The sequence below is a fragment of the Eurosta solidaginis genome, chromosome 4 (genome assembly GCF_040869045.1).
Source record: "Eurosta solidaginis isolate ZX-2024a chromosome 4, ASM4086904v1, whole genome shotgun sequence".
NCBI classification, from domain to species: domain Eukaryota; kingdom Metazoa; phylum Arthropoda; class Insecta; order Diptera; family Tephritidae; genus Eurosta; species Eurosta solidaginis.
In genome coordinates, this window is record NC_090322.1 from 169,943,876 (window position 1) to 170,068,324 (window position 124,449).

At 41.6% G+C, this 124,449-nt stretch overlaps 8 protein-coding genes and 1 pseudogene across 13 annotated transcripts; 4 read left to right on the forward strand and 5 right to left on the reverse strand.

The window, feature by feature from the left end:
* The first annotated feature begins 1,229 nt into the window (after positions 1-1,229).
* LOC137248324 (uncharacterized) lies at positions 1,230-2,128 on the forward strand. The gene is made up of 2 exons (XM_067779193.1): positions 1,230-1,613; positions 1,681-2,128. Exons 1-2 carry the CDS (start codon positions 1,554-1,556, stop codon positions 1,993-1,995), a joined length of 375 nt encoding a protein of 124 aa, XP_067635294.1. The 5' UTR covers positions 1,230-1,553; the 3' UTR covers positions 1,996-2,128.
* A 25,650-nt stretch (positions 2,129-27,778) lies between these two features.
* Positions 27,779-29,813, reverse strand: l(1)G0320 (signal sequence receptor subunit 1 l(1)G0320). The gene is made up of 3 exons (XM_067779194.1): positions 29,593-29,813; positions 28,655-29,371; positions 27,779-28,598 (listed from the first exon to the last, which is right to left on the reverse strand). The coding sequence occupies exons 1-3, from the start codon at positions 29,654-29,656 to the stop codon at positions 28,474-28,476; spliced, it is 906 nt and encodes a 301-aa protein (XP_067635295.1). The 5' UTR covers positions 29,657-29,813; the 3' UTR covers positions 27,779-28,473.
* Positions 29,814-43,035: 13,222 nt separating this feature from the next.
* Positions 43,036-43,501, forward strand: RpS28b (Ribosomal protein S28b). Its single transcript, XM_067783713.1, has one exon. It carries the CDS (start codon positions 43,122-43,124, stop codon positions 43,317-43,319), a length of 198 nt encoding a protein of 65 aa, XP_067639814.1. The 5' UTR covers positions 43,036-43,121; the 3' UTR covers positions 43,320-43,501.
* Positions 43,502-49,184: 5,683 nt separating this feature from the next.
* Positions 49,185-50,124, reverse strand: LOC137250618 (uncharacterized). Its single transcript, XM_067783742.1, has 2 exons — positions 49,682-50,124; positions 49,185-49,624 (listed from the first exon to the last, which is right to left on the reverse strand). The coding sequence occupies exons 1-2, from the start codon at positions 49,969-49,971 to the stop codon at positions 49,285-49,287; spliced, it is 630 nt and encodes a 209-aa protein (XP_067639843.1). The 5' UTR covers positions 49,972-50,124; the 3' UTR covers positions 49,185-49,284.
* Positions 50,125-50,251: 127 nt separating this feature from the next.
* Positions 50,252-68,533, reverse strand: LOC137250615 (uncharacterized). Of its 2 annotated transcripts, none has more exons than XM_067783735.1 (3): positions 68,037-68,533; positions 50,696-50,800; positions 50,252-50,632 (listed from the first exon to the last, which is right to left on the reverse strand). In XM_067783735.1, the coding sequence occupies exons 1-3, from the start codon at positions 68,396-68,398 to the stop codon at positions 50,266-50,268; spliced, it is 834 nt and encodes a 277-aa protein (XP_067639836.1). In that variant the 5' UTR covers positions 68,399-68,533; the 3' UTR covers positions 50,252-50,265. The 2 variants fall into 2 exon arrangements, with proteins under 2 accessions (XP_067639836.1, XP_067639835.1); XM_067783734.1 differs by having other exon boundaries at positions 50,252-50,644.
* Positions 68,534-68,636: 103 nt separating this feature from the next.
* On the forward strand, positions 68,637-75,339 carry LOC137250611 (alanyl-tRNA editing protein Aarsd1-B). Its single transcript, XM_067783723.1, has 4 exons — positions 68,637-68,791; positions 68,849-69,361; positions 69,425-69,681; positions 74,448-75,339. The coding sequence occupies exons 1-4, from the start codon at positions 68,753-68,755 to the stop codon at positions 74,899-74,901; spliced, it is 1,263 nt and encodes a 420-aa protein (XP_067639824.1). The 5' UTR covers positions 68,637-68,752; the 3' UTR covers positions 74,902-75,339.
* Positions 74,950-75,817, reverse strand: LOC137250619 (mitochondrial import inner membrane translocase subunit Tim29). The gene has a single exon (XM_067783743.1). It carries the CDS (start codon positions 75,720-75,722, stop codon positions 75,147-75,149), a length of 576 nt encoding a protein of 191 aa, XP_067639844.1. The 5' UTR covers positions 75,723-75,817; the 3' UTR covers positions 74,950-75,146.
* Positions 75,818-90,376: 14,559 nt separating this feature from the next.
* On the forward strand, positions 90,377-96,598 carry LOC137250616 (protein transport protein Sec24C-like). Of its 5 annotated transcripts, none has more exons than XR_010953019.1 (7): positions 90,377-90,851; positions 90,917-91,143; positions 91,204-91,511; positions 91,565-91,928; positions 92,054-92,227; positions 92,282-92,406; positions 95,210-96,598. XR_010953019.1 is itself a non-coding variant. In XM_067783736.1 (4 exons), the coding sequence occupies exons 1-3, from the start codon at positions 90,513-90,515 to the stop codon at positions 91,472-91,474; spliced, it is 837 nt and encodes a 278-aa protein (XP_067639837.1). In that variant the 5' UTR covers positions 90,377-90,512; the 3' UTR covers positions 91,475-91,511; positions 91,565-92,030. The 5 variants fall into 5 exon arrangements, 1 of the variants encoding a protein (XP_067639837.1); XR_010953018.1 differs by having other exon boundaries at positions 92,044-92,227; positions 95,210-96,597; XR_010953017.1 differs by having other exon boundaries at positions 91,565-91,988; positions 92,044-92,227; positions 95,210-96,595.
* A 211-nt stretch (positions 96,599-96,809) lies between these two features.
* LOC137250612 (uncharacterized) lies at positions 96,810-99,138 on the reverse strand (annotated as a pseudogene).
* Positions 99,139-124,449: the final 25,311 nt, after the last annotated feature.

Consider the following 124,449-nt stretch of genomic DNA (forward strand, 5'->3'; position numbering starts at 1 on the left):
AAGGCTCTAAAATATGAACATTATTGATTTTCAAATTTCTATCGAATTTCAAGAGCCTCATAAATTGGGGACTCCCCTAGTTATTTAAATTTAAAACGTACATAACCGTCGCTGATAAATGCTCGCGTTCACTCGTATACACATGCTTACATGCTATGCTTTCTCTAACGTTCAGTGGTCAGTACAAATTTTCAAAGTCGTTAGTTGGTCATTTCATGCGCGCATGATTGGTACTTCATTTTCTTGCAAAAAATTCTAATATTGATCAGTTAAAAAAATGCACACAAAAAAGCACAAGTTTTTGACCTTAAGAGAAAAATCAGATATTCTGGAATATTTACGGAAGGGTGAAAGTGTTACTAATTTAGCTCGTAAATATGGAGTGACAAAGTCTACAATATGAGGAATTAATAAAAATAAAACTGCTATCTCTAAATGTGTCAACAATACCTTTATCGGTCCTGGAAAGAGGAAAACTTTGCGTCATTCAGAGTACCCAAAGATGGAAAAATCTCTGTATCGATGGTTTTTGAATATGAGGGACAAAAAGCTCCCGGTTAGCGGGGTTATGTTAAAAGAAAAAGCAAAGGATCTTCATTTTAAAATTAAGGAAAATTGCTTTGAATTCAATGCCAGTGATGGATGGCTTCAAAATATTAAAAAGAGATATGGCGTTCGTTTGCTCCAAGTTTCTGGAGAAACACTATCTTCACAGTCCCAGTTAGTTGACCCATTCAAAAAAACGTTAAAGGCGAAAATGGAGGAGCTTGGATTAAGTCGTGAGAAACTATACAACGCCGATGAGTCCGGTTTATACTGGAAACTTTTGCCACAAAAGGCGTATGTGTCATCCTTAGAAAAAACTGCTCCAGGTGCAAAGATGGAAAAGCAAAGAGTAACTTTCTTGTGCTGTTCAAATGCGTCAGGATCTCATCAACTCAAGCTTCTTGTAGTCGGAAAGGCTAAAAACCCCTGTTGTTTTAAAGGTTTCGACTGCCCATTGTATTATCGACATTCTAAATCCGCTTTGTTGAATGCGGCTATTTTTAAAGATTGGTTCCACCGTTCATTCATACCTGAGGTAAGCTTTCATATGTAATTCTATCTCAGTAGCTTAAAGCTCATAAAATTTGTTTAGGTTACAAAGTTTTTGATGGAAAAGGGATAACCAGTAAAAGATATCCTTCTAATTGATAACGCTCCCTCGCATCCACCCGAGGATGAACTAAAAAGTGAAGACGGCTGCATATTAGCAATGTTTATGCCACCAAATGTCACCCATCTCATACAACCTATGGATCAAAATGCAATCAGGATTACGAAACTTTACTATAGAAACAGTCTTTTGGCTTCTGTTGCTGCAAAGGGGTTTAACTTGCTTGAGGCTCTAAAGAAAATTACACTTAAGGACGCGATTGTTACTTTAGAATCTGCATGGAATAAGGTAGATGCTGTTGTGCTATCCAAATGTTGGAGCAATGTTTTAAGTATGGTAGAAAATCAAGAGATCCTAAGGATGAATTCCTTTGAGTGTTCTTCGAAGCAACTTAATTATGAATGTAAGAGATTTGGAAGAAGGTGTAGCTAATCTTTTGTCATACTTGAGACCTGAGGTTTGTATTTTAGAACCGTTAGTCAAAGAAGTTTTATTTTTTTTATTTTTATTAAATTTCACTTTAGGTTGAATTCACTGCTTTCAACGTTAGAGAATGGAACGATGATGCTATTGAATGTAATGACAATGAAATAGAGGAAATTTCTGACGATGATGGTGACTGTTCTGTGGAGGCAGAAAAGACGATTACATCAAAGGAAGCTATTGACATGTTTAATAAAACTTTGGAATGGGCTGAAATTGAAATGGTTGATAAATCGGATTTAAATGTGTTGAAGAAGCTGAGGGAAAAGGCAGTTTTTAAGATACTTGTACAAAAGAAACAACAAAAGGGGATTACTGATTTTTTTCGACATGAATTTTTCCAAAAATTTAACTGAATATGAATTTATGCATAACTAACTTTTTGACTGTAACTGATTTTTTATTTGTGTAATGTGAAAAAATTAATAAGTAACGTTTCTTTTGCGGTTTTAAATAAAAAATATATGTCTTAAAACTAATTAAATATAATATTTTTCAATTTAGTTGCCTTTCGTAAATATGAACAATCTCGCAAAACTGAACAGCCCTGGTTTTAATTAGTTCATATTATAGCGAGTGCACTGTAAAATGACCCAAGGCGAATATGTTTTCAAATTGTCCTCAAGTTGTGAAAAAAGCAAATTACCAAAAAAGGTGCCGATTTTTTTAAAAATTTTATATTGCGATTGGCTGAAAGAATAAGCGAAATCAGTGATGCAAAATCCTTTAGTAGGTTCTAGGGGCATAAACACTCCTTTGAAATTATTCTTACCTCATACTTAAGTTGAGGATATATGTACGTATAAGGGTTTGAAAAATCACTTGGGCCTACATTCAAACATCTGTACAAAGTGTCTGAAATGTTAATTTTGATTTTCACACTTCATCTTTCAACATCAAAGCCTCCCGGTTTGGCATTTCCTAAAGTTGGCGGCCCTACCCAAAACTAGTCTCTTGGAGTGAATTACATTGATTATAGCCTGTCAACCAAGTTTAAATATCATTTACACGTTACGGCTCCTTTTACAAATGTGAATACGTAGGCACATATTTTTACCAGGTGAGGCTTTGTCCTTCGCAAGAACACTCAAAGTGGTGAAGCAAAAGCTTTCCCAAGACAGTCGAACTAATGGCCGTATGTGCTACTACCCTAACGTAGTGGACAGTCGAACTAGTCATCCATGTTGTTGTAGTAGTGCTTCGCCCCATCCAATAGGTGTGACCGATCACAAATTGTCATCAATGTCCTCTAACGGGAGTCCAAGGAAACTTGCTGTTTCAACAGGGGTGGACCATAATGAGAGGGGTGTTAGAGACAACTAGTCATCCATAATGAGCTTTTATATCATAAGGCCGGAAAACAGTAGCTAACATCTTTCAACTTAAAATCGGTCGACTTTCATTCTAAAATATCGTTTCGATTTATCGAAGACTACTGAAATCAATGTTGTGAACACAAACGTCTGTAAACTTTGGTCTACATTTTAAAATTTTATCCAGGGTCCTAGTAAAATTTTAATTATGTAGATGCTCCGAGGATTATACGATTTTCACCCATGAATTACGCAAAGATATCCACTTCGACTGTTTATGATTTCGAGGGCGGCATAAAATAAAAAAATAAATGTAAGGAGCGATAACCTCCGAAGAGATCTAAGGCAGAGCTTCTCTTCCAATTTGCGTCGTGCTCCTCTTGCTTTTCCCTACAAATTGGCCGGACGGGACCTACTTGTTTTATGCCGACTCCGAACGGCATCTGCGGCAGATGAGTTTTCACTGAGAGCTTTTCATGGCAGAAATACATTCGGAGTGCTTGCCAAACACTGCCGAGGGGCGACCCCGCTTAGAAACATTTTCTTCCAATTGGAAAATCTTGTTTATAAAATGTTTGATGTTGCTTTGTCCGGGGCGTGAGCCCAGGATCCTCGGTGTGTTAGGCGGAGCACGCTACCATCACACCACGGCGGCCGCCGAGGGCGACATCCTTGGCCGAATAGTCACTCCCCAACGTTTCAAGGTGTTTCTCTGGTGTAGCTCGGCAGCATAGCGCGACAAAAACATCCCTTAGAAAGTTTTCGGAGCTACACCTAGAGCTTCTAGGACAGTGACGTCGACGAAGGTATGAGTTCGAGGTCGCAGCCCTAAAGCTTCTGTGCTGTCATATGGTGTGAGGGTCAGGAGGCGTGATAGCGACTGGTGGTCGGGATTCCTACTGTTCGCACATCGGGAATTATGGCTCCTAAAAACAGCGGAAAAAACTGGAGGCTACCTGTGCCACGAGAGTCATGAGTATTAAAAGACCATTAATAGCAACCGTAAGTTGCCTTTGTGCGTGACCGCCTAGAAGCCACAAATGATTTAAAGAAATTTTCTTAGCGACGATTATTAGGAGTTAACCCCAGGTGCAACTACGCATTGATGAGATATACAGACAAAAGTGTAACCATTTTATGTATCTCTATTTCTTTTCAGCAGACGCAGCAATTCCAAAGAATAGGGTTAGGTTCGCATATTATTTTTTGAATAGAAAGATCAAGATTTTTAAAGTAAGAACACCGGCGTACACCGGCGCGCCGCCCACTTTCAATTTCATTTCGAAATTTTCTTTACATTGCAATAATGCCAACCTAGAAATCTTGCAGAAAATTACTCCACACAGCCAGCGCAACTTTCGATAAACAAGAATCACGCTCGATAAGGCATTTACCTTACCGGCAAAAATGTATGGCTCGAACACGACCGGCGTCAAAAGAAGAATAAGGTTGGGGACCTTCTGCCTGGATTCAGGTATTGAGTAAAAGTAGTGCTTCAATTGCGTTGTGATAGACGCAAAATATCTTCTTAGGTCGGATAAGATAGGCTTGATAATAAAGTGCAATAAAGCAATAGTGCCAACGTCATAAAAGCACACTTTTTCGACATGTACTTTCTGTTTAAATCACCATACTTACATACTAATATACACACATACATAAGTGTGTACATAACAATGCATATAGCATGTAACCAACAAGTTGTTGTGGGCCTACTGACTGTCTATCAAAACAACTAAAACAACCCTGTATGTATTTAAATAATGTATAAATTGGCGGGCGCCGTGGCGTGTTGGTAGCGTGCTCCGCCTACCACACCGAAGATCCTGGGTTCACGCCCCGGGCAAAGCAACATCAAAATCTTAGAAACAAGGTTTTTCAATTAGAAGAAAATTTTTCTAAGCGGGGTCGCCCCTCGGCAGTGTTTGACAAGCACTCCGAGTGTACTTCTGCCATGAAAAAAGCTATCAGTGAAAACTCATCTGCAGATGCCGTTCGGAGTCGGCATAAAACATGTAGGACACCAAAGCTTTATCGTCTCGTATTTATGTACTTATACACATATCCATACATATCTTTTGACAAAACACATACATATGTATACTAATGTTTATGTACCTTTATTTAGGAGAAATTGCTCAATTATGCTTCGTTAAATTTTATCGGTTGAAAAACTTGAGTTATTTAATAAAGCTTTTCTTCATTAACTCATTTCTTGAACTTTTCACTCTGAGTGAATGCTAACGTTGTTTGGGGTACCATTCAAAGCTTGTTTTTTAAACACTCACTCAAAGAGCTTACAAAGCTCGAAAATAATACATAACTATTTTATAATAATAGCTTCTATTAAAGCATACAAAGATTACAGTTTAGTACACAGTTAGATGGCAACGTGGTGGATAGCACTTAAGGCTCCATTACTGATACTTAGCATAGACTTGACTTGGCTTGCGAACTGTCACTTACAGTTCTGTTAAATGAACATTGCATGTTACTGATTACTCAAAACTTAACTTGACTTAGAAGTCTGTTGAATTTTGATTTACTATGTAAGTTCTAAGTGACGTTTACATTTTGAGATGCCATTTGTTTGCTTCCATTTCATTTTGACATTTTGTCATACAAATTGACATTTATTTAAAAATTAAATTTCAACGCTGATTATGAAGCCAGATTTTATGCGCCAAGTGGGGTATAATCGTGTCTAAGTTGCCAAGTTTACGCCAAGTCAAGTCAAGTCTATGCTAAGTATCAGTAATGGGGGCTTTAAAGGTGTACTAAGCTGACGGTTAGAGCAAAATTAAAATGTTCTTCTGCATTGATAGGAGACTGTTATAATTATTTACATTATTGGACAGATGCTACCAAAGCCCTTGTTGTTGTTGTTGTTGTTGGTCTTGTTGTAGCAGTGCTTCACCCCATCCAATAGGTGCGACCACTCACAAGTTTTCATCATTATCCTCTCGCGGCAGTCCAAGGAATCTTGCAGTTTCAACAGGAGTGCACCAGAGTCCAATTAAAGAGATGGTTGGTGTCATGTGGAGGCAGGACGTACATTATGTATGTCGGGGTTGGTTCTAGGTAGGTAAGCGTTTAGCCTGTTACAGTATCCAAACCGAAGTTGAGCTAGAATGATGCACATCTACCTGGGGAGACTGCGAGTTCCGGGTATTTGGAATACACCGGGCAATCTGGCATAGTAATCGGATACCTTTTTGTGGATGTCTCTGAGGACCTTATCATTCATTTTCTTTATACGACTGAATTCTTAAGTGCCGGATTTCTTCAAAGTGATTACAGGGGACTTTTTAAGTCCCTGGAAGGCGGGGTTATTTTTTAATCAGATACCGGTTGGGTAGCGCAGGTTTCTGGGTTTTCAGCATAAACTGTTTGTTCAGCAATCAATTTTTCTCTGAAGACATAAGAAGACATCCCGTGACAGTTCTGAGCATTGTATTCTGACAGGCCTGCAGCTTCCTCCAGTGTGTTTCTTTTAGGTTCTACCAACATATTGATGACGCATATTATACAATTGCTTTATTAGTGATTACGAGCCTTTCTTTAACTTTGTCACACGTGATGCCGGCAAGAGACTTGAGAATTTTGTTACGGCTCTAGACTTTCTGTACAATTTCGACTGTATGTTCGCCAAAATGTAGATCCTGATCGAACGTCACTTCAGTCAGTACTTTTGGCTGTAAGACAGTCGGTAGCGTTATGCCATCGAGTGAACATCCCGTGTAGGTCCAAATAAGGTCGCCTAGGAGTTAGTCGGTGACAGTGTCAGATTTCCGAGGTAAAAAAAGCTGGAAGGATTAGGGAGATATAAATAATAAATGTAAGGCGCGATAGCCTCCCAAGAGGTTTTAGACCGAGCTTTACTTTTAATATGTGTCGTGCTCCTTTTAATTTTTCCTACATGTTTTATACCGACTCCAAACGGCAGCTGCAAGGCCGATGAGTTTTCCCTGAGAAGCTTTTCATGGCAGAAATACACTCGGAGTGCTTGCCAATACACTGACGAGGGGCGACTGTTCTTAGAAAACCTTTCATCTAATTGAACAAATGTGTTTCTAAAATTGTTGATGTTGCTTTGCCCGGGGCATGAACTCAGGATCTTCGGTGTGTTAGGCGGAGCACGCTACCACCACACCACGGCAACACCGCCGGGAGATAAAAAGAAAAATAAATGTAAGGCGCGATAACCTCCGAAGAGATCTAAGGCCGAGCTTCTCTTCCAATTTGCGTCGTGCTCCTCTTGATTTTCCCTACAAATTGACCGGACGGGACCTACATGTTTTATGCCGACTCCGAATGACATCTGCAAGGCAGGTGAGTTTTCACTGAGAGCTTTTCATGGCAGAAATACACCCGGAGCGCTTGCCAAACACTGCCGAGGGGCGACCCCGCTTAGAAAAATTTTCTTCTAATTGAAAAACCTTATTTCTAAAATTTTGATGTTGCTTTGCCCGGGGTGCGAACCCAGGGCATACTGTGTGGCAGGCGGAGCACGCTACCATCACACCACGGTGGCCGCCGGGAGATGGTCGTTGATTTTATAGCATAGCTCATCGATGGACGGGTACCTTTAGCCATTATCGTGCTGTCATCGGCATAGGACACAATGGTCACTCCTTCTGGTGGGGAAGGGAGCTTCGATATATAAAAGTTAAACAAAAGTGGGGATAGGACACCACCCAGTGGCACCCCGTGCTTAGTTCTTTTGGGCTTTTATGTTACGTTCCTGAGCTGCACCGATGCCTGCCGACCACACAGATGATTTGCAGTCCACCTTTTTAGACTGTGTGGTAGGATGAACCCTTTCAAGTCTTGCAGTAACGTTCTGTGATTCACTGTATCATAGCGGTGGGAGCGATGCTGATGATTGGCAAGTCGCAGGTTTGCGGTGAAATAAGGGAGCAGGACGGTTTCAAGTGTCTTAGCTACTATCGATAGGAGAGATGTCGGACGACATAAGTATCCTACGTCAGCGGGCTTCCCAGGTTTTAGCAGCGGTATCGCCCTCGAAAGTGGACAGAGACAGCTTGAAGACGAGCTCCAAATATTGTAATCCCTTATAAACAAGGTTCTAAAGCATCGGCATGGCAGAATGTATTATATATTGACGGCATAAAGCGCTTGCCAATTTTTTCGCATCCGATAGCACTTTATCGCTAAAAACCACGGATAATTTGTAAGTTTACCAACACCGGCAGCGATGTTACAGTTCTTTAGGTGTTTCTCCCGCTTGTGTTTGTCTAAAAGCTGCCTGATGCGTTCGCATGATACTCGCCAGGGTCTTGCTGTCTTACAAGGTCACGTTATCTCGCTACAGTTGCGGCCACCGTTGAAAATTTGCCCAGATTTACGGAATTCTTGGCTTACGCAGATGACGTTTCAGGTATCACTAGTGAAAAGTGCCTTCCAACGATTACCTCTTTGATGAATCGGGCGCTTCGGATATACATACGAGGCGTCTAATGTCGGGTTGACAGCCAACGCAGAGAAGGCGGATATGGTCTTGTTTACTAGTCCTTATTTGGTGGACAGCCACACAAAAAAGCACATACCTCAAAAAACTAGAGGGGGTATACAGGCTATCAATGCCTAGCATCACGAGAGCCCCGATGGCTGTATGATGACTGTATACCATTCTACACATTCCACCTGTAGACCAAGTAACAAAGAACATAGCGTTAAAGACAGCAACGAGGCTCAGTGCCCAGGGGCAGCTTGAGCGCAGACCATACGGCCATAGTAGTATAGCATCGTCAGACATTTAGAAAAATACGTTAATATTGGGTTTCAGGGCGTATGGGAATAGATGGTAGTGAAAATGCGGATGAACTAGCTAAAAAGAGCACATCCCTCGAAACGTTTTCGTTAGACTAACAAAGTTACTCCTATCATAAAAAAAAGAGACTGGAGGCTCATGTCAGGTATTCTAACTGGACACCGCTTTCTCGCGTCGCATGTCTTTAAATTAGACTTGGTCAGGGATAGCAGATGTAGAAAGTGCGGGTTGGAAGAGGAAATGATCGAGCACGATTTGTGCTCGTCCCCTGGGCTTGCTAGGCTAAGACTCCAGCTATTAGGAGTGATACAGCTGTCAGTTCTAGAAGCAGCAAGTGGCATAGGTTCTAAAAAGCCTTCTCGGGTTGTCGTTAAACAAACTTCTGGTAACACTACGGACTCATTCAGTCTATGTGAGGTCCTCATGGACCGGCCAGTTCAACCTAACCTAACCTCCGGAACTCTTCCAGCGAGAATGAAATTAGCCGACGGGATTCAATGACCTTTAGGAAAGCACGTTCCCCTTGACGGACACCAATCGGGATTGGGAGGACAGCGAAAAGATTATCTATATAGTACAACTACAAGATGTAGTTTCGTACGAGTTTTTTGTCAACACATCGGTCATCGCCGGAGTGCGGGTTCGGGTCCCACTTCCGGGCGAAAAGTCTAGTCCGTTCTAATGTCGCGTTTCTCAATTTTTACCAAAATATATAATGAAATAAAATTAAAAATGGCTTCAAAATATGTCCTCATACAGTAACAACAACAAGCAATTTAAGGATTTTAATGAATTCCCAATTAGACCGGACCGGTTGAAGAAGTTGAAAATTTAAATTGTACGCACCTTATTTTGTTACTGGGTTTGAGCAAAGGAGACCTTTATGATTCCGGTTGTTTGTCAGGATGTTCCGAGCTGAACTTTACATTTTTTTATTAAGTCTATTTCTCACACAACCTGAGCTTAAAGGTTCGGTTATGCGATTTTGTGATTGAGATCAGGGTTTTGTATACTTATCTTAGCCATTTTTGGACCCTTTTAAATCAATGAGATAATTCGCCATATCGCTTTGCATAATGGAAGGAAGGTCCAAAGTTACTCACAAAATAGGAAGCAGATGACTATCCAACTTCGATCCATCCGTGAACAAGTTAACCGGTCCCCTTCCCCAGATGAGTCCACTTCTCCATTCCTCTCTCCTGGGCATGACTGCGGTGAAGGTTGTATAGGGAGCAGTTATCGGCATACAGAAGTCCGTATTGTCAGGAATAAAGTCGAACCTGGTAAGAAGGCTAGAGTGTCCGAAGTCAGAAAGCCCACAGCCCATGTCACCAACGACCGGGCCCCGGCCGCCTTTCCCGCAATATCTACTGGATAAATGTTCAGCATGACATTCAGTGTCAAGGTAGGTGTTGTTTTAAGAGCGCCGCTGACACCGCCTAGCACCGTCCGTTATACTGACACTAACATTTTGGTTGTGGCAGTGTCCAGTGCATTCCATAAGACCAGCACCCATAGAGCAGAATTGGCTTGACTACCATCTGATAAAGCCAGTGTACTACTCCTGGCGAGAGCCCCCATCTCTTTCCGATAGCCCCCCTGCAGCAGTACAAGGCAACCACGGCCTTCTTGGCCCTATCTTCCACATCGTGTATCCAGGACAGTTTGTTGTCCAAAACAATCCCCAAATATTTAACCCTATCCGAAAGTACCAACGGTACCCCTCCAATCGAGTGAGTTCTGAAATAGGGCTTCTTATATCTCCTGGTAAAAAGAACCAGTTCCGTTTCTCCCGGTTGACCGCCAGTCCACATGATTCAGCCCACCTAGCCACAGTATTCAGGTAGCCCTGCAGAACATCGCGCAGGACGCAAGAGAACGTGACCTAGCTTGACACTTCGAGCCTAGAGAATCCCATATTAAAAATCCTAGCTTGGATATTATGCGGCTGGTAAATGAACACAAATGTGTCAAACGGGAAAAGCATTTAAAGAAACCTCTACGCGGGTGTTGATGAACCGTGGTCAACCGTCAAATCCTTGTCTAATCCGTCAACACATAATGATAAGACATCCATTCCCTTTGGGAATGAAACTTTGTCGGACACGAAGACATGCGCGAGCAATTTTTAATGCATCCTTCAGTAGACAAAGTAAGACGTCGTGCAAACAGACAGGAACATGAACACAAACACGACGTGTCACCCATTACCATCACCCCACAGAAGTTGAAGAAGGCATCAAAAAGGCCAAGCCCTCTAAATCAATAGGCCCAGACTGAGTAGCCACGTCAATGCTAAAAACCTTAGTGCTGCAAGAATAAATTGCCTTCAACCTTTCGTTGAAGTCCTTTTTCATTCCCGAAATATGGAAAATGGAAAGGATAATTTCACTACTAACGCCTGAGAAACCAGCTAACGATGGAAGGTCAAACGCCATAAACACTCATATAAATTACAGGCTAAATCAGGAAAAAAAAATTTAAAAAATTTAAGGCGCGATAAGCTCCGAAGAGATCTAAGGCCGAGCTTATCTTCCAATTTGCGTCGTGCTCCTCTTGATTTTCCCTACAAATTGGCCGGACGAGACCTGCATGTTTTATGCCGACTCCCAACGGCATCTGCAAGGCAGATGAGTTTTCACTGAGAGCTTTTCATGGCAGAAATACATTCGGAGTGCTTGCCAAACACTGCCGAGGGGCGACCCCGCTTAGAAAAATGTTCTTCTAATTGAAAAACCTTATTTCTAAAATTTTGATGTTGCTTTGCCCGGGGTGCGAACCCAGGGCATACGGTGTGGTAGGCGGAGCACGCTACCATCACACCACGGTGGCCGTAAATCAGGAAAAACTCCATCATAAAAGGATGCTCGTGGCACTCTTAACACATTCAACCACGAAACTCTACTCCAGCCCCCAGCGGGTTAGGGGGTTATAATATACCCGCGGTAGGTATGCTTGTCGTAAGAGACGACTAAAATACCAGATTCAAGGGGTTGTGTAGCGCAACCCTTTCAGGTGGCCAGCGCAATATATAGCTTCTACAAACCCAATTTCCAACCTCACCTATCCGCGGCGAATCCTGTTTCATCAACAACAGAGGCTCTGGCGACCCCAAACTCCTCATGGATCTAGGTATGGTATGGCATGTGGTCATAACAAATCGTTCCCGAGATGGTCGGGCTTGGTACCGGAACGTACCGGATCTGCATCCGGCAAAGGACCATCAACATTCGATAACACTCCCCAAGGCCTTCGGGGAGTGTTGTTGTTGTTGTAGCGATAAGGTTGCTCCCCGAAGGCTTTGGGGAGTGTTATCGATGTGATGGTCCTTTGCCGGATACAAATCCGGTACGCTACGGTACCATAGCACCATTAGATAGATAGATGTTGTGAGGTTAAGCACTGCGACCTATTGGTCTATTGTGCCCTCATTCTCTTTACAACACTTCATCCAAGCCGAGTTCTCTGAGAAAATCCAGAATGGTTCTTGGCTTCAGAGAATGTATGTGACTATTTTCTAATTTGGATGATCCTAGGATCCTAAGCCTTCGTCTCGCGACTGCATCACATTCCTTCAGGATGTGTTCTGCAGACTCATCTTCGGCATCACAGAATCGACAGAGGCTACTAGCCGATATACCCAATTTATGCATATGGTTCTTTAGCCTACAGTGACCTGTGAGTATACCTGTTAAAAACCTAAGGCTGCTTTTTGGGAGATTAATCATAGCCTTATATCGCTTTGAGTTGTACCCTCCTATTAGTGCCTTTGCCCGCCGAAGTCCTGGACTTTCACGCCAGTGTTGTTCTCTGAGGCACGCCTCCTTTTGTCTAAATTCCTCCCTTATTGTATGTGACCCTATTGGGGCCATAGGCTCGGGACCTATTGGCTTTCCGGCCGCTGCCAACCTGGCAAGCTCGTCCGCTCGCTCGTTACCATCCACTCCTCTGTGTCCAGGTACCCATGCTAGACGGATGGTGTTATTAACTCCTAGGTAGGTTGAACTGGCCGGTCCATGAGGACCTCACATAGACTGATTGAGTCCGTAGTGTTAACAGAAGTTTGTTTTAACGACCAAACTGAAAAACCCTATCAAAAACCAGGACCTATGTTATAAAATAACTCCGTCCTCTTGGCAAATACTAGAAGCTTCCTAGGACTTAAGCCACTTGCTGCTTCTAGATCTGACAGCTGTATCACTCCTAATAGCTGGAGTCTTAGCCTGGCAAGTGCAGGGCACGAGCACAGAACGTGCTCGATCGTTTCCTTCTCCAACCCGCACTTCCTACACCTGCTATCACTGACCAAGCCTAATTTAAAGGCATGTGACGCCAGAAGGCAGTGTCCAGTCAGAATACCCGTCATGAGTCTACAGTCCTCTCTTTTTAATGATAGAAGCAACTGTGTTAGTCTAAGGTTGTAAGACCTACACATAATCTTCGACACTTTACAGCCCCGCGCTTGAACCCACGCCTTTTCTGCTTGGTCGATCATGTGCACCTCTCGCATTCGCTTAATCTCGCCCAATCTAATTGGGACGTCTACGGAGCAAGCTTCAAGGGATGCGCCCTTTTTAGCTAATTCGTCCGCTTTTTCATTCCCATCTATTCCCATATGCCCTGGGACCCAATATAGATGTATGCTTCTCCCTGTCCCGATTCTCTCCAGAGACTGCTTACTCTCTAACACGCATTTAGATGCTGTACTATGCGAGATTATTGCCTTAATTGCTGCTTGACTGTCAATATAAAAGTTAACACGGTTGCAGCTTAAGCTATTCTCTTCCAGGGTTTCTACTGCTTTGGTTACGACTAATATTTCCGCTTGGAAAACGCTACAGTAATCCGGCAGCCTGTAGGATCTGCTTAATTCCGGATCAGCGAGGTATACCGCAGACCCTACTCCTTCCACTATTTTGGAACCATCGGTGTACACATGTATCGCCTCGTCCGCCATTTGCGCACCCTTGCGCCAACCGTCCACCTCTATTGTGGCCTTAAGATCTCCCTCAAAGTGCAGGTAGGGAATCATGTAGTCTGTTCGTCTTGTGACTGAGGACGCTATACTACTATGGCCATATGGTCGGCGCTCAAGCTGCCCCGAAGCATCGAGCCTGGTTGCGGTCGTTAACTCTTTGTTCTTTGCTACCAGGTCTACAGGTGGAATGTGCAGAATGGCATATAGTGCAGCCGTCGGGGTTGTTTTCAGGGCTCCCGTAATGCAAAGCATCGATAGTCTGCATACCCCCTCTAATTTTTTGAGGTATGTTGTTTTTTGTGTGGCTTTCCACCAAACAAGAACTCCATAGTATAGAATAGGGCTTACAATCGCTGTAAAAACCCAATCAGAAAGAGAGGGCGATAGGCCCCACGTACACCCCAGCATTCTTTTACATGCATAGAGTGCCGTTGAGGCCTTCTTGACCCTCTCCTCCAAGTTGAGCTTCCATGACAGCTTACTGTCTAGGATGATTCCTAGATATTTTGTGCAAGGTTTCTCCTGTAAGGTCACCGCTCCTAACTTAGGCCTGGTCCAATTTGGGACCTTGTACCTCTTTGTAAACAAGACCATATCCGTCTTCTCCGCATTGACTTTCAGCCCGACATTAGATGCCCAGGTATGAATATCCCGAAGCGCCCGATCCATCAAAGAACTAATCGTTGGAAGGCATTTTCCACTTATGACAATTGCAACGTCATCTGCGTAAGCCGTAAGTTTTACGGGTCCCTCATCGAATTGCCTGAGCAGTTGGTTGATGACCAGTGTCCACAGCAGAGGTGATAGCACCCCTCCCTGCGGCGTGCCCCTGTCCACTGATTTCGTGGCCTCGTACAATCCCCATTGTGATGTAATCTTTCTGCAATTTAACATGCAGCCGATCCATCTGATTAAGGCAGGATGTACTTTAATGTAATTAAGACCATCCATAATCGCCCATTTTGCAACATTATTTAAAGCCCCGGCAATGTCCAAGAAGACTCCTAGAGCATACTCCTTATATTCCAGGGATTTCTCTATGCTTATTACCACCCTATGCAATGCGGTGTCTACCGACTTGCCTTTGGTGTACGCATGCTGTGTTGTGGAGAGCAGCTTTTCATCCACGTTGGACTTTATGTACACATCTATCAGCCTCTCAAAGGTTTTGAGCAGAAATGATGTTAAGCTAATGGGTCTATAGTCTTTGGGATACACGTGACCGATCTTCCCCGCCTTTGGTAGAAAAGCTACACGAGCAGTTCTCCAAGAGTGCGGTACATGATTCAGTCTTATGCACCCATCGAATATTATTTTAAGCCATTCCACGACCGCCCTACTTGAGACTTGTAGCATGGCCGGGAATATACCATCTGGGCCCGGCGATTTAAACTTAGAAAACGTCTTCACTGCCCACTCGATCTTGGTATCGGTCACCAAGCCCGGCACCACTAGCTCCGTGATCGAAGTGTGAGTGATGTCTGCTGGTTCTTCTAAACCGTCTCCCGATGGGAAATGTGTATCGAGAAGCACGTCAAGGGATTCCTCACTATCACGTGACCATTCCCCGTTCTCTTTCTTTATTAGTCCCTGGACTATGTTTCCCTTTGCTAGGACTTTTTTCAACCGTGCTGTTTCACTGGAGCACTCTATGTCCGTACAGAAACTTTTCCATGAGTTTCTCTTCGCCCTGGTAATTTCACGCTTGTAGATCCTCAGTAGATCCCTGTACTCGTCCGGACACGCTTCGCTTTCCGCGGTCTTTGCGAGTTTAAACATTTCTTTTACCTGTCTTCTTAGAAGATTCAGCTCATTGCTCCACCATGGCGGCTTTGCTTTTCCTCTGAATCTTCTTAGAGGGCAAGCTTTGTTATACGCAGTCATAAGCGTCCTTGTTAGGAATTCATTCGACTCCTCCAGTTCCTCTACATTAGCAACCTCTTTGGGTTGTCCCAGTTTCGTTTCTACATGTTTCTGGAATTTAGTCCAATTCGTTGCCCTAGGGTTTCTAAAGGTTCCTCCCTTCTCTACCCTCTTTAGTGGGATGCTGAAGCTTATATACGCATGGTCGGAGAAGGATGGTCTATCGAGAACCATCCAATCATACCTTGATATATCACGCTCGGAGCTCAATGTAATATCCAGAACATTGCTGGATGTTGGACCAATGTATGTAGGAACATTTCCCCTGTTGGCTATCTGCAAATTGGTTTGCAGGATGTAACAAAATAGAGATTCGCCTCTCTCGTTCGTATCTGCTCCTCCCCACGCATTGTGGTGCGCATTTGCATCTGCGCCTATGACCAACCGCCCTTTGCGCCCTTCCTCCTGTACTAGCCTTTTGCACTCCATCGGTGGAACCTCCGCAGCATGGGCCATGTAGCAGGACGCCAGGATAAATGCCTGCTTATTCTCTTGCTCAACGGCCACCGCTAAGAGATCCTCGGTGGTGTAATTAGGCAGCATATATGAATGCAGCTGTTTCCTTACCATTACTACAGCTCGCACCCGTCCTTCCGTTTGTGCGTAGTAAACGCCAAACCCACGCGCGCTAAGTCCAGAAACCTTTCCTCCCGATGAGAGCCACGGCTCCTGGATCAGCGCCACGTCAAACGAACCCTCCTCAAGGGTTAGGAGGAGTTCGCTCGACGCCACTTTACTGTGTTGGAGGTTTATCTGTAGGACTCGCAGCACCATTGGGCTGTTTGTCCCCCTCCAGCACCGTCGTCTTGACGTCGTCGTCCTCCTCTTGCCCTTTTGGTTTAGAGTATTCGAGGCCCCCTTCAGCCCCTCGTGAATGTTGTGCCGTGTGTTCCCCTGTGCGAGTCACAGCACCATTTAGCGGTTGGTCCTCTTCTAGCACGTTCGTGGTGACGTCGGGGACCTCCACCTGTCTTTTTTCCCTTAGGCTTCTGAGGTCCTTTTCGACTTCGCCGACTTCCAGCGTGTTAGGATTTTTATCCTCGGGACTTCTTTTCCTGAGTCGCATGTAAATTTTGCCAGTGCCAAAGGACATTTTGCCAAGCTGCGTGTACAAAATATCCTCCGCCTGCTTGTTTATTTGGAAGATGTAGAACTGACCATCCTCGGTAGGCCGAGATACAGTAAGTACCTTCCAATCCTGTGTCGGTATGTTCGGATTCTGATTCTGCAGAAGTCGCAGTGTATCCTCCGACTTCATCACGCATGGTATCCATACCTTAACTTTTGGTACCGTGGGGATTTGCGCTTTATCCACCACCTCAAACCGCGCATTCGTGCCTTGCCTTTGGAGGTTTGGAACGACTTCCTCCAGCCACCGCAAGCTCGCGATGTTGTCGCACGCTATCATCTTCACACCATTATACCATCCCCCCGAATCAAAGGTTGGAAGGGGCTTACTTGGTTGTTCCCGCATCATCTTAAGCATTAAGCTAATAAGCTCCCTTTCCACAGATCTCCACCTTTCAGTAGTCATTTGTCCGAACGGACTGCTACGATCAACCAGCGCCACAGTCAGTGACTGCTTTGCCACATCACTCATCTTCTCGGGATAAGCAGGAGTCTTAGTGTTATCTCCCTTTGGAACCTCCGAGAACACCGGAGTCTTCGCGTTAACTCCCTTTAGCGCCTCCGAGAAAGCCGGAGTCTTAGCGTTATCTCCCTTTGGCTTATCTCCTACTTCCGTAGTTGGAACTTCCCTCTGACTGGCAGCTTTCGAGGTAGTTGCTACCTCGCTATTGGAACCCATCTGTTTTACAGCTTTGGGCCTACTTGTCTTGTCTATGCGACTGCCCTGCCTCGCGGCTCTAGGACTGGGTCCTTTCTGCCTCTTGAAAGCAGGCTTGTCGCCTTCTGCCGAACGTTGCCTCTTCATTCTGCCATTCGACGCTTCTTCCTCCTCGTACCGGTTGCAGAACCGAGGGTTTCTCGCAGCAAACCTTTTGAACTGCCTTCGACCTACTTCTACCGCTTCATGGGCCCATTCCAAGCGCTCGATCTCCACTTCTGTTGGGTCGACCACTGCTCCCAAGCGTTGCACAATTCTTAGTGCTGCACGGTACTGCGAGAGAACTCTTTTACTTCCTCTGCTCCGTACCCTTCTCCACTCGTCTACTCCGTTTTCATTTGTGTGCTTCTCCAACACGGAGTTCATTGAATCAGCACTACTCTCGCTCCCCGAGTCCGACGCATCGCTTAATTCGTATTTGTCGTCCTTGGATTGCGACTCAGTCCTCCTCTTTACATCCTCCTTATTACATTCAGGTAATGAGTTGTTCATCTTGGTCGTACGACCACCTGCCCGACAAGGCGGGCTCAGCGGTCCAGTATTATATACGGGGAAAGAACCGTCCGCCACAGCAGCGCCCCTTACTGCGGTAAACCCATAACTACTTCCCGAGATGGCCCGGTATCGGGAAGGCTCCGTTCGAATACAGCCGAATTTATCCCCTGGCTGCAAATCGTCCAATAGGCACGGTCCGCATAACACCCTGGATTAGGGGGTTGGCAGTTCTTGGTCACCGACACATCTATCAGCCTCTCAAAGGTTTTGAGCAGAAATGATGTTAAGCTAATGGGTCTATAGTCTTTGGGATACACGTGACCGATCTTCCCCGCCTTTGGTAGAAAAGCTACACGAGCAGTTCTCCAAGAGTGCGGTACATGATTCAGTCTTATGCACCCATCGAATATTATTTTAAGCCATTCCACGACCGCCCTACTTGAGACTTGTAGCATGGCCGGGAATATACCATCTGGGCCCGGCGATTTAAACTTAGAAAACGTCTTCACTGCCCACTCGATCTTGGTATCGGTCACCAAGCCCGGCACCACTAGCTCCGTGATCGAAGTGTGAGTGATGTCTGCTGGTTCTTCTAAACCGTCTCCCGATGGGAAATGTGTATCGAGAAGCACGTCAAGGGATTCCTCACTATCACGTGACCATTCCCCGTTCTCTTTCTTTATTAGTCCCTGGACTATGTTTCCCTTTGCTAGGACTTTTTTCAACCGTGCTGTTTCACTGGAGCACTCTATGTCCGTACAGAAACTTTTCCATGAGTTTCTCTTCGCCCTGGTAATTTCACGCTTGTAGATCCTCAGTAGATCCCTGTACTCGTCCGGACACGCTTCGCTTTCCGCGGTCTTTGCGAGTTTAAACATTTCTTTTACCTGTCTTCTTAGAAGACTCAGCTCATTGCTCCACCATGGCGGCTTTGCTTTTCCTCTGAATCTTCTTAGAGGGCAAGCTTTGTTATACGCAGTCATAAGCGTCCTTGTTAGGAATTCATTCGACTCCTCCAGTTCCTCTACATTAGCAACCTCTTTGGGTTGTCCCAGTTTCGTTTCTACATGTTTCTGGAATTTAGTCCAATTCGTTGCCCTAGGGTTTCTAAAGGTTCCTCCCTTCTCTACCCTCTTTAGTGGGATGCTGAAGCTTATATACGCATGGTCGGAGAAGGATGGTCTATCGAGAACCATCCAATCATACCTTGATATATCACGCTCGGAGCTCAATGTAATATCCAGAACATTGCTGGATGTTGGACCAATGTATGTAGGAACATTTCCCCTGTTGGCTATCTGCAAATTGGTTTGCAGGATGTAACAAAATAGAGATTCGCCTCTCTCGTTCGTATCTGCTCCTCCCCACGCATTGTGGTGCGCATTTGCATCTGCGCCTATGACCAACCGCCCTTTGCGCCCTTCCTCCTGTACTAGCCTTTTGCACTCCATCGGTGGAACCTCCGCAGCATGGGCCATGTAGCAGGACGCCAGGATAAATGCCTGCTTATTCTTTTGCTCAACGGCCACCGCTAAGAGATCCTCGGTGGTGTAATTAGGCAGCATATATGAATGCAGCTGTTTCCTTACCATTACTACAGCTCGCACCCGTCCTTCCGTTTGTGCGTAGTAAACGCCAAACCCACGCGCGCTAAGTCCAGAAACCTTTCCTCCCGATGAGAGCCACGGCTCCTGGATCAGCGCCACGTCAAACGAACCCTCCTCAAGGGTTAGGAGGAGTTCGCTCGACGCCACTTTACTGTGTTGGAGGTTTATCTGTAGGACTCGCAGCACCATTGGGCTGTTTGTCCCCCTCCAGCACCGTCGTCTTGACGTCGTCGTCCTCCTCTTGCCCTTTTGGTTTAGAGTATTCGAGGCCCCCTTCAGCCCCTCGTGAATGTTGTGCCGTGTGTTCCCCTGTGCGAGTCACAGCACCATTTAGCGGTTGGTCCTCTTCTAGCACGTTCGTGGTGACGTCGGGGACCTCCACCTGTCTTTTTTCCCTTAGGCTTCTGAGGTCCTTTTCGACTTCGCCGACTTCCAGCGTGTTAGGATTTTTATCCTCGGGACTTCTTTTCCTGAGTCGCATGTAAATTTTGCCAGTGCCAAAGGACATTTTGCCAAGCTGCGTGTACAAAATATCCTCCGCCTGCTTGTTTATTTGGAAGATGTAGAACTGACCATCCTCGGTAGGCCGAGATACAGTAAGTACCTTCCAATCCTGTGTCGGTATGTTCGGATTCTGATTCTGCAGAAGTCGCAGTGTATCCTCCGACTTCATCACGCATGGTATCCATACCTTAACTTTTGGTACCGTGGGGATTTGCGCTTTATCCACCACCTCAAACCGCGCATTCGTGCCTTGCCTTTGGAGGTTTGGAACGACTTCCTCCAGCCACCGCAAGCTCGCGATGTTGTCGCACGCTATCATCTTCACACCATTATACCATCCCCCCGAATCAAAGGTTGGAAGGGGCTTACTTGGTTGTTCCCGCATCATCTTAAGCATTAAGCTAATAAGCTCCCTTTCCACAGATCTCCACCTTTCAGTAGTCATTTGTCCGAACGGACTGCTACGATCAACCAGCGCCACAGTCAGTGACTGCTTTGCCACATCACTCATCTTCTCGGGATAAGCAGGAGTCTTAGTGTTATCTCCCTTTGGAACCTCCGAGAACACCGGAGTCTTCGCGTTAACTCCCTTTAGCGCCTCCGAGAAAGCCGGAGTCTTAGCGTTATCTCCCTTTGGCTTATCTCCTACTTCCGTAGTTGGAACTTCCCTCTGACTGGCAGCTTTCGAGGTAGTTGCTACCTCGCTATTGGAACCCATCTGTTTTACAGCTTTGGGCCTACTTGTCTTGTCTATGCGACTGCCCTGCCTCGCGGCTCTAGGACTGGGTCCTTTCTGCCTCTTGAAAGCAGGCTTGTCGCCTTCTGCCGAACGTTGCCTCTTCATTCTGCCATTCGACGCTTCTTCCTCCTCGTACCGGTTGCAGAACCGAGGGTTTCTCGCAGCAAACCTTTTGAACTGCCTTCGACCTACTTCTACCGCTTCATGGGCCCATTCCAAGCGCTCGATCTCCACTTCTGTTGGGTCGACCACTGCTCCCAAGCGTTGCACAATTCTTAGTGCTGCACGGTACTGCGAGAGAACTCTTTTACTTCCTCTGCTCCGTACCCTTCTCCACTCGTCTACTCCGTTTTCATTTGTGTGCTTCTCCAACACGGAGTTCATTGAATCAGCACTACTCTCGCTCCCCGAGTCCGACGCATCGCTTAATTCGTATTTGTCGTCCTTGGATTGCGACTCAGTCCTCCTCTTTACATCCTCCTTATTACATTCAGGTAATGAGTTGTTCATCTTGGTCGTACGACCACCTGCCCGACAAGGCGGGCTCAGCGGTCCAGTATTATATACGGGGAAAGAACCGTCCGCCACAGCAGCGCCCCTTACTGCGGTAAACCCATAACTACTTCCCGAGATGGCCCGGTATCGGGAAGGCTCCGTTCGAATACAGCCGAATTTATCCCCTGGCTGCAAATCGTCCAATAGGCACGGTCCGCATAACACCCTGGATTAGGGGGTTGGCAGTTCTTGGTCACCGACATCCCGCCGCCCTCCTATGAGGCGAAACGGCGTAGATGTCAGTCCTAAACAGCTCCGCCTCATAGTCGGGCGCTATGGAGTTCGGCTAAGCCCTCACACCAACGACAAGGTGCCTACCCTAGTGAGGGTATTAACTCCTAGACTGTTTAACCTCTCTACGCACTCAAGGACTATTGATGATTTAATCTCAACTGAAGATAATGCCTTGAGTGCAGCTTGACTGTCGCTGAGTATAGCGATTTTCTCGTTGGTATATCCCCGCTGTAAAATTATCTCTGCACACCGGCTTATGGCGACAACTTCGGCTTGGAAGATGCACGGATATTTTCCGAGTGGAAGGGACATTTTGGTTCGGGGGCCGAAGATCCCCGCTCCTATGCCCTCCGGCGTCTTCGAGCCATCGGTGTACCATATTATAGTATGTTCCTGGTGAATCGCTTCAATCCTGGAAGTGTCCCACGTGCATTTGTTCCCCAGCTCTATTTTGAAGCGCTTCTCAAACTTAATTATCTTCCTCGTATCATCTCTGGGAAGTTGGATAAGTGGAATCTGTTCCTGCAGCTTCGCCATGCTCCGTGACTGTATCACTTTACCCCTTCCATATCCCTCGTTAGCTATGTTTACTAAAGTTCTTCTGGCTGCCTTATCAATTATTATATGTAGAGGCGTTAACTCAAGCAGCACCTCTATTGCTGCCGTCGGGCATGTTCGCATAGATCCCGTAATGCAGACACACGCTAAGCGTTGAAGCTTCGTGAGTGATTTTTGTACGGTCACCATGGTTTCCCTTGATGCCCACGCAACTGCTCCGTACACTATGATAGGTCTCACTATCATAGTGTACATCCATCTTAGGATCTTTGGGCTGCATCCCCAGGATCTTCCTGCAATACGTCTGCACACCATTATTGCTCTTGTAGCCTTTGATATGGTATTGTCGACGTGTTTCCTCCATAAGAGCTTAGAGTCAAACGTGACTCCCAAGTATTTCACCTCAGTCGTGTACTCCATCTGTACTCCATCCATTGTGATTTGCCTAATCCCTTCCAGTTTTCTTTTCCTGGTAAAGGGCACAATGGATGTCTTGTTAGGGTTGATACTTAGCCCTACCTCATTACACCATTCTTTCGTTAGCCTCAATGCCCTTTGCATTATGTCGCAAAGGGTGCTCTCAAATTTGCCCCTTACAATGATAACAATATCATCCGCGTACCCCTGACATCGGATTCCGTTTTCTGAGAGCCTCTGTAGAAGTTCATCTACTACCAGGCTCCACAGCAGGGGTGACAGGACGCCCCCTTGTGGACATCCTTTCGTTGTTTTGATCTCTACTGTACCGTCCCCACTTGAGGTTTCGGCAGTCCTCGTACGCAATAAGGCGTTTATCCACATAGGGATTGGACGTTGTATCTCTCTTCTCTCGAGTGCCCGATTCACACTTTCGTGTGTCGTGTTGTCGAAAGCCCCCTCTATGTCCAAAAATGCGCATAGCGTTATCTCCCCGCACTCGAACGCATTTTGGATTTCTGTGGACAGTTGATACAATGCAGTTTCTGTCGACCTGCCTGTCCTATATGCATGCTGATCTCGATGTAGTGGCATTCTATCGAGAGCCTTTGATCTAATCTCGTGGTCTACAATTTTCTCCATTGCTTTCAGAGCAAAGGATGTCAGGCTTATAGGCCTAAAGGACTTTGGGCTAGAGTAGTCCTTTTTTGCCACTTTAGGTATAAAGACCACTTTTGCTCTTCTCAACACTGTTGGGATGTATGCCAGTGCGAGGCTATCCCTCATAATCCTGGCCAGGTGTGGGATCAATTCCTCTCCCTGCTGCAGAAAGGCTGGATATATGCCATCCACTCCCGGAGATTTGTAGCTCTGGAAAGACCTTACTGCCCACTTAACTGTACTGTCACTGAAGAGTCCTTTGGCGAGGTTCCAATCTGTGGGTGTCGGTCTTAACTCTCGAACCTCCTCCGGCGAGGTTTCCGAGGATGCGTCCGGGAAGTGCGCTGCAAGCAGGGCATGTGCTCTTTCATCCTCTGTCCTTGTATAGGTTCCATCGGGGAGTTTCATCGATAATCGCGTCTCCCTTTGGTCCTTGGCTAGGGCTTTATGAAGACTTGCTGCCTCTGGAACTTCTGTTATACCCTCGCAAAATTTCCTGAAGCTCTCTCTTTTAGCTTTCCTAATCTCTTTGTTATATGTTGTTAGATTTGCGGTGTATTGCTCCCAGTTTCCCGTGCGTTTCGCTTGGTTGAAAAGTTTGCGCACGGTTTTCCTCATTTCCGAGAGCTTCCTCGACCACCAAGGGGTTTTACTCCCTGGGCCCTTTGATTCACGACAGCTAGAGTTATACGCTTCAATAATCACACTGTTGAAGTTGTTAACCCTGGTCTCTAATTCCATATAACTTGTTCCTCTGTTCCTATTCTCTATAGTAGCAAGATTTTCCTGTATTGTATTTCTGAACTTATCCCAGTTTGTGTTCCTGGGATTTCGCTTTGGTGGTCCTTCTAGGGGTACAGCCCCGATGACAAACTGGATAATAAGATGGTCCGACATGGAGGGTTCAGAGGAAACCCCCCATCCAGAGACCAGCTCATCAGCCAGATCGTTACCCAGGGTTATATCCAGGACTTCCTCTCTAGACCTAGTGATGAAGGTTGGTGAATTCCCAACGTTGTATATACTTAGGTCATTACTAATAATAAATTCAAGAATGGACTCACCCCTTGAATTGGTGTCTGAGCTGTTCCATACCTCGTGGTGCGCATTGGCGTCGCATCCCATGATTAAAGGTAATTTTGCCCGTCTGCAATATTCCGTCAGTTCGAGGTCTTGACTCATAAACTCTGTAATGCAAAAGTAGTTAATGGAATTAATAAGCACTACACACGCTCTTGGTCTTTCCTGAGAAAGATCCCAAATTACCTTATTATTTCTCTCTTTTAGGCCTCTCACCTGACCCTTATACACCCAAGGTTATTGGATGAGTGCTATGCCCAGATCTTCCGAGGTGAACCTGCGTTCTATTACTGCCGAAACAGCTTTAGCATGGTGCAGGTTGATCTGGGCAACCTTTGTGTGTGGGTCGTTCAGAGCTGAAATCTTAACGGCTCGTCCTCACCGGACAGCCACAGGGTTTCCTCTCCTTTGTCCTCCAACCCTAGGTTCTCTAAATTCAGCCCTTCCAGTAGCTCCTGTGTTGAGGGAGCTTGCGTAGGCTCCTGACCGGTGATTAACCCGGGTGTTGCGCCTGTGGCTGAGGAGACGCTGGCTGGGCACTGGGTGGATGTTGTTGGTGCCTCTGGGATTTGCTCCCCAGTGCTCTGCGTGTGTGAGTGGGTTCGCTCCACACTAGCTGGGGCTTTTTGTTTCCAGGGTCTGACCGGGACAAAGCTAAACCGGTAGTTCACCTTGAACCCAGCTTTTTTTATTTTTGTAAATGATGCCTCATCGATAGCTACGTTTACCCGTAAGCCTCCCTCCTCGGCACTGCTGCTGATTATACGCCACAATGCGACATTTAAGAATGTGTTTTGTGCCTTCAGCAGTTTAAGCGCGAATTCCTTGTCATTGCTCCTGGGGAGATACATAGTGACGGTATGCGTCGGCGGTATATCATCCCCTTTTCTCGTAATAAGGGCAGGGCCCTCCCAACCCTGTAGAGTTGGTGTGATATTAGTCAGCCATTCGGCTGTACAAGGAGTAATCCTGGTCTAAAGTATACACCACAGAAGGCTAGTGATTGCTTTCCCCAACCCTTCGATACCTCAATCATTATGGTATCCTGCAGCCGCATCAGATCTTCCTGGCTCAGGACCTCCGCCGGATATTGCCTTGGAAGCATCGCCATTCGTATGCCCTTTAAGGCATCCGAGTAGCATTGCATTCTTGGCCTCACTTGCGAGGTTAATGCACCAGGTGCTGGCGGCGGCGCATTCGCCCTACTCGAGGTAGAAGGTGTGGGGTGAGCCCTCTGTCCCCTGGACCTTGGTGCGTCCTCCCGTCTTGCCTGACCTCTCAGGTTATCAGCGGGAGCGCTCTGTTTTCTGTTACGGCTTTGTTGGTGCCCGCGGTTATGTGACCCGCGGTGATGCGATGCATGCTCGCCCCTCGCCGTTTCTCGCTCGCCACGCCTTGATTTCCAGGCGGGCGGGTTTTCTTACTCGGCCTCATGTGCTGCAGTGCCTTCTTACTGTCCGGAGTCCTTCCCTGCTTTAGGTACCGAAGATACCACTTCTTACCTGCTGTAGCTGAGTGTGCTTTTTCCTTGGGTAGATGGGTGCCCTTTTCCGGGCTCCTATCGCTTTTCTTAGCCTCTGCTCGGCTTGGCCCACTGGTGGTGATTAACCCACCATGGTGTGGGTTGGCGCTGCTCTCTGGTTTCGTGGTGCTATGCCCACTGTGCTGTGCACTTTTGTTGGCCATAACATTCTTCACGGTGGTGGTTGACCCACCGTGGTGTTTGTCCTCGCTGACCGTCTTGGTGGTACTCTGCCCACTCTGTCGCTGGAGTCTGGTTGCCGTATCCCTCTTAACCTTTTTAACCGTCTCGCTCCCGGACGTTTGGTCATCGTCGTCTCTGGCATACTCCTCGAAAAGGGCAAGTTCTTCCGCCGTCAGGTTTAGATGACTCAGGGAGTAAGTTCTCTCGCCCTGTTTTTCTCTTCGGCGTTTGTTGCTACCGCCGCTTTTAGCATTTAACCTCATTTCTTTTCCTTCACTTTGTTTTTGTTGTTCATGTTTGTATTCATCTTTTTCGTACGATCACATGCTTGACTTGGCAAGCGTAGTGATCTATTTTAATATATAGGGGAACTCGGTTCGTCCACCGCGGCAGAGCCCCTTGACGCGGTAAGGCCATAGTTACTCCCCAAGGCGGCCCGGTGTCAGGGAGGCGCCGTTATAATACATCCGGTGTTGTAAACCTCCTGGCTGCAAACCAGTCCAATGGGCACGGTGTCGCATAACACCCTGGATTAGGTGACAGTTTCTGGTTACCGCTCGCATGAGCGACGAATCAGCCGGATGTTAGCAGCCAGGCCGCCCCTATCCGGCAGGCTCGCAACCACTTACGATCGGCGTAAGCCCCTGCACCACTACAAGGTGCCTGTCCTCGCAGGGGAACCATTAAGGTGCTAGCCCGATCTCTGGAACGATTTATGTGGCCACATTAAACCTTCAGGCCATCCCCTCCTTCCCCACCACCAAGTTCCAAGGGGAGCTTGGGGTCGCCAGAGCCTCGTCTTTTAGAGAAACAGGATTCGCCGCGGATAGGTGAGGTTGACAATTGGGTTTGGAGAAGCTATATATTGCGCTGGCAACCTGAAAGGTTGCGCTACACAGCCCCTTGAATCTGGTATTTTAATCGCCTCTTACGACAGGTATACCTACCGCGGGTATATTCTGATCCCCTAACCCGCTGGGGTTTCGGGGAGTGTCCTTATCGCTACAACAACAACAACAAACGCTACTCCAAGACATAGAAGGTTCATCACTTCCTCCTGGGGGAAATGGAACACAAATTACCTGAATTGTAGGCAAGTTCTTTTGAGCAGAACACCTGCTGCATTACCCTGGGTGGGCCAGCACCGGTTTCGAGATCAGAACTAAACCCGCTCAAAACACTTTTACCCACATTTTATTTTTTTTGAGGGTACCACAAAATCATCAAAATTACAACAACCACATGAAAATTTCAATTTTGTTTGCAAATATCTAATTCTGGAAAGAAATAAAATTTTCAATATCCGCCTTCGAATTCATGGTCCTGGTACCAAAGCGCGTCTTTGGACATACCTCCCTATATTTTTGGCCGAGTTTTAGCAGTTGTGAGCTAAAGTAAAGAGTTACTGCAACGGGATCTGGCCCCCAAATAGGCGAATTAGTTTCTAGAATGAACAGCTATCTCCCCAGTCTTTCTAGTTTCACTTCTCGTGTCCTAGTATTATCACCGTCCAAATTCACGACCACTCTGTTTACGACGTGGAAGCAACAGATGACGCCAATATTGAACGTTCCGTCTATGGCGTAACACTACCGAGCAAAGATCACTGTCGATGCTGTGGAACAAATTCTAGTATTCTTGGGTGAAGCGATCTGTTCAAACGTTAGTATTTTGAAATAGTTATTCAAATCGTATTCAGTGTCAAGATTTACTAAAATCAAATACTAAACATTGTTTAACAAAAATCGTTTATTATTTATAAATTAGTTACATTAATGAACATTTTCTAATCACAAAATAGAAAATTTAGACATTATTGATTCCTTATAGCATAAACGAAAGAAAGCTTTCACTTATGCATAGAAATGGAGAAGTTTCAGTCATTACAAAATACAAACATTTTAAACAACTGCATTTGTCTGTGTTCTAACTAAATCTCTAATAAGAACAAAAAATAAGAGTGATTTCATGATGTGTTGCCATATGTACAAAAGATCTACGTATTTTTCGAAATTCTTACATTTTGAAGTACACATTCCATTACACAGCATTGAAGTGGTGAATGGCTGGTCCTCAAATGAACTTTTTTGCTATCGCATGAATTTTTCAATTATGTATGGTTGAATACGAGGACATTGCAATGCGTGTGTTTTGCGGCTTTTAATAAGATTTAAAACAAAGAATGCGTCATCTGTACCATCACATACCACTGACAATTATAAGAACTTTTTATGTTAAAACTTAAATATAACATGTGTGTAACGAAAATTAATAAATCTCAAATGTCGCAATGAAAAAGTTATGAAATATATGTAGCTTTACAAAAAAGTATCTTAAACACGCATATTTACGTAACACGAAAACACGCTTTCATTTGAGGCGTTTTGTTTGGATTCTTTTTATTTCTATTGGAACATAGTTTAAATTTAATCATCACCAAAAGCACGTTTCACCTTACGCTGTTTTGTGGTTGCTTGTACTGGCTTGGGGCTAGCTTGTTTGCTAGCTTTTGGAGATGTTTTTGTGCTCTTCGATTTGGGGGATGATTGTTCTGTAAGGAAAAGTTTCAATTTAAAAATTTTTTTAAATACATTTCACAAAACTTACGCAGCGCACGCAATGTCTCCTGTGGCAGCCATTCATATTCTATATTGCTATCATTAGCTGTACCAGTTTCGATGGTCTTCTTGGAAGCAGCACGTTTCCTCTTACCAGATGAACCTAACAGATATTGCTGACCAATAACCAAAAGCAATACAACTATACCAGCCAGCAAAACATATAAGAAGAATGTCTCGCCATCTAAGCCCTCATCAATCTCAGAAATCATTACAGTTTCATTGAAAACAGCTTCGCTGAACTGTGCCCCAATTTCATCACGATAATTTAATGCAATATTTAAACCGAATGGACGGCCTGCAAATGTATCCGATGGCATGAACGAGTATGCAACTGTAGCTTCGAAACCTGGCTTAACTTCACGATTATATGCAACAGCTGAGAAGTTTTGTATATGATAGTTGAAGTCCATTGGGTAGCGGAAAGATGCTTCCACAGTTTCGATGAAAAATTCGCTATTGCCTTTATTTGTGAAACCGATTAGGAACTCGACGGGCTTACCACCAGGTAAATCTAATTGTTGTCCAGCCGTATACAGCGGTTTCGTGAAAAGCAGGTAGGTATCAGCGTAAGGTGAGGTAGTCGTGGTAGAGTCTGTATCCTCCTCTGGTTCAGCATCCTCACCAGTTACTGCACCATCTTCGCCCTCAACATCAACAAGGTCGTCTTCTATAGAGTCCTCAGCATAAGCAGCGAATTTGTGTGCTATGAACCGAGAGCTTTGTTCAAATATTTGATATAAATAATTCATAAATTATGATACATAAACTATAAATACACATATTTCCTAAAACTTGTGTGCATTAATTTCATCGTTAACAGTTCGATATGCAATCGTTTGCTGCCACGTCGATGTCTGTTACAACCTACCAACACCAACTAACAACCAACATTTAATTTTCTAAACATTTATGTATTGTACTTACGCGCATGGAATGTGCAAATTAGTGCTGGAAGCAACAGTAATACAAACAGTAAATTGTTTCTCATTTTCCTCTCGTTTTTTACGGTAATAATACAATCGAAATCCTTAATTCCCAGTGGTACTGCAAACACAACCAGCTAATTTGTTTGACAGAAAGATTTTGTTTAGCGGCGAACCAAATCAAGCAACCGACAGACAACGACCAGCGCACGAAAAACCTCGGTTAACTTTCACTTGTCAAAATGACTGTGCAAGCTGTATGGATATGTTCGGAAAGTTTGTAAGACCCCACATGGTTGCTTTCGGGTGGATACCGTAAAGCTGGAGACATTGTTGCTTTATCGGTAACCTTATAACAGCTGATTCGACCAATCTTATGAGAATCAATGCAATCGATTATTGGTGCCGCTAAGGTCGTAACCGTATCGTAGCCAACCAATTGGTTTTTGGTTTACCATCGTAACGATAAACAGCTGATTACGTAAGGAATACGACTACAGCGATACAACATACGGCACCAATGAATCCCGCTTAAAGCGGATGGAGACTTGCCATAAGCATATTTAAAGGGCTAATTAATCGTGACTTATAACCATAAAACCATAACCATGCCATACCGTAACGCAAACGCCAAAACCATACCATAGCCAACCACAAATCACACAAGAGAAGATTGCGCATTGCGCATGTAAACATTAGATCAGGTGTTTTTTATGGGCATTTGTACGCAATTTTCCTTTAGCTCTAGTTTTTTCTCTCTTTCTTTCATTCGCTCAAGCAGTCAAGTTTGACGTAGATGCGCAGAACGAAGCAATTTTGAACTCGTGAATGCGCAATCTGGGTAGGTGATTTGTGATAGCCAACCAATTGTTTTTTGGTTTTTCGCGATATCCATAACTTAAAAATATTTGAGTAAAACTTTGAAATTTTTGTGTTGTTGGAAAATGTGTTCAATGTTTTGTTTTCATTTTGAGTTTGCCATCTTCTTTTGACAATCCCTACTCAAGTGAATGAAAGAGATAAAATCAGCTGATGAGATGAGCCAACCATATAGTTCAGCCATGCGTAACTGACGTTTAATTATACTCAGTAAACACACTTTACAATGTTGCATTTGCGGTTTGAAACAATTTATTACGCAATTTTTTTAAATTGGCAATTTATTATTACAATTTATTATATGACAAATTGCGTAATAAAATGCCCAAATGGTATAAATTGCCAATTTGGTGTGTGTTTGAACCTAGTATAACCTAAATTATGTGACAATTGCATAATAAGAAAGAAGAAAATTCCAAAAGTTACCAACAAATTCCACAAATAAAAGGTCACTTAGTCAAAACGTATCCAAACCAATGGCTAGGGTTGTTGTAGCAATAAGGACACTCCCCGAAGGGCTTGGGGAATGTTATAGAGTTGAATGATTGCCGGATGCAGATCCGGTACGTTCCGGTACCAAACCCGACCATCTCGGCAACGTCTTGCTATGACCACCCGCGACCTTCTAGCCCATACCGCCCTCCCACCCCCTAGAGCCATGAGGATTATGTGGTCGTCAGAGCCTGGGCTGTTAATGAAACAGAATTCGCCACGGATAGGTGAGGTTGACAATTGGGTTTGGAGAAGCTATATATTGCGCTGGCAACCTGAAAAGGTTGCGCTATACAACCCCTTGAATCTGGTATTTTAGCCGCCTCTTACACAGGCATACCTACCGCGGGTATATTCTAATCCCCTAACCCGCTGGGGGACTTATGGCTAGGGCAAAGAGGATAAATATAATAAGAGACGGCACTCTTTACTTTGCATAATATTTTTGGTTAGGGTAATCGCAGGCTTATTTGTTGGCGAGGGTATTTATACATTTTCGTGGGGTATTTGTGCTTATTTTTCCGACTATGTTTAATTAATTAATTAATTCTCTTTCCAAAAATCACATTGGCATAAGGTGCCTACACGACATGGATAAATGCGAGACAATTAAAAATGTCCCCCATAGAAAACATTAGGCATTATTTTTTTTAATATACAGCGAGTTACTCGCCCCTCGTAGCAGACTGGTGGCTCTTATTATACTTATCCTCTTTAGCTAGGGTGTGATGGTATGGCACCATTGACCAATTACATTGATTTCCATATGGATATGTCAACTTTGCCAGGGCTTTAAAAAATTTGTATGTTATGGATATGGCCGAAAAAAACCAATGATATGGCATGCTTATATCTAGGGCGTTAAGATAGTTCACCAAAAATTTGATTTCCTGAATTTTACCAGACAGCAGAAAAGTGTACCTTTTACAGAATCACCGATTGCAGGTTTTTAGTTATTTTGAGTGGTAAATTCGTTTGAAAATTTAATTTATAGATGCGTTTTAGGAAAATTTTTTGGCTGGGTTGGTTGGATAAGCTGTTTCGTATGGATATGATTATGACAAGTATAATTTGGCTTTAAACACTTTTGTTAATGAAAGTTACTACGAGGTGATTAGACAATCCTACCCTAAAGTCATTTGTCTAATGCTTACGTTTTTTTCCTTATCTAACTTTCTGGTATTTGGATTTAAGTCACCTCCTAGGACAGATATGCCTACCGCTTTAATAAGCCGCATACTGGACAAGACACTTAACCAACTCTCCTGTTCAGTCACTGTGAGTGGAATAGCCAAAAATACTCGTTAATACCTATATGACACTACTTAATTTTCGTGTATTTTTTCTTGTGTTTTATCTTCAATTTTTTGTCGCACTCCCTCCTAATACGGCTTCAGTACTGGTGTAAGTGTGTAAACTATATTTCAAAAAACTAACGAAATACAAGAAAAATGCAACTTAGTTTATTAAAAACAAACGAGCCAGTTTGTATTTCGATAGGTTTTTTTGACATTCGGCCGTTTTTTTTTTTATTTTTTTTTTTTTTTTTGACAAATTAAAATTTTGTTTTTAGTTTGAAAATTTGGTGCATAAAAACAGAATTAAAATCAACTTTCTTCTGAAAAAAGTGAACCATTAGAGACCGAAATAATTTCCGCGTATTATTTGCATTGTTTTTATTGTTAAAAATGTTAATGTAAAAATAAAATGTAAAACATAAACAAAAACGTGTCAAGCTCACTAATTTTGGGGAAATAGTGGTTCCGCTTTTTCATGATAGGTTTTTGTGTTTTGAAGTTCCTATCAAGTTTCGTCGGGTTTTTTTCCATGTATTCCAAGCAGAAATAAAGTAGTGTCATATATGCTTAATTTCCCTTTGAGTTAAGTGCTAACCTAAATACATATTCCTCGTGTTCCAATGACACATGAACCAGATATGGATAGAGATTTACCATGCAAATGCAACAACAATCCTCGTATTCCAATTACACATGAACCAGATTCGGATAATTTAACATGCAAATGCACCAACAAAGTGAGTCATTGGAACACGACGATATCATTGTGAATGAAACCTTTGATTGAACACCCTGTCAAAACGCTAAAAAGTAGCCATATTGAACATCCTGTCAGGCAGTTGACAGATAAGTTATCACACTTAAGGCTCCATTACTGATACTTAGCATAGACTTGACTTGACTTGCGAACTGTCACTTACAGTTCTGTTAAATTAACATTGCATGTTACTGATTACTCAAAACTTAACTTGACTTAGAAGTCTGTTGAATTTTGATTTTCTATGTAAGTTCTAAGTGACGTTTACATTTTGAGATGCCATTTGTTTGTTTCCATTTCATTTTGACATTTGGTCATACAAATTGACATTTATTTAAAAATAAATTTCAACGCTGATTATGATGCCAGGTTGTATGCGCCAAGTGGAGTATAATCGTGGCTAAGTTGCCAAGTTTACGCCAAGTCAAGTCAAGTCTATGCTAAGTATCAGTAATGGGAGCTTTAAGGCTCCATTACTGATACTTCGCATAGACTTGACTTGGCTTGCGAACTGTCACTTACAGTTCTGTTAAATTAACATTGCATGTTACTGATTACTCAAAACTTAACTTGACTTAGAAGTCTGTTGAATTTTGATTTTCTATGTAAGTTCTAAGTGACGTTTACATTTTGAGATGCCATTTGTTTGTTTCCATTTCATTTTGACATTTTGTCATACAAATTGACATGTATTTAAAAATAAATTTCAACGCTGATTATGATGCCAGATTTTATGCGCCAAGTGGAGTATAATCGTGGCTAAGTTGCCAAGTTTACGCCAAGTCAAGTCAAGTCTATGCTAAGTATCAGTAATGGGGGCTTTAGTTTCATTCACAATGTTGTTGCATTTGCATGTTAAATCTCTATCCGTATCTGGTTCGTGTGTCATTGGAACACGAGGATTAATATCGGCTACCCTAATAGCTCCGTCACATAAGCACTTTTTCATAAGAACAAGAATTTCACATTTGCTTTGGCTGAGGGTGTTGGCACACTTTCCAAGTGAAATTATTTTTGCCACTGGTTGGCAAATTTTCTAACATTTTTCGTAAATAAAAACTGCAATATAACAATCGATTACGACACAAAATATGTTAGCAAGTATTTTTGTTGTATAGGGAAAATGTTTAAAACAGTGCTTCCTGAAATTTTGTATGTGAATGGGCAAGGCGTAATAAACTTCAATTACCAAGTCCTTCATATTTACAAACGCAACAGCTTGGGCCCCTATTATGAGCATCTTTCGATCTTCGACTGTGGTCGAAAGAGCTGATCGAACGAATTTTCATTGACGCACGTTCGATGAAGGCAAGCATTATTGTGAATTTCGATAAATTCAAAAGTTCACAATAGCACATTTTCATCAGCTGTCAAATAAAATAAAATAAAATAAATAGACAAAAGCAGAACTAGTTATTAAATGCAAATATTGAAAATAAAAGTATGACTACGACGGAATTGTGGTTTGATGATTCGTTAGATGAAGAGAAAAGCTTACTGGAGCTAGCGAGAAATAGAAGACGCGTGAGGGATCCATCAAATCCTTTGAAAATGAATTCCATCACATAAGTGTAGCTTTCTAAATAAGTTGTTAAATTGTTGAAATTATAAGTTTTGTTTATAGATTTATTGAAAACTTCAGACTGTCCAAAGAAGCGTTCATGTACTTGTTGTCCAGTACAGATGAACTGATTCAGCAATGCACAAGAGCCAAGCATATTCCTAATATTCTAAAATAGGCAACAGTTCTCCGATTTTGTGCTCGGGGATCCTACCAACTGAGCATTGGAAACGAAAATGCACTCGTAATTGCGCAGCCGAATGTGTCTGTGGTTCTATCAGAGGTGTTGCATGTCTTGGAAAATTTTATTTGTGAAAGATGGATAAAATTCAATTACGAGGAGGATGAGCTACATCAATCAAAGTTGCATTTCTATAATGTTATCAGAATTCCAGGGATTATTGGCTGTGTTGATGGCACACACATTAAAATTGTTGCTCCCAAAAAAGAATTAAAGCATTTATATTACACCAGAAAAGGATTCTACAGCATTAATGCTATGATTGTAAGTATACCATTTTGATATTAGTTTCAGGTTGTAAATACATAAGTATACATTTTTATACAAATATTTTTTAGGTTTGTGACCATTCTATGACTATACGATACATAAATGCAAAATATCTGGGAGCAACACATGATTCTTGGGTGTTCAATATGTCGGCATTGAAATCACTTTTGGAACAGGCAAGAACCCTTCACTACACACCAGAAAAAGCAATACAAATTATAAACGTGTGTGCGGCTATGCACAATACAAATTTCTGTAGAAGATTTATCTAATGAAGAGGACGACCATGATATCCCATTCGCCGAAATTGAATCCACAACCAACTCGGAAGCAGAAGAAATCAAAACTAAATATTGCGAGTTTTGTAGATACTTCATTTTATTGATATAAAAAATTCATATAGAAGTATATATATAAAAAAATATTTGGTAAATTCATTATGATTCTTAAAAGCTAAAGATTTTCAGTTTTCATAATAAAGTCTTAAATTTTATTATAAATTTGGTATAAAAAATATCACTTCAGTTTCATATGTATATTTAAAAAAAAAATTAATTCAGGTATTGTTCAGCACTTAAAGCATAAATTTGTGATGGCCTTATTTTTTCATTTGGCTTTTATAAAACTCCAGCTTTTCCTGTTTCAATTTCAAAAATTCGCGTTTATAGTAATACTCCAAGCTATAATTCTCTTCGCATACTTCTCTGTCTCAAGAGCACTTTTCTTGAGCGAAGATGGCAGGATCCCGAAACAGCAGTGGAAGTGGATTGAGGCAGCGCTCGCTCCTGTGGCCGTTAAGGTCAAAAAAGAGAACCTTGGTCCGCAGCCTTCTTATACAGATGCGGGGTGGTTCCAGGGCAATATAAAACTAATTGCGTGTGACGACGCCAGGTCGGCGAAGCTTTATAAAGCCGCCGTTTCGCTGATAGGGGAGGTGTTTCCGGGCGCTCGCCTCAAGGTAGTGGAGGCGTGTGATATCCCCTCACGACCAAGGGCGAGAGCCTGGGTTCCAGTGACGCCAACGGACCCCGCTGATATCCTGGAGATGGAGGTAGACGAGGGCGAAGAAGCTGGTGGCTATGCTACGTCAGGTTCGAGCAGAAGCTTGGCTCTCAGAGGGTCAGCTTCTGGAGGATGGCGATTCCGACGCGACGCTCACGGAGGAGAGCACAAACAAGCAGTGATCCGGGTCCTCCAAATAAACCTGCATCACTGCAAAGCAGCATCAGCTGCACTCCTACTGCACCTGTCTTCAGGTGCGGTAGATATCCTTCTAGTCCAGGAGCCGTGGATCGCTGGCAATAGGATCTGTGGCCTGCGGACACCAACGTATAAGCTTTATAGCACTCAGAAAAAGGGTAAGCCTCGCACATGTATATTGGCTAAGTCTACTCTTAATGTTTTTTTTCTACCCAATTATAGCCATGGGGATTTGACAGCGGTCAGCGTCGAGGTGCTAGGGAGGAGCTTGAAACTTGCCTCCTTCTACCTAGCGCACGATCACCAAGGCTCATTACCACCGGATAATTTCAAGGAGTTCGTGAGAGCGGCAAATCCACGAAACGATTTTATCCTACTCGGAGGCGACGCCAATGCTCATCACGCCCAGTGGGGCAGCAGAGATACAAATGGCCGAGGTGAGTCTCTATTCAACTATCTGTTAGGCACTAATCTGAGTATATGTAATAAGGGAAATGATCCCACTTTCATTTCGAGGAACCGCGAGGTGGTCCTTGACATAACACTGGTCACAGACTCTTTCAGTGACCTGATCGTTTCATGGAGGGTTCTAAAGGAGCACTCCTTTTCTGACCATAGATATATAAGTTTTTCTATATCACAGGCGCACGCAAGTCCTAAGTATATACAAAATATTAGAAGAACTAACTGGGGCTACTATAAGAAGATTATAGGTAAAAAGCTATCTGAGGAGGTACGAGTCCCAGAAAGCGAGGAGGAGCTGGACGTGTTTGTAAATAATTTCAGTCAAAATTGCAGGAATGCTTTAGATAGGGCTTGCCCGGCTAAAAAGGTTTTGGAAACTCACAAACCACCATGGTGGTCGTCTGATCTTGATAAACTTAGGAAGTCATATAGGGAGGCCTTCAATAAAGCAAAGCATGATGGACATGAATCCTCGTCGGCTGCTTATAAAGCGAAGATAAATATATTTAAAAAAGCAATCCGGAATGGAAAGCGATCCTCCTGGAGGGATTTCTGCGGCAGGATTGAATCCGCATCTGCGGCCTCCCGGTTAAGGAAGGTGCTATCGAAATCTCCAACTCAGCTAAGTTACGTCCAAAAGCCGGATGGGCACTGGTCGGACTCCAGCGCTGAAACCATAAACTTGCTAATGGATACGCACTTCCCAGCAACTACGGGCGTGTCTTCAAGTATTGTCAGCGTAGTGTCGCCTAATGATCAGCTGATAAGCGAAATCACAGATGATAAAAGAATAGGTTGGGCTTTACAGACCTTCAAGCCCTATAAATCGCCGGGGCCGGATGGAATTTTTCCGGCTCAGCTCCAGTATTTTGCCGAACTTATAAGGCCCTGGATTAAAGGGATGTTTATAGGTTGTCTTAGGCTCAATTACGTACCAGTATCGTGGAGGGAAGTCAACGTGGTCTTTATCCCCAAGGCAGGGAAACCCTACCACTCTAAACCAAATGATTATAGGCATATAAGCTTATCTTCTTTTCTGCTTAAAGCGCTCGAAAGACTTCTAGAGGCCCACATCAGGAGGAGAATTGAGCCGTCGCTTCTTTCGCAAGCACAGCATGCCTATACTAAGGGCAGGTCAACTGACACGGCCTTGCACTCACTGGTATCCGCTATCGAAAGGTCACTAGACCTCAAGGAATACACATTGGTAGCATTTCTAGATATAGCAGGTGCCTTCAACAACGTTCTCCCGGAGGTCATCACCTCGGCGCTGACCGATCTGGGGGTGGACGCGTGCCTGGTGGAGTTTATATACAATCTGAATTTGATTATATACAATCTGAAACTGATTAAAACTGAGCTAGGTGTATGCGTGATCCGCAGACCGGTCGGCAGAGGCACTCCGCAGGGAGGTGTTCTCTCCGCTACTTTGGGTGGTTACCGTCAACCAACTACTCCGCCTCATGGAATCGGAAGGTCACCAGGTGATTGCGTATGCAGATGACATCTGCGTCACCATTCGGGGGAAATTTCCGCAAACTCTTTGCAACCTAATGGAATGGGCACTATCCAAAATCTCGCACTGGGCCACAGCCACAGGCTTGGAAGTCAACCCGGATAAAACCGAGCTTGTCCTCTTCACGAGGAGGTATAAGGTACCAAATCTAACACCGCCAAGAATTGGGGGTACGTTTTTAGCGTTTAGCGATCGAGTCAAGTATTTGGGAATAACTCTGGATAGGAAGATATTATGGAGTGACCATATAGTGGAGCGATGCAAGAAGGCAGCAGCAGCGCTGTTCACCTGCAAGAGGGCAATTGGCACCTCCTGGGGATTCTCCCCCAAGGTGACATACTGTATTTATACAGCCATTGTGCGCCAGATTCTTCTTTATGGTGCCTTGGTCTGGTGGCCTGCACTAGCTAAAACTACCTATCTTAAGACGCTTCAAAAGGTGCAATGGAGTTCGGAGCTCTGCATCACCGGGGCTCTCGGCTCCACTCCATCTGAAGCACTCAACACAATGCTATACCTTCCACCTCTTGACCTGGTGGCGAAGGAAATAGCGGTCATCGCCGCTCTACGCATAAGGGAAACAAGTCTCTGGTCAAATGGATCTAGTGGACACGCAACAATCCTGGAGCGCCCCAGTCCCAATACCGGTGCGCACTGACTGCTTCACCCCAAATAACGTCTTCGTTAAAAATTATAGTATATATACCACCGCGACAGCTTGACCGGAAGGCCTCTTTTCGTCGGATCTGGGTCTAGAGATCACTTTTCGCCTACCATATTACTGTAGTGTTTACCAAGCGGAAATGCTGGCGATACACAGGGCTGTGAACCATCTAGGGTCTATGCCTAAGGATGGTAAACGGGTGTTTATTTTCTCGGACAGCCAGGCCGCCTTAAAGGCCCTGGACTCATTCGTCGACAACGCAAAGTCGGTCACTGAATGCCGCAGATCTGTTAACTAGATGGCTCAGCACTTCAGTATCAGCCTTATATGGGTACCTGGCAACAGGGATATCGAAGGCAATTGCAGGATAGACGAGCTGGTCAGAAGAGGCACCACCGACGATATCCTTCCGGGAAATGCTTCGGTAGGCATACCCACGGCCACTTTCAGGCTTCGTGTGAACACGAGTACTATAAGAATCGCAAATGGACTATGGTCAGCCATATCATCGTGTGAGACATCCAGGCAAACCTGGCCCTCATATGACAAGGGGCGCACATAAGCGCTTCTGATTTTCAACAAATCTGCTCTATCGTCCCTGATAAGGGTTCTAACAGGGCATTGCTTAATAGGCACGTACGGTGCTAGAATGGGGGTAACGACCTTCGACTATTGTCGCAGCTGTAGATGTACAGAAGAGGAAGAGAGCGTCCAGCACCTTCTCTGTCACTGTCCAGCACTTAGTAGGCGTAGGATGGCTATCCTTGGTAAACCTTTTCTACATGACCTCGCTGAGGTCTCTTGCTATGAAGTAAAGGCTCTGGCAAAATTTATAATTTCCACGAGGTGGTTTGACCCGCTTAGGCAGGGTAGGGGTCCTCTTTTGAGGCCGTATAGGGTATTACAATGGGCCCATTGGTAGCCTAAGTAGTGAGCTGTTATCATAGTGTTCAGCTCAGCCCTTGCATCCTAACTTAACCTAAGGCCATGCTCTTGTCCAGGTGGATCTACACTGGTCTGAAGACTTAACAAACCCATTATAGACTCTTCTGAATGCGTAAAGATATTTAACCTGTTTGGTCCACCACCAGTTGCACGGTATTCCACTATGTTCTCCGACATTTTTCTTTTTGTTTTTGACTTCATGTCAGCCCACACCTGAGACGACAAAAATAAATTTGTATTATACAGAATTGACTTCTATCGTTCTTTAGTTCACTTAATCCACTTTTTCGTCGTTCTTACTGGTGGTCCTAAACAGTTCAGCTCCACTGTTATATCATCCCACTTTTTTGTCGCCTGAACCTTTGTGCAAGTTCCGTAATTGAAACCAGCCTTTCAAGCTGTTGTTTTGAACTCACGACCTTGGACCTATATAAAATTAATTCAAATAGTTTAAAATTACTACTAGGTAGTAAAAAAGTAGAAGATAAATACAAAAAACTTACATTTTAAACAATTCTTTTTCTATTCGATACAGCGTCGACAACAAATTTCTATTCGCTACAAAATTCGGTACGCAACGAAAATTTCGACAGAGATGAGGTGTCATAATACTAACTTCAAATTCGATTTTCGATGTTCGATAGCCAACGAAGATCGAAGATCGAAAGATGTTCATAATAGGGGCCTTGTGGTTGATTGTGGCGATGTTATTGGAATGGATAAGCTTGTATTAAACGCATCTATATATCATTCGCGTTTTCAATCTCGTAGTGAACGGTTCGCTGAAATTCCTTGCAGCTCAACCATCTGGAAAATTGGGCTTTATAACATGTGGTTGAGTACAAATCAAGACCGCAAGGAATTTCACAGCGTAACGCGTGAGTAAAACGTGTTTCGTTTCAAAATCAACATTTCCAACAAATAAAATTAAAAACACTAAATAATTGTGCGTGTTACGAGTTCGTCCCGTGCTCTGGGATGTATTACCAATTTTTGGGGGGGGAAAAAAGTGTCAATAAAATATGACACTATTGCAGCATTGCCATCAAACAAGTCCAATTTTCACATCCATTCTGCAACAGATGTCGCAGAGTTGTGAATATCAATTGGCACGAACCAGAATAGAAGTAGGATTAATGAAAACAAACAAAAAACCGCTGTGATGGCTGAATGGTTATAGCAGCGGCGCCTAAACGTTGCCGATGAAGGAATTTAGCAGTTCCCGAAATGGATCTATACAACGAGCTTTGGCAGTTGTCTAAATTTTTTCTTTCTTCAATTCTAATTTAAAAATTTTTTCAATTAAGAAAAAAAATTTATCATAACAATAATAATGATAAAAATTATTGTTAGGCCTTGAGCTTGATTCGAACCCGCGATCTAAAAATATGCATTTTGTGCAAAAAATACATATAATTGCTATCGGGCAAAATCAAATTTAACATTAAAATGTTAAATGAAAAAATGTAAGTAAAACTTTCGTTTTACATAAATTCATGCATATATGATAAACGGAATATATAACGGGATTGGAAATTTATTATATATTAATGTACAGTCATGTACACATAACCAGAATGAAAATAAACTCTTTAAAATATATACCTGAGACGACGAAGATACTTTTACAAACCGAAAAATTACCCCAATTGGATAAAAGTCAAATTGAAATAAATAAGACAAATTGAATATAACATGGCGTGGTGCCAAGTAAAAACCAACCCTAATTGAAAATACGAACAATTATAATAATTAATACCAAATTGCAAGCTGCTACACATGGTTCTGGCCACCTTGGTACTACCATTGTGTATTAGTGGAGCTAAAATTACATACCCTGCAAAAATCGTTGGATCATGTGGTCCACTTGAGTACCCTGCAAAAATCGCGAGTACTCCATGCATGCATGTATGGAGTACTCGCTATGGACCAAGCCCAAACAACTGGTTTATCCATGTTTATTTATATAAATTGCAGATTTTTTACAGAAATTTCACGTGCAAGAACCTTACAAAGTGACAGCCGGAAGCGAACGTTAACTCTCCTCGTTAACTCTCCTTTAAAACTCGATAAGTAAATTGGCAGCACTAAGAAATTGACATCACCATCACAACAATTTTTAACAATTTCTTTTATATATTAAGGCCGCGGTACAATGACATTTTTCATATAGATGCGTTTTTTTTTTTTTTTTGGGTTTGGTTGAATGGCACGGACGCTAGTCCATAACGCCAGGTTGATTGTCGGATGGTTCTTTTTTCAGATTGTTGTATACCCTGCAAAAATCGCGAGTACTCCATGCATGCATGTATGGAGTACTCGCTATGGACCAACCGAGTGCTCCAAAATTAACCACAATGAATACAAAAAATATGGTCCAATTAACATTGCGATGTCCTAGGACCGGACCATATACTCCAGCTCCGCATTACATCAGAGTAATCCGTGGAGTACATACAGGCCAATAAACATCGTGTAGGGATTACAATCGTTAAAAACGAGCAATGATCGGCTTACAACATGTTCGTGTAGAAACATGAGTTGGTCCATCGCTGCATTACAGTGGAGTAGAATGGTAAGTACTCCAGTGGACCACATGGTCCAACGATTTTTGCAGGGTACTTACCATTGTACTCCACTCTAATGCAGCAATGGACCAACTCATATTTCTACACGAACATATTGTAAGCCGATCATTGCTCGTTTTTAACGATTGTAATCACTACACGATGTTTATTGGACTGCGGGTACTCCATGGATTACTCTGATGTAATGCGGAGCTGGAGTATATGGTCCCGTCCTAGGACATCGCAATGTTAATTGGACCATATTTTTTATATGAATTGTGGTTAATTTTGGTGCACTCGGTTGGTCCATAGCGAGTACTCCATACATGCATGCATGGAGTACTCGGGATTTTTGCAGGGTATACAACAATCTGAAAAAAGAACCATCCGACAATCAACCTGGCGTTATGGACTAGCGTCCGTGCCATTCAACCAAACCCAAAAAAAAAAAAACGCATCTATATGAAAAATGTCATTGTACCGCGGCCTTAATATATAAAAGAAATTGTTAAAAATTGTTGTGATGGTGATGTCAATTTCTTAGTGCTGCCAATTTACTTATCGAGTTTTAAAGGAGAGTTAACGAAACTATATTTCTTTCGCTTCCGGCTGTCACTTTGTAAGGTTCTTGCACGTGAAATTTCTGTAAAAAATCTGCAATTTATATAAATAAACATGGATAAACCAGTTGTTTGGGCTCGTGTTATGAAAGTTTTAGGTCGTACTGGTTCTCAGGGTCAATGTACACAAGTAAAAGTGGAATTTATTGGAGAACAGAACCGTCAAATCATACGCAACGTGAAGGGACCAGTCCGTGAAGGCGATATTCTGACCCTACTTGAGTCTGAACGTGAGGCGAGAAGACTTCGCTAATTGCAAGAGAAAGAAGATGGCGTGTTTTTTTTTTTAATAACTTCAGCTCGTAAGTTCATTTAATAATGTTTAAAGGCCTCCTTTGATTATTTTTTTTTCTTTAATTGCATTTGAGCTCCTGATACTATAAAAATAGTTGTTGCTACTAAGTATGGACAAATAAACAACAATTTTGTCGGAAATATGGTTTGGTTTTTTATGTGGAGTAGAATTTAATAATTTGGTAATCCTTTACTTTGTCTCACATCAGCCAATACATATTAACGCGTTTATTCCCATGAACATGACTCTGAAACGGAAATTCAAAATTCTAGTTCTGTAAAAAATGGTCCCAAAAAACAAAAATGTCCCCGTACCACTCCGAAACCGGGGTCGGGTCCAAAGTGTTTCTGCCGCATTAGTGTATGTGTGTGCGCACAACATCAAAACAACAGGCATATAAAAATGATCAATTTTTCAAATATATCTTTATCTAATTAAAATTGTAATTTTCCGCATTCGGATTCTTGATCCTGGGTCTAAAAGAAAACTATATTAATCCGTATATCAGTTTCCATCATCATACGGGCAGGGTTTGGGTTACACAAAAAGCACTAGCACAGAAATGAAGGATCAATTATAGGGATTAAATGGGCTGATAATCGCAATACAAGGCTTCAAGTGCTTTGCAACCCAATTTTCAAAGTCAACTACGCGGGCAGAATCGTGTTACAAATATGTATGTGTTGTTGTTGTTGTAGCAATGCTTCGCCTCACCTAACAGCCGCGACCGATCACAAATTGTCATCAATATCCTCTAACGGGAGTCCACGGAAACTTGCTGTTTCAACAGGGGTGGACCATAAGGAAAGGGGTGTTAGAGGCGTTGGTACCACATTACAATTAAAGAGATGGTTGGTGTCATGTGGGGACACATTGTAAGCGGGGCATACATTTTGCATGTCGGGGTTGATTCTGGATAGGTAAGAGTTTAACCTGTTACAGTATCCAGAACGAAGTTGAGCAAGAGTGACACGCGTTTCCCTGGGAAGTATGCGTTCCCCTTCCGCGAGTTTTGGATACTTGTCTTTAAGTACTGGATTCACCGGGCAATTCCCGGCATAAAGGTCCGACGCCTGTTTATGGAGTTCACCAAGGGCCTGCTTGTGTTTTTTCACTTCATACGGCTGGGTTCTCAGGTGCCGTATTTCCTCAAAATGCTTACGGAGATGACTCCTTAGGCCCCTAGGTGGTGCTGGTTCATCAATCAGATGTCTGTTGGGATGCTCAGGTTTCTGGGTATTCAACAGGAACTGTTTGGTCAGCATCTCATTTCTCTCCCTGATGGGAAGTATTCTCGCCTCATTATGCAGATGGTGTTCTGGGGACATAAGAAGACAGCCCATGGCAATTCTGAGAGCAGTATTTTGGTAGGCCTCTAGCTTCTTCCAGTGAGTAATTTTTAGGCTTGGCGACCATATGGGTGACGCATAGCACGTAATCGGCTGGCTAATTGCTTTGTATGTAGTCATGAGCGTTTCTTTATCTTTTCCCCAGGGACTGCCAGCGAGGGATTTGAGGATTTTGTTACGGTTCTGAATTGTCGGAACAATTGCGGCTTCGTGCTCACCAAAATGTAGATCCTGATCAAACGTCACACCCAAGATTTTGGGGTGTAGGACAGTCGGTAGCGTAGTGTCATCGACGTGGATGTTGAAAATGGTCGACATTTGGGACGTCCATGTTGTTAATAAGGTCGCGGAAGATTTAGTCGGTGATGCCAGGTTTCGCGAGGTGAAAAAACAGGAGAGATCAGGGAGGTAGCCGTTTATTTTATTGCATAGCTCATCGATCTTTGGGCCTGCCGTCTGGGCCCACTGCTTTGGATGGTTTAGCGCGACCAATGGCGTCCTCAACCTCCTTAGCGGTGATGGTGACGCGCTGAATTTGTGTTTATGTGCGTGTCTATTGGCTCTCCGTCTATCTTTGTCGACCGTATGATGCATTATATATTGTCGGCAGAAAGCGCTCGCGCATTTTTTCGCATCCGACAGCACTTTGCCGCCAAAGGCGATCGAAACTTTGTCTTTGTGCTTAGTCGGATTCTATAGGGACTTTACGGTGGACCAAAGTTTACCCACACCGGTAGAGAGGTTACAACCTCTTAGGTGCTCCTCCCATTTCGCCCGCTTGTGTTCGTCCACAAGCAATCTGATGCGTTGGTTTATATCCCTTATTTGGGGGTCGCCTGGATCAAGCTGTCTTTTAAGGACACGTTCTCTCGCTAAGTTTGCGGCCTCCGCCGGGAAGTGGGGCCGGATTTCGGGAATTCTCCCGGCGGGAATGAAACGTGCCGACGCGGATTCAATGACCTTACGCAAGGCACGCTCCACTTGGTGGGCATCAGTCGGGATAGGGAGGGCAGCAAAGCGGCTGTCTTTAAAATATTTATATTCTTCCCACTTTCCTTTTTTGAAGTTTATGAAAGTGCATTTTTCGGTGACGATGAAGTCGGCGGTACGATCGAGCGAAATAAGTATAGGCAGGTGCTCGGATGCCAATGTTACCATCGGCTGCCAGTTGACGCAGTTTACGAGTTCTGCGCTCACGATTGAGATATCTGGCGAACTGTGACAGCTTCCTACCATACGTGTGGGGGCGTCTCCGTTTATTGTGCAGAACGTCGTTTCTTTAATTTGATCCGCCAACATCTCACCCCTACTATACGCCCGCAAGTTTGAGTGCCGTAGATCGTGATGGACATTGAAATCGCCTAAGATAATGCGATTGTTGCCAGTGAGTAAGGCTCTAATATTAGGGCGATATCCACTGGGGCAACAGGTGGCAGGAGGGATGTAGATGTTGATGATTTCTAGGTTTGCATCGCCTGATGATGTGTAAATGATGCACATTCATACGTAATCAGAGAAAACAATAATTTTAGATAACCTCTTTTCAAAACAGAAGTGGACAAGCAAAATATATTTTATAAGGGCCTGAAATATTTCAATGAACTTCCTAATCACATAAAAAGTAGTAATAACTTCAATAACTTTAAAAAAAGTTTATTGGAGCATTGTAAAACCCTTCCAATAAGATAAAGTTTTTTTTTTTTTTTATTTTTTACATGACATACCGATACTGGACCGCGAAAAGGGAATGGTAATACTGGTAGCAGCAAAATACAATGCACCCGGCCCTATGGAAAAGAAAATCAGTCGCCACCTGTAACTCCAGACAGTTCCAACAACAAATTTCGCTGGAATTCGGTATTTTCAGCCTATATTTACTGTTGCTGATCGGGATCACTCGCATTCTGACAGCATTAATATAACAATAATATTATATGATGTGTAACCAAAATAAGGTCAAACAAAAGTTGGAGCAGGGGGTATTGGAAACACGTCCTTTTCAACCTCCCAATATATTTTGAGATGTGCTGATCGGAATCTTCATGCGTTCCGACAGCGTCTTTACTAAACAAAGTTGAGGGGTGATTGGGTACACTTCAATTTCCAACATCCAAAGACATGTTTAGCTGTGTTGATCGGAGACAAATACATTCCGACAGCTTAAAATACAAATATAATTGAAAAATATAAGTTCCAAATTTTGTTGCCTTAAGCTGGGAGCCCTGGAGGATTGGAAACGCGTCCTTTCCAACCTTCCTTAAATGACTGGCTCCCAGACTCGTCCGTTTGTTACGCCAGTAAATATGCTGATCGGAATCACATGGCATTCCAACAGCATATTCAATAGAAATAAATGATATAATAATGAATTGTACTTAGTAGTTTAAGTTTTAGGCCTAAACAGCCGTAATAATAAATAAATTAAAATTAAATAGGCCTTGACGTTCTAAGACATTGTCCCTGCGGTCGATGCCAGGATCAAATATATAATATTGCACAGAGTGGTGTATGACAAAACGCGAGATCGCCTCCATTTCCGCTCTCGCGGTCTTTCCTGTGGACATTGTACCCAGAGCAGGTCTGCAATGCAGATCTTGCTGTGTGTTTAGTCTATTGAATCGCAGCATTACGGATGTTGTGCCGCTTCATGAAATCGACTATCTCCGTAATCTTCCCAGTTAGTCCATTACAGTTTAACTGCAGGATTCTAAAGTGCATAAGGGGAGACGCCTCCACTCTGGGGGTAAGTGACGGGTGACTACGCCTGGGTTGTGGAAGGCCAGGGCGCAATTGCTGTTGTGGCCCTGGGACTGGGCGTCCTTGGGCAAGCATTGGGGTACCCGGATGATTTGGGTTTGCGACCTGGCAACATGGCGCGATGAAACTCGTCGGGGGTTGCCGTCGCGGAGACCAGAACATCTAGGAAAGTGGCACCACCCAAGGCAGGAGCTGCATTGGGCGGATGTCGCAAACATATATATTTTGTGCTGACAAACGGGGGTAGGGACTAAGAGTATGTTTCCCTGACCTACACGATTGCTGCCGGAAAAGAGGGGGGGGGGGGGCCCCAGCGGGTCAGGGGGTTAGAATATACCCGCGGTAGGTATGCCTGTCGTAAGAGGCGACTAAAATACCGGATTGGCCTGAAGGTTTAATGTGGCCATATAAATCGTTCCCGAGATGGTCGGGCCAGCACCTTAATGATGCTGTGTTACCGGAGCGTACCGGATCTGTAAACGGCAAAGGACCATCACATCGATCACTCCCTAAACCTTCGGGGAGCAACCGTATCGCTACAACAACAACAACAACAACAGGGGGGGGGGGGGAGAAGACGGGGGCAGGGGCTAATGCTCAGCATTGCTACCGACTCTACTACGAAGGTAGTAGTTATGAGTGGTAGCAGCTGTTTGAGTTGTTGGCGCCGTAGGGCGCGAGCAGCAGCTGGTACTTGCTGTGGCTTGCTGAGCAGCGGGGCTGCTAGACGGATGTGGGGGGGGGGGGGGGGGGGCTTAGGCGTAGACTACGGGACGCTCTTGGGTGTGAACAGCAAGGAGCCACAAAAGATTTATAAAAGTTACGTGGACGTTGGGTTTTGGGATCAAGCCCAGAACAACCTGTCCGATGCAACCATCCCTTACACGAGACACACTGAACAGAGTATGACCGTCCTAAAAAGATTCTTTTCCGGCAGATGCAGCAAAACCATTTCCCAGGACCGGGGTCAGGAGACGGACCCGGATTGGATTTGTGGGAGGGACGCAACAAATTAAATGGGGTCACACTGAAATGACAGTCCTTGGTCGGGAGAAATCCCGATTCGCTCCGGTACATAGAACCGACTGCCTTGGGAAGCGTACCATGTCATACACATATCTACCAGGCGAGGGCCTGTTGATCCCAAGCTCCTCTATGAACTAGGGGGTGGGGTGCGGTATGGCCTAGAAGGTTTAATGTAGGATTGTTAATCGGCCACGAGATGGTCGGGCTAGTAACTTAATGGTGCATTGTTAAAGCGTTGCCGAGATAGTATTATATTCCACCCAGTAATCGATATGTACCTGCAAAAAATGTGCGACCCGTTCTTTTCATTTAGTCGAAAGCAGTCTGAGGGACAACCCTTGTGTATGATGACTCAGACGCTGGTGTTGTTGCTTCAAAAATACTTTTCTTGGGTTTGGGGGGTTTGTCGATTTGACAGTACTTTAATGGATATGAATGTATCTCATACACCAACAGCGACACCATACTTTAGTTCTTTGAATACCCGTGCAATTTGAACAGGGCAGAGTACTGTAACGACAACAGAAGATTATACAGTGGGCTGGGGTGCATCATATTGGCGTATTCAGCTGCAAGTAAAGATACAGCTGGTGCTGCTATATACACAATTTCCGTACCAAATATTTAAATGCCTATGGCAATTTTGTATTCATATGTATGTATTTTCATTGGAAGAAGCAGTTGCGAAGAATTGGTATTGAAAATTTGAATTTATTTTACAAAATTTCAATTTATCACAATCGTAAAATTTAATATAAGCGTATGTTCTCAACTGCTTTGTTTAGCTATCGCTATGTACAAACAGGTTTTGGGCGTAAACATTTGCAGTAACTCAGTCCTGTAAGTAAGTATTCTTCAAAATCCTCAGACGGTTCCAAAGCTGTTTTATATTCCTCTAGAACCATTAAATCGAGTGGATCCAATTGATGGCTTAAATATTTTAACTTTAAACTCAAAGCGTGTAAATATTTAAACAAATCATCTATGAGTTCAACGAAAAATGATATTGGCTTGTGGAATGTATCTCCGACTATTAGTGGGGTTTCCACCGCAAGATCAAGGTAATCGAATAAATTTCTGAAAATACAGCATTCACTTTGAAGTTTTCGTAAGGAATCTGAAATTCGACAACTAAGAAATGCAAAATCTGTAATTGATTTAGTATACTACAGAACGTGATATACATACTTAGAAGCTCGCAATAGTCGCAGTTTTTCTGAGTATTCTCTTAGCAGCACATCTTCAGTCGGACCAGAATACACTTCGGGATGTTTACAGCAACCATTGGTACTAATTAATATAACATATCTTTGAGAAAGTACCCACAAACGATTTATTAAATCTTTCTGTGAAATCATTTCACGACTGGTAAACTCAAAATGTTCACGGAACATGGCCTCCAATTTCAATAGCTGCCGCAGAATTTCATCTTCCTTTTGATGGTGCATGCCGATGTGCGCGGAATTTTCGTTATCCATAATTGCGATCAAAAACCCAAATCAGAACTAATAGAATAAATACTGATTGCATCAAAATATATATGCACAAATTGTTGTTTATTTTTGGATAGTCAATGGTTTGAGGTTATGGTTCTTACGAGATGTAACGTCAATAGATCTGTGCGGTTACTGAATGAAATAAATTATCGATTGTTTCTTCCTCTGAATGGCGCTTTTATAATTTGGTTATGCAAATTTCCGTAGTTTTTTATTGACAATTGTATTAAAATATATATTTTAAATATATATATGCATACATTTTTTTCCAAAATTCTAATTGCATTTATAACTAAAGCCAGCCATGCATTCCGGATTTTTTGTTCGCAGGCAAGTACATTTCTCTTTGCCGATATTCATAAACTCATCATATTTCTTAGTGGGCTCTAATAAGCCTTTATAGTCCTCAATTGCATTTGTGTCTCCTATATCAAGTAATTGCGCCCAAATTTTTAATTTGCATAGAACATCATTGAAATATTCAAAAGTATCATCAATTAATTTGCGATAATAAGATAACGGTTTCATTCTGTAGGTTCCTTTTACAAATGAGCTATCGACTGTCATATCCATTTGATCGCATAATCCATTCAATTTCTTTATGGAAAATCTTAACGCTTCCAATGACGAAATTAAACGACAACTGAAAAGTGAGCTTAGTTATATATATAGTTTCGTGTAAAATTAAAAAAAATATATATAATACTTGGAGTAATTTATCGATTTCATCTTTTTTTGAAATTTGCAACCAATATCCATTTGCGCCGGATTTGACACAATGTCAGGATATGGTTTGATGCAGCCATAAAATCTGTAAATGATTTAAAAATATATGTTTTGTACAACTTTTTCGTAGAAAGCTTAATTTCGAAAAAGAGTTATGGGCAAATTAATGGTGAATTAAGGGCTAATTAAACTTCTTTAACCCTAACGCCATAGTCGTAACCATATCCATAACCATCTCCAATGTGATCGATTAATGGTGCCTTGACCTAAACGTGAAAATGTCATAAAAATGGAGAAAACGCAAAAAATTACAAACATATTCCACAAAACATAAGTCTCTTAGTCAAAACGTATCCAAAACAATAAATAAAATATACAAAAAGTTAATAAATTCACCAAATAAAATATTTTTAGGTAATGGATATGACGTAAAAACAAAAACCAATTGGTTAAGGGCGAATTAATGGTGACTTATAAACATATAACCATAACCAGATAAAGCAGCTGATCGAACCTAACTTATGGAAATCAATGTAATCGATTAATGGTGCCATACCATAACGCTAACGCCACAACCATACCATAGCCAACCAATTGGTTTTTGGTTCCTCGCCATATCCATAACTTAAAAATATTTGAGTTGGTGAATTTTATAACTTTTTGTAGATTTTGTTCATTGTTTTGGATACGTTATGACTAAGAGATTAATTTTTTGTGGAATATGTTTGTAATTTTTTGCGTTTTCTTCATTTTTATGAATTTTTCACGATTTTTAGGGTAAGGCACCAATAATCGATCACATTGAGATGGTTATGGATATGGGTATGGTTACCACTATGGCGTTATGGTTAAGGAAGTTTAATTTGGCTTTTAGCTATGGTATGGTTATGGCGTAATACCTATATGATACTACTTTATTTTCGTGTATTTTTTTTTTGAATTTTATCTTCAATTTTTTGTCGCACTCCCTCCTAATACGGCTTCAGTACTGGTGTAAGTGTGTAAACTATATTTCAAAAAAAAAACAAAATACAAGGAAAATATGATCTAGTTCATTGAAAACAAACGAGCCAGTTTTTATTTCGATAGCTTTTTTTGACATTCGGCCGTTTTTTCTTTATTTTTTTCTGACACATGAAGATTTTGGGTCATATTCATAGTTGTTGTTCTTGTTGTAGCAATGCTTCGCCCCACCTAACAGCCGCGACCGATCACAAATTGTCATCAATATCCTCTAACGGGAATCCAAGGAAACTTGCTGTTTCAACAGGTGTGGACCATAAGGAAATGTGTTATAGACGTTGGTTCCACATCACAATTAAAGAGATGGTTGGTGTCATGTGGGGACACATTGCAAGCGAGGCATACATTTTGTATGTCGGGGTTGATTCTGGATAGGTAAGAGTTTAACCTGTTACAGTATCCAGAACGAAGTTGAGCAAGAGTGACACGCGTTTCCCTGGGGAGTATGCGTTCCTCTTCCGCGAGTTTTGGATACTTTTCTTTGAGTACTGGATTCACCGGGCAATTCCCGCATAAAGGTCCGACGCCTGTTTATGGAGTTCACCAAGGACCTGCTTGTGTTTTTTCGCTTCATACGGTTGGGTTCTAAGGTGCCGTATTTCCTCAAAATGCTTACGGAGATGACTCCTTAAGTCCCTAGGCGGTGCTAGTTCATCAATCAGATGTCTGTTGGGATGCTCAGGTGTTTTGGTATTCAACAGGAACTGTTTGGTCAGCATCTCATTTCTCTCCCTGATGGGAAGTATTCTCGCCTCATTATGCAGATGGTGTTCTGGGGACATAAGAAGACAGCCCGTGGCAATTCTAAGAGCAGTATTTTGGCAGGTCTGTAGCTTCTTCCATGGGTAATTTTTAGGCTTGGCGACCATATCGGTGACGCGTAGCACGTAATCGGCTGGCTAATTGCTTGGTATATAGTCATGAGCGTTTATTTATCTTTTCCCCAGGTACTGCCAGCGAGGGATTTGAGGATTTTGTTACGGCTCTGAATTGTCGGAACAATTGCGGCTGCGTGCTCACCAAAATGTAGATCCTGATCAAACGTCTTACCCAAGATTTTGGGGTGTAGGACAGTCGGAAGCGTAGTGCCATCGACGTGGATGTTGAAAATAGTCGACATTTGGGACGTCCATGTTGTAAATAAGGTCGCGGAAGATTTAGTCGGTGATAATGCCAGGTTTCGCCAGGTGAAAAAACTGGAGAGATCAGGGAGGTAGCCGTTTTTTTTATTGCATAGCTCATCGATCTTTGGGCCTGGGCCTGTGGCCATTATTGTGCAGTCATCGGCGTAGGAAACGATTGTGACTCCTTCCGGTGGTGAAGGTAGCTTAGATATGTAGAAATTAAACAAAAGTGGGGATAGGACACCACCCTGTGGCACCCCTTGTTTAATTCTCCTTGGTTTTGATGTTTCGTTTCTAAATTGCACCGATGCCTGGCGACCACCCAGATAATTTGCGGTGCACCTTTTAAGACATGGTGGAAGGGTAGACCCTTCCAGGTCTTGCAGTAACGAGCCATGGTTGACCGTATCAAAAGCCTTTGATAGGTCTAGCGCTACGAGTACTGTTATATGGTGGGGGTATTGATTTAAACCGCAATTTATCTGGGTGCTAATGGCATTTAGCGCGGTGGTAGTGCTATGGAGTTTTCTGAAGCCATGCTGATGAGAGGCTAGCTGCAAATTTGCTTGGAAATAAGGGAGCAAAATGGCTTCAAGCGTCTTTGCCACTGGCGATAGGAGAGATATCGGACGATACGACTCTCCTATGTTAGCTGGTTTCCCAGGCTTTAGTAGCGGGACCACCTTGGCCATTTTCCATTTCTCGGGTATGACAAAGGTGGAAAGAGACAGGTTGAAGACATGCGCTAAATATATGAAACCCTCTTTCCCTAGGCTTTTAAGCATCGGCATTGCAATGCCGTCTGGGCCCACTGCTTTGGATGGTTTAGCGCGACCAATGGCGTCCTCAACCTCTTTAGCGGTGATGGTGATTGGTGACGCGCTGAATTTGTGTTTATGTGCGTGGGGGGGGGGGGCGCTTAGGCGTAGACTACGGGACGCCCTTGGGCGCGAACAGCAAGGAGCCACAAAAGATTTATAAAAGTTACGTGGACGTCGGGTTTTGGGATCAAGCCCAGGACAACCTGTCCAATGCAACCATCCCTTACACGAGACACACTGAACAGAGTATGACCGTCCTATAAAAATATTCTTTTCCGGCATATGCAGCAAAACCATTTCTCAGGACCGGTGTCAGGAGACGGACCCAGATTGGATTCGATGCCTTCCCGGAGTAAGAGAATATGGAGCAGTCCTGCTGCAAGGAGCTGCTGGGGGGATGACAATTTGTGGGAGGGACGCAACAAATTAAATGGGGTTACACTGAAATGACAGTCCTTGGTCGGGAAAAATCCCGAGTCGCTCCGGTACATAGAACCGACTGCCTTAGGAAGCGGATTCATAGTCCTGAGTTAGAGTATGCTTCACTTGGTGCGGCACTAAAAAGATAGAGTACATTTCATATTGGCCCTCCGTCTATCTTTGTCGACCGTAGAATGCATTATATATTGTCGGCAGAAAGCGCTCTCGCATTTTTTCGCATCCGACAGCACTTTGTCGGCAAAGGCGATGGAAACTTTGTCTTTGTGCTTAGTCGGATTCGATAGGGACTTTACGGTGGACCAAAGTTTACCCACACCGGTAGAGAGGTTACAAGCTTTTAGGTGCTCCTCCCATTTCGCCCGCTTGTGTTCATCCACAAGCAATCTGATGCGTTGGTTTATATCCCTTATTTGGGGGTCGCATGGATCAAGCTGTCTTATAAGGTCACGTTCTCTCGCTAAGTTTGCGGCCTCCGCCGGGAAGTGGGGCCGGATCTCGGGAATTCTCCCGGCGGGAATGAAACGTGCCGAGGCGGATTCAATGATCTTACGGAAGGCACGCTCCCCTTGGCGGGCATCAGTCGGGATAGGAAGGGCAGCAAAGAGGTTGTCTGTAAAAGATTTATATTCTTCCCACTTTCCTTTTTTAAGTTTATGAAAGTGCGTTTTTCGGTGACGATGAAGTCGGCGGTACACTCGAGCGAAATAAGTATAGGCAGGTGGTCGGATACCAATGTACCATCGGCTGCCAGTTGACGCAGTTTACGAGTTCTGCGCTGACGATTGAGATATCTGGCGAACTGTGGCAGCTTCCTACCATACGTGTGGGGGCGTCTCCGTTTATTGTGCAGAACGTCGCTTCTTCTATTTGATCCGCCAATATCTCACCCCTACTGTCCGCCCGCAAGTTTGAGTGCCATAGATCGTAATGGGCATTGAAATCGCCTAAGATAATGCGATTGTTGCCAGTGAGTAAGGTTCTGATATTAGGGCGGTATCCACTGGGGCAACAGGTGGTAGGAGGGATGTAGATGTTGATGATTTCTATGATTGCATCGCCTGACCGGACAGATAGGCCTTGACGTTCTAAGACATTGTCCCTGCGGTCGATGCCAGGATCAAATATATAATATTGCACAGAGTTGTGTATGATAAACGCGAGACCGCCTCCATTTCCGCTCTCGCGGTCTTTCCTGTGGACATTGTACCCAGAGCAGGTCTGCAATGCAGATCCTGCTGTGAGTTTAGTCTCTTGAATCGAAGCAATGCGGATGTTGTGCCGCTTCATGAAATCGACTATCTCCGTAATCTTCCCAGTTAGTCCATTACAGTTTAACTGCAGAATTCTGAAGTGCATAAGGGGAGACGCCGCCACTCTGGGGGTAAGTGACGGGTGACTGCGCCTGGGTTGTGGAAGGCCAGGACGCAATTGCTGCGGATGATTTGGGTTTACGACCTGGCAACATGGCGCGATGAAACCCGTCGGGGGGTTGCCGTCGCAGAGACCAGAACATCTAGGAAAGTGGCACCACCCAAGGCAGGAGCTGCATTGGGCGGATGTCGCAAACATATATATTCTGTGCTGGCAAACGGTGCAAACGGAGGTAGGGACTAAGAGTCTGTTTCCCTGACCTACACGATTGCTGCCGGAAGAGGGGGGGGGGGGGGGGGGGGGGAGAAGACGGGGCAGGGGCTGATGCTCAGCATTGCTGCCGACTCTACTATGAAGGTAGTAGTTATGAGTGGTAGCAGCTGTTTGAGTTGTTGGCGCCGTGGGGCGCGAGCAGCAGCGAGTACTTGTTGTGGCTTGCTGAGCAGCGGGGCTGCTGGAAGGTAGTGGAGGGTGCTTAGGCGTAGACTACGGGACGCCCTTGGGCGTGAACAGCAAGGAGCCACAAAAGATTTATAAAAGCTACATGGACGTCGGGTTTTGGGATCAAGCCCAGAACAACCTGTCCGATGCAACCATCCCTTACACGAGACACACTGAACAGAGTATGACCGTCCTAAAAAGATTCTTTTCCGGCAGATGCAGCAAAACCATTTCTCAGGACCGGGGTCAGGACACGGACCCGGATTGGATTCGATGCCTTCCCGGAGTAAGAGAATATGGAGCAGTCCTGCTGCAAGGAGCTGCTGGGGGGATGACAATTTGTGGGAGGGACGCAACAAATTAAATGGGGTTACACTGAAATGACAGTCCTTGGTCGGGAAAAATCCCGAGTCGCTCCGGTACATAGAACCGACTGCCTTAGGAAGCGGATTCATAGTCCTGAGTTAGAGTATGCTTCACTTGGTGCGGCACTAAAAAGATAGAGTACATTTCATTTCTAAGTATATCATAGTCAGTTTAGTGGCATGCTGTAACGAGAGCCTAGTTTAGGCAAAATTCTATTACATAAAAAAAATCTATTACGCAATGTTGTCAAATCACTCGTCTTGACGTTTGCTTGTTGTTATTCATTTCTTGCGTTTGATTGCTAAAAATTCAAAAAGTAAGCAATTTGTTAATAAAAAGTGTATTTTAACCTCGTTAGTTAATTAAAATTTGTATTTATTACTACAGAACAATAAAAGAGAACAAAACTGCCACATAGAAAATTTACGAAATTTAATAAAAATTGCGCCGCTATTTTTCTGATCGCTGCTTTATATGTATATATACGCATATCTGCTTGGAAGAATGATTCCATTTAAGTATTTTGTAGTAATTAGTTTTATTATTTATTTTGTACACAAATCCAGGTACAAATACAATAAGAAGTGGTTAGCACCAAATGATAGAACGGTGTTAACATGTAATATATTTGATATATTTAGATTGAATTACGTTTGTTATTCATATTAGAGAGATGGTTACAAGGATTTGATTCTGAATTTCACTTCGCCATGAGCTTGTTTTTCAAATGCAGGTACTTGATTTCGAAGCTTGCCATCCGATGAAGAAGTGAAATTCAGAAACATGCCCTAGTAACCATCGCCGTGTGCACTTTTTGTCTAATATCAAAAAGAATACAAACTGCATTAAATAATGAGCTATGCTCGCAAAACGAATTATGTTGTTTTTAGTATTTAAAGAAACCTTGTACCCTAAAACAAATGGATCAAATCGGTCTTTATATATTTTTGACTTTCTCATTAATCGCGAATCGTCAATAATTTCAAATTTCAATAATAATTTCTCTTTCGATTTCCTCAAAGTAAGACATTTTCACTCTTCTTGAATCAAAAATACGGCTTAAATTACTGAATACACACGCAAATTGAAATTTCATTTCATTTGACAGATTTTAAGCGGGAGTCATTGGTGCCGTATGTCGTATCGCTGTAGTCGTATCCCTAACGTAATCAGCTGTTTATCGTTACGATGGTAAACCAAAAACCAATTGCTTGGCTACGATACGGTTACGACCATTGTTTACTATATGCAGCTTAAGTAGAGGTAATGTTGCGAATAGAGTGGAAAGCAGTGGACTAGGCAATCGAATGTCATATAATGAAGTAATGGTGTTCGGAGTTTTTTCAAAGTTAAAAAAAAAAATGATAAAAGATTTAATATAAATAAAACTATTGTTTTAATAACAACAAAAACGCCATATATATTCTGTATACAAAAATTTGTTAGGATTATCTCACTTTAAAATTTGAATTAAATAATCTAAAGTTTTTTTTTGAAACTGAGTCGAGAACTGTGCGTGTGAATGTGCGAATTTTCACCGATCAGCTGTTAGTTGCGCTACTTGGTAAAATTTACAATGGTTATGACCTTAGCGGCACCAATAATCGATTGCATTGATTCTCATAAGATTGGTCGAATCAGCTGTTATAAGGTTACCGATACGGTTACCGATAAAGCACTAATGTCTCCAGCTTTAGTAATAGCTTTAGTGACAGCTTTTCGCCTCTCTAACTTTAGTGATGGCTCTAACCGATGAATGTGGCTTTTTTGCGACTATAATAAAGATAAAGTATGCTTTTTATTGAAATATGCTCTAACTTTTTTAGCGCATACTTTAACTTGACTATGAATATGCCCCTTTGTTTTTAGTTTGAAAATTTGGTGCATAAAAACACAATTAAAATCAACTATCTTGTGAAAAAAGTGAACCATTAGAGACGGAAATAATTTTAGCGTGTTATTTGCATTGTTTTTATTGTTAAAAGTGTTAATGTAAAAATAAAATGTAAAACATAAACAAAAACATGTCAAACTCACAAACTTTGGGGGAATAGTGGTCTCGCTTTTTCACTATAGAAACTGTTTTTGTGTTTTGAAGGTCCGTTAAAGTTTCGTCAGTTTTTTTAGCTTGGAATCCTAGCAAAAATAAAGTAGTGTCATATATACTTTAGCGTTATGATATGGCACCATTAATCGATCACATTGATTTCCATAAGGTAGGTTCGATCAGCTGTTTATCTGGTTATGGTTTTATGGTTATAAAGGGCCAATTAATGGTGACTTATAAACATATAACCATAACCAGATAAAGCAGCTGATCGAACCTAACTTATGGAAATCAATGTAATCGATTAATGGTGCCATACCATAACGCTAACGCCACAACCATACCATAGCCAACCAATTGGTTTTTGGTTTCTCGCCATATTCATAACCTAAAAATATTTGAGTTGGTGAATTTAATAACTTTTTGTAGATTTTATTCATTGTTTTGGATATGTTATGGCTAAGAGACTTATTTTTTGTTGAATATGTTTGTAATTTTTTCCGGTTTCTTAATTTTTACGAAATTTTCACGATTTTTAGGTTAAGGCACCATTAATCGATCACATTGGAGATGGTTATGGATATGGGTATGGGTACAACTATGGCGTTAGGGTTAAGGAAGTTTAATTCACCCTTAAGTCAGCATTAATTAGCCCTTAAGCTCGCAATAAAGTAAATAGGTATCGATACATAAATATGATGTTCCCACAAATCACACACAGAAGATTGCGCATTCACAAGTTCAAAATCCCTGCCAAAAATTGTTGGATGACGTGTTTCATCCCTTCAAAAAACGCGAGTGGCAGCACTAATATAAAACATCTGTTTTGTTGCGCTTCCCAAGGCAGTCGGTTCTATGTACCGGAGCGACTCGGGATTTTTCCCGACCAAGGACTGTCATCTCAGTGTGACCCCATTTAATTTGTTTCGTCCCTCCCAAAAATTGTCATCCTCCCAGCAGCTCCTTGCAGCAGGACTGCTACATATTCTCTTACTCCGGGAAGGTATCGAACTCAATCCGGGTCCGTCTCCTGACCCCGGTCCTGAAAAATGGTTTTGATACATTTGCCAGAAAAGAATCTTTTTAGGACGGTCATACTCTGTCAAGTATGTCTCGTGCAAGGGATGGTTGCATCGGACAGGTTGTTCTGGGCTTGATCCCAAAACCCGACGTCCACGTAACTTTTATAAATCTTTTGTGGCTCCTTGCTGCTCACGCCCAAGGGCGTCCCGTAGTCTACGCCTAAGCGCCCCCCCCCCCCCCCCCCCCCCACTACCTTCCAGCAGCCTCGCTGCTCAGCAAGCCACAACAAGTACCCGCTGCTGCTCGCGCCCCACGGCGCCAACAACTCAAACAGCTGATACCACTCATAACTACTACCTTCGTAGTAGAGCTGGTAGCAATGCTGAGCATCAGCCCCTGCCCCCGTCTTCTTCTCCCCCCCCCCCCCTCTTTTCTGGCAGCAATCGTGCAGGTCAGGGAAACATACTCTTAGTCCCTACCTCCGTTTGCACCGTCTGCCAGCACAGAATATATAGGTTTGCGCCATCCGCTCAATGCAGCTCCTGCCTTGGGTGGTGCCACTTTCCTAGATGTTCTGGTCTCCGCGACGGCAACCTCTCGACGGGTTTCATCGCGCCATGTTGCCAGGTCGTAAACCCAAATCATTCGGGTACCCCAATGCTTGCCCAAGGGCGCCCAGTCCCAAGGCCACAACAGCAATTGCGTCCTGGCCTTCCACAACCTAGGCGTAGTCACCCGTCACTTAACCCTAGAGTGGCGGCGTCACCCCTCATACAGTTCAGAATTCAGCAGTTAAACTGTAATGGACTAACACAACATCCGCATTGCTGCGATTCAAGAGACTAAACTCACAGCAAGATCTGCATTGCAGACCTGCTCTGGGTATAATGTCCACAGGAAAGACCGCGAGAGCGGAAATGGAGGCGGCCTCGCGTTTATTATACACCACTCTGTGCAATATTATATATTTGATCCTGGCATCGACCGCAGGACAATGTCTTAGAACGTCAAGGCCTATCTGTTCGGTCAGGCGATGCAAATCTAGAAATCATCAACATATACATCCCTCCTGTCACCTGTTGCCCCAGTGGATACCGCCCTAATATCGAGGCCTTACTCACTGGCAACAATCGCATTATCTTAGGCGATTTCAATGCCCATCACGACCTATGGCATTCAAACTTGCGGGCGGACAGTAGGGGTGAGATGTTGGCGGATAAAATAGAAGAAACGACGTTCTGCACAATAAACGGAGACGCCCCCACACGTATGGTAGGAAGCTGTCATAGCTCGCCAGATATCTCAATCGTGAGCGCAGAACTCGTAAACTGCGTCAACTGGCAGCCGATGGTAACATTGGCATCCGGCCACCTGCCCATACTTATTTCGTTCAAGCGTACCGCCGACTTCATCGTCACCGAAAAACGCACTTTCATAAACTTCAAAAAAGGAAAGTGGGAAGAATATAAATCTGCAACAGACAGCAGCTTTGCTGCCCTCCCTATTCCGACTGATGCCCGCCAAGGGGAGCGTGCCTTCCGTAAGGTCATTGAATCCGCCTCGGCACTTTTCATTCCCGCCGGGAGAATTCCCGAAATCCGGCCCCACTTCCCGGCGGAGGCCGCGAGCTTAGCGAGGGAACGCGACCTTATAAGACAGCTTGATCCAGGCGACCCCCAAATAAGGGATATAAACCAACGCATCAGATTGCTTGTGGACGAACACAAGCGGGCGAAATGGGAAGAGCACCTAAGAGGTTGTAACCTCTCTACCGGTGTAGGTAAACTTTGGTCCACCGTAAAGTCCCTATCGAATCCGACTAAGCACAAAGACAAAGTTTCCATCGCCTTTGGTGATAAGGTGTTGTCGGATGCGAAAAATGCGCGAGCGCTTTCTGCCGACAATATATAATGCATCCTACGGTTGACAAAGATAGACGGAGAGCCAATAGACACGCACATAAACACAAATTCAGCGCGTCACCAATCACCATCACCGCTAGAGAGGTTGAGGACGCCATTGGTCGCGCTAAACCATCCAAAGCAGTGGGCCCAGACGGCATAGCCATGCCGATGCTTAAAAACCTAGGGAAAGAGGGTTTCAAATATTTAGCGCATGTCTTCAACCTGTCTTTTTCCACCTTTGTCATACCCGAGAAATGGAAAATGACCAAGGTGGTCCCGCTACTAAAGCCTGGGAAACCAGCTAACATAGGTGAGTCATATCGTCCGATATCTCTCCTATCGCCAGTGGCAAAGACGCTTGAAGCCATTTTGCTCCCTTATTTCCAAGCACATTTGCAGCTAGCCCCTCATCAGCATGGCTTCAGAAAACTCCATAGCACTACCTCCGCGCTAAATGTCATTGGCACCCAGATAAATTGCGGTTTGAATCAATACACCCACCATAGAACAGTACTCGTAGCGCTAGACCTATCAAAAGCCTTTGATACGGTCAACCATGGCTCGTTACTGCAAGACCTGGAAGGGTCTACCCTTCCCCCATGTCTTAAAAGGTGGACCGCAAATTATCTGGGTGGTCGGCAGGCATCGGTGCAATTCAGAAACGAAACATCAAAACCAAGGAGAATTAAACAAGAGGTGCCACAGGGTGGTGTCCTATCCCCACTTTTGTTTAATTTCTACATATCCAAGCTACCTTCACCACCGGAAGGAGTCACAATCGTTTCCTACGCCGATGACTGCACAGTAATGGCCACAGGCCCAGGCCCAGAGATCGATGAGCTATGCAATAAAATAAACGGCTATCTCCCTGATCTCTCCAGTTTTTTCGCCTCGCGAAACCTGGCATTGTCACCGACCAAACCTTCCGCGACCTTATTTACAACATGGACGCCCCAAATGTCGACCATATTGAACATCCACGTCGATGGCACTACGCTACCGACTGTCCTACACCCCAAAATATTGGGTGTGACGTTTGATCAGGATCTACATTTTGGTGCAACCGCAATTGTTCCGAGAATTCAGAGCCGTAATAAAATCCTCAAATCCCTTGCTGGCAGTACCTGGGAAAAGATAAAGAAACGCTCATGACCACATACAAAGCAATTAGCCAGCCGATTACGTGCTACGCGTCACCCATATGGTCGCCAAGCCTAAAAAATACCCACTGGAAGAAACTATAGGCCTGCCAAAATACTGCTCTCAGAATCGCCACGGGCTGTCTTCTTATGTCCCCAGAACACCATCTGCATAATGAGGCGAGAATACTCCCCATCAGGGAGAGAAATGAGATTGCTGACCAAACAGTTTCTGTTGAATACCCAGAAACCTGGGCATCCCAACAGACATCTGATTGACGAACCAGCACCGCCTAGGGGCCTAAGGAGTCATCTCCGTAAGCATTTTGAGGAAATACGGAACCTGGGAACCCAGCCGTATGAAGCGAAAAAACACAAGCAGGTCCTTGGTGAACTCCATAGACAGGCGTCGGACCTTTATGTCGGGAATTGCCCGGTGAATCCAGTACTTGAAGAAAAATATCCAGAACTCGTGGAAGAGGAACGCATACTACCCAGGGAAACGCGTGTCACTCTTGCTCAACTTCGTTCTGGATACTGTAACAGGTTAAACTCTTACTTATCCTGAATCAACCCCGACATACAAAATGTATGCCCCGCTTGCAATGTGTCCCCACATGACACCAACCATCTCTTTAATTGTAATGTGGAACCAACGCCTCTTAACACCCCTTTCCTTATGGTCCACCCCTGTTGAAACGGCAAGTTTCCTTGGACTCCCGTTAGAGGATATTGATGACAATTTGTGATCGGTCGCGGCTATTAGGTGGGGCGAGCATTGCTACAACAACAACAACAACAACATCTGTTTTGTTGAAAATAAGAAGAAACGTACACAAAATTTTAAGATACTGATAGAATTATTAACATTTAAATAGTTTCGCACGTAAGCAAACTATTTATTTTCCTTACATCATCTTCAAGTTGTTTACTCTTTCAGTGTTTTTGCGTTTAAATATGGCGAGATCTTTTATGTATACACAAGTGTACACGTATTTAGTTCAGTGCTACAATGGCTCAACTATATGGTTGGCTCATCTCACCAGCTGATTTTATTTTTTTCATTTCACTGGAGTAGGGATTGTCAGAAAGAGATGGCAAACTTAAAGAGAAACCAACGAATTTACAACATTTTCTTACTACTTACAAATGCTGCTAAGTTTTATGTTTTCATTCCATTCCATTCGTCCAACACCAACACGCTAATTTTGGCAATGTGAACAAAGGTATGTTATTGCTGTAGAGATGAACCAACCATATAGTTGAGCCATGAGTGCTACCAACTCAAAAGTGGTTAGCTGTCAAAAAATCGACTACAGAAAACGAAACGAACAGAACTGCTATACGGATCAGAAATTGAACCAGATAAATATCAGGATCACAACGTTGTTGTTGCATTTGCATGTTAAATTTCTATCCGTATCTCGCTCAAGTCTCAATGGAACGTAACTAATGGGTTTTATATTAGTGCTGCCAGCTCTCATAAAGTTGATCCAGATTATTCCAATGAGATTTGATTGTGAGCCAGAGCTCGATAATTTAATGGAACGCTCCTAATCTTATTTCTATGGATGGAACATATGTGAAAGGCTAGATTAACTATTGTGGATTTATTGTATATTACCTACTGGGTTTTTCGAAGAATTTATTACTTTGGCTTCACAGCTATCTCTTAAATAGAACTCAGCGAGTTATGTTCAAAAACAGTCTCTCAGAGTCGATAGAAGTAACTTCTGGTGTGCCTTAGGGTAGCCATCTTAGTCCATTACTTTTTACCCTCTTTATAATTGACTTACCAATAGTTATCTTGTATTCCCGTGTTCTAATGTATGCAGATCATGTTAAACTATGCTATATATACTTGCCTTCTGACTCTTCCCGTTTGGATTTACTTCAGGCCGATTTGGACTCATTTCAATTATGGTGTACAGTAAATCTACTAGTTTTGAACTGCTGTAAATGTAAACTAATGACATTTCACAGAGTCAACCCAGTTTTAAAATCCTATATGCTAGATGGTGCTCCCTTGGAGCGTATATCTGTAGTATGTGACCTGGGTGTTCTTTTGGATGCGAAATTGAGCCTTAACATGCATATTTCATCTATTTTAAACAAGGCATCCGGTGTACTCGGATTTATTAAAAGATGGGCTAAAGGATTTGATGCCTTATTTAACCAAGACCCTTTACACATCTTTGGTTCGCCCAATACTTGAGTATTGTTCCTGTATTTGGTCCCCGGGTTATAAAAATCATATAGATCGGATTGAATCGGTACAGAAGCAGTTTCTAATCTTCGCTTTACGTGGTCTTAACTGGGAATCAAATCAACATCTTCCACCTTATAGAAATAGACTTCTTCTCATTAGCTTGCCAACTTTAGAGAATAGAAGAATATTACTCGGGGTAATGTTCCTTCATAAACTGATTATCGGTGAGATAGACTCCACTGACCTTGTAAGCAGACTGCATTTTTCTGTTCCTGCGAGAACTTCAAGACACTTTGTACTCTTTCATTTACCCATTCTACGGCGTAATTTTGCTAAATATAGCCCTCTTCGCAATTGGTGCTCGCGCTATAACGAACTGTACAACTGCATTAGTTTTGAGTATTCGATTGCTGCTATCCGTAAGGAAATACTCTCACGTCTGGCATGATATTTTTAAAGATTTTTAAATAAGATGTCAATTTTATTTCAATATTAATTTTAACTAATTTTTATTTTTGACTTGATCTATTTATTAATTAAAAATTTAACTTAATTAATTTGATTGTTTATTATTTAAGTTTTTACTTTAAATTTTGTTTTTTACGCTTATGTTTTCTTTCCTTGTATGTATGTATATATGTATTTATTTGAAAATTGTTCCTAGCACAACAATTTTGACAAATTATTTAACAGTGCTAGTCATGAATAGCATGAGCTATAAAAATTGAACATTTATAATAATAATAAATTAGATTTATCAAATTTAATCAAATATAGCGGATAATAGTGAAATATTTCTGTATGTAAATGTAAATCTTAAAATTAAAGAAAAGTAATTAATAAATATTAAAAGACAGCAGTAGTGATGATAACCTTTGGCTGGTTATAGATCGAATAGTATTTAACAAATAAAGGGGGAAGACACAGAAAAAGGAAAAGGACTTAGAAATGAACATTTTAACAACAACAATTTGAGATCCAGTTTACGAGTCGTTAAAAAATGATGTTAGCTCTTTTTTGAAGTGCAGAGCATTACTTAAGAGTCGAAGACTTGTAGGTAGGGAGTTCCAAAGACGTATTGCAGTAACAAAGAATTGGCGCTCAGAGGTTAGCGTGCGGTATCTAATGTGCTTAAGAAGAAACACCGATCTTGATGATTGCAGAAAAATAAGCTTACGATATATATAGTCAGGTTCCTTCGTGTGTATCAATTTATGGAGGAAGGACAGTGTTTTGACTTTTAAAAGATGTTCGAAAGAAATGTTTAGCAACCTTTCAGCATGTTGTGATACGTGGTCAAGTCTTTTCAACCCATAAACATATCTAGCAATGTTGTTGTAAACAACATTTAGTTTGTTCTTGCACAGATAGTCACAGTTTGAGTAAATCACACAACCTAGGAGTAGGGTAGGTATTAAGTACGCTTTAGCCAGAAGTAGTCTTATGTGCAAAGGCGTGAAATACTGTGTTAACCGCAGTGTACGAAGCATTCCATACACTTTTCCAACCGTTCTAAAAATATGGTCTTTCCATGTCAATGTTTTGTTAAAAATTACACCTAAGTTTTTCGCCGTATCTACGTATTCTATAACGGAATTGTCGAACACTACATTCTCTAAATCATTAGTGGGAAAAGACCGTCTATGAATAACAATACATTTTGACTTATTCGGGTTTATACATAAGCTATTCATATTAGCCCATGAAAATATTTGATTCAAATCGTGGTTTAAGTTACTTATGCACAAGCTAGTTTGATCACGAGGACAACACGTAAACAAGTGCGCATCATCAGCGTAGATATGAACATTACAATACTTAAAGACATCGGGTAAGTCATTGATATACAGAACAAATAACAGAGGACCCAGGATATAGCCTTGAGGGACGCCTCTTAAGACATGTAGGAAGTCAGACTTTTCACCATCTATACATACTGCTTGAGTCCTATCGCCAAGATATGATCTTATAAGGCAACTGCATGACCAGAGAAGTTAAAGAAGTTAATAAGCTTCCTACAGAGCAGAGTGTGGTCTACAGAATCAAAAGCTTTAGAGTGGTCAAGAAGTGTTAAGAAGGCAATGTAACTTTCATGCACTCGCTCACGAATTTCTTCTGTCACAGATAGTAGTGCCGTTGTACAGCTCCGCTTTGACCTAAAACCAGACTGACTGCCTGACAGGAGCTTGTATTCATGTACATATGATACGATTTGCCCATGTAGAATACGTTCAACGACCTTATAGAGGAAAGGGAGTATGGCTATTGGTCGATACTCATTATTTTGTTTACGGATTGGAATAACTTTTGCAGCTTTCCAGTATATTGGGAAGACACCGGTTGTCAAAATTGAGTTGACCAAGTAAGTAATGTGGGGAAGGATTTTGGGAAGAATGGCTTTTAAAAACTTTGAACATATACCATCAAGCCCCATTGCGTTAGACTTCATAGAAAGTATGGCTTGGCAACATCACAATTATCGACACAAACAAACTCGAAAGGGCTAGTGTCAAGATTAACACGCACGGAGTAGTTATCAATACACACATTGTCGGCTGAGTTTGGTAGTCTTACAAAAGTATTATTTATTTCGTTGATGTCGACATCAGGGGGATGAGACAGGTCACTTTTGGGCTTACCAATTGTTATATGTATTGTATCTTATATCCAGTAGTCGACCGCTTTGTCTGTGTTGACTTTAACAAACAAATAAATAAATAAATTGCCAAAGAGGATGAATATAATAAGAGACGTCACTCGTTACTTTGCGTAATGTTATTCGTTAGGGTTCTCGCAGGGTTTTTTTTGGGCCAGATGTGCATAAATGTCTTTATACCTTTTCGTGGGGTATTTGTGTTTATTTTTCCGACTGTATTTAATTAATTAATTAATCCTCTTTCCAAAAATCACATTTGCATAAGGTGCCTACACGACATGGATAAATGCGAGACGATTGAAAATGTCCCTCATGGAAAATATTAGGCATACATTTTTTTTAATTTCCAGCGAGTTACTCGCCACTCGTAGCAGACTAGTGGCTCTTATTATATTTATCCCCTTTGATATTACTGCATGTGTAACCGTGGTACTTCCATCTAGAGACAACACCCTAGTGATGGTTCTAGGTCTAGGAAAAATTGGCAGCTCTAAAACTTGTGCACAATTACCGATTTGAGTTAACTTTGAAAACGATAAAGATAAAGGCGCATATTCATAGTCGAAATAAAATAGGTTTTAAATTTAGTTGCAGCTTTTTTGACAGATAGTTCATAGAAAAATATGTCAAAAAGCTGCAACTAAATTTAAAACCTATTTTATTTTGACTATGATTATGAGCCAAAGTCTTTATTTGTAATCTAGGTGTTAAACACATACATACATTAATTGAGTTCTTCAAAATCATTAAGCTTACTGCGTCAATAGTAAAAATTTGTATGACAGCTTCCACATTTCACTAGCGCATTTCCGTTGCAAACTCATTTCATGTGTCAGTCTCAATATATACTTTCGTATCAGCCCCTCTATTAGTATTATTTGTTTGGAAACATGATTCTCAAGTATGTAATCACATTTCGTATATAAAGTATCGCAGTGATCGAAACTTGGTACAATTTGATTCAGCTTTTTTGTTTCGCGCTGAGGGTAAAGCCAGCAATATTTTTTATTTATTATCTTCACCTTTTTCTTGGCATAAGGATCTGGAAAACACCAACAATCCAATTTATCACATTCAATGCTTTTATTTTTAGATTTTCTTCTTTCATTGCAAGCCATAATTATAAAAAAAATCGGAATTAATTTAGTCGAATTTTTGTTTGATATATGCACTTATAATTTACAATTTTACTTAAAAATTTTAGTTTGATAAATTTATGACTCCTACGAACTTTGTATGTATGCACAGTTCAATTACCCATGAGTTTAACTTGAGTGGAATCGATAATTTTTTGCATGTAATGTTTAACAATCGGTCCATTTGTGGTTACCGGTGAAATGTTTGTTTTTGTTTCACAATCAGCTGATTTACGGAATTTTTTCTTTTTTTATTGCTGTGTTCCCATTTGTGTGCCAATAGTTTTTGCATAATTAACCAAACTTACAGACGCTTCTAGAGAACATTAAATAAAAATGCTTTTCAAATGCCAAGAAGATAGTTTTCTGAAACAGGTACAATGCACTTTTTAATTTTTATTTTTAAAAGTGATAATAATGCTTACATTATAGTATACAACAAAAATAGTATCCTGTGAACAGGCTACTTTGGAATGGACGCCACCTGGTGAAAGTGAAGCGAAAAAGCTGAAAGGTTTCAATGTAGTTTGCGAAGATACAATTCTTTTCCCCGAAGGCGGCGGACAACCCTGTGATTATGGACATATAAATGGCGAACCTGTTCGTTGTGTATTGCGCAAGGGAGTTGAAGCTGTGCACTTCGTTGAGTGTCTAACACCATTTCAAGTAGGTGATGTTGCTAAACAAACGATTGATTGGACTAGACGCTTAGACCATATGCAACAACACTCTGGACAGCATTTGATTACTGCTTTATTTGATGGTGAATTTAAATATGATACAACTTCATGGTGGCTAGGAACAGATATATCATATATCGAATTGGATACTCATCATTTGATAAGTCCCGATTCATTGGATACAATAGAGCGTAAGGCTAATGAGTTGATACGTGAAGGACGCAAGGTTAGCGTAGAGCTGACGGATCCTGAATATGCAATGCTGGTAAATTTTATGCACATACTATCCTAAGATTACTATTATTTTTAAAAAATTTGGCCTTTCAAGTATACAGATGCTCGTGCTCCACGTGGCTTGCCAAGAAATCATGTTGGAGTGGTACGTGTTGTGCGGATTGAAGGTATTGAGAGTAACATGTGTTGTGGTACACATGTTACAAACATATCGCAGTTACAGTGCATAAAGCTGTTGTATGCCGAAACGACTAGGAGTGGTGTTAATGTACATTTTGTGGTCGGTGAACGTGTGCTGCGAAAACTTGGCGAGATCTTTTTGCGGGAGCAGCAATTAAATTTAGCGCTGAAGTATGTTTTAAAAGCTTTGTCAGTGGACCAACAAAAGATCGCTTAGCATCGAATTTGCTGATTAGTTGTGCTTGAGCGACACGGTGTTTCACGAATATTATGGTATGTGCTGGATAACCATACCAATGGAGGTAGGTTGCGGATCGGTTGACGTTCCTAGTGTATTTTTGCCATAAATAACATCTCAATATTTACCTGCCTTGTACTTATAATGTTGCTGCTGCATCCGGCTTAGTCGACTGAGAGCCTGTGCGTAAACTTCCCAGAAGTAATGTATAGTGCCCCAAGTTTATAATAATCATCTGCGATGGCGGGTTTTCCTGTTGTTGTTGTAGCGATAAGGTTGCTCCCCGAAGGCTTTGGGGAGTGTTATAGATGTGATGGTCCTTTGCCGGATACAGATCCGGTGCGTTCCGGTACCACAACACCACAAGCCCGACCTTCTCGGGAACGATTTATGTGGCCACATTAAACCTTCAGGCCATCCCCTCCTTCCCCACCCCCAAGTTCCAAGGGGGCTTGGGGTCGCCAGAGCCTCGTCTGTTAGTGAAACAGGATTCGCCGCGGACAGGTCAGGTTGACAATTGGGTTTGGAGAAGCTATATATTGCGCTGGCAACCTGATATTTTTGACATTCGGCGGTAGCGTGCGAAAAACGACAATAATCGGCGGCGGCGTTCATTGGCGGCGTATATCTCTAATATACATCCCCCAATGCATAAAAGTTGCAAAGTTACCAATACGATACTCTGAGTTGATCGTCATTAATTGCCTCTTAACCGCCTAAGCGATTTTAGCCGTTTCGTAACAAATCGCGCAAGCTATCCCTGATGCGCAATAAGTGACGTCACTTGGGAGCAACAAGAGTGGTAATGTCTTCCTCCACCTGCCTCCCCCAGCTCAGTGAAAGTATCTACCTTGTTCTGCTTCTAAACTGCGGTTTCGATTGAAGAACTTTCTTGATTGCAGAGTCTTCGACCATTCACATAACATGACCCAGCCATCGAAGTCTTGGGGTTTTTATTCGCTAGACTATCTTCATATCCGCGTAAAACTCATACAGGTCATTATTACACTTCCTTCGATGCTCCCCGTCGGCATCCCGGACAGAACCATACATCTTCCGAAGAACTTACTCTCGAACAGACGAGATGGCTCTTGCATCTTCTCTCGACACCGTCTATGATTTCGAGCCATACATCGCTGGTTCCATCCATCAAAAGTGACATGGCAGTCAAGGCGCGAATACCACGATTATTTCATGGATGACAGCAAGTACTTCGTCTTGTTCTCATTTACCGCAAGTCACACTTTTTTTTGCCTTTTTATCTAATCCAAAGTTCTATCACGGCGCATTAGTTAAGGCCAATAATGTGAATATCATCAGCATACGCCAGTAATTATATTTTTACATCACCGCTCGTATAACTTTTTCTAAATAGTTTGATGTTCATCATACGCCCTGGGCCACGTTAAATACAACATATTGTGACGAATATTAGCATCACTAAGCTGATACTAAATAAGTAAAGGCACAACAACAATAAGCTGGCACTCTTGTGTACGTAAACAAATCAATCATCATTTACACCAGGCATGCTTAACCAACGAACCGATATCATTTCGTTACGATAATTAACGTTAATAAACGAAACAAAGTCATTTCGTTTTGTTTATTAACGTTAAGAACGTAAAATTAACGAAATGATTTTGTTTCGTTTTCTGCCATATCAAAACGAAATCAAATCGTTTATGTTGATTATTAATTTCAAACTATGCTGGCAAAGCTGATTGATGGCGAAGTCATTGAAGGTGAAAGCATTAGCCAAGCTGATTGCAACTTTTCTCGTGAATTTTGACAGTACGAATATTTCTCAGAGTATTTTTGACATTACCACCAACGAATTACACAAACAAATTACATGGAGTTTGTGTGTATGTCCGCTCGCTGTTACCACCTTACGGCTTCACCATGGCTATAGCATTGCCAGCACAATTCAAACATAAAGTATCACGTTTTTGTTAACGTTTTTAACGTTAACGAAAGCTTTTCGTTTCGGTTAAAAACGAGATACAATTTATCTTTATAATTTTTTTATCGATAATATTTCGAAGTGTTTCAACGGAAACGGTGGAAATATTTTGATAAACGATTAGCTTAACGTTACGGTGCATCCCTGATTTACACACATACATACAAGGCAACGAAGTAGTACTCACGCATACACCCGCATATGGCTATAAGATAGACATAAACTACAAATATACATGTATATAGAAATTACCAAGTAGGAGATACAGCAGTTCTACAACGTCTAGACGTTAGTAGAAATATGCGAACGAAGCAACGGAGAGTATAAAAGCAGCGCAAGCTGAGTAATCAGTAATCAGTTTGATTTAAACACGCAATTAGTTGTGAAGTATAAGTGTTATTGTGAAGTGCTCTCAAAGTAGTCTAATAAAGACCATTTTGCATCACTGAATATTGGAGTTGTTTATTCGACAATTTAGCGATTCGAACGTTTGCAGAAAGTGTATAATAACAAGGATTTCCCAAAATTCCTTACAATATTTTATTACAAGTAAACATGTTCTAAAAAGAAAAATTTGTCAAAACAAATTCACTTGTATTACAAGACTTGTATTTTCGTGAAACGGGCCCCTGTACGACTAACGCAAATTGTCAGCATATACTTATTTTTTTTTTTTTTGCTATAAAATGTAGTATTCTATAAAATTATTCCGAAGCTGCTGCCTTTTCAAATATTAACATTTAAATATTAAGATTTGCTAAGCTTTTCTTGCTATTTGGGCACCCGATCAACATTTTCGTAGCTTTGATGGACTTTTAACCGACTTGGTATAAACTGCTAGCTACAACGAAAAAAATAATAAGTAGGCCAACAGGCAAAAAAAAAAAAAAAAAATATAATATATAATGGCTTAAAACCTAAGTTTATGCTTTAAAGTCCTTATAAGCCGTAAGGTATGCTGTTACACTCCGAAAGTTTCTGGATGGATGAAAAGTAATCAACCTTTTGAAAATCGCTATAACTTTTGCAAATGGCTCCAAATATCACTTTGGGCTTGACATATGGGAAATAAACAAGCACAGAATACAAATCTACATGAACTTGTTTCCTCTTCAAGAATGTGAAATATTCTGAAGGAATCATTTTAGCCTAATGTTGTTGTTGTTGTTGTAGCGATAAGGTTGCTCCCCGAAGTCTTTGGGGAGTGTTATCGATGTGATGGTCCTTTGCCGGATACAAATCCGATACGCTCCGGTACCATAGCACCATTAAGGTGCCAGCCCGACCATTTCGGGAACGATTTATGTGGCCACGTTAAACCTTCAGGCCGTTCCCTCCCTCCCTACCCCCAAGTTCCATGAGGAGCTTGGGGTCGCTAGAGCCTCGTCTGTTAGTAAAACAGGATTCGCCGCGGATAGGTGAGGTTGACAATTGGGTTTGGAGAAGCTATATATTGCGCTGGCAACCTGAAAGGTTGCGCTACACAGCCGCTTGAATCTGGTATTTTAGTCGCCTCTTACGACAGGCATACCTACCGCGGGTATATTCTGACCCCCTAACCCGCTAGGGGCGGCGGGTTTTCCTAATTATTTTTCTTATTATTTCGAAAAGTAAATAAGTAAACGAGTAAATACGAAACTTTTTACGTGTTCCATTTTCTTCATGTTGGAGTACTCTAACAATACTCCTTTGCAATGCGTTTGCGGACCACCATCAGCCGATCATTGCTCGTTTTTTAACGACCGTGATCACGACGCGACGTTTAGACGGTTAAGCGCCAATTAAGTAAGTAAGATCACGACACGATGACGAACGAACAGAGTTGCCAAAAGTAAAATATTACATACAAATAACTGATAAAAAATTTTACTATAGCAACTCTGATAAAATGCAACTGCGCACTGGTTTTATGTATACATACTATAGTATAGAGAAATATTAGTTTCTTTAAGCGGGAGTCATTGGTGTCGTATGTCGTATCGCTGTATCCGTATCCCTAACGTAATCAGCTGTTTATCGTTACGACGGTAAACCAAACCCCAATTGGTTGGCTACGATACGGTTACGACCTTAGCGGCACCAATAATCGATTGCATTGATTCTCATAAGATTGGTCGAATCAGCTGTTATAAGGTTACCGATACGGTTACCGATAAAGCACCAATGTCTCCAGCTTTATTCACGCAAATGTTAAATAACATAAGAATATTCGTAGTAAAAAATATAAAAGTTGTATTGCCCCTCTTCATTTACTTTCATTTTAAATTAAATTCACTCTGATAATTCTTTCCGACACAATTCCTCTTTAGTACTTTGGCATATGATCCTCTGTGGGTGCTCCATGGAGTACTACAGTGAAAATACTTTGGAAAATACTCTCACGTATGTACTCTATGGAATACTCACAAACAAAGCGAGAGTGGGATTATCTACTCCTCTCCTAGGCAATCGCAATGTTAATTGGAGCACATTTTTTGTATGAATACAGATTAGTTTTGGAACACTCCTATACTCCCAAAAGAGTATTCCTTACATTATTTATGGAGTACTCGCGTTTTTTGAAGTGTAACAAAATTAAATGAAAAAGATGGAATCGATTCTATTCCGATCGACACTCGCAATATGGGATACGACTCGATTTTTTCGGGTCAACTAAGCGAACTTTTGTTAATCCCCTCCAATATTACCAAATTACAATAAAATATACGTATTTACACTCTTGTTCATATCTAGAGGAGGTCCGACGCAGCATTTGGATTTGATACAAAAACTACAAACGAATTTAAAATCATCAACCAAAGCATTTGAAAAACTACTAAAAGATGTTGCTATCTCGGAAGCTGAGAAAATTGAGACTACACGCCCTTATCCCAAATACTATTGCCTACATCGTAAAGATGTCATCGAACCAGATTTCATAAACACCTTTTTGCGCAACGCCCCTGAAAACATATTTTACTTCTTAACCGTTTCGGAAAACACGACAAACAATGGTAAAGGGGTTATGGTGTTGAGAGGAGAAAAAACAGACGTTCAAAAGTTTGGTCCAAAATTTATTGAGCTACTAGAAGGCAAAGGAAATGGTTATAACGGCAATTACCAAGGCAAATTTAATAACGGTACAAAAATTCCTGAATGCAATGCATTGCTTGAAAAACATTTTAATGACAATAAAGAGAACAACTAAGCTATTCAAATGAATCTGCACGCAACACACTAATGAAGAAACTTAATCTACACGTAACAAAGTAAAATTCTACTTTATTGTATGGTTTTGGGTCGTTAAATTAAATAAAATGAATTGATTTGCAGTTGCAGAAACTTTGCTTTTTGCACTTTAGCTACACGTCAAAACAACAAAATCCAATAACACTAATTAACACTGGAGGTTTTAGGTACACTGCATACATAGCTAAAGTAAATCATCAAAAATTATAAATAATTAATATCAAAATTGTGCATTTTCCATTCCAGTCGCCAGTAGTGGTCCCAGAAACCCACATCCACTATATGTTTCCAAAAGTTCGCATAATCAACTTGTGTGTATAAGCATATCGCTGGATATGTGCAGTCATCTTTGTCATACAAATCCACCCACAATATAGTGCATATGCCCAGAGAAAAGGTACGTAATCTATTTTCATTTATAGCTATTTCTAAATCACGTAGGTATGTTGCAGAGACAGGGTTTTGCATTGTCTTTGAGACCATTGCCATTTGATTGCTCCATCCTCTCAGTGAATGCATTAATTCTTCCTCGTCTGGATTATGTAATGCACATTGGTATAAAGTGTATGCTGTACCGGTAATTGCCAGCGCCTTTCTTGGTTTTGAACGGGCACCTTTTATCACATCGACCACCACACCACTGTAATCACTGCCGAGACTACGCCAATATTGTGCCCATTTTTCCACAACCGTACCTTTCAATCGTTCCGGTAGCGTAAATTTATTGCTAATACGCGTCCGTAAACTGGCGAGGGGATTTCTTAGCGAGAATAAACGCATTACTTTTGTAAATATTTTAAAATAAGATTTAAGAAAAGGGGTACCTTTTCTACTTTTTTGACGTAACAGCTGATAACAAATAGCACCAAAGCAGATATGGGAAAAAAGCTATCGATAACGTAGATACAAAAAAAGTTTGCACACATCCATGGCACAATTATATGTTGCCGTATTAAGGGCCAATTACGCCCCGATTCTAGTGTGGTAACAACATTCTTCACCACGGTAACGGCGCTTCCCAAGGCAGTCGGTTCTATGTACCGGAGCCACTCGGGATTTTTTCCGACCAAGGACTGTCATTTCAGTGTGACCCCATCTAATTTGTTTCGTCCCTCCCACAAATTGTCATTCTCCCAGCAGCTCCTTGCAGCAGGACTGCTCCATATTCTCTTACTCCGGGAAGGCATCGAATCCAATCCGGATCCGTCTCCTGACCCCGGTCCTGAGAAATGGTTTTGCTGCATCTGCCGGAAAAGAATCTTTTTAGGACGGTCATACTCTGTTCAGTGTGTCTCGTGCAAGGGATAGTTGCATCGGACAGGTTGTTCTGGGCTTGATCCCAAAACCCGACGTCCACGTAACTTTTATAAATCTTTTGTGGCTCCTTGCTGTTCACGCTCAAGGGCGTCCCGTAGTCTACGTCTAAGCGCCCCACTACCTTCCAGCAGCCCCGCTGCTCAGCAAGCCACAACAAGTACCCGCTGCTGCTCGCGCCCCACGGCGCCAACAACTCAAACAGCTGCTACGCTCATAACTACAACCTTCGTTGTAGAGTCGGAAGCAATGCTGAGCAACAGCCCTGCCCCCGTCTTCTCCCCTCCTCTTTTCCGGCAGCAATCGTGTAGCTCTTAGTCCCTACCTCCGTTTGCACCGTTTGCCAGCACAGAATATATATGTTTGCGACATCCGCCCCCAATGCAGCTCCTGCCTTGGGTGGTGCCACTTCCCTAGATGTTCTGGTCTCCGCGACGACAACCCCCCGACGGGTTTCATCGCGCCATGTAGCCAGGTCGCAAACCCAAATCATCCGGGTACCCCAATGCTTGGTCAAGGACGCCCAGTCCTAGGGCCACAACAGCAATTGCGTCCTGGCCTTCCCCAACCCAGGCGTAGTCACCCGTCACTTACCCCCAGAGTGGCGACGTCTCCCCTTATGCACTTCAGAATTCTGCAGTTAAACTGTAATGGACTAACTGGGAAGATTACGGAGATAGTCGATTTCATGAAGCGGCACAACATCCGCATTGCTGCGATTCAAGAGACTAAACTCACAGCAAGATCTGCATTGCAGACCTGCTCTGGGTATAACGTCCACAGGAAAGACCGCGAGAGCGGAAATGGAGGCGGTCTCGCGTTTATCATACACCACTCTGTGCAATATTGTATATTTGATCCTGGCATCGACCGCAGGGACAATGTCTTAGAACGTCAAGGCCTATCTGTCCGGTCAGACGATGCAAACCTAGAAATCATCAACATCTACATCCCTCCTGCCACCTGTTGCCCCAGTGGATACCGCCCTAATATCAGGGCTTTACTCACTGGCAACAATCGCATTATCTTAGGCGATTTCAATGCCCATCATGATCTATGGCATTCAAACTTGCGGGCGGACAGTAGGGGTGAGATGTTGGCGGATCAAATAGAAGAAACGACGTTCTGCACAATAAACGCAGACGCCCCCACACGTATGGTAGGAAGCTGTCACAGCTCGCCAGATATCGCAATCGTGAGCGCAGAACTCGTAAACTGGGTCAACTGGCAGCCGATGGTAACATTGGCATCCGACCACCTGCCCATACTTATTTCGCTTGAGCGTAACGCCGACTTCATCGTCACTGAAAAACGCACTTTCATAAACTTCAAAAAAGGAAAGTGGGAAGAATATAAATCCTTTACAGACAGCCGCCTAGCTGCCCTCCCTATCCCGACTGATGCCCGCCTTCCGTAAGGTCATTAAATCCGCCTCGGCACATTACATTCCCGCCGGGAGAATTCCCGAAATCCGGCCCCACTTCCCGGCGGAGGCCGCAAGAGAACGTGACCTTATAAGACAGCTTGACCCACGCGACCCCCAAATAAGGGATATAAACCAACGCATCAGATTGCTTGTAGATGAACACAAGCGGGCGAAATGGGAGGAGCACCTAAGAGGTTGTAACCTCTCTACCGGTCTGGGTAAACTTTGGTCCACCGTAAAGTCCCTATCGAATCCGACTAAGCACAAAGACAAAGTTTCCATCGCCTTTGGCGACAAAGTGCTGTCGGACGCGAAAAAATGCGCGAGCGCTTTCTGCCGACAATATATAATGCATCCTACGGTCGACAAAGATAGACGGAGAGCCAATAGACGCGCACATAAACACAAATTCAGCGCGTCACCAATCACCATCACTGCTAAAGAGGTTGAGGACGCCATTGGTCGTGCTAAACCATCCAAAGCAGTGGGCCCAGACGGCATAGCCATGCCGATGCTTAAAAACCTAGGGAAAGAGGGGTTCAAATATTTAGCGCATGTCTTCAATCTGTCTTTTTCCACCTTTGTCATACCTGAGAAATTGAAAATGACCAAGGTGGTCCCGCTACTAAAGCCTGGGAAACCAGCCAACATAGGTGAGTCGTATCGTCCGATATCTCTCCTATCGCCAGTAGCAAAGACGCTTGAAGCCATTTTGCTCCCTTATTTCCAAGCAAATTTGCAGCTAGCCCCTCATCAGCATGGCTTCAGAAAACTCCATAGCACTACCACCGCGCTAAATGCCATTAGCACCCAGATAAATTGCGGTTTAAATCAATACCCCCACCATAGAACAGTACTCGTAGCGCTAGACCTATCAAAAGCTTTTGATACGGTCAACCATGGCTCGTTACTGCAGGATCTGGAAGGGTCTACCCTTCCCCCATGTCTTAAAAGGTGGACCGCAAATTATCTGGGTGGTCGGCAGACATCGGTGCAATTTAGAAACGAAACATCAAAACCAAGGAGAATTAAACAGGGCGTGTCACAGGGTGGTGTCCTATCCCCACTTTTGTTTAATTTCTACATATCTAAGTTACCTTCACCACCGGAAGGAGACACAATCGTTTCCTACGCCGATGACTGCACAATAATGGCCACAGGCCCAGGCCCAAAGATCGATGCGCTATGCAATAAAATAAACGGCTACCTCCCTGATCTCTCCATTTTTTTCGCCTCGCGAAACCTGGCATTATCACCGACTAAATCTTCCGCGACCTTATTTACAACATGGACGCCCCAAATGTCGACCATTTTGAACATCCACGTCGATGGCACTACGCTACCGACTGTCCGACACCCCAAAATCTTGGGTGTGACGTTTGATCAGGATCTACATTTTGGTGAGCACGCAGCCGCACTTGTTCCCAGAATTCAGAGCCGTAACAAAATCCTCAAATCCCTCGCTGGCAGTACTTGGGGAAAAGATAAAGAAACGCTCATGACTACATACAAAGCAATTAGCCAGCCGATTACGTGCTACGCGTCACCCATATGGTCACCAAGCCTAAAAATCACCCACTGGAAGAAACTATAGGCCTGCCAAAATACTGCTCTCAGAATCGCCACGGGCTGTCTTATTATGCCCCCAGAACACCATCTGCATAATGAGGCGAGAATACTCCCCATCAGGGAGAGAAATGAGATGCTGACCAAACAGTTCCTGTTGAATACCCAGAAACCTGGGCATCCCAACAGACATCTGATTGATGAACCAGCACCGCCTAGGGGCTTAAGGAGTCATCTCCGTAAGCATTTTGAGGAAATACGGCACCTGAGAACCCAGCCGTATGAAGTGAAATAACACAAGCAGGTCCTTGGTGAACTCCATAAAGAGGCGTCGGACCTTTATGCCGGGAATTGCCCGGTGAATCCAGTACTTAAAGACAAGTATCTAAAACTTGCGGAAGAGGAACGCATACTCCCCAGGGAAACGCGTGTCACTCTTGCTCAACTTCGTTCTGGATACTGTAACAGGTTAAACTCTTACCTATCCAGAATCAACCCCGACATACAAAATGTATGCCCCGCTTGCAATGTGTCCCCACATGACACCAACCATCTCTTCAATTGTAATGTGGAACCAACGCCTCTAGCACCCCTTTCCTTATGGTCCACCCCTGTTGAAACGGCAAGTTTCCTTGGACTCCCGTTAGAGGATATTGATGACAATTTGTGATCGGTCGCGGCTATTAGGTGGGGCGAGCATTGCTACAACAACAACAACAACCACGGTAACGATATCATGTAGCAACTTTTACACCCTTTTGGTATTCTACAGCTATTGTTTAGAAAAAGGCAAAACTGAAAAATAAAGAATTGTTAGCGCAAATAAGTAAAAATAATAGTAAAAAAGTTTGGCCCTTGCTATACATATTTGTTTACATTATATACTTTCACAGAATAAATTACAATATATGTACCTATTTAGAAACTTATCATGCATAATATGCATATACACATCGTCCCGTTTATTCGTTAACCTCGTATCTGCAAGTGAAACATTTTCGGTAAAGCGAACACGGTTGCCACACCATGTTTTCATTTGAGACCAAAATTCATCGAAAAAAAGGACCAAATTTTTGTTTTATTTTATTAGTTCCATATAAAATTTTACTAAATATAGTGAAGATTTTAATTCAAGCTGAACAAACAAATATATGTGCATGCAACCAAAAATGGTACTATATTTTGACATAGGACAAGTCTTTGTCTGTCACCAACCAAACGTTGTGAACCTAGTTTTGGTCACAAAGCTCTTGGTAATAGCATTATGTTGTTGATTGCAATGAAATAAAATGTATAGTGCAATTAGGTTTTAGTAAAAAACGGTTCAAAATTTGCGTTCTGGTGTTGCCGAACTAAGTATGTGGAAAACTCAGTAAATCATAAATGAAACTAAGCAATTTTTTTAGTGCTATTTTTATAGATGCTTACTTTTTCCCTTAACGTTTAAACTTCATATCAGATCCTAGATTCAGTAAGTGTGAGTTTTAATCCCAGGCCTCCGTGTTTCTGCTAGCACCTACGGGAATAATTTTATACAAAACATTTCTTCCGAAATCAAATCTCTTTCCATTATAAGGTGGTGGCACGTCGACATAAATACACACAAACATACACTATCAAAGTATTTTGTTTTTGTATTACCGTAACGCGAGATTTTTAAGTAAATATTAAAATTTTTTAAGATAAGAATTTAGAAAAAGGGGTAGTTTTACAAAAGCCCCGCAGGCGAAAATTTTTAATAAAAAATCGCGCGATTTTTTATTAAAAATTTTCATATTTTATCATACGAAAAAAAAAAAAAATAATGTTCTTTTATTTGCTGAAGAAAAGCGGCGCAGGCGAAAATTTTTAATAAAAGATTGCGCGATTTTTTATTAAAAATTGTCATGTTTTATCGTACGAAATAAAGAAAAATATAATGTTTTTTATTTGCAGAACAAAACTGTCGCAGGCGAAAGAGCAGAGAAGTGAAATAAAGAGAACAGAAGTGAAAGAAAGAGAAGTGAAATGAAGAGAAGAGAAGAGAAAGGAAGAGAAGAAAAGTTCATTTTTAGTGACACTTCATTGGTCAATACAGTGAGAGAATCAATTAATTGCAAGCAGTTTTACGCATACAACTGAATGTGATTATAAATCCGAGCAATGTCAACACCCCAAATAATATTAGACTACAAATTATTCAAACAGTTTTACAAAGACAAAATACATTGATAGTGTATGTTTGTTTGCATTTATGTCGACGTGCCCCCACCTTATAATGTTCTACCAAGATGAAAAGATATCACACCTGCATATGTTTTCGTTTGTTTAATTGCAACAACGAAAAAAGCGACAATAGTACCGACGGGTTTTCCGCGAATAACTTTTAAACGAGATAAAAAATATAGTTTCTTTCGGATTCTGAATCTTTACGAAAATACGCGTCTTTTGATACCGCTATCGACATGTGCGACCCGAACTTTAAGTGCAGGGGGCCTACTCTGTATTGCGATGCGAAAGGCAGTGCGATGCGAAAATAAATTGCGATGCGAAAGGTAATTGGAACTCGGTAGCGCTATCGCATCGCTAACAATGTCGCTTTTTTATTTTTCGCTAATTTTTTGCTTGAGTATGAATCACTGACCAAACTCAAAGAAAGAGAACAAAAGAAACAAGGCGATTACAATTTCGGCAAACGATTAATTTTTGTTGAACAAATTAAAAAAAGGATTCTGTAGCATTATGGAACGATTTAAATGAAGAAAGGATTTATTTAAATAAAGAAATCCTCCCAGTTCAGAAATTGAACTGGAAGAAGTGAACGTGATAAATACAGAAAACGTGGAAAATCATAGAATGGGAAATATTGCTAGTTGTATCAGAGAACAAATAAAAAATGACATGATTTCCAATAGAAATGCTTTATAAAAAAGTGGTTTCGATTTAGTTGTTATTTATTTATGTATTTTAAGTCCACTAGGATTACAAATTGTTGCTTTTGTGTTTGTTTTGTGTTTTGAGTTGTCCTATATATTTTTAAATGAATATAAAGATATCAACTTATAAAATCATCAATTAATACTTACATATTTGAACAATGCGAATGCCTATTACTTGTAGCAAGAAAAATGCGAAAATGAATGCTGTTTGACATTCGCTTTCGCTTTACAGAGTGCCGGCAATGCGAAAAGGGAGAAAAATTGCGAATGGGCAAAATGTGAATGCGAAAGTCAAAATATACATGCGAATGTCAAGATACAGAGTACCGATTTTGCGATTTCGCGTATTTTTTCTTTCGCATCGCAATACAGAGTAGGCCCCCTGGACTTAAGTTGAAATTTTACTAAATTTGGAAATTAAAAAGCTTATATTTCATAAACTAGAGTTTCCTAGAGCTGCGGATTCCATTTTGGACCCCCTCTACCCCTAAAAATCAACAAAAGATTGAAAATCGTGGCACCTTATATAAAATCCAACCCAAAAGCTGATCGAACCAACCTTGTGGAAATCAATGTAATCGATTAATGGTGCCATACCATCACAAATCACGCGAGTTCAAAATTGCTTCGTTCTGCGCATCTACGTCACACTTGACTGCTTCAGCGAATGAAAGAGAGAAAAAACAAGAGCTAAAGGAAAATTACGTAAAAATTGTCCATGAAATAATGTTTACATGCGCAATGCGCCACCTTCTATAATTCCATCACGCCATACCATAAAGCTAACGCCATAACCATACCAGATTTTATTCATTGTTTTGGATACGTTATGACTAACAGCCTGATTCTAATGTGGTAACAACTTTCTTCACCACGGCAACTTTCTTCATGTGGTAACTTTTGTACCCTTTTGGTATTCTGCCCACGAAAGTAGCCGGATAATTGTTTACCCACTAAAATAGGTGGTAACATCGATGTAACCACACAAAAGCTGTTGTTTAGAAAAAGGCAATACTGAAAAAGAATTGTGAGCGCAAATAAGTAAACATAATAGTAAAAAAGTGTTGCCTCTTGCTATACATATTTGTTTCCATGTACTTTCACAGTATATATTACAATATAGCTATGTAAAAACGTATGCATGTATGCACATATGTATGTAAAGTTATGCAATTAATAACGTTTATTATTCAATTCAAAGTTGAGTATTCAAAATAAGTACAATTAAAGTTATGGTTTAAAGTGGATTACAATTAAAGTAGGTTGGTACAGCGAATGATTATAGTAACGACGGCTGCTTTGGTCGACGGCTGATTACGACTGACTTGTCCGCTCGCTATTAGATTTTCTCCGAGCTAATTTACTCAGGCTGTGCGCTCGTTATTCGCCTTGAGTGTTTTACGTTTGCGCTGCCATATGTGTTGGTATATGCGTGCTATCACAGTGCCTCCTCACCCGACTTACATTCGGCCACCCTGATTAGTCATCTGCCTCAGATGACAAAAGCTCTTCGTTGTTGACTGTATACTTCCAAAGTTTCATATTATCGCAACTCGTGGCCGTATTACAGGGCCCCTCTACATCTGCCGCCTTTCTAACGTTGAACCGGCCATTTCGTTTAACTTGTGTGATTTCGTACGGGCCGAGATATTCGCTAGCCAGCTTTCGTCCGGCTACAAACTGCGTGCGTCGTATTGCTACTAAATCGCCGATCTTGTACCCGTATTCCTTCTTTCGTTTGCTATCAAACTGCTTTTTGTATTGATTCTGATTTCGTGCCTCGCCTCTTGCCGCAAATTGTGCCGCCCTTCGTCGTATGCATCATATAGCTCCTGCTCGAGTAAGAGTTGTATCTGATCACTGCATGTGTGGTTCATTTTGACACCAAACATAAGTTCAAACGGCGGCCGCTTTGTAGACGCATGAGTATGTGAATTAATAGCTTGCTGTACTTTTGGAACTAACTTGAACCATTTTGCAGGTTCTTCTGCCGAGAGCTTTGCAATAATCGACATAACCGTTCGATTCACTCTTTCGATCTGTCCGTTTCCACGTGGGACCCCGGTAGTGCTCCAGATGTGATCAATACCCCTCTCCTTTACGTGCTCGGAAAACATATGTGCCGTGAACGCGGCACCTCTATCGGTAACTATGCGTGCGGGGTTTCCAAAAACCGCAGACCATGACTCCAGCTTCTGAACCGCTTCTTCGCAACCTGTGCTCTTTGTGGGGTACAGCCACACAAATTTGGTAAACGCGTCGACGATTGCCAAGATATATTTATACTGCTTTGAGGTAGCGTCCATTGGTCCCAGATGGTCAATATGCAACGTATGCAATGGTTGGTCACCTTTATCAATTACGTGCAGATAACCCTCTTTTTTACCCAACTTCTTATTATAAATGATACATTTCACACAATTGTTGATTACCTGCGTAACTTTTTGTTCCAGGTGTGGTATCCAATAATTTTGTTGTATAGCATGCATAGTTTTTTGCACCGCAAAGTGACCAACATTATGAGCATCGACAATAATTTCTTTTTCCATCTGCTTTGGAACCACCAAAAGATCGTTACCCTCAATATTTTTATATAACAGCCCACCTTTTATTTTAAAAGCTCCGTATGGTCGGCTATCCAGTAGATCTGCGATTGCTTTAGTCATTGTATCCTCTTGCTGTGCTTTTTTAATACGAGCCGCCAACTCCGACGCTACTATCATAACCTGCTGTGGGTATCGACTGAGGCAATCAACGTGCTTTAACCTTTCGCCTGCTCGGTGCTCTACACTAAAGTCGAAGTCTTGCAAATAAACCACCCACGAGGCAACTTCTCGGGGTACATCCTTTTTACTTAACGTTTGTTTGAACGCCGCGCAATCAGTCACTAGCTTAAAATTAATACCCAACAGGTAGTGACGAAACTTTTTAAAAGCGAGGTATACCGCCTTCGCTTCCAAAACATAACTGTGCTGTCGCGCTTCTGCCCCCGTCGACTTTTTGCTCCAGAAGTACACTGGGTATAGCTGGCCGCTATACCATTGCAATAGTGTTGCACCGAAACCATCCTTCGACGCATCTGTATGTACCTCAGTCTTTGCATTTCTGTTGTACAACCTTAGTACTGGCTCTTTAGTCAAACAATTTTTCAGCGTTTGTACAGCTTCGACTTCAGCTGGACCGATAGCAAACACAGAGTCTTTACGTAGTAGATTTGTTAATGGTCTGGCGATGTGTGAGTATCCTTTAATGAACTTTCGAAAAAATCCCGTTAGGCCTAAAAACGACTGCACGGCCTTAACATTTTTTGGGATTGCAAACTTATTAACCGCATCCGTTTTCTCTTTGCCTGGCCACACGCATCCATCTTTAACAAAGTGACCCAGGAAACTTACAGATGCCTGCATAAAATGGCATTTTGGCCATTTGATTTTCAAACCGTGTTCTGCTGCCGTTGCAAAAACCAGCTTTGTCTTAAGAAGACAATCATCAGCTGTTTCTGCGTGAATGATAATATCGTCCATATATAAGTCTAATACGTTATTATTTATTAGATTCTGGAAGACATAGTTAACGAAACGTATAAAAACGGCGGGAGAGTTGCAGAAGCCAAACGGAGCCCTATTAAATTCGTAAAGCCCCCTTGTTGTTGTGAAAGCGGTGTATTTTTTGCTACTCTCTTCAATGGGGACGTGGAAAAACCCATTTTCCAAATCCAAAACCGTAAAAAATTTCGACTTCTGCAACTTTTCGAGTACGTCCTCAATTATAGGGACCGGAAAACAATCTTTTAGTACAGCCGAGTTAAGTTTTCGAAAATCCACACAAATGCGGCACGTACCGTCCTTTTTCTTCACGATAACCATGCGGCTGGCGAAGTTGGACGTAGACTGTCTTATGATTCCAGCTTTAAGCCACTCATCAATTTGCTTGTTGACTGCTTCAACTTCGTGGAATGGTATGCGACTTGGAGCGTGCCTGAACGGGACAACGTTACCCTCCGGAATGATCTTCAATACAACTGGACATTCCTCAACATAATCGATTGGCTTGTAGTTGGCAATCAAGGAGCGAATTTCGGCTTCGTACTGCGGAGGAACATCAACATGAGAATTTGTGTCGGTTACATTATAAATACTTATCTGATTAAGATCCTCATAAGTTTCCCCCACGTTTAGTGGAGAAAACTTATATCCATCTGCTGTCGCCGCCAAGTTGAACTTCGAAATAAAATCGTAACCCAGTAGCGCATCATACATAACGTCTTTGTCAGATACTACAATGAATTTTTGCTGCGTCAGTAAGTCGTCAACACCTACTTCAGCAACGAAACACCCAATTGGTTTTGTAGATTTAGTACCGAGGCCGCGAAGCTGTTGCATATATGTTTGCTGCACACCTCCACCAACTTTTTCGAATGTACTTTTTTTCATAATAGTTATATCTGCGCCCGTGTCTACTAACCCGCTTACTTCGACGTTGTTAATCTTTATGTTTTTACAGCGTTTCGAATTATGAACCAGGTTTACAGCAGCAGCTACAGTTGGACAGTCTTTCGACATATGCCCACTTTTATTGCAACGAAAACACTTTGTTTCTGCTTGGCAATTTTTCCGCATATGATCCGTAGCGCCACAGTTAAAGCAATGTGTTTTCTTTTCGCTTGAAATGTGCGAACGCTTCTCGTTTACGTGTACTTGCCCTTTATGCTCTTTGTTGCTTTTTTCCCGCAAAACTATTTTCTCGTAAACTTCGTATTGATCTTGCAATTCCTTATATGACTTACAGCTCCAAAGGTTGTATTTAAATTCGTCTTTTAATTGCAGTCCACCAACTATATAACGAATCACCGACTGCGTGTCTATATTACTACGTGTAGCCAATTTCTTCATCTGCAGCACATATTCGTGGAAACTCTCATTCTTTTGTTTTTTCCGTTCTCGTAGCTCTGCGTGAACATCAGCACTACACATTTTTGACTTGTCAAATTCGTCTTCCAACATTGTGCGCATTGCACCATATTCGTAAACAGCTACCGATTCAAGAAAAAGTTTCGCAGTTTTCGTCATTTTCGCCCTTGCTTGCACGTACTTCTGTACATTGTTCAAACCGTATGCAGCTGCGTTTAATTCAAAGTTAGTAAACCAGTGTTTCACTGGCATATTTCCTCCATCAAATTCGGGTATAATTTTGCCAAAACTTTCTGCCGTAATTTTGGTTTCGGCCTGCTTTGTTTCGTCTGCTTGGATTTTCAATGTAAGCAATTGCACCAGCTGTTGTAGCAATTCATTATTCTTACATTCCACTGTTTTGTTTTGTTCTGCCATTGCCGCTGCTTCTTTTACTGCTTTCTGCTGCTCTGCTTCGGCCATGACTTTCTTGGAAGCTGTCTGAGCGTATTCTCTCCACCTCGTTGCCTGCTTTGTTGAGCGTGTGTTGTAACGCCGTCCCACTTCCTCTACCTGCTTTGTCTGCTTTTTGACTTTGGTGGTGTTTTTTGAATCGCCTGCGCTTTGGCGACTAGCACGAGTCATATGCGTTGAACGGAATTTTTTTTGACCGATCAACGACCCTTTTTTTTTTTTTTTTTTTTTTTGCGACTGAACTGCAACTGTAGAAGTACTGTTTTGCCCACTTCACTTTAATGCGCTGCTTGCCTATTGTTCTTCAATTCGGCTGCAACTTACATAAGTTTGATTCAATTTGTATTAAGGTTCGGCAGGTTGAGCCCCCAAATGTAAAGTTATGCAATTAATAACGTTTATTATTCAATTCAAAGTTGAGTATTCAAAATAAGTACAATTAAAGTTATGGTTTAAAGTGGATTACAATTAAAGTAGGTTGGTACAGCGAATGATTATAGTAACGACGGCTGCTTTGGTCGACGGCTGATTACGACTGACTTGTCCGCTCGCTATTAGATTTTCTCCGAGCTAATTTACTCAGGCTGTGCGCTCGTTATTCGCCTTGAGTGTTTTACGTTTGCGCTGCCATATGTGTTGGTATATGCGTGCTATCACAGTGCCTCCTCACCCGACTTACATGTATATACACATCGTCCCGTTTATTCGTTAACATCGTATCTACGAGTGACACATTTTCGGTAAAGCCATGGCGGAACCATATACGGTGGCAGCATGGTGACATATCTACAAACATAAATAAAAATTCCATGTAAATCGTTTTTGTAAATTCGATGGACAAATGTAAAAATCGTACTGCGCCGGAAGTTGATGTATCAAATTAAATAAAAAAAGTTTATATTCAGCTGTCCCATGCTGCCACCTTGTATCGTTCCGCAATGGGTAAAGCGAAAAAAACCAACTTTTAAATTTAACCACAGACACTGGTGAGTTTTTTGGTAATGACAGCGTTACCACTTTGGCCAGAATCGCGAATAAAACAACTGCTAACGATTTTCGGTTACGTAATGTTCTGGGTACTATTTTGCCGGTAACGCTAAGAATCGGGCCGTTAATCTGTTATTACTCTTTGAAGTTTATACATTACATAACACAGGGAATGTTACCAAATTATCTGAGTGATTGGATACAGTACAATCATGAGATCCATAACTATGGTACTAGGAGTAGCAGAAATTTAAGACTGCCCAAAGTAAGAACCGAGTTCGCAAAAAAGACCTTAGAATACGTGGATATAAAATGTATAATGAACTACCAGCTGAGATAAAAGACTGTGAAAACGTTGTTAAGTTTAAAGAAAAACTATTTCTATATTGTAAAAATTTAAATATTTAATACTAGTTAAACAATGAATTTACTCATTTCTTTTTAATGAAATAGTTTTAAGAAACAATTATGAATTTTGTAAATTGTACTTTACAATGAATTAGGTTTTTTGGCCGTAATAAATAAAATAATAAATAATAATAATAATAGTGGTAACGCTGTCATCACCGAGAAACTCACCAGTGTCTGTGGAGAAATTTGAAAGGTAGTTCTCTTCGCTTTCACGGTTGCCACTTTGTTCCATTTGGGCCAAAAATGGTCCCTTCCAACCCCATTTGGTCCGTTGGTCCCTTTTCTTCAATTTTGGTCCTTTTTAGGCAGTAGCCACGATTGGTGCTTTTCTTTCTTTTTTACTCAGGTAAAAATTCACAATATTGCCCAAAAATTCGCCACACTTTCGTTAGCCCCCATATAATTTTGAATTTACTTCAATGGAACTCTCACCATAAAAAATTGCTCAGTCAGTAAAATGTACCAGAACAATAACATTTCACATAGGATATAATTTATGCCAGGCATTAAAATGAAAAGTGTTGGCAAAGACATTGTCGTTAACACATAATATTATAGCGGCTAGATATTTCGATCGGTTATACAACAATATGTAAAATATATGAAACTAGAAATTGCTTCTCGCCTAGCATAGCTTATAGCGAGCACTTTACCGTGAGTCTAACACTTTCAAAACGTATACAAAGAAATTCTATGCATTACTTCTCGTTTGGCACTATGATCCAGGACTATTGTGGTGTTAAGCCACGCAAGACAATTGAAAACAAGTATCTTGGCACATGAAATATTTTAACTCGAAGACAGAAGGAAGTAAATGCAAAAGAGATTTGATTTCGGAAGAAATGTTTTGTATAAAATTATGCCCGTAGGTGCTAGCAGAACCCCTGAGGCCTGGGATCAAAACTCACACCTACTGAATCTAGGCTCTGATATGAAGTTTAAACGTTAAGGGAAAAAGTAGGCATCTATAAAAATAGCACTAACAAAATTGCCTAATTTCATTTATGATTTACTGAGTTTTCCACATACATAGTTCGGCAACACCAGAACGCAAATTTTGAACCAAGAACTTTGTGACCAAAACTATGTTCACAACGTTTGGTTGGTGGAAGGCATAGACTTATCCTATGTCAAAATATAGTATCATTTTTGGTTGCATGCACATATATAAAATTTTGTATTTTGTACTAATAAAATAAAACAAAAATTTGGTCCTTTATTTTCGATGAATTTTGGTCCCAAATGAAAACATGGTGTGACAACCGTGTTCGCTTTACCGAAAGTGTGTCACTTGTATATACGAGGTTAACGAATGAACGGGACGATGTGTATATGCATATTATGCATGATAAGTTTTTACATAGGTATATTGTAATTTATTCTGTGAAAGTACATAATGTAAACAAATATGTATAGCAAGAGGCAACACTTTTTTACTATTACCTTTACTTATTCGCTTATTCATCGAATTACATTCAAAGCAACAACACTAACTCGGTTATTTTATCCAGTCCTCGCGAAGTCGGCTAATCAATAACCGAGTTGAGAGGTAGTGTTGAAAATAGAAAATATTGCTCTATTGTGAATGAAGTTTAAAATACACCAAGGAAATTTTTTGACATATAGAACTATCGCAGCCAACTTCACTCAAAAAGCGCAAAACAAAACAAAAGAAAATAAATCTTTTGTTATTATATATATTTTATGCTGCATAATGCCACAACAGCCGGGCTATCCACCACAACCTGGTCCACCTGGTTATCCTCCACAACCTCAGCAGCCAGGTTATCCTCTACAACAACCAGGTGCACCAGGTGGTTACATGGGTCAAATCATGCCACCAACACAACCTGGACAGGCGCGAATGCCCAGGCAGCCACCCATGCCGGGTCAACCCCCAATACCCAGACGTCCTGGTGATAAGGTATGCTAATACAACTAATATATTTCAAATATTTCTGATGATTGTTTTTCTATTATTTTCTTTAGCAACCACCTGCACCTGGTACTGGTATATATCAACAGCCGCAACAGTATAATGAAGCCCAACGCCATTTAGATCCCGATCAGATGCCAAATCCGATAAGCGTTATCTTTGAAAATCAAAATGGCGCTGGTTGTGCTTTTATTACTAATCAACAGGGTTTATTACCACCACTGGTGACCACAAAATATGTGATAGAAGATCAGGGTAACTCCTCGCCACGTTACGTTAGGTATTGATGTTCGAAATTAATGTTTTGTTTGGCAATTACACTGATCTTTCTCGTTTGCAGGTCCTCTTTGTATTGCATACTTGCAACAGCTGATTTATTAAAAACAACAGCTTTGTCCTTTACACTTACCATCTCACCAATGCCACGCACGGTTGAGGGTGAATATGAGCCACTCATGTCCAACATCAATGCCTCGCAATCAATTGTGGACGCTGTTTGCACTACATTGGGTCCACGCAGTATGGACAAGCATATTGTTGATTACAGTGGTAAGGCCACAATTTCAAATGATGGTGCAAACATTATGAAACTATTGGATATCCAGCCCTAAAACTCTAGTAGACATCGCCAAATCTCAAGATGCTGAGGTAAGTTTTTTGTTATATTAGAATGTGTAGAATAAAAATGTTTCTCTTATCAGGTCGGCGATGGCACCACTACAATAGTACTTGAAGCAGGTGAAATCTTAAAACAAGTTAAGCCATATGTGGAGGAAGGCGTGCTTGCATTAAAGCTATACGCAAAGCATTACAATTATGCATGACCAAAATATGACATGGCTGTACATGTCGAAGCGCCAATCAAAGGAACAGCAACGTGCTTTATTGGAAAAATGCGCTGCCACAGCAATGTCCTCCAAACTTATTCATCAACAAAAAGATTTCTTTTCTAAAATAGTTGTGGACGCTGTACTTTTCTTAGATGGACCCAATGTCATACAAAAAATTTAAATCGCATTATTAAATATAGAATAGGAATTCAAGGCTGAGCGTGATAAATCTGAAGTACGTATTGATAATGTTCAAGAATGCTGAATGGCGTATTCTGTACAATAAACTAGCTAAGTAAGGCGATATTGTTGTGTTATCTAAACTACCAATTGGTGATGTTGGTACACAGTATTTTTCAGGTTGTGATATGTTCTGTGCTGTTCGTGTACCAGAAAAAGATTTGGAACGTACAATGAAACCTTGTGGTGGTGCTATTATGACTACAGCTAATGATATTAATTCAAGGGTTTTGGGTCACTGTGATTACTTTGAAGAACGTCAAGTTGGTGGTGAACGCTTCAACATTTTCCAAGGTTTGATTTTGGGTTTGACATTGATTTTATTTTCATAGTTTGTAATTATTTAAGGGTTGCGTTAATGTACATTGATTTTACGTGGCGGTGCCGAACAATTTTTGGAAGAAACTGAGCTTCGTTACATGATGCTATAATGATTGTGCGGTGTACAATTAAACATGATTCTGTTGTTGCTGGTAAGTCAAAATACAAATTGAAAAAATGTCTAATCTTAGGGCCTCATTCTCTATTACGAAACGAACTTTCGTTGCGGATGAGAGACGAATCGCTAGTGTATTTGCACTATGTTAAACAATGGCAACTTATCACTTGACAATTACTTTTGCCTTCCTGTTAGTTAGAAACGTAAAGACCGAACAAAAATGATAGAGAATACCATTGCTAGACGAAATCGTTTGGAGGCGAATCGTTTGTCTGAGCTATCGTTCGCAATACAGAATGAAGCCTTTAAATTGTTAAGTAATATAATGAAAAGATTGTTTCCAACTCACGAAGTAAAAAACTATTAAATTTATGTCAGTGAAATGATAATTATTGCTTTTGGTTGTTAGTTTTGAGGCATCGTCTTTGAGTGCCTTCTGATCATATATGCCGGTTCTTTTGCATTCTTTTGCATGCATAAAGTGCCGTTGAAACCTTCCTCACCCTCTCCTCCACGTTGAGCTTCCATGACAGCTTACTGCCTAGGATGATTCCTAGATATTTTGTGCACGGTTTCTCCCGTAGGGTCGCCCCTCCTAACTTAGGGACTTTGTACCTCTTTGTAAACAAGACCATATGCAACGTCATCTGCGTAAACCGTAAGTTTTGCTGGTCCCTCGTAGAATTCCCTGAGCAGTTGGTTAATGACCAGCGTCCACAACAGAGGTGATAGCACCCCTCCCTGAGTGCCCCTGTCCTCTAATTTCGTGGCCGCGTACAATCCCCATTGCGATGTAATCTTACTGCAGTTTAACATGCAGTCGATCCATCTGGGTAAGGCTGGATTTACTTCAACGTAATTAAGACCACGCATAATCGCCCATTTAGAAACACGGTTGAAAGCCCCGGCAATGCTTAAGGGCTTTTTCTATGCTTATTACCACCCTATGCAATGCGGTGTCTACTGACTTGCCTTTGGTGTACGCCTGTTGTGTTGTGGAAAGCAGCTTTTCATCCACGTTGGACTTTATGTACACATCTATCAGCCTTTCAAAGGTTTTGAGCAGAAATGATGTTAAGCTATTGGGTCTATAATCTTTGGGATACATGTGACCGATCTTCCCCGCCTTTGGTAGGAGAGCTACACGAGCACTTCTCCAAGAGTGCGGTACATGATTCAGTTTATGCACCCATCGAAAATTATTTTGAGCCATCCCACGACCGCCCTACTTGAAACTTGTAGCATGGCCGGACATATACCATCTGAGCCCGGCGATTTCACCACCACTACGAGGTCCTCAGTAATGTAATTAGGCAGCATATATGAATGCAGCTGTTTCCTTACCATTACTACAGCTCGCACCCGTCTTTCCGTTTGCGCATAGTAAACGCCAAATCCGCGCGCGCTAAGTCCACAAACCTTTGCTCCCGATGAGTGCCACGGCTCCTGGATCAGCGCCACGTCAAACGAACCCTCCTCAAGGTTTAGGAGTTCGCTCGACGCCACTTTACTGTGTTGGAGGTTTATCTGTAGGACTCGCAGCACCAATGGGCTGCTTGTCCCCCTCCAGCACCTTCATCGTGACGTCGTCGTCTTCCCCTTGCCCTTTTGGTTTACAGTGTTCGAAGCCCCCTTCAGCCTCTTGTAACTGTTATGCCGGGTGTTCCTATGTGCGACTCACAGCACGCTATCATCACACCATTATACCATCTCCCCAATCAAAGGTTGGAAGGCGCTTACTTGGTTATCCCTGCATCATCTTAAGCATTAAGCTAATAAGCTCTCTTTCTACAGATCTCCACCTTTCACTAGTCATCTGTTCGAAAGGACTGCTACGATCAACCAGCGCCACAGTCAGTGACTGCTTTGCCACATCACTCATCTTCTCGGGAAAAGCCGGCGCCTTAGTGTTAATTCCCTTTGGCACCTCCGAGAAAGCCGGAGTCTTAGCTTTAACTCCCTTTAGCACCTCCGATAAAGTCGGAGTCTTAGCGTGATCTCCATTTGGCTTATCTCCTACTTCCGTAGTTGGAACTTCCCTCTGACTCGCAGCCTTCGAGGCTATTGGGGCCCATCTGTCTTACTGCTTTGGGCCTACTTGTCTTGTCTATGCGACTGCCCTGCCTCTCGGCTCTGGGACTGGGTCCTTTCTGCCTCTTAAAGCAGGCTTGTTGCCTTCCGCCGAACGTTGCCTCTTCATTCTGCCATTCGACGCTTCTTCCTCGTACCGGTTGCAGAACCGAGGGTTTCTAGCAGCAAACCTTTTGAACTGCCTTCGACTTACTTCTACCGGCTGAAAAGCGTCCAATAGGCACGGTCCGCATAACACCCTGGATTAGGGGGTTGGCAGTTCTTGGTCACCGACATCCCGCCGCCCTCCTATGAGGCGAAACGGCGTAGATGCCAGTCCTAAATAGCTCCGCCACATAGTCGGGCGCTATGGACATCGGCTAAGTCCTCACACCAACGACAAGGTGCCTACCCTAGTGAGGGAGAGATTGGAGAGATAGCTGTTTATTTTATTACAAAGCTCATCGATGTAGGAAACAATAGCATAGGCGTAGAAACAATAGTGACTCCTTCTGGTGGTAAAGGTAGCTATTGATATGTAGAAGTTAAACAGAAATTTTAATATGAGTTTTTTTTTTAAGTTATTGCAAAAAAAGCGTTGAGGATTTTTAATATCTTTCGAGGTACCTTCGTACATGTTTCTAAGAATGAAGAATGGGACCTATTCAAACTTCGCTATACTTTAAAATACAATAATTTACCCCATTTTAACACAACTATCATTTTTTGATTTTATTAAATTTTATAAAATGTTTCTTCCTCTACAGTGCAATTTACTTATTAGATGGTAAAGATGGTTTCGCATTATCTCCGTCAGTAACTGTGACAAGGTGGCCACAGCGTGACTCGGAGCGTCTCTTCAATAGCTCTCTAGTGGTGATGGTGACAGCAGAAAAACCCAACTGTTTACAAATGTTACACTTCAAAAAGAATCAAAATATCTGCCATTGCGTCTACGGCTCAAATACTCACAGTATATGAATGAACTGAACGCACCTAATTGTCTGCCTAACGGATAGTATATATAATCAAATCGAAAATGGGCTTGCACAGGAAAATATTTCAATTGGAAAACAAAAACCAAATAAGATAGTTTATTTATTATTAAAGTACTTACTTTTCTTTATATCAACTGTATTAATTTAAGTTGCAATTTCATGTGCATATATAATAAGGGATGTCGTGATACGATTGCTGTCGGAATTTGAAACGAATCAATACTCCTGCTAAGGGTTGCAGAATTATTGCTTGAATGATTAGTTCATATTTTACTTTACTTATTAATTTTAAATTCAATTACGACAGCAATCGGATTCCACGACACCTTTTAATATTCTTGATCTGAAAAAAGAGTAGATCTAATAAAAATTTCTACTTAGCTTTAAGTTGTAGGCTTAAATTGATTCAAATAATCAAATTTTTTATTCGAAACCATGGAAACAACTCAAATTTTACATGAATATAACACACTTCTGAATTGTCCAAATATAAAGTTAGCTGCTGCAGCAATATAGCTCAAAGCAATTAATATATTTTTATGTTATTATTAAAGTATTTACTTCTTTTTTATATTAAATGTATTAATTTAAGTTGCAATTTCATGTATATATGAGGCTCCAAGATGCAAAACTAGATGAATTCATGCACATAGAAAAGCACAAAAAAAATTTTAATTTGTTATGAATGAAAATTGTTATGAATTTTCAATACGGGTTTTTAGAATGTTGCTAGGCGATGCAATATTGTCGCAATTTAAATATTATTTTAAAAAATCTGGTTTTGCATCTAGGCGCCTCATATATAATATTCATTATTTGGAAAAAAATTACTAAATCTTATGATATGTTTTAAACAAATTTGTTGGACTGAATACCTTTTTCTTAAGCTTAGTTTTACTTTCAAAAAAGTTGAATCAAATTTTTAATACTTGCGATAAACATAAACCTGTGAAGAGAAAAATAGCAGCGTCAATTTTCAACAAATTTCGTCAATTAAATACTTCTTTTTTTATTTCCGATATTTGAAGAAAAGCTTCTATGAACTTTGCAAACCCATCTCAAAAACGTTTTCAAAAATTTGAGAAAATGTTACCTAAATTTGAACTTTTTATTTGGGGTTCTTAGAACTTTTTTGAGTATACAGTTTTGTCAATTTTAGTATAACAAAGTACAAGTTTTATTTTTATTTTGCATTGATTTTTGAGTATTTTTTTTACCGAAGTCTTTCAGATTTTCTTTCATAAAAAAACTGTTCCACAATTTGTATAGAAGAAAATCTCAAACATCCTTCAAAAAACCTCAAAAATCAACGAGAATTTTTTAGAGACCTATAGCATGCATGTCCTTTGTTATACTAAAACTGATTTTGCTACAAAATTGTATACTCCAAAAATGCATAGAACCATAAATAAGAAGTTCAAAATTTCGGTAAATTTTTGCGTTTTTCGAAAAAGCTTTCGATATTGTTCTTCATAGCTTCAGTTAAAAAAAATCATGGAAGTTTTTTCGTGTAGTATCGGAAATAAAAAAAGTATTTAATTGACGAAATTTATTAAAAATTGAGACCGCTATTTTTCTGTTCGCAGGTGTAAGTTCATTATTAAAATGTTTGATGTTTATTAATCTTAATTATGAGTTCGAAGTCGCAGTCCTATAGCTTCCGTGCTGTCATATGGTGTGAGGGTCAGGAGGTGTGGTAGGGACTGGTGGTCGGGATTGCTACTGTTCGCACATCGGGAATTGTAGCTCCTAAAAACAGCCGAAACAACTGGATGCTACCTTTGCAACTAGAGGCATGAGTATTAAAAGAACCATTAATAGCAACGGTAAGTCGCCTTTATGAGTGACCGCCAAGGAGCCACAAACTACGCCGAAATATACAGACAAAAGTGTGACCATTTTATGTATCTCTGTTTCTTTTCAGCAGACGCTGCACTTCCAAAGACCGGGGTTATGTTCGAAGCCTCTCTGGAGTAAGTGAACGAAGGACAATCCCTCCGCAAGGAGCTACTCCGTAAACCTCTAATCCACATATACTTACGTAGTTGCTAACTAATTTTAATCTCTTATTTAAATAATTATATGGGACTGTATTTATTACAGTTTATATAATGTTATTTAATTTTATTTTCCGCTTATAATTTTTGATTCATAACCCATTAGTTTAACAGCAAGATAACTTTAAAATACACTTGAGGAATGCGTTAAGGGCTGGTGAAAACTGGCAGCATTTTCAAAATTATAAAATATATTGTTGCAACTCATACATATTAAATGTTGCTGTGTTTCAACCCAAGTACATACCACAATCCCAGGTATGGCTTTGTACGATTCTTGAACTAAACAAGTATCCATTTGGTTATCGTAGCTGAAATGCAATTGCGCCACCTGCTCTTCATCTGTAAAATACAAGCAACGCCTACGTGGTGCATATACGTAATGACTATACTGTGCTCCTGTATGGTGTTGCATACGTCGCAATCCATACGTTAGTTGTGAATGATATAAAATATCAATGCTACCACATTGTAGAAATATAAGACAACGGCGCTCTTCGCAATCCAACTGTATGCAATCTACATATATTAGTCGCATATGTGCATAGCTGGTGTATACCGTACTCACAATTATTAGCCTTTTCAAGCTCAGTTGTATTCGATTCCGATAAAGCTATAAGTAGGAAAATATACTCGTCATATATATAAAAAACTTTCTTTTAATATAGCATACCAAGTACCTACAACCAAAGCAAAGATAATTGTGGATACCGTGAAGATATGCAGCCATTGTCCTGTAGTTAACTCCATTTCGCTCTTTAATAAATGCTGCAAAAAGTTCAAATTATCCGCTGTTACTTGTTCAGATATGAGCGTATAACGTTCACTTTCCCACGAGCAGTTGAATATATTTCTATCATCAAATGTTATATCACAACGTTGTGAAAGTATGGGTACACTTCGACCTATATCTGGCACATCGCGATACATTTCCACGTAAGTGCCTTTTCACTTGCTACGTAACGTATACAGCTAAATCCTACATTGGGTGCAGGATCCATACAACGTACGCCACCTCCAGCATCATTTAGCCAGTCAATTGCATGTATTGATTTTACTGAACTAAAATAATAAACCTGACCGCTTCGCATAATAACAAAGATTTCATTTCTAGTATGAATATATCGTTCACAATTTCTCCCAATGGCAACGGCAAGCGCACCTTGATGAAATTGATTTTCTTTGTACGTCGGGCTCTTTTGAATACAAAATTAAGCAAATATTCATCATTCCATGTTACAAAAAGCGTCTTTCCAGCATCTGTACCATGAATAATGTACCATCGTCAATAGACCACAGCAGCTTTTCGAATTCCTTGTCATCAGCATCTTCCCCAACAACCTCTACCTCATCTATTTCCATTGCCACTATGGGTGGCCCCTGTGATGTGCTTTCACATTCTGCTATTACCAAACGTTGAGAATCACTCATTATTTACTAAAATTCGTCGTCTTCGCATATAAAATCATCCTCATTATCGGACATTACAGTAATATAAATAACAAAGAAAACGTCAATAATAAACAACAGATGATTTTGACAGCTGAAATGTTAACAGTGTTGTTAAATACATGCGGGGAAATTTTAACCGAGTTTGGCGTTCTTTTCGCACTCGCTTAGAATAGAACGCGGCTAAAATAAAACAAAAATTTGGTCCTTTATTTTCGATGAATTTTGGTCCCAAATGAAAACATGGTGTGACAACCGTGTTCGCTTTACCGAAAGTGTGTCACTTGTATATACGAGGTTAACGAATGAACGGGACGATGTGTATATGCATATTATGCATGATAAGTTTTTACATAGGTATATTGTAATTTATTCTGTGAAAGTACATAATGTAAACAAATATGTATAGCAAGAGGCAACACTTTTTTACTATTACCTTTACTTATTTGCGCTACCAATTTTTATTTTTCAGTTTTGCCTTTTTCTAAACAACAGCTGTTGTGTGGTTATTTCGATGTAACCACCTACTTTTGTGGGTAAAAAATTATCCGGCTACTTTCGCGGGTAGAATACCAAAAGGTTGTAACAGTTGCCACATGATTTCGTTACCGTGGTGAAGAATGTTGTTACCACCCTAAAATCGGGGCGTTATTATTGAAAACTCATTTGCACACAAAATTTACACTTCAGTGCGATTCTGTAAAGTATTGTGGACATTTTTTTTGCTGAATGTAAGTTATATAGCGGTGAGAAAATGTTTATCAAACGTCATGAACATTGTGGAGAAGACAAGTGTGATAACTTCTGCATACACGTCAAAATTACAAATAGAAACGATCACCAGATTTTTAATTGACTATGGTGGTGTCAGGCCCGACGAGAGGGGAGGGGAATGGGGGATTCCCCCCGGGCCCGGGGTTTCTCAGGGGGCACGGGATTTAGAGGTACTAAGACATTTTTTTTAATTCAGGAGAGTCTTTAGTTATTCGATGTGCAAATTTTAAGCCGAATTTCAAAAGCAACAAATATTGATAATGTTTTTTTGCCTGGGCCTTCGAACAGTAAGGAGACAATAAAAACATCAAACAAAAATGTATGTTTACATGAATCCGAAATCGTAAAGTTTTCGTGGTGACACTGATGAAGGTTCATCTTAAAAAAGTCTTCCAACAATACCACCAACTCTGTATCAAAGTCCAGATTATTTAAACGACTTCGAGTCAAAGAAATAATTCGTCAAGGTCATCACAAGTGTTCTCTTAGTTTTCCACGTGATTGTCATGACGAGGCATTTCCTATCTCGTTGTTAAACGGAATCTTGCCAAATGGAGAGAAAGTGGAGCGTGACTGGTTAGTGTGGAGTGCCAGTAGCAATGCCTTTTATTGCCTACCATGTCGTCTGTTAAGCACCAATACTTTAAATCGACCTAAAATTTGTTGTCCTGGCGGATACTCGAAATTCCAGGTATGGAAGAAGCTATACGATAAACTGCCATCACACGAAAATACTCAAGATCACATTAAATGTTATATTCAATGGCGATCTTTAAAAAATCTAATTCAAAAGGAGGCTACAATTGATACACTTATCACTGAAACTCAAAACTGGAAAGACATTTTATATAGAATTTTGGACACTAATTTATTTTTGGGTGAAATAGGCCTAGCTTTCAAAGGTGAAAGTATATATCTTGGTGAACGAAACAATGGACATTTTTGGGCATCTAAGATCTCATAAGCCATTATAATCCGATACTTAGAGATCGTTTGGAGAAAGTTGGGATTTCACAACAGCAGCACAAACGTTTACAGGTTCACTATCTTTCCCCCAGACATTCAGAACGAGTTTATAGAAATTTGTGCGAAGCACGTGAGGGAAACTATATTAGATCAAGGCAAGAAAGCCAAGTATTTTGCTATTATCGTTGATGCTATGCCTGATACTAGTCACGTTAAGTACGTTCATTTTGCGCTAACTCCATTTCAATTCGAAAGCAACAAATTTTACAATTTAAGAACGGTTTTTCGCTTTCGTGAATTGTAACCAGAAAACTGGTCAGAAAATCGCTGATCTAATTTGCCATACTCTAGGTAAAAATGAAATTCTATTAAAAGATTGTCGTGCACAAGGGTACGATAATGGCGCCAATATGAAAGAAGCTTAGAACTCACATTCTCGACAAAAACTCGAATGCTGATTATTCACCTTGTGCAACCCACAGTCTCAATTTATGTGGTGTTGATGCTGCAGAATGTACGGCTGCAATTACTTCGTTCGGGGTTTATTTTCAGCAGCACTCCACAACGATGGGACATCCTCAAAAAAATGTACCGAGCTCTCTTCATAGTCTTTCAGACAAAATCCAAATTTGACTGCGCAAGCATACGGAGATGTTACCGGCATTCTCAAGTACATCAACAAGTTCGAATGTATCTTGCTGTCCTCAATTTGGTTCAAAATATTGACTACCATTAATGAAAGAAACGTGGTCCTAAAAGCTAGGGACGCCACCGTAGATGTTGTGGTCCGACATCTCGGTGCCTTATTGGCTTATTTGAAGTTGATCAGGAACCAATGGAAACAATTTTGAATGAATGCAAAACAGTTGCTATTCGATTGAACATCTCGCCAAAATGTCTGGACATTCGAAAGAGAAAACCCAGAAGACGTTCTGAAGATGATTTAAATGAGATGATTACGTATGATTCAGAGTCTGATTTTAAAAACAATACATTCCTGGTGATCGTTGATTCGGTAATCACTGGCATTACTGAGCGATTTGCAGCTATGAGAAATTTGAGCGAGACGTTTTCCTTTTTGTGGCAATTTGAAGACATGGATGAAACTATGGTTCGGGCGAACGCAGCAAAATTTGTCGAAAAATACAAGTCTGACATTTCTCAAAGCTTAGAATGCGAAATAATTCATTGAGTCCTTGAAACACATTTACGAAGCAAATTTTGATAAAGGTCTGCCACCGTTGGAATTGCTAAATGCCATCTATGTTCAATATACAATTTTCCACAACATTTGTGTTGATTTACGTATCTTTTGCACTATACCTGTCACTGTAGGTAGGCAGAACGTTCCTTCAGCGTCCTTTCAAGAATCAAAAACATTCATAGATCGTGTTTACTTCAAGAGCGAGTTTCAGGACTTGCCACGATCTGTGTTGAATCCGTTTTGGCAAGACAGTTAAATTTTGATATTATTATAAAAAAATTTGCAGCGAAAAAAGCAAGAAAAACCACTCCTTGATATCCGAACCTTCTATATTGAATAATTAAAATTTATAATCATCATTAGATTTATCAGAAATGTATTAAAATGTTACCAAATAACTAGAAAAGATTATTTAAAATAATATGTGGCTGTTAAAAAAGAATTTTATTTCTACGTTACAATAAAATAGTATAAATAGTAAACATTTTGTGTTAATTTTTTTCAGCCCTTAGTCCAAAAATCATTTAGTTGATGTGGCAAAAAATTTTTTTGATGTAATCCATCAATAATGATTCATGAAGAAGACGTCATTAATTCAAATTAATCAAATGTATTAGTGGATTTTTTATAGGGGGCCCGTAAATTCTTTAGTCCCGGGCCCGGATTGTCTCTCTACGGCCCTGGGTGGTATCATTCTATATTTCTTTCTATCATCCGCTGGACATAGCCCGCCCTATGCACCGCCAAATTCAACATCCTGTCAAAACGCTAAAGAGTAGCCATCTTGAAAATCCTGTCAGATTGTTGACGGATAAGATATCACACTTGTTTTACCCACAATGGCCACGAAAACAAAAAGCTATTCTGCAACAGTGCGTATGAGTTTAAAATGTCACAATAGTATAGAGACTGTCCAAAAAACTCACGAAGTTCTTATCAGTGAGTTTTCCTGTTCACAGTTTTGCTTTACAGAATCAGAATTTGAAAGTTTACACAATTTCTTGTGTACACTTTAAAACTAACAGTTAGTGAATCCAGCCCCTGATTAGCTGAATTCATTTTTTTCCATTTCCCATTTTTTTAACCAACACATTGACAATAGTTTACTGCCGTAGAAGTAAATTTTTTATTAACATCGTTTTGAGTTATTCTATCAATAAATGTATCTAATTTAACGCATTATTTTCCAACCCCAAAACCCAGCAGTCATCGTGGTCGTTTTTGACGATTGGCAACATTGTGGATGTTGTTGTTGTTGTAGCAGTGCTTCGCCCCATTTAATAGGTGTGACCGATCACAAATTGTCATCAATATCCTCTAACGGGAGTCGAAGGAAACTTGCTGTTTCAACAGGGGTGGACCATAATGAGGGGGTTGTTAGAGGCGTTGGTTCCACAATACAGTTGAAGAGATGGTTGGTGTCATGTGGAGACACGTTACAAGCAGGACATATGTTTTGTATGTCGGAGTTGATTCTGGATAGGTAAGAGTTTAACCTGTTACAATATCCAGATCGAAGTTGAGCTAGAGTGACTCGCGTTTCCTAGGGAGTGTGCGTTCCTCTTCTGTAAGTAGGGTATTGTTCTTCGAGTACAGGATTCACCGGGCAATGCGACGCCTGTTTGTGGAGTTCACTGAGGACCTGCTTGTGTTTTTTGCCTTCGCACGGCTGTGTTCTCAGGTGCCGTATTTCCTCATAATGCTTACGGAGATGACTCCTTAAGCCTCTGGGCGGTGTTGGCTCATCAATCAGATGTCTGTTGGGATGCCCAGGTGTCAGGGTATTCAACAGGAACTGTTTGGTTAGCAAATCATATCTCTCCCTAATGGGGAGTATTCTCGCCTCATTATGTAGATAGTGTTCTGGGGACATAAGAAGACAACCCGTGGCGGTGCTGAGGGCAGTATTTTGGCAGGCCAGGCTTGGCGACCATATCGAGGACGCGTAGCATGCAATCGGCTGGCCAATTGCTTTGTAAGTGGTAATGAGCGTTTCATCTTTTCCCTAAGTACTGCCAGCTAGAGATTTGAGGATTTTATTACGGCTCTGGACTTTCGGTACAATTGCGGCTGCATGCCCACCAAAATGTAGATCATGATCAAACGTCACACCCAAGATTTTGTGGTGTAAGACAGTCGGTAGCGTAGTGCCATTGACGTGGATGTTGAAAATGGTCGATATTTGAGACGTCCATGTTGTAAATAAGGTCGCCCATGATTTAGTCGGTGATAATGTCAGGCTTCGCGAGGTGAAAAAAATGCAGATATCAGGGAGGTAGCCGTTTATTTTGTTGCAAAGCTCATCGATCTGTGGGCCTGGGCCTGTGGCAATTATTGTGCAGTTATCGGCGTAGGAAACGATAGTAACTCCCTCTGGTGGCGAAGGTAGCTTTGATATGTAGAAGTTAAACAAAAGTGGGGATAGGACACCACCCTGTGGCACCCCTTGTTTAATTCTTCTTGGTTTTGATGTTGCGTTTCTAAATTGCACCGATGCCTGCCGGCCACCCAGATAATTTGCGGTCCACCTTTTAAGACATGGGGGAACGGTAGACCCTTCCAGGTCTTGCAGTAACCTGCCATGGTTGACCGTATCAAAAGCTTTTGATAGGTCTAGCGCAACGAGTATTGTTCTATGGTGGGGGTTTTGACTTAAACCGCAATTTATCTGGGTGCTAATGGCATTTAGCGCGGTGGTGGTGCTATGGAGTTTTCTGAAGCCAGCTGATGACAGGCTAGCTGCAAATTTGCTTTGAAGTATGGGAGCAAAATGGCTTCAAGCGTCTTGGCTACTGAAGATAGGAGAGATATCGGGCGATATGAATCTTCTATGTTAGCTGGTTTCCCAGGCTTTAGTAGCGGGACCACCTTGGCCATTTTCCATTTTTCGGGAATGACAAAGGTGGAAAGAGACAGGTTGAAGACATGTGCTAAATATTTGAAACCCTCTTTCCCTAGGCTTTTAAGCATCGGCATGGCTATGCCATCTGGGCCCACTGCTTTAGATGGTTTAGCTTGACCGATGGCATCCTCAACCTCTTTGGCGGTGATGGTAATTGGGGGACGCGCTGAATTTATGTTTATGTGCGTGTCTGTTGGCCCTCCGTCTACCTTTGTCAACCGTAGAATGCATTATATATTGTCGGCAAAAATCGCCAGCGCTTTTTTCGCATCAGATAGCACTTTATCGCCAAAGGCGATAGAAATTTTGTCATTGGGCTTGGACGGATTCGATAGGGACTTTACGGTGGACCAAAGCTTACCCACACCAGCAGAGAGGTTACAACTACTTAGGTGCTCCTCCCATTTCGCCCGCTTGTGTTCATCCGATGCGTTGGTTTATATCCCTTATTTCGGGAATCCTTCCGGCGGGAATAAAGCGAGCCGAGGTGGATTCAATGAACTTGCGGAAAGCACGCTCCCCTTGGTGAGCATCAGTCGGGATAGGGAGGGCAGCAAAGCGGCTGTCTGTAATGGATTTATATTCATCCCACTTTCCTTTTTTAAAGTTTATGAAATAAATATTGGCAGGTGGTCGGATGCCAATATCGCCAGTGAGTAAGGCGCTGATATTAGGGCGGTTTCCACTGGGGCAGCAGGTGGCAGGAGGGATGTAGATGTTGATGATTACTATGTTTACATCGCCTGACCGGACAGATAAGTCGTGACATTTTAAGACATTGTCCGTGCGGCCGATGTCGGGATCAAATATATGATATTGCACTGAGTGGTGTATGATAAACGCGAGACCGCCTCCATTTCCGCTCTCGCGATGTTTTCTGTGGACATTATACCCAGAACAGGTCTGCAGAGCAGATCTTGCTGTGAGTTTAGTCTCTTGAATCGCAGCAATGCGGATGTTGTCCCGCTTCATGAAATCGACTATATCCGTGATCTTCCCAGTTAATTACAGTTTAACTGCAGAATTCTGAAGTGCAGCGGGGGAGCCGTCGTCACTCTAGGAGTAAGTTACGGGTGACTACGCCTGAGTTGTGAAAGGCTAGGACGCAATTGCTGTTGTGGCCCTGGACTGGACGTCCCTGGGTAAGCATTGGGGTACCCGGTGTATTTGGGTTTGCGGCCTGGCAGTATGGCGCAATGAACCCCGTCGCTGGGTTTCCGCCGCGGAGACCAGAACATCTAGGCAAGTGGCATCGTCCAAGGCAGGAGCTGCATTGGGGGATGTCGCAAACATATATATTTTGTGCTGGTAAAAGGTGCAAAAGATGGTAGGGACTAAGAGTCTGTTTCCCTGATCTACACGATTGCTGTCGGAAAAGAGGGGAAGGAAGACGAGGGCGGGGGCTGATGCTCGGAATTGCTACCTTGTTGTGGCTTGCTGAGCAGCAGAGCTGCTGGAAAGTAGTGGGGAGGGGGGGGGGGGGGCGCTAAGGCGTAGACTACGGGACGCACTTGGGCGTGAACAGCAAGGAGCCACAAACGATTTATAAAAGTTACGAGGACGTCGGGTTTTGGGATCTAGCCCAGAACAACCCGTCCGATGCAACCATCCCTTGCACGTGACACACTGACAAGAGTATGACCGTCCTAAAAAGATTCTTTACCGGCAGACATAGCAAAACCTTTTCTCAGGACCGGGTCAGGAGACGGACCCGGATTGAAGCAGGAGAGTATGGCGCAGTCCCGCTGCAAGGAGCTGCTGGGAGGATGACAATTTGTGGGAGGGACACAACAAATTATATGGGATTACACTGAAATGACAGTCCTTGGCCGGGAAAAATCCCGAGTCGCTCGGGTACATAGAACCGACTGCCTTGGGTAGCGTCAACAAGATGGTTACTTTTAAGCGTTTTGGCAGGATGTTCAATATGGCGGCGTATAGGGCTGGGTGGCTTCAGCGGGTGATAGAAAGAGATACAGAATGAGACCATGTGTGATCACTATGATCATGGAACATGTGGTAGTATGTAGTATTTTAGACTTTGTATACGAATTTGCTTAGGTAGGTAGGTTGAACTGGCCGGTCCATGAGGACCTCACATAGACTGATTGAGTCCGTAGTGTTACCAGAAGTTTGTTTTAACTACCAAACTGAAAAACCCTATCAAAAACCAGGACCTATGTTATAAAATAACTCCGTCCTCTTGGCAAATACTAGAAGCTTCCTAGGACTTAAGCCACTTGCTGCTTCTAGATCTGACAGCTGTATCACTCCTAATAACTGGAGTCTTAGCCTGGCAAGTGCAGGGCACGAGCACAGAACGTGCTCGATCGTTTCCTCCTCCAACCCGCACTTCCTACATCTGCTATCACTGGCCAAGCCTAGTTTAAAGGCATGTGACGCCAGAAGGCAGTGTCCAGTCAGAATACCCGTCATGAGTGTACAGTCCTCTCTTTTTAATGATAGGAGCAACTGTGTTAGTCTAAGGTTGTAAGACCTACACATAATCTTCGACACTTTACAGCCCCGCGCTTGAACCCACGCCTTTCCCGCTTAGTCGATCATGTGCACCTCTCGCCTTCGCTTAATCTCGCCCAATCTAATTGGGACATCTACGGAGCAAGCTTCAAGGGATGCGCCCTTTTTAGCTAGTTCGTCCGCTTTTTCATTCCCATCTATTCCCATATGCCCTGGGACCCAATATAGATGTATGCTTCTCCCTGTCCCGATTCTCTCCAGAGACTGCTTACACTCTAACACGCATTTAGATGCTGTGCTATGCGATATTATTGCCTTAATTGCTGCTTGACTGTCAATATAAAAGTTAACACGGTTGCAGCTTAAGCTATTCTCTTCCAGGGTTTCTACTGCTTTGGTTACGGCTAATATTTCCGCTTGGAAAACGCTACAGTAATCCGGCAGCCTGTAGGATCTGCTTATTTCCGGATCAGCGCAGTATACCGCAGACCCTACTCCTTCCACTACTTTGGAACCATCGGTGTACACATGTATCGCCTCGTCCGCCATTTCCGCACCCTTGCGCCAACCGTCTACCTCTATTGTGGCCTTAAGATCTCCCTCGAAGCGCAGATAGGGAATCATGTAGTTTGTTCGTCTTGTGATTGATGACGCTATACTACTATGGCCATATGGTCGGCGCTCAAGCTGCCCCGAAGCACCGAGCCTGGTTGCGGTCGTTAACGCTTTGTTCTTTGCTACCAGGTCTATAGGTGGGATGTGCAAAATGGCATACAGTGCAGCCGTCAGAGTTGTTTTCAGTGCTCCCGTAATGCTAAGCATCGATAGTCTGCATACCCCCTCTAATTTTTTGAGGTATGTTGTTTTTTGTGTGGCTTTCCACCAAACAAGAACTCCATAGTATAGAATAGGGCTTACAATCGCTGTAAAAACCCAATGAGAAAGAGAGGGCGATGTGCCCCACGTACACCCCAGCATTCTTTTACATGCGTAGAGTGCCGTTGAGGCCTTCTTGACCCTCTCCTCCACGTTGAGCTTCCATGACAGCTTACTGTCTAGGATGATTCCTAAATATTTTGTGCAAGGCTTCTCCTGTAAGGTCACCCCTCCTAACTTAGGCCTGGTCCAATTTGGGACCTTGTACCTCTTTGTAAACAAGACCATATCCGTCTTCTCCGCATTGACTTTCAACCCGTCATTAGATGCCCAGGTATGAATATCGCGAAGCGCCCGATCCATTAAAGAACTAATCGTTGGAAGGCACTTTCCACTTATGACAATTGCAACGTCATCTGCGTAAGCCGTAAGTTTTACGGGTCCCTCATTGAATTGCCTGAGCAGTTGGTTGATGACCAGCGTCCACAGCAGAGGTGATAGCACCCCTCCCTGCGGCGTGCCCCTTTCCACTGATTTCGTGGCCTCGTACAATCCCCATTGTGATGTAATCTTTCTGCAATTTAACATGCAGCCGATCCATCTGATTAAGACAGGATGTACTTTAATGTAATTAAGACCATCCATAATCGCCCATTTTGCAACGTTATTGAAAACCCCGGCAATGTCCAAGAAGACTCCTAGAGCATACTCCTTATATTCCAGGGATTTCTCTATGCTTATTACCACCCTATGAAATGCGGTGTCTACCGACTTGCCTTTGGTGTACGCATGCTGTGTTGTGGAGAGCAGCTTTTCATCCACGTTGGACTTTATGTACACATCTAGCAGCCTCTCAAAGGTTTTGAGCAGAAATGATGTTAAGCTAATGGGTCTATAGTCTTTGGAATACATGTGACCGATCTTCCCCGCCTTTGGTAGAAAAGCTACACGAGCAGTTCTCCAAGAGTGCGGTACATGATTCAGTCGTATGCACCCATCGAATATTATTTTAAGCCATTCCACGACCGCCCTACTTGAGACTTGTAGCATGGCCGGGAATATACCATCTGGGCCCGGCGATTTAAACTTAGAAAACGTCTTCACTGCCCACTCGACTTTGGTATCGGTCACCAAGCCCGGCACTACTAGCTCCGTGATCGAAGTGTGAGTGATGTCTGCTGGCTCCTCTAAACCGTCTCCCGATGGGAAATGTGTATCGAGAAGCACCTCAAGGGATTCCTCACTATTACGTGACCATTCCCCGTTCTCTTTCTTTATTAGTCCCTGGACTATGTTTCCCTTTGCTAGGACTTTTTTCAACCGTACTGTTTCGCTGGAGCACTCTATGTCCGTACAGAAACTTTTCCATGAGTTTCTCTTCGCCCTGGTAATTTCACGCTTGTAGATCCTCAGTAGATCCCTGTACTCATCCCGACACGCTTCGCTTTCCGCGGTCTTTGCGAGCTTAAACATTTCTTTAACCTGTCTTCTTAGAAGACTCAGCTCATTGCTCCACCATGGCGGCTTTGCTTTTCCTCTGAATCTTCTTAGAGGGCAAGCTTTGTTATACGCAGTCATAAGCGTCCTTGTTAACGAATTTGCTTAAATTCCATAAAAAAAATTGTATTTTACCCATTTCGTAGCCGTTTTTCTTAAAATTGGTGTCATGGACTTCTAGCTGACGGATCCCAACTGTACCAAAAGCGTTTAGGGGCAATCAATCATATCCCCTTGTGAACAAAAAGACCATTCGCAGACTACGCTCCTAAGGGGTAAATCGCACAATTTTTTCAGGGGTACTATGGCTCATATCGGGTTAAAAAAATATTAAACAAGTAAAGGTGTCTAAGTTCGGGTGTAACCGAATATTATATACTCAGCGTGAGCTTCAATTGTCCATTTCATTTCAGATAAATTACTTTTCTACATAACACGTTGCACCGCCCGTTTAAAAAAAAATTCTCCCCGTTTCCTCTTACAATAAAACTTGTAAAATGAAATATCATTGATTCAAAACAATTTTTTTGCTAAGTTATAGCTTATTATTCTAGTCTACGACCCTTTTCAACTTGTTTTATATACAAGTGGGCGGGATATTTAACCGATCTCGTCCATTTTTACTAGAAATATTTTCTGCTATAAGGAAAATATGTGTACCCAATTTCATTACGATCCGTTAACTTTTCTTCGAGTTATGGCTCCCGAAACATAGAACATTGCGTAGTCATAAAAGGGGCGGTGCCAAGCCCATTTTTTAAATTTGAAGTGTTTCCTATTTATTGTTATAAATCCACTTGGGAAATGAAATACCATTGATATAAAGCTCTTTTTTGCAAAGATATAGCTTATTTTATTCGTCCACGACCCTTTTAGAAATCTTTTATATAAAGGTGGGCGTGGTCCTTAACCGATTTCGTTAATTTTTCTTCAAAGCATTCCTTATAGTAAAGGCAACCTCTCAGCCGAATTTTGTTACGATAGGTTTAACGATTTTTGATTTATGATTAATAATATTTGTAAAATTGATTTTATCACAAGTGGGCGGTCCACGCTGAGTATAAAAATATTATATAAAATAAACACTTGACGCGATTTGCCTCAGAGGGCATTTAGGTCGAGCTTCTCTTGAAATTCGCGTCGTGCTCCTTTTTAATGTTTTATTTAAACATTTCGTCTACGAACATTGGGGCCAGATCATTCCGATCCATGCAAACCATCTTTTGCATGAGACACACTGACTAGAGTAAGACTGCCTAAAATATATTATTTTCCGGCAGACGCATCAAACACACTTTCTTCAACCGGGATGAGTTCAATACTTCCCCATGGCTTATGTTATTTATCATAATAAAAATTGATAGATATGCGTAGGTTGTCACCATGCTGGATCAAATCTCGCACATCTTAACATATATATGATCTCAGAACATCAACTTATTTAACTAATGCAGTTTTATTATAAAAAAAAATTAGCTAATTGAACCTCATCCCAGAGCAATGAACGACTTATTGGGCTGACGTCAGCAAGGGAAATTCTTTCAAACAAATTTATTAACATGAACTTCGGGCTCATGCTGAGCAAATTCCTCAAAAATCTGACGCAATTTCATTTAAATTGATTCAAGTGAGACGTGGTTCCGTCAACAACCGAATGCCATATTTGTAAATGTGCATTCATTCATACATACATGAACCTATGCATGTACTAAGTACAAGCAATATATAGGTCTTCTCAATCATTAAAACATTTATTGCAACAACTGCAGACCCAATGTCAATTGCAACAAGTTGCCGCGTGGCACGTTGAAAATACAAAAAAATAATGTATAACATATTTCATAAAAATAAATTACAGGTAGCGCCATTAAGGTGTGCCATTTCGAGGTGATTTCCCCGCGCCACGAAAGTTCAACACAACGAAATTCTGGTTTAAAGAGAATAACAAGAACTGTAGAATAGAGTTGGCAGACCCAATCTCAGTTTAGTAACAGGAGAACAATTGAATCCCTTACCACATTTTCACCTTCTTGAGGATTGGGCAAAGAACACTTAGATTCCAATCGTCGGGCATGCACTCGTCCGCCCATATTTTGCGAAGAAGCTGATGCATGCGCCTTACCAACTCCTCGCAGCCGTATTTGAATAGCTCCGTAGGCAATCCATCGGCGCCCGCGGCCTTGTTTTTCAATCTGGTTATTCATATTCTGACTTCGTCATAATCGGGCGGGGGGACATTTATTCCATCATCATCGATTGCATGCGCGGGTTCGCCATCCCTGTGCGGTAAATCGCTGTCTCTATTTAGGAGAGCAGAGAAGTGTTCCCTCCATAATCTAAGTACTTTCTGGACATCAGTTACAAGGTCGCCGTCTTCGTTCTTACAGGAATTTGCCCCGGTCTTAAAACCTTCCGTCTGTCACCGAATTTTTTGGTAAAATAATCGGGCGATATTCCTGGTGGCTAGCAGATCAAGCTCCTCGCACTCACGTCTTTCTGCCTCTGCTCTTTGTTCCTGAAAAGGCGTCTCGCTTCCCTTTTTAACTCGCGATAGCGTTCACACACTGCTCTAGTTGGTCGCGCTTTTAACGTAGCCTTGTAGGCGACGTCTAGCTTTCCTTGTGTTTTTTGTTCCTTGGTTTTAGCCGCACAGAGGCGGCTGCGTATTTTGGCTACGACGAGATAATGATGCGAGTCGATGTTACAACGGATCATGCGCACATCTAAAACACTGGAGGCATGCCGTCCGTCTACCACAAAGTGATCAATCTGATTGCGAGTATTTCGATCGGGGGACAGCCATGTAGCTTGATGTATCTTTTTATGCATGAACGTCGTGTTGGAAATGACCATGTTTCGAGCACCGGCAGAGTCAATCAGCCTCAGTCCATTAGGAGAAGTTTCATTGTATAGGCTGAACTTTCCGACTGTAGGGCCAAAAATACCTTCTTTGCCCACCCTGGCGTTAAAGTCGCCACGACTTTTATATCAAGGCGGGGGAAGCGCTCGTATGTGCGTTCTATTTGTTCATAAAAAGCGTCTTACACCTCATCGTCTTTCTCCTCTATCGGTGCATGGGCGCAGATTAATGATATATTAAAAAATTTTGCTTTTATTCGGATAGCGGCGAGACGTTCGTCCACAGGCGTGAACGCCAGTACTTAGCGACAAAGTCTCTCGCCCACCACGAATCCGACGCCGAAACTGCGCTTATTTGTATGGCCACTACAATAGATGTCACAATTTTTAATATTCTTTCTTCCTTGCTTCGTCCAACGCATTTCTTGGATGACGGTGATGTCAGATTTTGCTTTGACGAGGACATCAACCAGCCGGGTATCTACACCAATCCCATTCAGGGAGCAGACGTTCCAGGTGCATGCCCTCAATTCATTGTCCTTCAAACGTTTGCCATGGTCGTCATCAATAAAGGATTGTATTTTTATCCGAGGCTTGTTGTTGCTTTTCATTGGAGTGTGTTTTGACGTGGCTGGTCCCAAGCCCTGCGCACAACCCGCTCAGCGGGATGAAAATATAACTTGCACGTTTATATAACGAGCCGCTTGATCCAAGACAGACGCCCGCTTGCAGCTGCACCTCGTGGTAGACCAACGCTGCTGATGAAAGCCACGTTGTCGCCTTCTCGCATTAGCTCACCACTAATCGGATGTTTAGAGAGAGAGAGGATACTTGGCCCCAAGCGACCGGAAGTAGTGAGCTGCTGAAACCGCATGCAAAAGAATCGCTCTGGCCATACCCAGGTGAATGGCGATCAGAAGCTTTCCCCACTTTCGTGGACTTCTAAACACGGCTCCACCCTCCAATAAAACAAAAGGCTCATGCTATATTGTACCTAGAGTTTGGAAAAGTGTTAAGGACAAAAATCCTAACAGACTGGAAGCAGGAGGGGTAAAAAATATCAAGAAAACTTGAAATAATATGGAATATACTTCCGCAAATATCACCAAAAAATCCGGCGGCAGACAAATTTTTAAGCCCGGGCAAACTCTTGTTAAAACGAATAAATGGAATAAATGATCCCCAACACGACTATGAAGAAGTAAGAATAGCGATACCAGATTTAAAAACAATAAAGCCGCTGGAGCTGATGGTTTGCCCGCGGAGCTATATAAATGCGGCGGCGAGTTGATAAGGCATATGCATCAACTTCTACGAAAAATATGGGTGAACGAGTGCAAGCCCGACGATTACAATCTAAGGGTTCTTTGTCCAGTCCACAAAAAGGGGGATGCTGAAAAATGTACCAACTATCCTGGAATCAGTCTTCTTAATCTCGCATATATGGTCCTGTCAAGCGTGTTATGCAAAACGTTGAAGTTCACTGTGAATTGGCTGATTGGACCTTAGCAGTGCGTCTTCAGACCTGATAAATCTACCTTTGACCAGATTTGGCACATAGTAAATCATGGAAAAAATACGCGTGAAAAGAATTGACACACATCAGCTCTTGGTCGGTTTTGAAACCGTCTTCGATAGCACGAAGATTAGCTGCCTATATGCCGCTATGTCTGAATTTGGTTTCCCTGCAATATGGCGTAGAGCAACACCATCAGCTCAGTCAGAATTGCTGTGTATTTACATTATTCGGTAGGCATAAGAAAAAAATACCACCTAGCACTGTCACACCCTAACGTGATTGCATGTATGAGTACATTCATACAACTGTGTATTAGATCGCTTTGATAAAAATTTTATTGGCATGCACGTGTATCAGCAACATGAGCTAAAGTTTGTTTATGGCTGAGTAAAATCAGTAGCAGTTTTGTGATTGGTACGTCAAATTCATGCAATTTCGAATAAATTTTAAATATATTGAAACTTGGTGACTGTGTTTGAAATTGAACTTCTTCAATATGGCTTGACCAATTTTTATAGACATAGTGCATACTCCTAGGTAGTCAATGCACACAAATAAAGCTTAATGCATTTACATTAGAGCGTTAAGGTTAGGTTACACTGGCCGGTACGTGAGGACCTCGCAAAGACTGAATTTGTCCATAGTGTTACCAGAAGTTTGCCCAACGACCAAACTTTTAAACGCTATCAGAAACCAGGACCTATGTTATAAAATAACTTCTTCGTTTTCTTGGCAAATACGAGAAGCTTTGTAGGACCTATGCTACTTGCTGCTTTTAGTTCTTATAGCTCTTTCACTCGCCTTGCGAGTGCGAGACACGCGCACAAATAGTGATCGATCGTTTCCTGCGCCAACCAGCACCTCCCACATCTACTATCACTGACAAGGCCTAATTTAAAAGCATGTGACGCCAGTGATAGCAGCGTCCAGTCAGAATACCCATCATCAGCCTACAGTTCCCTCTTTTAAATGATAAGAGTATGCCTTTTGTTCTTGGTCAGTCATGTGCATTTCTCGCCTTCTTTTAATATCGCCCAATCTGATTAGAACGTCTATGGTACAAGTTTCGAGCAATGCGCTCTGCTTAGCTAGGTCATCCGCTTTCTCATTTCCATCTACTTCCATATATCCAGGAACTTAAATAGATCTATATTTCTTCCTATCCCGACTCAAGGCATGAAGAAATCATTCGTCTATCTGGTCGCGTTCAGCTTTGATGGACGTTTTCCTAAAACACTTTCTATCAATCAATTAAGAATAAATTAATTTTAGTAAATTATTTAGTATTATCCATTAAGTAGAATGTATACAAGCGAATTCAACCCAATTCGCCGTGCAGAAAAATGCCAAGTCGAAGGAAAACTTGCATTGATTTCGATTAAGTGACATCTTGTTGTACCAAGGCTTTGTATTGAAAATATAAAGAAAAATCTCAGCTGAGGGGATAACACCACATTGTACTGAATTCGCCTTGGAATTTACCACAGTGCAGATGTTAAAATCAAAAATAAGATATAAATTACAAAGACCGCAATTCTTTGTTTTGCAGAGTGCCGCAAATAAGTTTTTTATATTTTTTGAACTCATAAGATATGTGATCAAACGCGGGAGCACATTTCCAAATTTTTATTTACTCCATACATCGCCATACGCTTTAGTGTACATTAAATTTTTCTGAATTTCGTTAATTTTGGTCCGGGCCAGGGCGAATTTAAACTAATTGAACCCTCAATACTATTACCGCTAAGATCTTAAGTTCGCGGTGAACTACCTCAAGAACCCACTCCATTTAGCTTTATTTGACCTAGTATGATCTTTTTTCAATACAAATACAGTAAAATATCGAAAAAGTTAACCAAAGTGCCATAAGGGTATTTAAAATTTCCGAAATATACATTTTCCCAAGCAGTTCCCACATTTTGGAAAATACAGTAATAAACATAAGTTTGAGAATATAATTGACATTGTTGCCATTTTTTTTGCCACGAAAACTATACAAAACTCATAGGGTACGCTTACACAGCCACCGATAAACCGAAAAATTGCAATCAGCCAGGGTTGCTTGATTTTTATTTGAATGAATCACGAATACAAATATAAAATGTATTTTTTATTTGAAAATGTTTTCAAATCAAAGATATTTTTTATATTTTATTTGATTCGGCATCCAAATAAAAATATTTTTTATTGTTATTTCATTCTTCAGCCAAATCAAAGATACTTTTTATTTTTTATTTGATTCGACATACAAATAAAAAATACTTTTTACTTGTTATTTGGTTCTTTGGGGAATCAATTTTTGTCCCGATTTGGATCGCTATCTGATTGAAAGATACCTTATGCTTCTTACTTGATACGTTTTAAAAATAAGTACGCGTGTATATCAACTAATTTTAAGCTATGTGTCACCTTTGTCCATCCTTAAAGGATTGGCGGACTCCGATCAAAATTTTAATGGTGAAACTGTATCATATATTCCTGCAGCTTTTTGGGGCTACTTCGGTACCACATCAGAACTAGTTCGGAACAACTTTAGGATCGCTTTTGGTTTATTTTAGGAATTATTTCGGGACGACTTCAGAATCATTTGGAGACTATATCGAAAAGCGACAAAAATCGGTGGTGGCGTTTATCGGCGGCGTATATCTCTAGTATAGCAGACATCCAGTCTGCCAATTTTTGGAATATGCAGAACTTCACTCTTGATTTCTTTTAAGTTCCATATAAAAGCAGGAGATTTTTTGCGTTGTACGAAAATGTCATGTTCTTGTATTTTGAAACCCGATAACCTGGCAAAATCTCAGGCCCAATAGAATTTTTCTAATTTTTACCTAGGCCTGATCAGCCTAGCCAAGCTGTGGAGCATAATCGGCCCCTGAGCGCCTAAAGCTGCTTTTTGCTAGGCCGATCAGAGGCCAGAGAGCTCACCAAGGCACATATATTATACTGGTCCTATCCGGTCGGTTCCGGCTCAGTTCTAATCAGAAAGCAATATATGTATATTAGGGCGGGTCGATTTAAAAATCGCTCATTGCTCTGTGAAAATCGTATTCTAGGGATCAAAATAAGAAAGGCCGAAGGAACCATACGTCTAATCGAATTCTGATGTCCCCCCTTTGGGTCGAACTTTTGGGTAGGGGCAATTTCAATTCTACCTGCAGTGTCTTGTGGTGGCTTAAAAAAAACAACACAAGCAATTTTACGATCTGCAATTGTGTCACAGTGATATCTTCATTTTTTAAAACAGTTGAATAAAAAACCCACACAACTATGTTTACGACATGCAAATGCATCACAGTGATGCCTTGGTTTTAAAAGGGGGTTGTAAAAACGCTAATTTCTAATAATTTTTTTTAATTTCTTTTCTATTACTAAGTTAAATTCATTTTTTCATTTACATATGTATGTTCTGACTAAATAAATTTCTAAAGAGAAAAATAAACTCCAAAAAGAAAAAACATAGGCATTTCAAAGTGGGATTTTTCAAAATTTGCCCCTACGACCCAAAGGGGGGGACATCAGAATTCGTTTTAGAGGTATGGTTCCTTCGGCAAAGTTTCTTATTTTGATCCCTAGAATATGATTTTCACAGAGCAATGGGCGATTTTTTTGCCTCCCCACAAATCGACCCGGCCTAATGTATATATACTCGCTCATAGCTAAATACATGGCTATCATCATCATGATAATTTCTGTATTTTTATAGGTAGGTATATCTCTTCCCTTTTAAGGACTCACAATTTTGAGATTCGGACCAAACTTAATATACCAGTCCAAGTGCATGACAGGGTTAAAAAGTATCTTTGATTTGGCTGAGAAACTAAATCACAAATAAGAATTATCTTTGATTCGTCTGAAGAATCAAATAACCAATTTGATTTTGATTTGGATGCCAAATCAAATGAAAAATAAAAATTACCTTTGATTTGAAGTTGAATTTTAAATCAAAAAAGTATTTACAATCACGCAACGCTGCAATCAGCTGATGAAATCGGCCGAGCCAATTGTAGCCGATTAGCGGCCGGCACCTGTTTTTTTTTTACATTTTACTTTTTATCAAAAATACGCTTGCGTTTATGATTTTATGTGCTTATCCCATAAAGGGCGCCTGTTTTGCACACAATTAATAAATTTTTTAGTCCATCGCACAAATCATTAATTTTTCAAAGTAAATACACGCAATTTATCAGACGATAAAATTGAACACGCGCGAATTTGTCGGCAGTGAAAAACGACAACGGCTGACAATAATTCGTTGATCGGTTGAAATGTACACACGCTCATCTAAATACATGTGTTCATTTTTATCGGACGATTACGACCGCCATCGGGCGATCAAAATCGGTGGCTGTTTAAGCGTACTCATAGGTTCAAAAGCTGATAGCCCGCCAAATTTGTGTATGCCTTAGCAAAGCCTTATTACATTGACAATAATTTTTCCTTCGCATTTCGGGAAATTCACAATATATGCGGCAATGAGACGAATACCCACTCCTATTTTTGTTATTAATCAGATAGCTGGGTTTTAATTGAATAAGCTCAGAAAACTCAGAAAAGTCACCATAACTTTTTCGACTATTAACATTTGTGCGATTCTCCTGTAGTTTCATTTTTGCACTACATAGTTGTAGTTTCTTCGTTTTACATTAAAGTTTTGTTTGCCAGTGCGTACATGTCCATATGTTACTCATACGCCCTGGCGAACAATTGTCTTATACTTCACATACATTCGGTAATTAATGAAGGAATAAGTTAATATACCTGCAATTGTTGCAGTTATTTAACTTTTTATAATAGAGTATCACAATCTTTGGCAAAGTTTGAGCAGCTGTGGCAACATCGCGCGTTCGTTGAATGAAATGTTGACCACCACTAGAATAGCAAAAGCACCATAAAAATTTACAGCGATATTGCAACACCGTATCAGCTTTAGTATCAGCAATAGTCCATCATTTAAGTAGTACTCTAGCAATACTGCTATTATTATTTGGCGGCTCGAACACGCCCTATAACTGGACAGAGTGGAAGCGTTGCTATAATATAAAGATTCATTTATTTATTTATGTCCGCACCTAATCCCAAGCCCATTTCTATTTCCGCTTCAACTGTTTCCTAGAAGGGGGCTTTGCACCCAATTTTCAAAAATTTTGATTGATATATGAATTTTTTTTTGCCTCCATCTTTCCCCCTCACTCTCCCAACCACAGTGCTCTATCGGTCACATGAGCATGAAGCCATCCGGAGCATCAACCAAAGTTTTGTTTCAAATCCAGAATTGAATTCTCTCTCGCCACTTTGGTCAATATATTCGAAAGCAGTTGAAATATCTAACAGAATCAATAATCGATTTCAGTCTGATGCACAAACTCATTTTAGTCCACATTTTAACCTCGCCCAATCTAAATGGGACGTCTACGGAACAAGCTTCGGGGAATGTGACTGTTTTAGTTAGTTCATCCGCTTTTTCATTCGCATCTACATATGTATTACCACATGACCTGGGACCCAATACAGATGTATGCTTCTTTCCAGGGACAACCACACAATTGCTTACACTCTAACGCACTTTTAGATGCTGTGCTATTCGACACTATTGCCTTAATTTCTAATTACTTCCAGTGTTTCTACAGCTTGTAGGATTTGTTTATTTCCGGATCTGCACAATATACCGCAGACCCTACTCCTTCTACTACTTTGGAACCATCGGTGTACACGTGTATCGCTTCGTGCGCTATTTCAACCATCCACTTTTATTGTGGGTCTAAGAGCCCCTTCGAAGCTAGGGAATCAGGTAGTCTGTTCGCCCAGTAATTGATGACGCTATACTACTATGGCCGTATGGTATGCGTTCAAGCTGCCACGAGACACTGAGCCCCTTTGCAGTTGTTATCGCTACCAGGTCTACAGGTGGAATGTGCAGAATGACATACAGTGCAGCCGTTGGGGTTGTTTTCAGGGCTACCGTAATGCTAAGCATTGATAGCCTGTATAGTAACCTGGGTCGATTTGTATGGACGAAAGTTAACCGATATCGCGCCATCGATTTTTCGATAGGATTTGGCCCCAGGAAAAAAAAGTTCCACTACGCATACCCAAAAAAATAATTTTCGAGCCTGCGAAATTTTTTTTTGTTTTTGATTTTGATTTTTAAGGTTTTTTTCATGACCTACTAAAAAAATTTTCATGTATACCATGTCCCACCCAAAAATGTCCGCTAAAAACGTTGGCGATAACAGTTTTTTGAAAAAAAATATTTTTGGTATGCGTAGTGGAACTTTTTTCCTGTGCCCAAATACTATCGAAAAATCGATGGCGCGAAATCGGCCCAGTCTACTGTATAGCCCTCTAATTTTTTTAGTTACGTTCTTTTTTCTGTGGCTGTCCACCAAACAAGGACTACATAGTAGTGGATAAGCTTTACAATCGCTGTAAATACGCAAAAAGAGAGAAATGGCGATAAGCCCACGTCGAGGTCTTCTTCACTCTCTCTTCCACTGAGCACTTCTGAGATTCCATGACAACTTACTGTCTAGAATGATTCCTATATATTTTGTGCAAGGTTTCTCCTGCAGGGTCCGCCCTCCTAGCTTTGGCCCGGCCCAATTTGGAACCTTGTACATCTTAGTAAATAACACCACATCCGTCTTCTCTGCATTGGCTGCGAAACCGACATTATACTTTCTTTAATTGCTTTGGAGTTGTGTAGCAGATAGGGTAGTTGATATAGTTTCCCTTAACTTAAATGTTTTGATAGTTTAATATAATTTTACTTCGAATTCGCATGGTTTGCTGAACTTGTCTACATGCAGATACTAAGTGATTAACGTGCCTAAGAGTAGCCTTAAAGTTTGCGAAAAGAGCTTTCAAAATATATATATACATACCTAAATACAAATATAAAAAACAGCTGTTTAAAGTTAAGGTGAGGGATAAGAATATTTCTTCATGTCATCCGACCTTGATATTTGGGTATAAATGTGTATGTGTTACATATATTTCTTAACCACTGTTTATGTCAGTGTTTTTGTTTTTAAATGACTTTCGCGAACATTTTTAATGTATTAAATTGAGTAAATGCAAGTTAGCTGAACTGTTTTTGTTGCTTGTATTCGACTTTTATTGTAAATGCTTGGCCTAGTGGTTTCGTGAAATAAAAAAATGAAAAAGTAAATAAATAAATACCTCGTAAGTTTGTATGTAGACATTTATATTTCTATAAGAATATTTTTTTTAAACAAATTCGTTTAATCTTGTATATTCCTATGCTTGTTCCATTCGGGCCACTATTTCTATTGTTGTCGTCATAACCGATGTTGTACAGTGTGCCATAATTAGTGTCTGATTTCATAGAAAAAATTGACCCCGAGGAATGGCCGCCATTTTTATATTTGTCCTACTTGAAAGCAAAGGTAGGAGGGAAGGACATGGATGTTTGCCTAGTGAATATGACAAGTTATGTTTTTTAATCAAAATATCGACTCCGATCAGTACCTTAGGGCATCCATGAAACACCTTCGTGCAGCGAAGAAAAGTTCGCTAACGAAAAGCCAATCATGGAGCAGGCAGCTTCTGGTTTCGCCACTCTACTCTCTCACTTGCTCCCTAGGAGGAATCATTAACATACCGATGTTATGAAGAAGAACACAACATTTCTTATTATAATGAGACCGCTGGATTTTGACGACATATCAAATTTCAAAGATATTGCGATAAATCGCGCCAATAATTTTTATTTTATTTTATGTTTTTTAATCAAATTTAGAACGCATGCACCATTTTCTTGCAGCTCTTTAAGGCACCTTTTGACAGCAAAAATGAGTTGTCTGTATGTGTGCTGTGTCTGAATTTGAGTTCCCTGCAATGCTTTTAAAACTGTCAAGTGGCTTAAGTGCCGTAAGGCTTGAGAAGTACTTCTCCGAGTTTATTGCAATTGCGGAGGGAGAGAAGTGGGTGTTGCCGTGAACGAGGACAGGACGAAGTATGCCACACCACTGTTCACACTGGATTAAAAGTTTGAGCCTAAATCTGAAACTTTTTTATCCTACCTAGATTATACCGGTCTTCCTGAAGAAGAGTGTGCAGTACTCGGTTTAAATTTTAAACTAGAGTAGACTACACTTGCAGTTATAAAAAAAATCGAATGGGCAGTGACTTGGTTTCGAACAGACCTGCCTTGGATTGCTGTAGCTATCATAATCAGGGGCGGAAACTATTATTCCTTTTATAATATAATTCCTTGCAAAACTATTAGTTTTGGACTTTTAATATATTTGGATCAAGATAAAAATTATTTTCGGATTTTTATTACCTGAGTCCGATAGAACTAGTTAAACTTGGACTTTTAAAAATAAAAGTCCGGAAATAAAAGTTAAATCAGATTGATTTTATTTTTTAAGGCCAAAATAAAAGTCCGGATTGATAACAAAGAAACGGCTTATCCGAAATAAAAAAAATTTTAATTCCGGACTTTTATTTTTAACAACAAAAAGAATGTATCACTTGCAGCACATTTGACAAATGAAATTTTTCTTTTTTAGATTTTCAGCCAAAAATCTGAACTCTTAGGTTTTGTTAGTAAGCCAGAAATGTATACAAGTACAAACAATTTTTGTTGCTATATCGGCCTACTGATTTGTAAGATCGCGGGTTTGAATCGAGCTCAAGGCCTAACAATAATTATTTTATCATTATTATTGTTATGATACATTGGCTGGTTATAGCAGCGCGCCTAAACGTTGCCGATGAAGGAATTTAGCAGTTCCCGAAATGGATCTTTGGAGCTTTGGCAGTTATCTAAATTTTTTCTTTCTTCTATTCTAATTTAAAAATTGTTTCAATTAAGAAAAAAATATATCATAACAATAATATAGATAAAAAAATTATTGTTAGGCCTTGAGCTCGATTCAAACCCGCGATTATACAAGTAAATATTTTAAGGTTTTTTAACTTTTTAGATTTGTTATGAAACCAGAAGTGTTTACAAGTTTCTATTTTTAGATTTTTTGAATTTTTTGGCTGTATTTTTTTAAACAATTTTGAGATTTTAGACGTGTTGTTTAATTAGGTTTAACATTTAAACCCAAAAAATTTAGTAAACAGAGTACTAAATTGAGAGAATTAGAACTTAGGTAAAAAATGTTTGAAACATTGCTTAAACCGATGATCAGTTTAAAATTTAGACTAAAATTTCTAAAAAAAAATACCATTAAAATAAGAAAAAAAGCATATTTAGGTTTTGTTTTCCAGGAGCTAAACTCATAAAAGCTCGTAAATCCCTCCCAAAGCTTGTGTGTAAACCTCGCAAACTTTTATGAATTTTTTTTTTTCATTTATGAGCTTTCTAGGTAATAACAAGTTTTGAAGCTAAAATTTTTCTACCACGACAACGAGGGCAGGGGGAGACCTCCACTGAGTTTTAGAGATGGGTGGAGGAAAACTTGATCTCCCTCCGTATTTCTTTTTGGATTGACTTTTTAAACGGTCAAAATAGCACCCGTTTAAGCGTCACTTAATGACGAATGCTCACATCAATGTTTGGACAACCACCTCGAAATACGAAGAAATTTATTTTTGGCCCTCCAGATTTTCAGGAAATATTCGAAATTCTGAGTAAGAAGTGTTTTTATGATAGGTAAGGCCGTAAACACGTCCAAAAACATTGAGAGAAGTGTCAGTTGTGAGCTTAGGTAAAGAATTATTACCCAATGTGCATTGGGCCAAGTCTAGTTAATAACTAAAGAGAATAAAATCAAATGAAATAATTTTAAAATGATGTATATTGCAACAATTTTCCGTCATCCCTTGTCAAATTTGGTTTCGAGAGAAACCGGTTTTGGCGTTGTGCCATCATCAGTGTCGATTTTCGTTCTGATCTGTTGTTGTCGTTTGTCCTGTATTTATAGTTCGTAGGTACATGAAAAAAAAAAATTGATGCTTGTGTATATTTAGTTATGTGTACGTGCTGTCTGTTCATTCAGACCCGAGGGTGGTTTTTACTGATCGATTTGTGTGGCTGACTGGGGCAGGTAAAAATCCGTAATTTTTGTCGATTGACCTTCTTTGTGGGTTTGTTGTTTTGGTGCGTTAATTGTTTTGTGTTTATTTGTTGTTGTGTGTTTGTCTGTTGTACCTGTGTGATTACTTTGTTTCTTGTAAACAAGTTTTAAAGGCTCGAATATTGTGTCAGAAATTGTGTTTATCTGTTCTTTTATTATTCTGCCGTCGAATGTTTTCTGTTTGTAGATTTCCATGTTTTCGAGAACGTTGAGACGTCGGCCCTTTGCTTGTATGTGAAGAACCCTAATTGTTTTATTGATGTTTGCTGGGGAACATTCATTTTCGACCATGTGATTCGTGAAGTTAGAATCTGGTATAGTGTTTGGATTCCCTGTTTTTTGTTGTAATCTCTAATGTGTTCTATGAACCTCG

Coding starts and splice junctions, on each gene's coding strand:
- LOC137248324 (XM_067779193.1), top strand. CDS start 1,554: ATGAATGTAAGAGATTTGGAAGAAGGTGTAGCTAATCTTTTGTCATAC. Junction 1,614..1,680: donor TGTCATACTTGAGACCTGAG/GTTTGTATTTTA, acceptor ATTTCACTTTAG/GTTGAATTCACTGCTTTCAA.
- LOC137250611 (XM_067783723.1), top strand. CDS start 68,753: ATGCTTTTCAAATGCCAAGAAGATAGTTTTCTGAAACAG. Junction 69,362..69,424: donor ATCCTGAATATGCAATGCTG/GTAAATTTTATG, acceptor TGGCCTTTCAAG/TATACAGATGCTCGTGCTCC. Junction 69,682..74,447: donor CAATTAAATTTAGCGCTGAA/GTATGTTTTAAA, acceptor GTTCATATCTAG/AGGAGGTCCGACGCAGCATT.
- RpS28b (XM_067783713.1), top strand. CDS start 43,122: ATGGATAAACCAGTTGTTTGGGCTCGTGTTATGAAAGTTTTAGGTCGT.
- LOC137250618 (XM_067783742.1), bottom strand. CDS start 49,971: ATGGATAACGAAAATTCCGCGCACATCGGCATGCACCATCAAAAGGAA. Junction 49,625..49,681: donor CGACTATTGCGAGCTTCTAA/GTATGTATATCA, acceptor TGCATTTCTTAG/TTGTCGAATTTCAGATTCCT.
- LOC137250615 (XM_067783734.1), bottom strand. CDS start 68,398: ATGGCTTGCAATGAAAGAAGAAAATCTAAAAATAAAAGCATTGAATGT. Junction 50,801..68,036: donor AAATTTTTACTATTGACGCA/GTAAGCTTAATG, acceptor AATCATTTACAG/ATTTTATGGCTGCATCAAAC. Junction 50,645..50,695: donor AAATCGATAAATTACTCCAA/GTATTATATATA, acceptor TATATAACTAAG/CTCACTTTTCAGTTGTCGTT.
- LOC137250619 (XM_067783743.1), bottom strand. CDS start 75,722: ATGCGTTTATTCTCGCTAAGAAATCCCCTCGCCAGTTTACGGACGCGT.
- LOC137250616 (XM_067783736.1), top strand. CDS start 90,513: ATGAAGTTTAAAATACACCAAGGAAATTTTTTGACATATAGAACTATC. Junction 90,852..90,916: donor CCAGACGTCCTGGTGATAAG/GTATGCTAATAC, acceptor TATTTTCTTTAG/CAACCACCTGCACCTGGTAC. Junction 91,144..91,203: donor TCCTCGCCACGTTACGTTAG/GTATTGATGTTC, acceptor TCTCGTTTGCAG/GTCCTCTTTGTATTGCATAC.